We start from the raw sequence: 141137 nt of genomic DNA on the forward strand, positions 1-141137 counted from the left end.
ATCCAGTGCAGGGCAGGCAGGTGTGAGGTCTCCCCAGTCTGCACTGGCTTGTGACAGCGTCCAAGCTGGCTCTTTCTTTCGTGCCCTTGGCCGACATGAACAACATTGGCCAGGTGTCCCGTGAGAAGTGAAAGCAGTCCTCTAATCCGGGCTTCCGTGGGTTTTTTTCCTTCTGACTGGATCCGGTCACAGCTTCGGGAAAGACGGCCAAGTCTCCCGGGCACTCATACGTGACCCTTCTGCCCATTTTCCGCGTGTGAGGGTCGCTGCCCTTGTTCTGCAGAGGGCGCCCCCCACAACCCGCAGCCCCGGGCAGCATCCTCAGGACAAGCACCAACGGATCATGAGAGATTTTTCTGTCGGGCGGAGCAGTTGCTCTCTTTCCTTGCTCATTCAGTCCACCATAGAGGATGCACATTTACACCTCAAGTACAAGCCAGTTCTGCATTATTTACGCGGCCCTCGCATTGTTCCAGTTTGGACCTTTGTGGGTTCCTCGCCACTGCCACCTGCATCCCTCAGGGCCAGGTGCGCAGGCGCAGTGGGCGATGTCGCGGACTATGCAGCCGCACGTGGGAGGTGGGTGGTGGGCGGTGCGGGCGCAGGCACGCTGGGAGGCAGGCGGTGACATCGCAGGCAGGCGGGAGCACGTACGCAGCGGGCTCAAGGCTACGGTGGGCGGGGGGGGTCGATGAACGAGCACGCAGGCGCAGTTGGCGGTGGGTACACGTGACCTGCTGGCGTGCAGGCGCAAGGGGCGGCTGGCGTACGTGCGTAGCAGGCACGCAGGCGCAGGGTGCACGTGGCACGTGGGGCCTCGGTAGCTGCCGACGCCATGCGGCCGTTTCGCTGGCAGGTGGCTGTGGTGGCGGCTGCTGGCCTCGCGCTGGCCTTGGAGACGCTGCCCGCCATGTTGCGCTGGCTGTGGGTCAGGCGGCGGCGACCGCGGCGCGAGGTGCTGTTTTTCCCATCGCAAGTGACCTGCACAGAAGCCTTGCTGCGGTCCCCGGGTGCCGCACCCTCGGGCTGCCCGTGTAGCCTGCCCCACGGCGAGAGCTCACTGAGCCGGCTGCTGAGCGCCCTGCTGGCCGCCCGCGCCACTCTGGAGCTCTGCCTGTTCGCCTTCTCCAGCCCGCAGCTGGGCCGCGCCGTGCAGCTGCTGCACCAGCGCGGGGTGCGTGTCCGCGTGATCACAGACTGCGACTACATGGCTCTCAACGGCTCGCAGATTGGCCTGCTCCGCAAGGCAGGTAGGCCGGGCGCTGGGCCGCGGGAGGTGGAGGCGGGAAGGCAGGGCGCGTGGGGCAGCGTCAGAGGACTGGGGAGACACTCGCGTCCCTTGGCAGCCGTGCAGGGTCTGGGGAACGTCCGGGGTGTCCAGAGGAGCTTCTGTGCAGAGTGTTAGCCCGAAACCTGGGCATGAACCCCAGAGGGGCCGAGGCTGGAAGCAGGTCGGCAAGGAAAGCCTGTCAGGGACCCAGAAGTCTGTTCGGGGCATAGGTGTCCAGAGATGCAGTGTCGGCTTAAGGACCAAACAGAGGAGAAAGTGTTTTCTCTTAAATTCACTAGTGAGTCCTTTTGGGGCATCTAAAATGAATACTTAAAATAAGGTAAGACGTGGAGCTGAAATGGTTAGTTAGTGAGCAGGTAATTTGTTTCTTCAGCTGCCAAACGGCAGGGAAGTCAGGTCTCTGGCGGACCTGCCCCTCACTGGAGTGGTAACGGTGAACCCTGGAGTGTGAGTAATTGTGAAGATGTTCTAAGTTCACACCTGCCTTACTTGGAAACTCCTCTGCCTGCCCCGGTGTGACGCTGTGTCCTGCGCAAGCGATTCGGAGTCTGAACCTCTTGCCCTTCCCTGGGTCACTGAGGCCCCTGCAAAATCATTCTTGCATTAGCAACCATTTGAGCTCCCCGTTCTGGTGGCCACTGTGACAGGCGCGTGGGGCCCTTGAAAACTGTCCTGGCTGCTCTCAGGTCACCTGGGATGGGAACACAGGTGCATCCTACCCTGGTCTTCGCATCTGTGAGGGGCGGGATGCAGACTTGGTTTCAGTGTTGAGGACATTGACTTCCGCTTTTCCTGGCAGCCTTGCGATCCTATGTTGGTTCTGTTGTCGGGGAAACTTGGCTATTTCAGCACAGCCGTTTTCTTGTAGAGAAGCGCAGGACCTCAGATTTGGCAAGAACCTTGAAGGGGGCCCACGACTAGATTCCAGTTAAACCTTGACTCTCTTCTGAGGGCGTCCCTGTGGCGGTTCTCTCACCGCTCAGCCGTCTCCTTGTGTTTGACCGGACAGGTTCCAGGCTCCGGGTCCATAAGTGCAGAACAGGACAGTAGGGCAGGGAGGTCTGGTGGAGCAGGAGCCCTGGAGGTGCCTGGGAGGGTCATGGGTGGGGGCGCAGACAGCTGCTCTGAGGAGTCACCTGCGTGAGGGCCTGTTTTGTGGTGCGAGGAGCGATAGGCAGCCCTGTGGCTGAGGTGCGCACATTGAGGTGGGCACATGAGGGGCCCTGAGCCTCAGCAGGAGGGGAGGCCGTGTCAGCTGGGTGGTCACGGGGCCACAGCTGAGGCTTCAGGTCTGGGGCCTGGTGTCTTCTGCGTGGGCCCCCTCGGGCTGGTCCCCCAACTTCACAAGGTCCTGATTACAGGAGGGATCTGATTCTGGGCCCAAGTGAGACCTTAGGGGCATATGAACCTGAGATCAAATGGGTTTTGCTTCAATCGCCGTTGGCTCGTCTTGAAACCAGCAACTGGAGGGTGATGTGTGTCATATACACTGGAGGGGGTGGGGAGCCTCCCCCAGTCAGGGCTGGAGGTGTTTCCAGAGGAACTAACTCTCCTGTCCCTGCTGCCGGCCAGCCCTCCGCCTGGCTCAGCCGCTGTCACCCCCCAGACCTGACGGTGCCCACCACACTGGACAAAAGCAGCAGTCAGTCCTGTGAACACAGCCACGCTGGAGAAGGAGCCAGAACTCAAGCGATGGACAGCGAGAGGAGGGGCTGGGGAAGGAGTGAGGGGCTCCAGTGTGGGGGCGACCGGAGCCCCTGCCTGGCCAGCAGCTGTCAGTGGCCGGGCAGCAGTGACGTCTCACTCTTTGCAGGGATCCAGGTCCGGCACGACCAAGACCTGGGCTACATGCACCACAAGTTCGCCATCGTGGACAGGAAGGTGCTGATCACTGGCTCCCTCAACTGGACCACGCAGGCCATTCAGAACAACAGAGAGAACGTGCTCATCGTGGAGGACGAGGAGTACGTGCGGCTCTTCCTGGAGGAGTTCGAGCGCATCTGGGACGAGTTCAACCCCACCCGGTTCACCTTCTTCCCTCACAAGGAGAGGGCTCGCTGAGGCAGGCTCCAGGCCAGCGGCCCCCAGGCTGGAGTCCTGCCGAGCTCCATGCGAGGAAGGGTGGTTCTCTTGCATTAAGTAGTGACGTTCCTTAGAGAGAGCGTGGGCTTAGCAAGGACAGAGACTGTCCTGCAGTGGAAGGGAGGTGCTTCGGACTGGGTGCCTCCATCAGGATTGGAGAGGCTGCAGATCCGAGTCCCTTTCCTGATTCTGAGGCCTCCAGGGTCCTCCAACACGCCCTTGCCCTCCTCCCCACGCTCCCTTGCCCTCCCCTGCATCCAGCCTTCAGAACCTGGATGGCTAGTGTCCAGAAGCTGCTCCTATTTGCACATGTTAGGATTGTAATTTTTGATGTTCTTACATTCCGGGGAATTTGGTTGTCTGTGTAGACTTGACCTTCACCATGACACCCGAGGCCGTGCTCTGTATCCCTGAGGCACGGTGGGTCCTGGGGGTGGCCTCACTGGGCTGTCCTGATTTCTGGCGTGGATGTGACATCTTTGAAGCGTCGTTCCCCCCACCCCCCGCCAACGTAGTGTGTTTCTCTCGATTTAAAGTTACCTTTGACTTAGGATGTTGGACAGGCAAACCCAGACAGAACTCAGCTGAAGTTGTAAAGTGTGGTTCTTGGGTTGGAAGTCATGTGGCTTCACAGTGACAGTGCTCCTCCCGTGAGCTGGGTCCCCCTGAATAAACTTGCTCCTGTTCCTGTCCAGTTGCGTGTGTGTCTGCCTTTTCATGCAAATAGTGGCTTTGTGGGGTGGGGACAGCATCCAGCTATTTAGAAACCATTGGCCACGATAGGAGTCTCCCAGAGAGGAGTGAAGACCTGGGGTGTTCTTGGAGGACCCCACTGTCTCCCAGAGAGGAGTGAAGACTCGGGGGACCCTGGTGTCTTCTAAGCAGCTGAGCTGACTCCCAGCCATGCTTGTCAGTGCCTGTGTGGCCTGTGGGGCTCAGCGTCCCCCGCCCCCTGTCCGCAGGGCTTGCTTCCAGAAGCGCCAGCCACCCAAGACCAGCCCCACCTTCAAGGCTGCTGTTGAGAAAGTTGTGAAATGGTTTCATCCCATGTAATGTTTTATTTCATTTGATTTATATTGTTTTCATTATAGTTATCTTTGTGGTGGGAGTTTGAACCTAATGTAACTTTCAGGTAACAGGCGTTCTGTTCTGAGGGCCTGAGGAGGTGAGCACCGACATCAGCCTGCAGAGTGGAGGCTGGCTGACCCCGCTGAGGGTGGGCAACTGCCCGAGGTGACCAGAGCCCCGCTCTGACGGGAGAGGCGTGAGGAGGGGCAGCTGGGTCGCAGCAGGGCTTGGGCCGAGCCCAGCGTGTCCAGTCCTCCCAATAAGCTGGTGGGGATCGCTGCTGAGGCCGCGGGAGGTCCCAGGCTCCCAGCTGGTGAGGGTGGGTGAGCTGAGCGGTGGGTGTGCTCTTGGTGAAGAAGGCAGTTCAGGCCGAGTCTGGGGCTTTGTACTGGGTGGCAGCTGTCCGGGCGCGTCCAGAACTGCGCAGGTGTACTAAGGAGACCCTGGAAGTGTAGCTGACGTGCCTCAGGGCAGTAACTGGAGGGCAAGAGGCTGGGAGGGGACTTGTGTAGTGTGTGTCCAAAGCTACGTGCTTTGTCCGCCAGATTCTGGCATGAACAGGACCTTTACAGGAAGTGGTCAACCCCAGGAGGCTTGGCAGTTACTTCCTAAGAGGACTAGAGGCGGCCTCTCTTACTGACCTGACCCCCACCCCTGCCCCACAGCCTCTCGTTCAGCCTGTGGTTTGGGTTCAAGCTTGTCATTTTAACCATGGGACAGGGATGCAGCCTAACAGCATAGGTGGAATGTTGGCACCGTACATGAGATATTTTAAACTCTTGAGAAACTTGTGATAAAGAAATCGTCCTGGTAGGAACAGCATGGCTGTCAGTCCCCCTGTACCCGTCAAATTCAGGAGAACATTGGGATGAAACCACACAGCTCCATTGCTTGTGCTGAACTGCTTTTTTAAAATAGATTTTTTAATGCATTTTTGGCTGTGGTAGGACTTCATTGCTGCGAGGGCTTCTCTGAATTGTGTGGAGCCGGGGTTCCCCTTCTCATTGCGGAGCACGAGCTCTGGGTGTGCGGGCTTCAGTAGTTTGGGGGCACAGGTTTAGTTGCCCCTCTTTACCACTGGGCCACCAGGGAAGCCCCTGAATTGGTTTTTAAAGCAACTGACTACTTTAAAAATAACACTTCATTGAGATTCACACACCATAAAATTCACTGTTTTAAAAGTGTGCAGCTGAGTGTATTGATAGTATATTAACAGATTATTAGTTGTCAGTATGTTAACAGAGTTATTTGGTGGTTATTTACTATAATAACAGGGTTGTGCAGCCATCAGTACCATCAATTTTCAGAGCATTTTCTTCACTCCAGAAAGAAACCCTGTTTTTGTGGGTTTATGTGCTGTGGGTGTTTTGTATAATGGAATCCCACAACACACGGTCTCATTGTGATCTCAGGGTGTCCCTCCTTTGCCTAAGTGTAGTGTTTTTGAGGGCCATCCATGTTGTAGCGGGTGTCAGTATTTTTTTACTTCTTCTTATAGCTGAATAACAAGTCACTGTATGGACAGATCACATTGTGTTTACCTGTTTATCAGTTGATGGACATTGGGGTTGTCTCTACCTTTTGCCTGTTGTAAATATAATGCTATAAACATGCACATACAAGTGTTTGTAAATGTGGTGCTGTAAACGCTCACATACAAATGTCTGTGTGGACATGTTCTTGAGACTCTTGAGTATATATCTAGGAGTGGAGTTGTTGGGTCATAAAACTCTATTTAACCATTTTATAAACTGCCAGATGGTTTTCCAAAGCAATTGAACCATTTTATATTCCCACCAGCAGGTATAAGGATTCCTTTTTCTCTACATCATCACCAGCAAAAAGCTATTATTTGACTTTTTTTAAAGTTAGTTTTTAAAATGGAGGTTGAGGTACAATATTATGTAAGTTTTAGGCATACAACAGTGATTCATAATATTTGAAGGTTATAGTCCATTTAGAGTTGTTATAAAATACTGACTATATGTTGTATTAAATATGCTTGTAACTTATTTTGTATATTGAAGTTTGTACCTCTTAATTCACTATTCTTACCTCACCCCTCCCCCTCCCATCTCCCCGCTGATAACCCCTAGTTTGTTCTCTATATCTGAGTCTCTTCCTTTTTTTTTTGTTTATTTTTTCTCTTCCTTTTTTGTTGTTTACTAGTCTCTCTTATTTTTTAGATTCCACATGTGATACCATACAGTATTTGTCTTTCTCTGACTTCGCTTAGCATGATACCCTCCAAGTCCATGCATGTTCTTGCAAATGGCATTATTTCATTCTTTTTTTTTTCTTTTAAATAGTAGTAGTCATTTTTTTTTAATAGTAGTATTCCTTTGTAGGTACGTACCAGAACTTTATCTGTTCATCTATGATGGACACTTAGGTTGCTTCTAGTTTCTGGCTATTGTAAATAGTGCTGCTATGAACATCGGGGTGCATATATCTTTCCTAATCAGTGTTTTCATTTGCTTTGAATATATGCCCACAAGTAGAATCACTGGGTCATATGGTAATATTTGAGAAACCTCCATACAGTTTTCTGTAGTGGCTGCACCAGTTCACACTCCCACCAGTGGTGCAGGAGAGTTTTCTTTATCCCACATCCTCTCCAGCATGTTATTTGTAGTCTTTTTGGTGCTGGCCATTCTGACAGGTGTGAGGAGTGAAGAAAATGCTCTGAAAATTGATGGTACTGATGGCGGCACAACCCTGTTATTAAATAACCACCAAATAACTCTGTTAACATACTGACAACTAATAATCTGTTAATATACTATCAATACACTCAGCTGCACACTTTTAAAACAGTGAATTTTATGGTATGTGAATCTCAATGAAGTGTTATTTTTTAGTCAGTTGCTTTAAAAACCAATTCAGGGGCTTCCCTGGTGGGCCAGTGGTAAAATCTCATTGTGATTTTAATCTGCGTTTCCCCTGATGATTAACGATGTTGAGCATCTACTAATAGGCCAGTTGACCATCTGTATATTTCATTTATAAAGAATTTCTATTCAGGTCTTCTCCCCATTTTTAAATTGGGTGGTTTGTTTTTTTGATGTCAAGTTGTATGAACTGTTTATATATTTTGCATATTAACCCCTTATCAGTCATATCATTTGCAGATATTTTCTCCCATTCAGTAGCTTGTCTTTTTGTTGGTGGTTTCCTTTGCTTTGCAATTTTTAAATTTAGTTAGGTCTTATTTGTTTGTATTTGCTTTTATTTTCTTTGCTTTAGAGACATCAAAAAAAGATTGCTATAATTTAGGTTAAAGAATATTCCACGTATATTTTCTTTTAGTTTAATGGTTTCTGGTCTTACATTTAGGTCTTTAATCCATCATTTTATTTTATTTATTTGTTTTTTTAATCCATTATTTTAAAATGGAAGTATAGTTGATTTACAATGTTGTGTTAGTTTCAAGTGTACATCAAAGTGATTCAGTTGTGTGTCTATATATGTGTATATCCATATATATATGTTGCTGACCTTTTCAGATTCTTTTCCGTAAGAGGTTATTACAAGATACTGAATGTAGTTACCCGTATTATAAGTCACTTTTTAAAAATCTATTTTACATACAGTAGTGTTTGTTAATCCCAAATTCCTAATTTATACCCCCTTTGGTAACTAAGTTTGTTTTCTATGTCTCTGAGTCTGTTTTTGTTTTGTAAATGAGTTCATTTGTATTTTTTTTTAGAGTCTACATAGAAGTAATGTATTTGTCTGTCTCTGATTTATTTCACTTAGCATGATAATCTCTAGGTCCATCCATGTTGCTGCAAATGGCATTATTTCATTATTTTTTATGGCTGAGTAATATTCTATTGTTTATATGTACTGCCGCCTCTTTATCATCTGTTGATGGGCATTTATGTTGCTTCCATATCTTGGCTGTTTAAATAGTGCTGCTGTGAACACTGGGGTGTGTTATCTTTCTGAATTAAGAGTTTTTGTCTTTTCCAGACACACGCCCAGGAGTGTGACTGTAGGATTCTATGATATCTGTGTTTTTATCTTTTTGAGAAACCGTCACACTGTCCTCAGTAGCGGCTGCACCAGTTTACGTTCCCACCGACAATGTAGGAAGGTTCTCTTTTCTCCACACCATCTCTAATAGGCCCTTATTCCATTTTGAGTTGATTGTTGTGTATGGTGTGAGGAAATGTCCTGGTTTCTTTCTTTTGCATGAGGCTGCCATTTTTCCAGCAACTATCTGACTTCACCATCGCCAGCCTGTTGGGTGTGAGGTGCTGCCTTCTTGTGGTTTTACCTTGTATTTCCTGAAGGACTGGTAACGTTGAGTTCTGTTCATGTATTTTTTCACCTTTTATATAGTCTTTGGAGAAATGTCTATTCAAATCCTTTACCCATTAAAAAAAGGTTGTGTTGCCTGTTTATTGTTGGCATTGTGAGAGCCTTTGTATATTCTGTGTGTTGGTCCCTTATCAGAAGTGTGACTTACAGGTGTTCCCTCCCACCTGTGGGTAGTCTGCTTGCATTCTTGGTGGTATTGTTTGCAGTGCGTGTTATTTATTTTGGTATGGTTCAGTTTATCTATTTTTACTTTTCCTGTGTGCTTTGGTGTCTTAACTAAGAAATCACTGCCCAGCCAGGCATCACAAATGTTTGCTTTTTTCTCTGAAAGGCTTATATTCAGGTCTGTGAAGCATTGGGGTTAATTTTTGTATATGCTGGGATGTAGGGCAGTGGTCCCCAACCATTTTGGAACCAGGGACTGGTTTCGTGGAGGACAGTTTCTCCGTGGCAGGGTGAGGTGTGGTCCAGGGGGTGGTTGGAGCCACGGGGTGGTGGCAGTAGGTGGAGCTTCGCTTGCTCTCCTGCCGCTGACCTCCTGCTCTGCAGCCAGGGACTGGGGAACCCTGACTTAGGGGGTTTGACTTCATTCTTTCTCTGGTGGGTAGCTGCCATGTCCCAGCACTGTTTGCTGAAGAGGCTGTTTTCTCCCCACTGAATGGTCTTGACGTCTTTGTTGAAATCCATTGACTGTAAATGTAGGGGCTTATTTCTGGACCCTTGGTTCTGTCCAATTATCTGTATGTCAGTCCTCATGCCGGTACCACACCGGCTTGATTCTGGAAGCCTTGCAATCGTCCTGGGACCCAGTAGAAAGAGTCCTCTGCTTCATTCGTCTTCCTCAGCATTACTCTGGGCCGCTGTGCATTTCCACAGGAACCTTGGGCCAGCTGGTCAACTTGACGAAGGCAGCTGGGATTTGTAGGGGTTGCCTTGGATTGTAGATGAAACTGGAGAGTACTACTCTTCTAACAATATTGCATCTTCCAACTCATGAACAAGGGACACCTTTCCGTTTAAGTCTTTTAAAGTTTCTTTCAATAAGGTTTCATAGTTTTCAGTATACAAGTCTTACACTTTAGAAAAATGTATCCATTTCAGATTGTTAGTGGTGTAGAGTCAGTTGGCTTCTGTATATGAGCCTTGGACCCTGCACACTTGCTGAGCTCATTTTTAGCTTAATGATTTTTTGGTGGATTCCTTCGATTTCCTATACATGGGTCCTGCCATGTGCAGGTGGAGGTAGACTTCCTGTCCTTCCGCACGGCCGCCCCTCCTCCTCCTGAGCTCTGGGGGGTCTCCAGCGCAGTGGGCAGAGGGGCGAGAACACACATCCTTGTCTTGCTCCCGGGCACAGGCGCGCTTTCAGTCTTACGGTCGAGTGTGATGGCAACGGGGTTTTTCATAGCTGTCCTGAAATGTTGAAGGTGCGCTCTTCTGTGCCTCATTTGTCGAGTGTCTTTATCACTTTCCCAATTGCCAACTGATTTTTAAAATTGTACTTACATTGCTTTAAAATACAGCGTGTGTTAAAGCTGAACACCACAGTATCAGATCAGTGTCCCAAAGCCATATGTACATTTGTTTGACCAGAATAATTTTTTTTTTTTTCAGAATAATTTTTTAAATGGGTAAAAATACTACTGAAACACCTTGTCAACAGTTGGACCAGTACTGGAAAGTTTGCATCTCAAGTTTGCTTTCACTCCCTTTTACAGATACCACAGTTGATTTCTAATAGTCAGACTTTAGTTTGTGTTTAGCTGAAAGTTTGGATCCCCACATTTTCACACATTTTATTCCAACAGCGATAGTATTGCTGGCAGTGGGGGTGGGGGAGGCAGTTTCTTATTTTAAATTTATATAGCCAGAATTTTTAAAATGCAGTGGGATAGACTTCAAAGTATGTGCCAGAAAGGGCACATTCTTCTGTGCACTCATGGTTGTGGCTGGGTGTGCGCGCCTACTAGGTCATAATGTAGGATGCATGTTTTTTTTAAACAGAAAGTAAAAGCTGTTGCAAATAAATCTGCTAGTAAAGGGGCAGGTATGGGGCAGTTAGTTCCTTCTTCTGGTTGGTATTTCTTTCCATCCTTTCGGCCCCTTGAAAGTTTCCATAACTGAGCCAGTGTGTCTTAATTAGATTATGGATGTAAACTATGTGTGTGAACATGTGAAATCTCCTGATTTTAAAATGTTGACAACTCACCCAAAACTTAAAAAATGGGTTTTGTAAAAGTTAAACCAAAACTCCATTATAAACCTCTAGGTTCCTGATCCAGATTCTGACTTTTGACCTCAATGCTTGTTTTGCCTTGTGTCCTTTTGTTAAACAAAACCTCTGTTCACAGCATACAAAGGGTGATGCAAAAATAGTTTATTAGGACATTGTTTATGTAAAGGTAGGTAATATTTACAGTAGAAATGATCAGCTACATCTATGGGAATCTAGCATGTCACACAAAGGAATAAATATTTTGACAAAGTAACACTTCAGTTGTAGCGAACACTTGATCAGAAATTTTGTTTTTAAAAAAGAGCCTCTAACTAAACTAAGCGGTAAATACAGTTTTGAATTGTCAGCAGCAAGCTGACCAGGCTCTTCTCTTCTTGGGGCCCCTGCTGCCCGCATGAGGGTTGGGCTCCCAAGGGTGGGCTCTCAGGGTCTGAGGGCAGCCCAGTCTGGCGAGCACTGTCTTTTAGCATCAGCACAGAGCGATGCAGGCTTGTTCTCTGAGCACGTGCCCCCTGAATGAACAGCCGGTGGGGGTAGGCATGGTTGCCGCCAGGGACCACCCACAGACGTGTTGCAGCGGCGGCCGCTGTCTCCGTGTCCCCATTCTGTCTGGGGACTGCCTGGGCCCAGCAGTCAGGCACAGCATGTGTTGTCTCGAGTCTGGATTGAGACAGTCACCCTGATAGACGTGTGTCTGTGAGGAAAATCTCTGAGGATTCTAATTGTTAAGGAGCCACTTAGAACCTTACATTTTATAAATACTACTTAGGAAAACTCTTATCACTTAACTGGTTTTGAATCCTAACAGTCAGTAGATACGTTGCCATTTCTAAGGTTAAATCCTAACATCAATTGGCTGTGATACAAACATAACACAAGAATGAGTTTTGTGTTCTTTGTACTGTTCCCAGCTTCCTATGAAATAAGACGCAGATGTGTGTCCCAGCTAGCTGTGGAGAGGTGAGGGTGGATGGCAGGGACATCTGATGGACAGGCAGCATGGCAGGGGCTCAGCCTGCGGGTCCACGTGGTGGAGGGACGGCAGTGTGAAGCCGCCACACCAAGCCCAGAGCCCGTGGTCTCCACGTGGCCGCAGTGCCCTGACAGACCCTGATGCATCAGGCTGCCGGCACGGCCTGGGTTACCGTGCACGCGGCCTGGGCAAAGAGGAGCGCTCCTGCGTCATCCTCCTGGTTTTCCCTCAAGACTGAGTGACTTTCCCAAGAATGAGGAACAGGTATTACCAAGATCTTTCAGGAAGAAACAGAACCAACTATTAAATGACTCAGGCTTTATAAAAGATAGGTCAGTCATTAAAAATGTTTTCTCTCATGTTGGTTGGAACTGTGTCGTACCCAAGCTGTTTCTTCTTGTCTTAAAAAGCGGTGCTTATATAAGGAGAAAGAAAAACCCACCCACACAGACTTTGTCACAGAAATCCACTGCAGTGACTCTGAGCACCGTTGACACCGCTTGCTCTGCATGACGTCCCACTAGTTCTCCACACAGAGGAGCAGGGAGCCACCTGAGGGGCCGGCGCCTGTGTGTCGGGGCCGCCGTCTGCTCAGGGAAGGGGAGGCCTTCTCTTTACAGAGAAACCTGCTGTTCTCGAGAGACTGACAGAGTTCACACCCCTCCTGGGTTTCCGTCCCGTCTTCTATCAGAGTACCAAAACATGTGGTTTCAGAGACCTCCCTTCAGGCTGTGGAGGGTAGAGCCTGGCAACAGTGTGTACGTGTGAAGACAGAAGGGCAACCCCGTGCCCCGAGAGGATGGCAGGCCCGCTGCAGCGGGAGTGTCCCAGGCGCCCTGCGCTCGGGGCCACTGGGCGGGCGCAGCGAGAAGGTGGCGGTCCCTTTGCAAGACAGTGGCCCTGGGGATGTTGGCCTTGGCTTGCTCAGGCAGACCCTGAGAGTCACAAGTGCGCTTTTGTACAAACTGCCGCTCCCGCTCTTCGTAGGTCTGGATGCTGCGAGTGACAGGCTCCAGGGCTGCGGCCCGGGGCTGGGCCTTCCCGAGTTCTTTTCCTCCCACCTGCTGAGCCCCTGCTCGGTCTCGCAGCATGGCCATCGCTCCCCCCAACAAAGCCACACTGGTTCTGACGCCCAATGGCACAAGCCCTAGTGTCACACTGCATCCAGCAGAGTCACCCAGACGCTGGCTTTCAGCCCTGCCCGGGGCTGGCGGAACGCGCGCTGAGGGGGCACGAGCCTGGCACGAGTGCTGAAGGTGCGCAGGCGCACAGCACGGTCACGTGACGCCACACCGTCCAGCTGTCCCCTTGGCGGGGGGTGTGGCTCAGATGCAGGTGCCTGCAGGCCCCCAGGGAAGGAGTGAACGTCTATAGAAAGAGTCGGCACAGTGGTCTCCTCCCATCCTTGGGGACATGGGGACGCTTTCCCCGTGGGGTGGGGGCCGGAGCTCCCTGGGCTTGGGGTCACCCGTGCCTCCCTGTCCACAGCACCCCAGGGTGCCCTTTCTCTGCCAGCACAGAAACCACCTCCAAGGCTGCCTCTGCACTTGTGCTCTTTCCTCCTCTGCAGTCGTGGCGCACCCCTGTCTAGGAGCTGGAGTGACTGCTGACCCCCGTCGAGGAGCTGGGGTGCCTGTAGGGAGTGCGCCAAGGACACTGCAGAGCAGGGACCCCTGTGTCCAGCCTGCTCCCTCCAGCCACACACAGCCCTCACCTCCATGGCCAACACTGCCCGGGGCAGAGGGTGCGAGTTTGGGGAGACCCAGAGAGGCGAGTCCTGCCGCCTGTGGGTGCGGGGGCGGCAATGACGGGGTCCCTGTGCAGTGCTAGGTCAGACCCCAGGGTCACTGATGGAGACACAGAGGGAGAAGCTCGTTTGCCGTGATGAGAGGCAGTGTGCAGCCCACAGGCAGATGGAGCAGCTCCGTGCGGACCCTGCACCCTGAAGGAGGCAGCGGTGGCACAGTCTTAGCGCCCAGAGAGCACCCCCTCCGCCATCGTCAGACCCTCGGAGCCCCCATCACCCACACAGGCGGCTCTGAGACACGCTGGTGTAGGGGGTGTCTGATGAGCAGGGTTAAGGAGCTTTTGCAAACATGGACCAACAGCAGCAATGCAGTGGCCAGCATAGGGTCGGGAACAGGGAAGGCCCTGCAGCCGGGTGCTCTGAGCTGTCCCAGCGAGAAGATGGGCAGGGCCACATGCTTTGCACCCCCGGGCCTCTGCCCTGCCTCCAGGGACACCCCACGTGGCCTCATGTGTTCATTTCATCTACAGACTGCACAACAAATGTGTATGTTTTCACCCTGAAAGTACCTGCGTACCCCAAGGCTGTGGCCCTCACCAGAGCGCTGACCAGATGCCGCACGGGCTCCCCCTGGGGCCATGTCCCTGCTCCCATCCTCACAGGATTAGTTTTTACAGAGTGCTGGAGGGTGCCTGGTGGTGGTCAGAAACGTGTTACTCAGGCCACCGAGAACACAGAGGCACGGGTGCAGGCCCCGTGTGGACGCCCCAGTGCCCTGGGCTCGGCTCAGGTGAACCGAGCACAAGTGAACACACGTCACAATGGCCGGTTTCCATCTAGCTCCAACATCCTCTCTGCCTTCTTGACATAACAGGGTCTCCAATCAACCTTCCCAAAGCAAGTGGGGGCTTCTTTCTAGAAAGGTTAGGGGTGAGTAAGCATTCTCCTCCAGTGACTCTGAGGAAACGTGCTGTCACTGTGATCCCAGTCTGGAACCCAGGCTGCAGGGCAGCATCCGCCTCGTGTGAAAAGAGTGGGGTTCCTGGTGACCAAGAAAGAATAAGCATAGGAAGGAATGAGAGGGGCCGGATTTTGTGCAAGATTTAATAAAAAACAGACAAAAATAGGAGTGGCTGCTTTCAGCATTTCCCAGGCTGTGAAGGGTTTACCACGACGGTGTGGGGTGCGGCTCTAAGCGCTGTCAGTGGATGTGTAAGAGCTGCTGCCCTCGCCCCAAGCCCACGGGGCAGGTGCAGGCTCAGCCCCACCCTGGGCTTCCAGGTCCTCCCTGGGCTGCGAGCTGTCAGCATGGGACCCACAGCACAGCTTCGTGGCCCCTCCTGCCCCGCCTGCGCGCGGGGTGAGACAGAGCTAGCTTATCCCAGGCTGCTGGGCCGTAATACTGACAGGGAGCCGGGGCAAGGCGGGGCAGGCTGCAGTAACCAGGGAAAGCTTGGATGAAGACCCCAGGGAGTGGAGCGAGCCACCCACAGGCCAGTCTCTCATGCATCCGACCACAGTCAATGCAGACAACACCACCAAGAACGAGGACGACAATAAAAAATGAAGGGATGGACAGGAGTGGCACGGGGGCTGTGGCCGGGAGGTGTGTCCAAGCTGCACGGGAGCAACTAGTCGCGCTCCAGGTCCCGGGACTCAAAGAGCTTCAGGCGATCTTGCACCGTCAGGCCTTCCTTCAGACTCTGGTGGAGAAACAGACAGGCTGTTGGCCTCGGCCCTGCAAGGTGCGGGCGGCCAGTGGTGAGGCACGGCGCGGGGCCCCGGAGGGTTAGTGGGTGTGCGAGGAGGGCCACGGCCCCTGAGGAAGTGGTGTTACTGGACAAGAAAGAAAAAGTCAGAAACAAGACCGATGCTGAGCTTAGGGCTCTGTCAACAGGCAAGGATGAGACCAATGGCGCTGGAGAGAAGACCCTGCGGAGAACAAGGAAGCATCTGCTGTGCCCATGTGTGGCCCCAGGAGGCCCCGAGCACGCTCCAGGGCGGACAGCCTCCCTGCTCCCGGGCCTCATGGGCCCCACTGGTCTCTCTTGGGGCTTGGGGACATGGAGGCCGTTCCTGAGCCTTTCAGGACGGAAGCCTGCCCATGTGCGTGTGGACCTCGGTAAAGGTGAAGAACATCCAGACCCTGGTGGCACATGGAGGCTTCCCTGAGGATGAGGGCAGGTCTGGGCCCGCTTTCCCTGGGGCCCCGGCTTCACCCAGGACAGTGCTGCTTGCCTGTTTTAACTCTGACGCCACCAAGTGCTCAGAGGAAGGGGATAAGCCCACGTCCCACTGTGACTCCCCGTAACGTGCACAAGGGCCTCACGTGTTCTCAGGACTCTGCTCCCAAGCATGCCTGCTTCAGGTCAGTGCCGCTGTCTACACAGCAGTGTCTCACCCAGGGCTGGCCCTGGCACCTGCCACCCATGCTGTTCTGGCTGGGAACTTCCTTCCCTAAGGGGCAGCAGACTGCTAACTCCTGAGACCCGAGGACACAGGCTTCCAAGCCCTGTCACAGGCTGGGAGCGGTCAGTTGCTGCCCACCCAGCACCTCTGTGACTCCGTGCGCAGCTGCCCAGAGAGGCCCCCCGTGAGGACCCTTGACACATCCCGTCTGCTCTCAGTCCCAGAGAAGCCCAGCTGCTCTTAAGACGAGGAGCTGCTGACCCAGTGAGGCCAAGCCCTCCTGTCCCTGAGGGAGGCAGGTACAGAGACCACCTACAGGAAAGGCAAACACCCACAGAGCAGACCTTGGTTCAGAAAGCCCTGGGGACACAATTAGTTTCTGGGTGACTTCACTCCTATCTACAAACACATCAGGACAGAGGGCCACACGGGACCCGTGTGGCTGGCTGTTGACAGCACGTCATAGGCTCAGTGGTGTCCCTGAGGAAGACAGCAAGGGGCCCAGCTTCTCCCTGGGCCAGCAAGAATGCTGTTCTTATGTTGAAAACTTGCCAAGCCAAACTGACTCACCGTGACTCTAGGGAACCCTGTCCCTGAGCTCCCCCCAACTCACTTGGTCCAGCCTCGCCAAGACCCCCGGACAGACAGACCCTCGCTTCCTGCCCCCGCTTTCACCAGCGTGCAAGGCCTTCTCAGCACACCTCTGCAGAGGCCTTGTGAACAGAGACCTGGCCCTTTGTCCAGAGCCCAAGCTCCTTGCTGTACTGCTTTCAGGATCTTAGTTCCCAACCAGGGACTGAACCTGAGTCCTGGCACTGAAAGTGCCAAGTCCTAACCACTGGATTGCCAGGCAAGTCCTGCAGAGTACTTTATTTCCCCTGACACGTGGTCAGCCTGAGGAGGCGGGCTCGCTGGAGCAAGGCTTCCCTGAGAGTCCTGTCATTTACAGGCACAGGCAGAAGGCCCACAGCACTCACGGTGAACCTGTAGCAATGGCAGGCCAGCCTCAGGCAAGGAAGTAAGACTAGTCAATAAGAAAACCAGAAACCAAAGAATAAGTCTGGGTTTGCTGAACAGAATTGCTTCCACGTTTAAAGAAAAAAGCCCCAAAGTTTTTAACCAGTCTGAACCATATCTGGTGGTAAGTGACTCAGGTCTGTAGGAACCTAAGTGTAACTGAGCTGAGGACAAACTGCTCAGGTTTTCTTCAGCTCCTCCTGACGCAGACCCTGCTCACCCTGCCGGCGAGTTGGGGGCACCTGCTGGCCAGCCCTGAGGCTCCATCAGCATCCCCTCTGCCCAGCCCTTCCTGCTGCCCTCAGCTTCCTTACCAGGGAGTCAACAAGATCAGGTCAGTCGAGCTGGTGAGCCCACTCAGGAGGGAGTGACCCTGGGCCCTGGATGCCTGGCCCTGTGTGAGCCAGGAGTGTCCAGGCGCAGTGTTGGAGTCAGGCAGCCAGTGTTCAGCCCATGCCTCCCGTCTCTGAGGTGCCTGGGTCCTTGGGGCTGGGAAACGCTCAGCCCCTAGTGCCTGTGGGCCCCTTGCTCTGCTGAGCATCTGCCAAGCTACAGGCATGAGGCATCAGCCCCCTTGGACTGTCGATCCTGGGGGTGGGGAGTGGGAACTACTTCAGTGATGGGAGGCTCTGGTCAAGCTCGCCTCCTGACAGAGGGCAGAAGTGTCCCAAGAGAACGTGAGCGCACACCATTCGACACACACAGGATGAAGGGCTGACAGCACCTGTGCCCCCCAGGATGAGGCTCTGGGCAGCCCGCCAGGCTGGGGGAACACCCCTCTGTAAGAGGTTACAGTACAGTTAACTCCCCAGAAGAGGTAAGAAACTTCACATGGATCCTGTCTGTGCTGCTGAGCAGGAGGAACGAGAGTGACGGGAAAACGAGCTCCCGTGGAGGAGTGAGCAGGGCATGCAGGCAGCGCCCTCGCGGGCGGCAGGCGAGTGGCGTGAGAGGAGGTTTACCTACACGACAGGGGGCCGGGAAGCGGGTCGTTTCAGTTATCCCATGAGACCTGCTCAATTACGGACTGTCAGGGGAAGAGCAGAAACAAGACACACACACAGTAAATCCTAAGTGCAACAAGCTGGGCACCCCACCCTCCGCCCCACCTTCCCGCGGAGGGGTGCACGGGGGCAGGGGCCCAAGTGGAGGAAAGTGTTCGGATGGTGTTAGCGTGAACTGTAGACGTGCGAGGGGAAGTCCAGATGACAGGACGGCCCCCAGGAGCCCCGCCGTCACTGAGGAGACAGTCCTGCTGCTGTGCAAGAGGCACTCAGCCTGAAGCCCCGGCACTGACCCAGTGGGATGTGCATGACTTGAGGCACCCTGGGGACCCTCTGTGCAGCCCCTGGTGGGCTCTGCACACCCAGGGCGGGCCCCCAGACTCACCTTGGACCTGAGGCCTCTGAGCTGCCGGCCGACACAGGACCTGTCTGTCTTCAGGAAATCGGGATTGCTCTTGGACTTCATGATATCTGAGAAGATGAAGAGGGCACGGCGCTAGTTTTGTAAACCCCCCAGAACACACAAGTCTGAGAGCTTCCCAGCTTAGCATCATCACTCACGTGACATCTCCGTCAACAAACCAGGGGAACGCCAAGCCTATAACCATGTCACAAGATCCTCAGAACAAGGCACGGGGAGACCTGGAAGATGACTACGGCCCCAGGCTGGCCGCGGCCCCCACTGCTGCTGGGCAGCCCTGCTGCCTACTCTCCTGAGACCCCGGGATTTAGCTTCCTATACTTAAGGCTCGCTCTCCCTCTCTTGTGAAGAGCTGCATGGTGACTAGCGGGCCAGCCCCTGAATGGAAGCTGAGCCAGCTCTGTGCTCCTGTGTGAAGTGCCAGGTCACAGGATGCATGCGCTTCTGACTAACCCAAAGTCCTCTGGCCCCCAGACTCCTTGGAAGCAGTCAGTGTTACATCTGAGCTGAACTTTGCTGCCTGTGGCCTGCCTGCCTTTAGGAGAACTCCTAACGCCTGGCCAGCAGCGATGCAGACCGCCGAGCAGGGGTCCTCACTAGCTGAGGGGGAGGTTCCAGGATCAGTGAGTTTGGACATGGCCTCAGTCCTCGCCCTGCGGCCTTTTATAGGTTTTTTGGTGAAACCCCAGGATCACAAACCAGAGAGAGCCACTTCCAGAACCAGGGAGTCCATCAGGAAAATGAGAAACATGGCCTGCTGTCGTGAACATGCGTGCCAAAGAGTGACTGCCCCTCGTGAGCTGGTGCCCGCCACGCCCTGACCATTCAGCCAGGGAGAGTGTCTGACACAGAAAAGCGTCCTCTGCTGGATCAAGGGCCAGCAACCCCACCACCTAATTTCCAGAGAATCCAGAGCCACAGGACTTACCGTATCCGGACACAGGCGGGTTCTCTGGGGACTTCTCACCCAGCGCTTCTGTGGCGGCTTTCAGCTGCTCCTTCAACCTGCTGACGTCACAGTCGGCCTTTGCCCTCACAATGCTGAGTTCTGTGTAGATATCTTTGTACTTGTCACTGGCGTACTTCTTGTCCTTGGAGACAAAAGGATAGCAGAGAGTAGTTACAGATAGGCTGGACTAGGGATGCCTCCAGAAGCGGAGGAAGCAGGTGGAGCCCATCTTGCGGAGGCAGAAACCAGACACAAAGTACAAGGGGCGTGGCAGGGCCCCCGCTCCGTGCGGGCTGGTGCTGCCTTGACCCTGAGGACACCTCTGTGCTTCAGGCTGGAAAACCCTGTCCTGGCTACCCCAAGTGAGTCCGCCTCCAGGAGCAGCTGCAGGAAACAACCATGCACTGGGGCCTTGGGCCCCACCAGGCGGGTGACAGGACTGGCCCTCCCTCGTGTCCACTGCCCCTGCCCGAGAACAGGGTGAACGTACTCGAGCCTCTGCGTGTGATCTGGACACGCGTGGCCCCACCCTCCAGGCCCTCGTGGGACATGCATTACCCGCAACGCCGTCTGTAACTCGTCCTTGAGGGAGCTGATCTCCTGTTTCAGGTACTGAATTTCTGATTCCTTGACCCTCAACAAGACCTAGAGAAAGAGAAATGAGGGAGCTGCAGTGTTACGCAGTTGTTCAGTGTTTCGTTTTGGAGATCAGCACTTGTGATGTGGTGAAAACCAGGGAGGGGGGCAGGTGAGTGAGGATGGGTTAAATGTAAAGGTCCCTGGGGCCTCGAGAGGTCCCCTGCTGCCTGATGGCTTACTGTTCTTTGTGTGCTGGCATGACTTGGGTTTTCCCATAAGCTGGGGCCACCCCTGGTCCCACGTGCAACTCATGCGCTGCAAGCTGGTGAAGGGACCTGGCTCTGAGCCGTACCTCTAACTCGTAGGCGTCCTTGCCCTGTGTGAGGGGCGAACCAGCGGCCTCGCCACCGGCGTCCCCAGTCAGCAGTGTCCGTAGCCGTGAGATTTCTGCAGCCAGGCGGTTGTTCAGCTCCTGGAGACAGCGACACAACCACAAGGTGCTCTCAGAGCTGCCTGGGGCTGTGACCAGGGTGCAGTGGGCGTCTGAGTCAGCACGTGAGCTGTGACACCTGTGCAGAAGCCGTGTTCATGGGCCGGAGGTGTCCATGGAACTGCCCCGGCAGGAGCCGTGCTCCCAGTCCGTCACCACAGCCGGTGCTGAGCAGTTCCAGTTGTTCCCCAGTTTCTGCAGGGTTGGGGCCTTTTGCTGCCCTCAGCTTCTTTCCAGCTGACAGGTGGTTGCCTTTGGCCACTGCAGTGACCAGGCAGGCAGCTGTGGGCCCCCAGGGTCTCGAGCTGGGGCCAGGCTGACAGGCCTGTCTGCTCAGTGCCTTGGGAGGATGAGTGGTCCAGTGCACACAGAGGGGCTCTCTTCAGATTAGACCTACCTTGAGCTGTTCCATCAGCCAGTATTTTAAGTGTGCCCCAGTTTTCTAAGCGGCAGGCACATTTTAAGAAAATAACCTGACAAAATCCCATGTGAGCATTGTATGGTCTTGACCGGGAGGTGTTTAAACACGGTCCCAGCCTTGGGGATGGAACCCTGGACCCAAACCACACAGTGACAAGAGAAACAGAGCCCGAGGCTAGGAGTGGAGGTGCCTTCTGCCCACACCCTGGTGAAGCTGTTCATCGGGTGGGGCCTGCAGAGCAGGGCCCCTGTGAGGCTCACCTGGTTGTGGGCATTGAGCTCCTGGTTCTCACGCTGGCATTGCCGCAGGGCCTGCCGCTCAGCCTCCAGAGCCTGGGCCAGGTGGGCGTTCTCCAGGCACTTCTGCGAGTACTGCTCCGAGAGGACCTCCAGTTCACGTTGTACAGACTGCAGCTCCTCCCTGGGGAGCGGGCACCACTCACTCCTCTAGCCACGCCCTGGGCCCAGCGTCCCCTTCACGAACCCAAGGGACAGCGGGCCACCACCAGGCGGGGCAGCCACGCGCACCCCGTGCCCTGTTACAGCTGCAGGTCTGCAGCCCGACCTAGGGGCTCTGTCCATCCCCCGGGAGTCTGAACTCCTCTCCTGGGGTTCGGGATCGGGAGAGCCTCACCCTTGCACCCAAAACGTGCTGTTTCAGATGGAGGCCAGAACTGGGCCATTTCCAGCGCTGGCTGACAGCCTACACCAGGTCTACCCGGATTTGGAAAACCAAGGCCAAGGGGCTACAGGCTGCCTCCAGCTGAGGTGAGCTGCTGCTGCCGCCCACCCACCTCTACCGTGAATACGGCCCCCATGAAGGCGGCTCTGCATGGCCTTCGGTGGCCGAGGGGAAAGCTCCCAGGGGTGCTGGTTCCCCTAAGGGCAGAGCTCAAGAGTGGCTGTGGGGTGGACATGCCTCACCCTGCCGCCTTGGCAGAGAACAGTGGAGCGAGTGCTGCTTGAACATGTGGGGGTTGTGGCCACATCTGCATGCAAAGTTGGGGCATCCGCACTGCGCCACCGCCCCCCCCACCCCCCCCCAGCTTCTGAAGCAGGGGCAGCTGACGGAGAGAAGGGATCCAAGGGTCTCCCAGGTGGGTCCTGAATATCTGACACTGTTAAGACCTCCTCTGCCACATCTTACTCCTTAGGTTTTACTAATTGGCTTCTGTTCAGCTCAGTAATGGGACCACTTGGGCCGTGAGAGCAGTGCTAGACCAGAGTGGTGTGGGGCGCCTTGAACAGGAGGCTCTGAGTGGCCTTAGTGCCTTGGGCCTCCACCTGCACTCCCGGGACCCACATCTCAGAGGCTTGCACAAAGACAGGTGGAAGGCACTGTCTGCCCAGCTGGCCGGCCCAACTCACAGGTACTGTCGCCGCAGAGCCTCGACATCTGCGTTGACGCTGCTGATCTGGGACCGCTGGCTCTTCTCTAGCTCCCGCTCCATCTCCTCGCGGTGGGCGTTCTTCATGGCTTCAATGGCTGTGGACAGGATGTGGCCCTTAGTACCAAGAGGCTTGGGGCGAGACCAACAGGAAGGAGGCATCCTGCACCTTTGAGGCTTGGCCCATTGGCAGGTAGGCCAGGAGGATTCCCAGGAAAATCCCCGACAAAAGGGATCAGGTGTGGTTTGGTTTTAATATTAAAAAAAAAAAAAAAACTGATTCCATAAACATCCAATATAATACAGAACAAGCAGGCTTTCGGGTTGGCCTGTCTTCTCTCTCAGTGCTAAGACCCAAAGCTGCTGTGGAACACAAAAGGTGGGAATGCCAGCTGAGGCCCAGTGCTCAGTGCTGCCGCTCCAGGCTCTGACGGACCAAGGCCCTGCAGAAATGTCCGCTATCAGAGAAGCACCAGCAAAGAGGCTGACAAGATGAGGACAACCCCTCCAATGCACAGGTGTGACTGGCTCGGGGCTGATGAGCTCCCAAAGTGCTCCTTAAGCCAGCTGTCCCCCTGGAGAAGTGCTAGAGCTTGTGCCCAGCTCAGTGAGAGCCCATCACCCATCCCGGGGTGAGCGACTCCCACCTGAGATGGTGGCTGCTGTCTCCTCAGCCAGGAGGCGGTCCTTCTCCTCCCGCAGTTTCTCCAGCTCCCGCTGGTGCTGCCTCTGCAGGTCCTCAATCTTCTTCTGATGTGTCTCTTCCATGGCTGCAAACCCCCGCTCGCACGTGGCCTGGAAGGTGCACAAGGGGCTTTACCCACTTCCCTTCGGCTCCCTGAGCAAACCGTGACTGAGCAGACCACAGTCCCACCCCGCCTGGCCCGCAGGGCAGGGAGCTGCTCTCTGGGGCTGAGCCCGGCACCAGCTCACACCCAGAACAGTTAGAAAAGGGTGTTCAACCCGGTGAGTCCTGCCTGATTTCTGCGGTTGTTTTGAGTTCCATTTCTCTGCAAAGAGCTGGTACTGTGGGTAGGAGGAGGCTGCCGTGGAATTGAAAACAGCCCATCCTGGCCCTTTATGGAATGACTGCCAGGTACGACTGACAGGAGGACGACAGAGAGCATGGGCAGAGGCTGGCATGTCTGGTCTTGAGTTAACCCCTGATGTGCTCAGCACCGCCATACCCCAGGTGCTGGGCACAGTTGTGAACAGAGATGTCTTGGTCAGCTGCCAGGAGCTGAGAGACCCTGTGAATGACAGTGACCCAGGACATGGAGCCAGGGGCCCAGCCCTGCCACTGCCCAGCTGGCCACTCTGAGATGGTCACTGAACTTCTCAGGCACGTGCTGAAAGAATCAGATTAGGGCGTGGGACACTTCCTTTACCTTGTGAAGGAGTACAAAGAGGGGTCCTAATTACCAGGTGCCTCTGCTCATTGCATCGAGGTCATGGCAGAACTGCTACCCGGCCTGGTCTGTGCCTTGCTCCAGCCTGGCTTGGTTTATGACCTGGATGTGGCCTTGGGGACCTAAGAAGTGGTCCCACTACCCCACACACCCACCCTGTATCCACCAGGCCTGGCGTATCAGGTTAGTCTTCTGCCCGGGGTGGGTGAGTGTGCCTGTGGCTCTCAGGGCTGGTCTATGCAGCTCTTTTGTGGATGGAGGCACACTGGGACCTCTCTAACAGAGAGGGCTTCGCTCAGTAAGGCACAGGAACCGCGTCTCTCAGTTCTCTTTCAGAGCTGCGAGAATGTGGCCACATCACCTCTGATGTAAGTCTGGGGGATCTTCTTGTGCCCGGATCCAGGAAGGATACCAGGAACCCAGTCTGTGTCTGGGAACCTCCGTCTGACTCCCACAGGAGCAGACAGACCTTTCTAGACTCCCCAGTCAGCATTTTCACACTCAGGGTCTGCACTTCCCTGGGATAGACCTGCTGTCCACCACTCACTGGGCATTCCTCCTCACAGTGCCTTCCAGATGGAGCCCGTCTCCTCTTTGCAGCTCACACACCCCTGGACACCTGGAGAGTCCCAGAGCTGCCCTCCCACATGCTTTGGTTCAGCATGGCCTCTCAGTCAACACACGGGCAGGGGAGGGTCTAAGTCATAGTTTGATGGGAATGTTTTAGAGTATTTCAAGGTAAGGATCAGAACTCTTACAGAAACACTCAGGTAGTTCCTTGGATAGCATATGTTAATCTGTAAATACAATTCTAACTTTTAAGACAGTAAACCCTGGGGTCAATCGGTTCCTCGATGACTACTGTGCAGAGTTGCCAGAAAAGGCACCAGCTTGCAGCTATCAGGAGAGGAACCAAGACCCCAGTCTCCCTCAAGTGACTGCCATCAGCCCGGCACCCAGGAGAGCAGTTTGGTTGTAATTCCTGTGTCTCACAGGACCCAACGAGAACAGACTCAGGACAGAGAATGCTACCCAAGTCCCCAGCCTGGCCTACATCCCTTCAGGGGCCCAGCACAGGGGTTTCTTCCCTCCTGACTTCAGGCCAACTGTGCAAGAGGCCGGTCCGCACCTCGTCTAAGTTGCCTCCCGTGCAGACCCTGAGTGTCAGGGGAAGCAGCTGGGACGTTACTTTCAAACGCCTTGCTGGTGTGCCCTGACCGCATGGGACCGTGCAGCACTTTCCATCAGCCCTTGAAGCTTCCTCAGGATTCAGAATGGCTTTCAAAAGGTTTGGACTGATTTGGGAAAAGGCAATAGAAACAGCCTGGCAGGTGCCAAAGTGCCTGCTAATGCCCAAATGCTTATCACAGCAGCACAGCCACCTCAGCACTGGATGTGGTGCCGGCCAGAGGAAGGGGGACATGTGAGGAGCCTGGCATTTACTGCATTCGTGTGGCGAGAAGCCCAAGAGCAGGCGGCCCAAAGCCCAGGCAGTGCCACATAGCTGAATGCTCCGGGGCCGGGAACGTCACCTGGACAGGCCAGGGCCATGGCGTCCTGCCCACCAAGTGGGGTGTGAAACAGGATGGATGTGTTGGGAGAAGGTCACTTCTCCAAACCGTGGAGAAAGGAAGGCTGAATCTCCTTGAGAAAACAACCATTCCTGCACAAGGTTCCCCACTGGACACGGCCCCTGGGGGGGGAGGTGGGAAGTGTGGCAAACACCCCTGTCCTTCGAGAAGTCCGACTTTACACTCCCAGGACAGTTAGGAGAGGAACCTCACCAAGTCCAGGCCTGCACAGCCTGGAGGTGAGGGTGGGGCCCCCCATCGGGCTCTGCTGAGATCCCCTGAAGCCCACAGGCAGTCAAGGGGTAACAGCACATTTGGAGCTAAGAACCCTGTCCCAGCTCCATCCCGACCGCTCTGCTTTGAGACCTTGAGGCTCTCCAAGTCCCTCTGGCACTCCTCCTGCAGCGAGGCCACGCCGCCCGACGGGTCCTTGTGCTCCAGCTCCTCCCGCAGGATGTCCACTTGTGCCTCTAGCTCCTGGACGCGCTCCCTCAGCCCCGCCATGGACTCAGCCTCGCCCTCAGCTGGTGAGCCGGAGAGGGGCTGGCCCTGGTAGTGGCCCAGAGTTTCCTGCAGGCACCGCAGGGTCTGTGAGTAGTGCTCCTGCAGGGCCCGCAGCTCCTCCTCATGGATGGTCTGGAGCTCTCTCACCTTGAGCTGGAACCTGGCCTCCAGGGCCTGCACCTGCTCCACAGGCCGCCCCCCCAGATCCTGCTCGGCCCTGGCCCCGGCGTCAGGCTGGCCCCGGGCCCTGCCACATGCAGCCTGCAGCATGCCCTCCACGTGGACCTCCTCCTTGAACTGCTCTGGTGGGGCAGCCAGGCGCTCGCCGTGCGCCAACTCCAGACGCCTCTGCTGCTGGTCCAGCTGGGCGACCTTGGTCTGGAGCTCCACGTTCTCCCTTTGGGCGAAGGCAAGCACGTCCAAGTACTCGCCTTTCTGCTTGTGGAGAAGCTCCTCGGACTCCCCCTGCAGGGCCCCCAAGGCCTGCTCATGCCCCTGGTAGGGGGCCTCCTGGCCCAGCCAGGACTCCTTGTAGCCCCGGAGCTCATTCTCATACTCGAGCCGGATCCTGCAGGCTGCATAACACACCTGAGCCTGAAGAATCGCATCCTGAACTAATAAAGAAGAATACTGGCCGAGGCCTCCCAGACAAGCACGGCGCGAGAGATGCTGGGACGCCTGGAGAAGCTTCCGACAGTCCCCGAGTGCCTCCACAGAGGGAAGCGAGGTTAGGGAGGCAGAAATCTCCCCCAGGAGACTGGCCTTATCTTTAAGCTGCAGGGCGAGCTCCTCCTGAATAGCAGCTAAGACCCCAGAACTCTGGCTGGACAAGGGACAAGCCAGGGAGCCAGCTCGGTCCTGATGACTTGGTGCTTCTACCGGCAGGCGCCCGGCCCAGGATACCTGGTCACCGTCTCTGGTGCCCAGCGGAAGCTGCAGGGCTTCCGAGACCTGCTGCATCACCCTCTCAAAGGCAGGGGTCCGATAGGCCCCCAGGACCTCCTGCAGCATGCACTTATGCTGCTGCAAGGCCGCCTGTGTCCCCTGGAGGGTCTCCTGAGTGCTCCGGAGCCTGCGGTGGAGGGACTCCCTCATCGAGCATGCGGCGAGACTGAGCTCGGCCCTGACCCACGTGGCGTTCGCCAGGGCAGGGGCCGGGGCCGGCCGGGCACACGACTGCCTGCCTCCTGAGGCGCTGGCTGCCTCTCCGCCCAGCATCTCCAGGTGCCGGCTCAGGGACTCGACCTGGCTCCAGAACTCTCCATCCACCAGCACCTTCTTGGCCCAGGCATCTGCTGGGGCCTCTGGACAGACCACAGCACTTTCAGACTCCAGCGGCCACCGTCCTGATTGAGCGATCTCCAGGAAGACCTGCGACATGTCCAACGTCGTGTTCCGTAGTGAGTCTGCGATCTGGTCTATGAGGGCGGCTTCCAGAGCGATCTGCTCAGAGAGGAGCTGCAGCTGCTCCTGCTCACTCAGCGTCAGCATGTGTGGCAGCTGCTGGGATGGCGCCTTCTCCTCCTCCGAGAAGCCTGCTTCCCCCGTGGAAGATGGCTGGGGACGCAGGGCCTGGACAGCACCCAAGAGCAGGCTCTCCAGACCAGCCAAGGGCCCTGCTCCTGCGTCCCCTGGCAGGGACCGCAGCTGTTCTCGACAGCTCTCCAGGCAAGCCAGAGCCTGGCTGTTTTTCACCTGGAAGTCGTTGAGCTCCCCAACATGGCTCTCGACCGCCTCCGCCCTGGCCTGTCTCTCCTGCTCCAGCTGGGCGGCCAGCGCGGTGACCTGGAGCAGGCTGGCTCGGAGCTGCTCACAGAGCCGCGCCTCGGTGCCAGCCCACTGCTGGTGCAGCGCAAGCAGGGCCTCCTGGCTCTGGCCCTGCTGGCTCTCCAGCCTCGCCGTCACACCTTTGAGCTTCTCCTCAGTGACGTAGAGCTTGGTCTCCAGGGAGTGGATGATGGACAGGTAAGCGTCCGGGTCGCTGGGCATGGGAAGCGAGCTGGGGGTAGCCTCTGATGACATACTTTCCTCCGAGGGTGAGCGCTCCTGACTGGTGTCCGAGGACACGCTGCTGGCCCCGGTCTTCTCGCACCCGTCAGGGTGGGTATACTTCTGACACTGGATTGTGGAGAATCGGATTCTTTGCCTCTTAACGCCAGGTACTCCCTGGTCAGGTTTTGAGGACACTTCCGACCTCAGGAGCACCATGCTCTCTTCTCTGCTGGGGCTGCTGTCCCCCAGCTCCTCCCCTGGGGCCACATCCTCCAGCCCCGAGCAGGGCAGGCCTAGAGGCATGCCTGCAGTCTGGCACTGCAGGCCCACATGAGCAAGGCTGTCCTCAGCATCCTCCAGAGACTCTGTGGGCAGTCGCCGTTCGATCTCTCCCTCTGCCTGGAGCTTCCCGTCTGCCTCATCTAGGCTGCTCCCCAGTGCGGACGTCCCCAGCAGAGCCTGCTGCAGGCCCTGCCCCTCCCTCTCCAGCACCTTCTCGTGGGCGTCCTGTAGGCGCCGCAGCTCCTCCTCCTTTTCCTGGAGCCGCGTGTGTGCGCCCTGGAGCTGGCCGGCCACCCTCCTGAAGGAGTGCTCCAGGCTCTGGTAGTCAGCCTCCCTCCCCCTCAGCTTCTCCTGCAGTGCAGCCACATCCCCATCGGACAGTGTGACGCGGCCCAGCAGCTCTTGGAGGCGCTGCTGCGTCAGATCGCGCTCATCCCGCAGGCTCTGCACGTGCTCAGCCAGCTTCTGGATGCTAGCCTCCTTCATCTCCAGCTGCTGTTCCAGCCGCTGCACCGCCTCGCTGCCCTCAGACCTGGCGCTCAGCTTCTCTTCCTGCAGCGCCTCCACCCGGTGCTCGTGCTCCTGCAGCCGCCCCTCGAAGGCGCGGGCCCTGTCCTCTGCCTCCGCCAGGCTCCGCAGCAGCTCCTGCTTCTCCCGCTCGCAGCTCCCCAGTAGCAGCTCGTAGTTCCTCTGCAGTTTCTCCTCCATCAGCCTCTGGGCCCGCTCACTGGCGCCCAGCTGCTGGCTGAGGTCGGCGATGCGCTCCTGCAACTGCTGTACCTCCTTGTGCCGGTCCCGCTGCAGCGCCTGCTGCCGCTCCAGGTCCCGCAGCTCCTGCGTCCTGCCCAGCAGCAGGGCCTCTGCGCTCTGCAGCTTCCGCTCGCTGGCGCGCAGCTGGGCATTGAGCGCGGCCTCACTGTGCTGCCGCTCCTCCAGCTGCTCGCGCACCTTGTCCTTCTCCAGCCTCAGCTCGCCCTGGAGCTTGGCCAGCGCCTGCTCCTTGATGGCCAGCTCGGCGGCGGTGTTGCCCAGCCGCGCCTGGAGGCTCCGGATCTCGGCCTCGTGGTGCCGGATCGCATCCTTGGCCTCCCCGTAGCTGCGCTTCAGGGCCTGAATCTGCCGTGTGATGAGCTCCTGGCGCTGGCACTGGGCCTCCAGCTCGCCGTGCAGATCCTGGTTGACTCTGTGGAGCCTCTGCCAGGTGCCAGACGGGGAGGTAGCCACTTCGGTCTTAAAAAAACCGATGAAACACGAGTTAGTAACACTCGGCCTCCCAGTTCTGAGTGTCACACCTCTGGCCAGGGTCAACCACAGAAAGGCTCCTTTGTGGGTCTGTCTTTTATCCTTTGCACAATTTTTTCCCCCCATTTAAAAAAATAACAAATCATCTGTTTTTTTGGTAAGCAGCTGTTTCCAGATAAACAGAAAACATGAACAGTAACATCAAAACAGCTCTAACTGCACAGCTTCTAGGAGAAATAAACCAAACAAAACTGAATAATGGAGCACAGTGGTAAGCAAACGAAGACTGCGGGACGAGAGACTCTGGCAGGAGGCGCGGGTAGGAGCAGAGCAGAGCATCATTTGTTTTGCGAAACAAAAGGCACATGGCTCTAGACCACAAACCCCACAAGAGCGCAGCACCCGACACGCTGCCCCTTCCTTCTGGGACAGGAGAAGGAAGGGCGGCACCGCTGGTGGACGTCAGTGAGGTGACATCCGAGACGCTCCTGTGGGAGGTGGCGCCTGTCCTCCACAGTGACAGGAAGAACTAACCTCTACCTGCAAGAAGACAAAACGAGGGGGAACGGAAACCATGGAGTAAAACATGAGAGTTAACAAAACAAACCTTTGTGGAGTTCAAAATAACAAAGTGAAGCATGCAGAAAATAAAACAATTGAAACAAAACTCCTCAAACTGAAAGGCATGCAGAACAGACAGAACTAATTAACGGAGGAAAAAACAAGAACATGAAGGGAGTGAGAACAGCTCAGCCTCAGAACTGGCCTGCCCATGGCTCCCTTGAGGTATGCTGGCGGGGAAGCCACAGGTGTGACACTCAGTTACGTAAGTTAAGAGACACTCCACGGCCACACATGCCAGCTCCTCCTCCCGGCCGGCAGCACGGCGCCCACCCGCCACCATGACCCTCCTCACCCTTAACCCCAGAGGCCCTCCTCGCTCACCCAGACTTGAGATCATAAGCAGTGTGAAAGCAGAGGGAGGTTAAGAGTAACTGCCCTCTGACCTGGGAGGGAAGTATTAACATATCTGGCCTGGGGCCAGGCTCATGCAACCATCCAGGTCAGACACAGGTGGGTTCTAAGGTTAGCAATGTGCAAAATCTGCTGCCAGGATCTTCTCGGCCTGGCAGCCCAACCGCCGTTTAAAAAGGAGCTCCCCAAATCTGCAGGGTCTCTGCACAGATGTGCCAGGAAGTCCTGGAGTGACATGTGCAGGAAAGAGGGGTGTCCCCACACTAGGTCCCAGGGCCTCAGGGTCTGAACTGGGCATGGCAACAACTACGGCTGAAGGGCTGGGAGAAGGGTCCAGGGCACACGGGGTGCCTAGGGCTGAGGCCAAAGCTGGGGGAAAAGGAAAGCAGAAAAAACATCCACCAGAGGGTGTTGTGGAGAAGGGCAGGAGGACAGACTGTCCCGAAAGTCCACCGGACCAAGGAAACCAGTGTGCTGCGGTCTGCAGATGCAGAGATGTATCACAGCAACTCAGGGGCCTGGAGAGTCAGGGGTGCCCTCGGGACCGTGTCTTCGTCTACACAGACAAGGAACCTGGTGCTGGGGGAGGGGGTGCAGGACCCAGACTGGACTGTGGCGCCCTCAGCCTTGCATGACAAGACTTACGTTCTCAGCCCCACCATCCTGCTTTGCCCTTCCTGGAGCTCAAGCTCACCTATCTGTTACCTCTCCCCACCACACATCTGCTAAGGGGGCAGCGGAGTGCTGGACCCCAGAATGGAGCAGGGCCTGGAGCACTGCGGGACGCGCAGCTCATACCAGCCTGCCCTGCCCAGATGCCCTCCTGCCTGTGAGACACCCGCGGCTCCCTGAAACCACCTGGCGGCCGGCACTCTGGCACAGAGACCTCTGCGGGACACAATGGGTCTGGACTCTTGGCTCAGGAATGGGCAGCTGTGTTTCCCCCTCAAACCTCAGGCTCAGCAGAAAGTAAGATGTGGGGCTGCTAGGCAAGTGGACAGTCCCAGGCTGCCCCATGGGTGGGGCACAGACATGGCTGGGGGAGGGACCAGTCCTAGCTCTGCCACAGGCAGGTCCTAAGGAGGCACCTGGGAGGACCCTAAGGAGGCCTATTCCTCAGTGTCTTCTGTAAAATGAGACTAACGCTCTTCTTGTGAAGTTAGAAATGACTTGTGAACATGTGACATTGATTAATAAATATATGTTGGGCTCTTTGAAAGCTGAAGAGAAAGACAACCAGAATTATTTTATTAAAAAACAAAAGAGCCTTAGCTGTAGAGGGTTCATCAGACTCTCCCAATGTTGTATGAGCAGCAGCAGCACACTGTCCAGAGTGCCTGCTCCTGCAGCAGAGGGCCCTGGAGCCTGGCACTGGTTTTTGCACATTCCTAGCCTGCCTGGGTCCTGCACATGAAGCCCGTGGGTGCCCAGAGGGTGGCAGCCCCTCAGCCCTACCTGCAACACATAGCCCTCCCGGGCGCTCTGCTCCCGGCCCAGAGCCACCCTCAGCTGGTCCTGCAGCAGTCGGTTCTGTTCCAGAAGGTCTGAGGCCTCCTTCTGGCTCTGCTCCAACTGCGGGCAGAAAGACACACGTGTGAAGCAGGATGGCAGCAGTGGTCAGGGGCAGCGCAGCATGGCCCTCGTGGTGCTCCCGGTCCAGCGTGGTGGAGCTCGCCGGCAGGTGCACTTCTCCGGTCTACACTGCACCAACGGTTCAGCTCAGGCCGTGAGTCTGCATGGGCGCCACTAGCTTCCAGCTGCTGGGGGCTGCACCAGGCCAGGCCCTACAGGAACAAGGCCTCCATGCCTGTGTCTGAGGGAAGACCGCCCACTGGGTCCTTTGGGTGTCCTCAGCATGGCCAAACAGGCCTGTGCTGCTCCAGGCAGGCCTTGTGCCAGGCTCTACACCTCAGCTCCTACAGAACCCCCTTTGACCAGCTGGACACGATGGATTTTGTATAAAATCACGTTGGTGAAGATGTGGCTCCTAGCAGCTGTGAGTCCAGCTGTCGCCTGCTGCCCCCTTCTAGCTGCAGGGCCCTGGTCAGTGGGGAGCTGGGTGCACAGCAGGCTGTGCTGACTAGCATGGGGACCTTCGTATCAAATGCTGCTGTCTGAAACAGTCTCAGAGTCCAGTGTGTGTGGCCTGCTGACCTACAGTCCAGCTGTTTAGAGCAATCTCATTTTGGACTGTTAACTTACTCTGTTTTGCCTCTTTTATTGTATTAACAGGCATAGAAAAGTGTTGATGCTAGTGGTAAATATAAGCCTCATGAATCTAACAAGATGAGAGGTGAAGGCAGGCCAGGTGCCCAGCCTATGGTTTCATCAGCCTCCAAAGTAAAGAGCACATCTGAATCAGCAGGCAGGCCGGCCATGCACACCCCTCAGGGCTCACCCAGGGTGCCAGGCTGCTGTGCCCAGACAGGAGCCTACCAGTTCACTGTCCTCTCTGCCAGTGCACCCCAGAAACAGGGCAGGTAAAACAGACACCCCACCCCACCCCCACCTCTGGCCCCACTGGCTCTCAATGGCAGTACCCACCCCTCTGGTCTATGGAAAGGCCTGATGTGCACCTTCCCCGACCCAGCCCTCCCCCCAGTACTTATCTGGGACCTGTCTATGTGCCTGGTTTGCTGAGGGGCCTACAAGCCCTTGGGCCTAGGCCCACAGCTCCTATACTCTTGGGCCCAGAGGGGGCCAAGGAAAGAGGCTGCATGGAGTCAGCCAGCACGCCCACCCACCCTGGCTGCTACCTCCTTCTCCAGCAGCGAGGTCAGCTCGGGCGTGGAGAGTCGGTCGCTGCCATCCTCAGAGGACAGGTGCAGGGGGGCGATGGGCACCTGCTTCTCCTCCCGGAGAGGGGTGGTCTCCACCTGATGCCAGCGCTGCTCGATCTCCACATGCACATTCTGGGTCCTGAGCTCAGCAGCTGTGGGCGGCCCCAGGCCCCGGTCGACCTCCATGCGCAGGGCCGCATCCTCTGCACTGGGCCCCTCCACATCCGGTGTCCCAAAGCGCTTGCGCCGCTCCTCCCGCCGTCGCGCGCGCTCCCGCTCCAGCTCCCCGGGTTCTGCCTCGGCCCGAGAGCCACCAGCCCTCTCCTGGGCCAAGGCCTGCTGGATAGGGCGGAACTCGGCCCAGTCGAAGGTCTTGGAGCGGCCCTCGCGCCTGCGCTCACGCGCCCGGCTCCTCTTCTGCTCAGGGTCAGGCTCCCCAAGCTCCCCGTCCTGCTTCTCCAGCGGCCTTGCCTCCGAGGGGGAGCCGCTCCGGGCCTTCACCTGCGGCAGCGAGCTGCAGGGGCCAGAGACAGTGGTCAGGTGGGGCCCCCACCACCAGGCCGGGCCCCTGCTGTCATTATGTGCTTTTCCTGCTCAGCTGCGGTCCCTGGAGGGAACCCCAAGGGGCTCTGAGCCGTGCCAGCAGAGAAGGAGCCACACACGACAGCCCAGAGGTTTCCTGCTGGATGATGCTAGGGTCTGAGAGCCCTGTCAGATTTGCTGGGCACAGCCACCATCCAAACGAGGCCATATGGGAGGGAAGCGTGTGCTGGGCTGACGGTGACAGAGTGAACGGGAGCAGCTACTTTCCTCAAGGCTTGTGGGTTTTCAATAAGCAGGTAAGGAACACAGTCAGTGTGACAACCCTGGGACCACCTGTGGGCCAGTGAGCTGGCCGGCCCAGGTGGTTCCCATGAACCAGCACCACACAGGGGCTCACTGGTCAGGACTTGAGAAGACTGGGTGGCCCACCTGGGCCGGACGCTGGAGGACACCCCTGCCGGCACGGCAGCCGGGTGCAACCCCTCCCCCACAACCCTAAGATGTGGCTGTCTGAAGATAAGACCCCGAGACCCCCCCACCCTGAGCAGAGTGGCCTCTGGTCCCACCTAAGCCCGCAGCACAGGGTGGGAAGCCCCTGAGTGGCAAGAGCTAGGGCTGGGGGGCTCCAGGGAACACAGACAAGGAACCTCCAGAAGAAGCACCCTCTGTCCTGGGGGCTTCCAGGTCAGGACCACATGCCTGGACACATTTCTCCAGGATGGACCTTTCAACAACACCCAACTGCAAGCTGGCCCACAGCCCCAACCGTGTGATGGTCAAGATGACATAGCACCTCTCTGCCACTCTCTCTGGAGATGAAGCCCCTGCGACCCCACCAGATCGGGGCTGCAGCACTTGGATTGAGCTACAACTTCTGGCATCTACACCTTCCTGGGACATGGCCTAGCTGCACTAGCTGCACTTTCCTCAAAGTGTAAAAGCCCCCACACAGAGCACACAGTGAGGCAAGCACCTTGGCTCAGACCACTGACACTGGAGTCTCTTCCTGTCAGGAGAATGCTGTGGCCCTGACGTGGAGGGGAGGAGCTGTCCTGAGCCACGTGGGCCTGAGCACGTCCTCCACACTGCTTCTGAGGCCAAAGCCCCACACCTGCTCTGTGACACCCGAGGCTGACATCCCCCAACCTGGAGCTGGACCGGCCGCGCGGGGTCCTTCAAAGAGCCCAGAGAGGGCCTTGGCCTCTGCTCCTGGTCCTACAGACTCAGGAACAACCAAATACTCTGTTCATCTAAAGAAAAAAGGAACAGAGTCAGCACAGGACAGAAGTAGAAAGGAGAGTCCCTTTAGGATCCCTTCCTGACTGTTCAAAAATGTAGGTGACCAGGTGGGAAGCAGGACTTGGCAAAGGTGTGAAGCCACCCCCAGGAAGAGATGTGAGTGCTCTGTGGGCATGAGGGCCACCCTCCAGGCATGGCCTCCAACCCAAGAGGCACTTGAGAAGCACTGGGACTACAGGAGGGAAAAGTGTAAGGGAGAAACTCTCAGGACCAGTGAAGGCTCTGAGGCCAGGAAGTGAGGGCAGCAAGAGTTCTGGCTGTCACAGAACCAGCCGCATGCAGAGATCCTGTCCTGTCTGCTTTTTGTGAAATGAAAACAGCAGGTTTCTAACCATCAGGGCAGGAGGAAAGTTTGGGGCAAATGATGACCTTCCCAGAGCATGGCTATCAACACGGGAATATCCCCAGCTTCGGCCCCCGCACCAAGAGCTCCAAAGGGACATTTGTCCTGGTTGCACAGACATCCTGCAGATGCAGGAGTGAGGCAGAAAGACCAAAAAAAGGCAATGCTGAGGTGGCCTGTGGACACAGCATCTGGTGCTGCCTTTGACCAACCAGGGCTCAGCGGCCGCAGATGCCCTGCACCCAGGCCCCAGGGAGTTCATGCACTGGGCAGGGCTGGCAGGGGGTGGTGCAGTGCAAGTAACAGACAGAGGAACAGGGTGGCTGCACTGAGTCTCCTGGGCACCTGACTGGCTCACCTCGTCACGTCCGGGGCAGAGGTTGGGTGGACGTGCTTCATGATGGTCTGGATCCAGTTCCTCCGGATTCCGGACGTCATGGCAGAGAGGGTGAAGGCGCCCTCCTTCGTCTGCGTGGAAGATGAGGCGTTAGCCATGAGTGTCCCTCACTGACCCCAAAGGGCTTGCAGGAAGGACTCACCCCCAGGATGCCCCTCCCAGAGGAGCTGCTCTTGATGGGAGAGGCTGAGGGAGGGGGGTCTCAGCACGAGGCCCAGAGAGCGGGAACTTGGCACCACCGCCAGCATCGTCCGCAGAGGTGGCTAGGGGTCTGGCTCACTGAGCATGCCTCTCCCTCCTGCAGGACAGGGGCACAGGGAATCATCGGAGTCCCCAAGTCACAGCTGGAGTGCCCTGCCAGATGCCCTGGAGCCCAATGGACTGGGGAATGGATTTCTCCTTCTAACGAATTCACTGGCCTTCAAGTCTGAACTCGGTCTCCTCTGAGTTTGGTTAACCTTTGTCACTGCCATGTGCTGAATCTAAGCCCAAAGGTCAGGAGAGGAGTCCCAGCCCGGGAGCCCAGGGTGGCAGCTGGCAGGCTGCTGGGTGCCCGTTGCACACCTCAGGCTCTCAGGAGGGAAGAATTAGCTTTTCCCAAACCTCATGGTTTAGTCAGTAAAGACTCCGCCTGCAATTCAGGAAACCTAGTGACTAAACACAGCACAGTACAGAAAGACAGGTCTGGCCTTTGCCCTTCACCACTGTGGTGCAGAGTGGGGGCTAGCCAGGCCAGAAGGACCAGGCGTGTGGAAAGGAGATGCTCTGGCTGTGTAATGTCAGCGGGCCTCTGGGGGAAGGGCTGGAGCTTGCCTGACCACATGGATAATGATCCAGTTGATGGGTTATGAAGCTGCTATGAACACTCTGGACACACTTGGGCCTGGTGCCAGGCCTAAGCCCGAGCAAGCTCCCCAGGCTGGAAGCTCTGTGTGTTATCAAATGTCAGCGCCAATAGGGAGACTTTCCCCAAGGATGTGACAGCTTCCTGTTCAGTGCAGTTCTCCACGAGGTGCTTCCTCGGGCTGATCCCAGTCTGTACCCTTTGCTAGTGTGTGTCCGCAGTTTTAAGGAGAGTGTTCCCTGTGCTCTGAGTCCTCCCGGCTAGTTATCGGACATGTGGGGGTTCCGGGGCACCCTCAGACTTGCAGTGGGCATCAGCCAGCTGTCATAGCCAGGGGTCTGTGCCCTCACCTCATCTGGCTACCCCTGAATAGTCCTTGAACCACCATCTTTGATGAAGTGGCCAGTGAAAACTCTTCCATCTGCCTAGTCAAATAATTTTTTTGAGAATGGGACAGCATCTTGCACACTGAAGTCCTTCCCAAGATTGTGGGGCAGAAAGACTCCAGTGAGTGGCTACATCAATGAGCAAAGAGTAAGTGCATGAGAAGTTAGTGCCTTGAAAGCTGAAGAAGCAACACCTTCACTCTTACTCCCCATACCCCACCTCTTTCCAGCTGTCCCTGTTCTACTGAAAGAAAGACCCTATTACTACAAAGGCTCTGGACAGCCTCGAGGGGGAGATGCTGACGTCTGCTTTCTGCTGAGATCACAGAGTGGGGATGGGGTGAGGAGCTACAGGACAGAAAAAAGGAGAGGATGAGGTGCCCACCCATCAGGCCCACGGCCCTCCCCTCACACCCCGCCTGCTGCCCAGCCCCACCCTACTCACATGGATCTGGAAGCCATAGTTTCTCTGCACTGGGTACTCTGTGACATCACAGCACGTAGACAAGTCGATTTCCCCATCCAAGTCGGCTGCCTGCAGAGAAGGTGAGAGATTTAGAACGTAAAGGTCAGTGTCCCGTGAGCTTTTTGGCTACTGGACAGGTGTTCTCGCAGGTGCTACCGACCACACACCACCTAGAAGCATCCATGCCACCCCCACCCCCATCCTGCCAGGGACATCCAGGCCAGGGTTCTCAGACCTCCTTTACACTCTTAAAAACTGAGGGCCCCAAAGAGCTTTTGTTCATGGGTGTTTTATCTATTGATGTTTGACATATTAGAAACTGAAAAAAAAATGAAAAATAAAAATTTTTACTCATTTAAGAGCACAAACCCATTTCATAAATAAAAAATATTATTTTAAAAAACCAGCAGGACTTCCCTGGCAGTCCAGTGGTTAAAACTTTGCCTTCCAATGCAGGGGGTGTTTGTTCAATCCTTGGTTGCAGAGCTAAGATCCTACATGCCTTCTGGTCAAAACCAAAACATGAAACAGAAGTAACATTGTAACAAATCCAGTAAAGACTTTAAAAATGGTCCACATCAAAAACACTTTGGAAAAAACAGCATAAGATTTTTGCATCTGCCTTTAATGCCTAACTTCCGAGGATACCTGGATTCTCACATGGGTCTCTGAATTCAGTCTGCTGGTAGCTTTTGGCTGAAGTATATGAGGAGGGCCTGGCCTCACACACACTCAGGCTGAAAAAGCGAGGTGAATTTTAAGTCTTTTCAGACAGCTGTGGCTGTTCTTCTTTGACAAGTGGTAGTTTCTTAAAGGTGAACTGCATAGTGGAATCTTTCTGTCCTTGCTATTATGTTAAAACCCACGGTTCTGCCCTGCTCCGTGAATGGACCTCTGACCCACGCGTGACCTGGTGACACCATGTCCCGTCTCCTGGGAGAGTCCCTAGACACTGATGTTTCCTTGTTCCAGAGCAAACGCTGTGTGTGTTGTCATCACTACCTATTTCATCAGGAAAGTCTAGGCTCAGGGATGCTGTCAGGTGAGCGATGATGAATACAAGTTTCTCAAAGTTCCAGTTTTTCTTAAAAGTTCAAATTGAATCATTGATAACAGTTCTGTCAGTTGTTTTCCTTGAAGGAAGAGACTCGGTTCATTTAATCGAGTGAGCATCTGTGTGTTGGTGTTTAAGCAGAGATGATGGGCTGTGAGGAGGGGGGATGGCAGAGGGCAGTGTGGTCGCAGCGGGTGCTCCCCATGAGGTGGCGTCACGCCTGGACAACCAGCACAAGAGACTTTGCCAGCTTCCAGCGGGTGTTGAAGGCTGAGACTAATAAATCAGCACCTCTCCTGTCCTGTCAAGGCCCTTTCTGTAAGGCTGTAAACGTGTGGCAGTGAAGGACACACTGGCTATCTGCTCCTGCAGCCTGGTTGGCTAAGGCATAAGGTCAGCACACGGGACGAGGTCAATGGCACTGTAGTCTTACAGCACTATTTTTGTTATAAAACCCTGGACGGGTCTCCAGGGGTCCATAAAGTACACTGTGAGAACAACCCAGCACTTGCGTGTGCTCCTGTGACCCCGGCACCCATGCTACTCCCCATCTGCCTGCCCACCAGCCTCTGTTGCCTGTGCTTACAGAGGCACAAGAACCACTAACATCATTCATATTCCTCCAGAGGAGAATCCTGGAGTGGGAAGCAAGGGAAAAGGTGCAGGAACAGAATGCCAAACTCAGAAGAGGAGGTTTTTTTGTAGGTGAAGAAAAAGCCCTTCTGTTTGGTGTTCAACCATGGAACCAGGGCTCACAACCAGGCTGCCAAGTTCACCTGCCACATCCATCTTTGTCCAGAAAACAAGGGATAAGATATATTAGTTTGGTTCTTTGCAAGACAGTTTACCACAATATTTCTGTGTTCAGTTCAGTCGCTCAGTCGTGTTTCTTTGCAACCCGATGAACCGCAGCACGCCAGGCCTCCCTGTCCATCACCAACTCTCAGAGTCCACCCAAACCAACGTCCATCAAGTCGGTGATGCCATCCAACCATCTCATCCTCTGTTGTCCCCTCTTCCTCTTGCCCTCAATCTTCCCCAGCATCAGGGTCTTTTCAGATGAGTCAGCTCTTTGCATCAGGTGGCCAAAGTATTGGACCTTCAGCTTCAACACCAGTCCTTCCAATCAACACCCAGGACTGATCTCCTTTAGGATGGACTGGTTGGATCTCCTTGCAGTCCAAGGGATTCTCAAGAGTCTTCTCCAACACCACAGTTCAAAAGCATCAATTCTTTTGTGCTCAGCTTTCTTTATAGTCCAACTCTCACATCCATGCATGACCACTGGAAAAACCAAAGCCTTGACTAGACGGATCTTTGTTGACAAAGTATGGTCTCTGCTTTTTTATATGCTGTCTAGGTTGGTCATAACTTTCCTTCCAAGGAGTAAGCGTCTTTTAATTTCATGGCTGCAGTCACCATCTGCAGTGATTTTGGAGCCCAGAAAAATAAAGTCAGCCACTGTTTCTCCATCTATTTGCCATGAAGTGATGGGACCGGATGCCATGATCTTAGTTTTCTGAATGTTGAGCTTTAAGCCAACTTTTTCACTCTCCTTTTTCACTTTCATCATAGAAAGAACAAAACTGTTCGTCCTGAGTTTTAAAATGAGACATCTCTTAGTGTTTTTCAAAGAACACAGACAAGAAAAGCTGCCGAAGCCTCCCCATCCCAGGTGCTGAAGCAGGGCCTGGAGAGCCTACTTCCAGCAGAAGCCAGTCCCGGAACATCAGACTCTGGCCCAGGGCTGGACTGGGCCGCCCATCAGCACACAGCGTGGACCCGAGACACTCACCTCCTCAGCCACAGAGTCCCTGTAGAACCTCAGGCTTTGATCAGCAAGGACAAACCAGTGCTTCTTCCACTAAAAAAGAAGGGGTAAAGTCAAGACTGAACTCCACACTCCTGCTCCGAGGTGCTCCACAGCCAGGGTCCTGGGGGAACAGAGACAGTGGGCGGCCCCTCTGGCTGGGACACACATACAGGACTCTGCTCAGGCCACAGGCAGCCACATGCACATGCCTTCTCCCCGGTGACAAGGTGGTGTGGGCACTCCACCCGCAGGGGTGCCAGGCAGAGGGAAGCCAGGCCCCCCAAGCTCAAGGAGGCAGCCTGTGAGTTGTGGCCACCTGCTGTCTAGCCAGAGGGGCGCCCACCTGCTGCCAGCAGGGGTGACCCAATCACAACCAGCCAGACTTCCCAGTCTTCACTGTGAGGAATGACAGGGGCGCTGAGTCTGCAGGCAGAGCCAAGGGGGTGGATACAGAGGGGAGAGAGAGAGAGGAGGAGGACAGGGGGGCGGTCCGGGGGTCTCGCAGAGGGACCCAAGGCTACTCCTGCCTGCCGGGAGGCCTGGTCTCCACCCCAGCAGCCACTAGTGGCTCACTCTTTCTGCTCAAGCCTGCCAGCTCCTCCCAGGCCTGTGGCTGCATCTCGGCTGCTGCCCACCACCTCACAATCAGGGAGCCTGTTCTTGGGGAACCTGGGCTCTCAGGAAACCTCTGGAGAATGTGGCCAGGCGGGAAGCTCATGTTGAAGGGCATCCCCAGGCCTGAGGCTGATGCTCACCAGGAGCGGGAGAGCAGTCCACATGCTGGCAGCAGGCAGGCTGTCCACCACACCCCCATTTCTGAGGAGACGGGGTCGTGGTCACAGTCCTGGAGGTGGTGGACAAGGGCCAGTGCTCACACACCCACGGGGACAAGGCCAGCTGGACCTTGCACCTGCTCCCTGGCGCCTGGGGCCACGGCAGTTCCAGCCACTCACCTGGCCATCCTCATACTGCTTGGTCAGCCAGCCTTTTTTGAAATTCAGCAGGTCGGGCTAAGAAAGAGGAATAAAGAACAGCTCAGAGAAAAGCAGCCTGGTGTCTGGTTCTGTGCAGAGCAGACTGACGAGGCAGGCATTTCTCTCCCCATGAGGGGCCCCAGAAAAGGGGCTTTTCCACGTGCCGGATGAGCACATGTGGCTCCTTGCCCTGGCAGGGGCTGCCCAAGCCACTCTCGGGGTGTGCATCTCCAAGGAGGGCAAGGTTGCGCACAGGGCGCAGGTGCGGCCCCCTCGGCCCGTGAGCAGCACAGCAGGGCCTCCAGGAAGCAGAGAACAGTCCAGACAGAGCCACCCGGCATCTCGCGTGGAGGGAAGATGAGCAGTGATGGCTGAGACTGAGAGTCTCATAAAAGCCACGGGAAGACTGATGGCACCTGGTGTGAGCACGACGCAGCAGTGAGCTGCCAGGACCCTCCAGCCACTGGCCTGCCAGGATGACCCTGAGCCCCCGCTTCCCTACAAGCAGCAGAGCCAGGACAGCAGGTGCTGACAGCACCTGAGAGCACCCGGAGGGCCCTCGCAGCCCTGGGCCTGGCTGGTGTCTCATGTGTGGGCATGGGCAAGGCCAGGTGAACAGAGATGCAGCACTGTAATGTCCAAGGACCCAAGGAGAGTTAAGAGAACATGTGCCCCAGGGTGGGACACCCATCAGCCATGGGTGCCCTGGAGCCTCTGCTGCAAAGTCTAGACTCCAGGTGAGAGAGCGTGTGCTCTGGCCCAGCTCGGGAGCCGCTGGGGGCCCCACGCCTGGAGGGGTGGGACCAGCCCTGGTTCCTCAGGAGGCCAAAGACAAAGGCAAAAGGAACCCATGTGAGCTGCTGTCTTCACTCCTGGGGCTCTGACTTGCCTTTCAGGGCTCCCAAGGGGGTGGTGGTCCTATTAGACCTGCCTGACCACTCCCTACCTCCACCCAATGGCCACAGCTCCCATGCCCTGGAGCGAAGGCCAGGCTCCCTCCATGGTGACCCCATGAACAAGAGACATGCCCAGCGGGAAGGGGGCTCCTGCCTCCAAGACGTCACAGAGACAAACACTCAAAACGAGAAGAACAGAGATTCGTGCTGTGGCCCCAACCCCCAGAACCAAAATTCTGCGGTCCTGGCGGCCTCCTCAGTCGGAGATCTCAGAGCTCAGGATGCCCACATAGCCCAGAGAAGGGGCAGAAACACAGCATCTGCTTCTCACACAGACACGATGGCCCGTGCACAGCGGGCAGCCAGCACGGACACCAGCAGACAGAGCCCTGTGACAAGCAGCAGGGGCGACGTCTCCAGGCCTCAGAGCACAGGCGCCCGGGCTCACCGTCAGGGAGGACTCCGTGGACCTCCTGTCCAGTGACTTGGCTCTTCGGTGTGGAGACAGGGGGGAGGCCGAGGCGTCTGGGAGAGGAGCTTCGCTGGGGAGGTCCTGTGGCAGAGAGCAGTCCCGTCAGCACCAGCCAGTCCCTCGTCCGCTAGAGCCGCAGGAGGGCGGGCTTCAGGGACGTGTTACGGGCAAGGAGCAGGGCTCTGCTGTCTGGTGCCTTGGCACCTCTGCCCCCGCGGACAGGACCTACGTGGAGATAGGACCCACGCCCAGACTCCTGGTCCTGAGCCTCCCACTCACTGCCTGCTGGGGCTTGAGCCGCTCTGGTGGACAGGGCAGCCTTTTCTTGCAGATGTACCAGCCACTCAGCTCTCCTGGTCCCCACTCTCCCTGGGCCTCAGAGGTTCACAGAAGGAAGAAGCTGGGCTCTGTGCAACAAGTAGGAGAGCCCAGAGAGAACGGGAGGAAGACAAGAGGGTGGACTTAGCGGGACCCCAAGAAGTAGGGGCTCTGGAGAGGAGTTTCAGAAGCGGAATCCACCTTGGAGATTCAGCAGAGAGAAACGAGGGCTGTGGCCATGGCCAGAAAAGACAAGAAGGAAGGAGACCAGACGGCCTCAGAGAGGAAGAGAGTGGCTCTAGTTAGGACCTGGGACCCAAGGCGCATGAGAGCAGCTCTGAGCAGAGATGGATGGAATTCTGAGAGGAAAATGCAGAAGACGGGCCTCACCCTCAAGAAGTTCACTCAGGGAAGAAGGTGAGAGACGCAAGAAACGACCAGGAAACGAGCAGGAAGCTGGGCAGAAGTGCACCCACATGTGAGTGGGCTGTATGGGGGGCTATATGCTGCGGTCCCCATCGTCTGCTCTGCCCCATTATTGCCCAGAGCCTGGCCGCTCACCCGCTTCCTAGGAAACGCCCTCTTCTCGCTGCGGCCTTGTCGAGTGTCACTTGAGGCTGAGGGCCCGGTGGACAAGTTGGTCTCCATGTGCTCTGCCTTCTCTGTGTCCAGGGCCTCAAACTTCTCTATTACCTGGGACCTCCTGCAAGAGAGGGCACGAGGCCACTGAGGGGGGAGACAGGGTCCCCGGAGCCTGAGGGGACATGGTCCGGAGTCTGAGGGGCTCCTGCAGCCAGAACCCCACGCCGGCTCACCCCAGTTCCTGGGCCACCCTCGTGTGGGGTGCTGGCCACACACACCCCTCGTTCGGCCAGCTCACCTAATGCCCTCACTTCCTCTCCCACCTCCACACGGGGCAGCTCTTGGACACGGCCCTGCCCTCTGCCTCCCAGCCCCACACCGCAGACGCCGCACGGGCTGCCATACTGACACACTTGGCCCTCACACGCCAGCGCCCCCTCTGGAGCCACAGACTGGTGGAAGGCAGCCAGCACCTTGGGCGCCCTGGCCTCACCACGTGCCTCAGCAGATCGGATGCAGCCCCCACCCCAGGGCGTCCAAAATTTAGCAAGAAAAAGACCCACGAATTAACATTGTTTCTGCCAACAGTAAAAAGAATCAAAACCCAAATTAAAAACAAAGCAAGTTGATTTCGTGTGAAAGGGCGGGCGGCATCATCAGGCCATCTACGGCTGGAGACGGAGCTGAGATGGGAGCGAAGCAGGCGGAGGAGGGGCGAGTAACGTCACAGCGACACAGCAGGAGGAGTGGAGAGGGGCAAGACCTGGAAGAAAACAAGGCTGGAGAATGAATAAACAGAAAGAACTGCTGGTAAAAATCAAATATGGTAAATCAAAATCATCCCAAGAATTAAAGCAAAAACCCAAGGCGATCACTGAGGAGGGAGACTGTCCTGTCCCCACGTCATGAACATCCGCCTGGTGGATGCACCCTTGTGAGCTGCCCACATGTCCCCAGGCCAGAGGCCTGTTTCCCCTGAGACATCTCACAGGGAGGTGGCTGCCCTTGCATTGGACTAGCAGCAGAGTCGAGGGCAGCAAGTGACGGGCCGCTGGGCCCAGTAGCCTGAAGCCTAACTTCATGAGGAAGCGGAGGGGAACCCGGAGGCCAGCTTGTCCTTGGGAAGGGACCAGCAGAAGGGGCTCTCGGGGGTCCTTCCTCAGGAAGGCGGAACTCCCTGGGACCAGCTCCCTGTGGAGCCATCTCTGCTCCCGTGGAGTCTCCTGCAGGCCAGCAGCAGCTGCAGCGGGGGAGCGAGCGAGCGAGCGCAGGAAGCCAGGCGGCGTGGGAGCGCCTGGGAACCACGGGAACTCTCGCCAGTGCCTGGGCTGGCTGTGCACTGAGGTGCCTGTCCCATGTGTCCTGCTAGGTTTAGAGGACAGACTCGCTCACATGTAGAACGAGAGCTCTTTCAACCGACCTCAGGACCAGAAAGCCCCACGATGGCCTTGAGGTGCAGGGGCCAGTGAGTCAGGCCAGTTGCATGCTGCAGGCTGGGCCGGGCACGAGAGGTCAGAAGAGGGAAGAAGTGCCGCCTGCCAGGGGTCTGGGGGAGTCCGCCTCAGGTGACTGTAAAGTGGGGCCTTTTCAGCTCAGGTCCCTGTAGTCCTACAGCTGGGACAGCAAAGGCATCCCGGTGAGCCTGGTCCGGACTCCCAGCCAAGGGGCAGGCGGGACCTTGGCAGCTGGGCCTGGTGTCAGTCACTAGCGGTTCAACCAGCCATCCCTCCACACTTGCTTGACACAGCTCACCATTTGAGAAACACTGGGGAGGCTCTGGGGCCAGTCCAAAGACTACTTCAGGGCCAGGACTGGTCAGGACACCCACCCTGAGGCCTCTCAGTCAGGCTTCCGGCAGCCGCCCCCTGGGTATGGTGGCTGGTGTCCTGCCCATCTGGGGCTCTGTTCTGCACCACAATACAGGGATCCGGTCTAGCACCAGGAGCGGCTCAGGACCAGAGAGCAGGCCTCAGACAGGACAGCAGCCAGTCAGAGGACACGAGGGCAGTGAGAAGTGATGTGACAGTGTTAGGATGCAGAGGAGAGGGCCCCAGGGGAGCCGCACCAGGCAAAAGCCCCTCCCCATGGTGGCAGAGCAGGCGAAGCAAAGCCCCAGAGGTGCCATCTGTCCCGGCCATAGCCAGGAGGGAACTCCAAGCCAAGCAGGTGTGCTGAATGTTAATTCTTTGGTCCCTGCCAAACCAAGGTGTGGCTGCCTGCTTGGGGGCCTCCAGGACGCAGTGAGAAGCCCCCCTGCCCAGGCCACTGGCCGCCTACATCTAGCCAGTCCCGTCACTTACACTCAAGCGCACTAAGGACAGCCTCGGCCTGCCCCAGCTCTGCTGCCCCAGGCTGTTCCCATGAGGATGGGCCCTGCCCCTGCACCCCGTTTCTGCCCTGCGTATGGGGTGCTCACACACCTCAAGGGGTTCCTAGTAAGCTGGGCAGAGATGCTGTTTGGAGGGCGTGTCCCCCACCCCTCCAGGACTGAGGCACCTTGTTTGCGTCTCTCTTCAAGTGTATCTTCCTAGTGTTGGAGGGGATGCCTGGGAGGGCAGAGGGGTGAGAAGGAGCAGGGGAGCAAAGCAACCCGGGCTCTGCAAAGGGTCATCCAATGTCCCCACTCGCTCTAATTCTAAGCTGGGTGGGGCTGGAGGACACTACACTAACAGTGGGTCTGAATCTCCTCCTTAGAAAGCAGCTTCTTTGTAAATGAATGAAAACCTCAATTTTCTCTTCCCAGAGCATGTTACAGGCTCTGGAATCATTTTGGGAGGTCTGAAACCCTGCACGGCCCACTGCACGCCAGGGTGCAAGCCCTGCTGCTGGACAGAGGCTCTGTTTACACGCGGGGCTGGAAGCTTCTACTGGAAGGGGCACTGGGGCACTCTGGTCCAGACCTGGACCTGGGAGGCTTCAGAGACAGAACCACGCTCTTTCCTCGCTCTCCACAAGTGCAGGGCCCTCCCCACCTCATACCACAGCTCTACCTGGCCTTGGCCCATCTCCAAACCCATGACAGAATGTCACAAAATGTATGAGTGTGTGAGTGCACATGTGGGTACCTGTGTGAGAGAGCATGCTGAGTGTGCACAGTAGGGGCTGCAGGAGTGGGCAAAGTGTGTGCAAGCCCCTGGCCGTCCAGTCCCCCCGGCCCTTACCTCCGCTCGTTGCCAAACAGACGGGCCACCTCTTCCCTGCCAGGGCTCCGGGCCCGAGTCCTGCGCTCCAGCCGCCTTCTCTCCACCTGGAAGGCTTCTCGGTGGCTGATCCTGATGGCCTTAGGGACGTCGGCCAGGGTGGCATACTGCCTGCTGGCTTTAAAGGCATAGGCACGCCCCAGTCTCTCTGCTCCCCACCCCCCAGCACTGCCGGAGTCCACGTGGGCAGGGGGATGGCTGGCCACATCCAAGGAGTTGAAGGAGCTGCTGCAGACGGTTCGGGCAGGGGGTTGAGGACCTGGGGGAGGAAGGGGATGGCCAGGCTCGCAGGAGGGTGGGCTGGAGTCGCTGTACCTGTTGGTGGGGGCACCCGGGCTGGGCGGGGAGAGCGGTGGGGGCAGCTGCTGCTCCTCAGCCTTCACGTCCTGCTTGGTCTTCTCCAGGGAGAAGTAGCCGCTCTCCACCCGGACTTTGCGGCCACAGTCCACGCGGTCACCACTTGTGGTGCTCTCCTCTGGAAGATGAGGGACAAGAGAGATGCATGGCCTGCTGCCACCTCTGGTTCTATGACCTTTGGAGAAGGAGCGCAAGTCCAAGGCCACCCCAGGGCAGAACCCTTTCCCAGGAAAGGAATGGGGCATCCTTACCTGCCTCTCCCTAACGGGTACCTCTCTACCAGATGGCCAGGGGTCCCTGAGCTCTAGTCTGGGGGCTCAGCTGGGACAGCAGGATCCCCAAGAAGGGACATCCCACCAACAACCACTTCCCACTGAACACCAGGGAGGACCCAGGGAATGTGGTTAACACTCCACACTGCACTGCAGGGGGCGTGGTTCAATTCCCTGGCTGGGGAACTGAGATCCCCGATACCACACAGTCAAGCTGGAAACCGAGTACATCATGACAGAGGAGTACATCATGAGAGGCCATGCAGCCTCTCAATGTGTCGTTAAGAAGCAGGGAGGCACACCTGGGGGGAGCAAGGAAGGGCAAGTCCTGGCTGTGGTGGGCACCCACAGCGGGGGAGTACTGAGCGGCCTTTTGCCCAGAGCCTGAACAAGGTGCATCTTGCCTGAGTGAGCATAGTCTCAGCTGCCCATGTGTCTTTAGTGGACAGATGGAAACGGGGAAGCCGGCCTGTCATGCAGAGCCCTCTAGGCCTGGACAACGGAGACCACGTGCTGCCCCGCTCTGCTCAGACAACTACAAGTCCTGGAAGGAGACGTGCGGTCGTTCCAGCTGTTCCCCTGCTTCAGCCAGCGCCTGGGCAGGGTGCAACAGTGGGAGAAGGACTGGACAGCCCTTGCTGCTGCTCGCAGGACACAGTGGGCTTCAGATAACCAGGCCTTGAACACAGAGCAGCCATGGGGAGCAGAGGCTCCTTTGGACACAGAGCTCGCAACAGAGCATCCCGATTCTCATGACACCAGGCTGGGGCTCAGGAGCCACTGAAGGCTGGAGGGCTGGCAGACACTCAAGGGCACCCAAGCCCCAGCACCAGCTCACCCTGTCGGGAGGCCCGACCTAGTGCTAGGAGGTGGGGCACCAAGACATGCAGGCACGGTGGCCACCCTGGCTACCACTTACCATCTCTGCCCTCAAGCCCTGGCTCCCTCAGGGTGCTTGCCGCAGGAGGCTGGCCCTGGCTGGGACTCTGAGCTGGACTCAGGCTGCTCCCATCTGGCTGGTCCTTGGCCCTCATTTCTTCCTGCCAGAGTGTGGACTTGGTGGTGGGGACTTTCTCAGCACTGGGGATGCTGCTGCTGCTGCTGGTGACAGCCATCTTGGCCGGCCCTGGCTCCTGCAGGGGAGAGTGGTGTCCATGCAAGCCTGGGAGCACCCTGCCCGAGCCAGCACACGGGTCTGGGCTGCCCGAGTACCTGGCTACCAAGGTTAGCTGCAGTGTCAGAGGCCCAGATGCCAGAAAGCAAAGTTCAGCACAGAGACGGCCCAGCTGGGCTGGAAGCCTTCCCTCTTCTGCAGCCCCAGCCAGCACCCAAAGCCTCTAGGCATGCAGAACGGGAGCCTGGAGCCCAGGTGGGATCCCAAGCTGGAGCTGGTGCTGCCCCAAGGGACAGCATTTGTGTACGAGGTACTTAGCCAGAGCATAGAGAGAACTGTAACTCCACACTGTAAGCCTGTGGCACCTGTTCATGTCCGAGGCCCAAGCCCCTGCCCACCCAGGCACTGGGATGCCTGCTCCTGACCCACTACCAGCAGGATGGCTCTGGGCACCCCCCAAAGTGAGGCACATCTTGGCGGTCCTTCCCAGAAATAGACTGCCCGCTGGGCTCTGACTAGCACCACACCTTTCCAGTCCTCACCAGCCACCCCAAAAGCTCCTACAAGGAGAGCTCACCTCAGCTGAGAGGAGGTGGCAACCCATGCTCACATGGCCAATAAGAGGCAGAGTGAGGCTCTGAGCATTTGGCACCCCCAGGGGCCCCTGGGAGAGGAGAAGGGCCCAGGACAGCGGCTGCCTGTTGGGTGGGCACCTGTGTCCACAGTGAGACAGCCAGCACTTTGCCTAGTTCAGAGATTTCTCAGTTCCACAAGGGTCTCAGGCCTCCTGGGACAGATGAAGCCGGGATGGCTCTCCTGCAGACCCGGGAACGCCCACCACCCCTTCTGTCACAGCCATCAGTAGCCCTGCCTCCCTGGCTGGAGACTCCTGAGCGCTCTGAGTCACCGTGGAAGAGGTAGAGTCCTGGAAGAACGCGGCTTCTGACAGTTCCCCAAGGCTCCAACAGAACCAACTCCAACGACCCCAGGACACCAGCCCTGCGGCCCCGAGCCTGTGGTCAGTGGCGCCCTGGCTCCACACCCAGCAGCCATGCTGCCCTGAGCAGAGGTCTCTCTGGGTGCCCTGCTGTGCCCCCACAATAACCTGGGGCCCACACTCTGAGGCCGGGCATAGCTCTGCGGGGCTCAGGGTGGAGCCGTGTGAGCGTTACCTGGAGACCGTGCTTGATGAGTCCGTCCCCTCCGTGGAGGGGGGCTGGACCAAGGGACACAGAGGCTGCCAACATGGGCTGTGAAGGAAGAGCAGCACTGTGCCCGTGAGAGTAGGGCCCTGACACATGCACGCATTCCTGATGCTGGGGTGAACCCAGCATTGGGCAGGGTGCTGGTGAGGATCTCCAAGAGGAAATTCCAGGCTTGAGATGTGAGGGTCAGTGACAGGGCTTCCTAGAACCAGGCGGTGCCAGGCCTGCCTCCTGGGCCCCTGACCTTCTTAGGACTCAGCCTAGAGGAAAAGGGCCCTGGAGGCGCTAAGGTCCATGGTGAGTCTACTGTGGTAGCTGTGCTGTCCCCTGCCCGTGTGCCCAGCCTCACCCAGTCAGCAGGGGCAGAGGAACAGGGCAGGGGCTGGTTTCTGGGTAGTCACTTCTCTCCTCCAGAGCACATGGGTGGAAAGGAGACATGGCAGGGGCGGGGCCAGGGCCACACGGCACCACGCCCATTCCCCACACTGTCACCACTGTGGTGGGGGATGCTGGCACTCACACCAACAGAGCCCTGGTGCCCGTGAGAAGCAGGGGAAAGGCCCAGGGCCCCAAGGTGTCCTCTCTGTGTGGCCAGGACCACTGCAGGCCCAGGGCTGTCAGTACAATAAAGAAGTTAGCTGAGAGGAAAGAGAAAATGGGGTAGGAAGGGATGCCCAGTCAAGGGGCTTCTGCAGCCTCCACATGCTAAGCAGGCCCCTCGTGAGCAGGTTTCCCACAGAAAGCCACCTTTTCTACCCCTGGGGCACAGGACCTAAGCAGAGGGCCAGTAAGGAAAGTTCTGACCCAGAGTGGGCATGGCAGCAGGTCCCAATGGGTAAAAAAGATGCCTAAGAGGTGGCAGCTCACAGCAAATGTGTGGGCCTGAGGTGGGTCGGACCAGAGCCTGACTGGAGCCTCAATCACGGTGAGAGGCCTGGTGTTTTACACATCCCTGAAAAAGACCGAGAAGCAGGGACCAAGAGCCCAAGCGAGTGAGCAGACGGAGGAGCCAGCCTCCCATAGCTCCGCCCAAGGATGTGTGCCCCTAGCCTACACACCGGGCTGGGTGAACACGCAGCCCCTGGCCTCACCCAAGTCCCAGCTCTGGGGTCTAGGGAGATGGAGAAGGGAACCCCTGGTCACACCCTGAGTGGATGACCACTCCTCTCTAGGCATCTGGGTACCAGGATGCCCTTCCTCAAATAGCCAGAACAGGAAGAGGCTCCTGGGAGCCCGTGCCTGTCAGGCTCCAGCTCTACAGGTCTGGGCCAGCCTGTCTCCCCACTGCCCTGGGCTCTGCTGCAACCCAGCCCCCAGCCAAGGGGGTGTCTGCTCTCCCCCACAGCCCCATTCTCGACATTCCTCTGGCCTGAGGAGTGCCTGCACACTCCATGGCCCCAACTCCCAGATACCTGAACGCTCTCCTTGAAGCAGGACCCTGGGCCCCCTGCCTGACTCAGTTCCTGGAGGGCAGGGTACAGCAAAAGGACCCCCCAGTCCCCTGTTAGTCCGACCCAAAACTCTGGGGCCATGAGAAAAAGGCTAGGTTTGGGGTCTTGGGTTCTTCTCTCTATAGGGGACCCTAAGGCAATCTCAGGTTGCTGAGGGGGCTGGCCCAGAGACCCCCAGCTCTCCTCTAGAAAGGCCACATCCCTCCTCAAGACTGACTCACGGGGACGGTCCCTGATGAAAACTCACGGATGCCAGAAACCCACAGCCTCCGGCACGATGCTCAGGGAGCCAGAGGCTGAGCAGAGGAGGCTGGGGTCCTCCATGCCCCAGGGGCCAAGATAACCTCTGGCAAGTGGGTGATGTCCCCACTCAGAGTATGAAGTAACACTGAGGGGAGAGGGTGTTCATGGGGCTAGGGACAGCGGAGAAGACCCCCTAGTCTGGCTGGAGTGTCTCCTGCTGTGCAGCTGCCCAATTAAGAGGCAGGAGCTCTGCCCAACACTGCTTCTGAGGAATCGCCGCGGAAACACATGCAACACTAAACACTGCGATCCCACCTGGGGTTCTCTCAAAGAAGTTTTGGGGGATTTCCTGTGTCTGCTGTTTCCCAGCAGGAAGCTCCACTTTGCGTTTCCGTGAATGACTGTGATTGCATTTTGCCCACTTCCTGCCAGGGACACTACCTTCCAAGAAGGTGTTAGCCTGGGGTCCCCTCAGGGCGGGTGGGCAGAGAGCAGACAAGGACCGTTGGCTGAGAGCAGGCCAGGGAAGACTGACGGGCATGCAGGGAGGGGCACCCTGGCCAGGCACACCACCCTGTCCTGCCCAGACTGCCCCTCAGGGAAGCCCATAGGAGCCGGCAGGGACTGCTGAGCCCAGGGGTTGCCAGGTTCTCCACGGGAGTGCTATCAGGCTCTCGGGCATTTGAGACGCCAACAGGCCCCGGGTCTGCATCCTATTCCCTCACAAGGGTGTGGAGGGGCTCAGGCAGGCAAGGCAAGTGCATTGAGTCACAGGGAAATGTGGGGCAGAGGGTGCACATTCACAGTCTAACGACCGTTTGAATGAGTGGGGTTGGGGCGCTGACCCTCCAAGCAGTCAGATATCCAGCACAACTTAGGTTGGCCCACTGTACCCACAGTTCCACATCCATGAATTCAACCAATTGAGGACCGTGCAGTCCTGCGGAATTTACTATTGAAAACAATCCACACAAAGGACTCCCAGAGTGCAAACTTGTGTAGCTCCAGGGTCACTGTACTGAGCACCCAGAAGGGGCCTGGCACTTTTGCCACTGCTCATAGTAATCTGAGAACTCGATTTCAACAGGCCCGTTTCATAAATCAGTCCACTGAGGCCCTGAGCCCTTCTGGTGCCCCGAGTCCCTGCAGACCAGCCAGGGAGGGAAGCCCTGGACCCGGGGGACTGCCCCAGCCACCTCCCACTCTGGCCTCATGGGAGCTGGTAGGAGCACAGAATCAAGGCTGTGCCAGTGCTTTCCATTTATGGGTCCCCTGAGAGCCCCTCACGGCCAGGCACTGCAGGACCACTCCTCCTGGCCCTCTGCCCAGCCTGCTGTCGCAGAATTGTCTGTGTGAAGGTGGAACTGAACTGAGCCTCTCCTCCCAGCATGCTCTTGGCTCCCAGCAATTGGCAGGATGCTCAGGGGAGGGATGGGCACTGTGCGGTGATGCCTCTGGGGGCAGCCCCACAGCAGGCCACCCTTTCCAAGTGGGGGTCCTGCCCTGAGGCTTGCAGAGGAGTGTGCAGAAGGCAGCCCACAGACTCGGAGAAGGAAGGCGAAGACCCCTGGGCTGAGGGCTGCCTCAGCTGCCTCAGCCCTGGCATCACCCCTTCCTTCCCTTGCCCCCAATTCTAGGCTGGGTCCTGAATCCCCCAATCTCCCAGGGTGCTTTTTCTTTGCCCCAGCTCCACCGAGGGGATGCCTCACCTGTGGTGTGGGGGGCTCCACCTTCCGCTTCTTCTTCTGGTTCTGCTTGTTGGTCCTGGGATAGACTGTGAGCATCTCCAGCCATCTGGGAGACAGGAGGGTATGGCACCAGTCAGACCAGGGCTGCCACTCCAGGGCAGGAAGTGCCAGCAGCACAGCTGGGACACGGACAGGCTGACCGCTGGTCTGGTGAAGATTTGGCAGTGCTTTTGTTACCAGCCTTCCTCTGGGGCTGAGACTCCACTCTAAAATCGCCCTCCTGGAGTGTGGCTGGCCAGCATAGACACGCTGCGACTGGGAAGCCCCGAGGACCACTGGGGCAAGAACCTAGGAGTCATTGCCAAACTTTCCCACAGTGGTCACTTCTGGGCACTGTGCAGCTGACCTCCCACACTCTGGAGGGCTCACCTCTGGGCCCCAGCTGCACAGTGAGGGTACCCTTGGGGGCACCTCGGGAGCACCTTTGGGGAAGGCCTAGCGGAACAGCCCAGGGACCAACACCAGGGCCCACACTGGAAGGTCTACTCTGGACCAGCAGCAGGGAAGGCAGGGAGGGGCATGGACTCAGACCTGGCTCTGCTCCCCTCAAACCAAGACCCAGGCGGCTCCTAGCCCTCAGGACTTTGGCCTCTCATCTCTGGAACCAGGGGGGCCCCTGCTTGCCTCTCTGGAGCTCTGTGGTAGCTGGGAAGGTCGGAGCAAGGGGAAGGAGAAGGTGTGGTGGGAGGAGGATGTGTGGCGCGGGGGAAGGGTAGCGCTCTCTCCACAGGGGACAGTACTGCAGGGGACGCTGGGCTAACTCTGTCCAGACACAAGGGTCTGTGTGGGCCTGTGGCCAGCCTGTGACAACAGCCTGGCGGCAACGGCTGAACTGCTGAGGGAGGCAGGGTCTACACTGCCAGCATACTGGCTGAGGCAGCAGTGAAGACCAGCACCCCAGGCGCAAGGCAGGCAGAAGGGCTTGTCTTTAGTTCTCAGAGGTGCTCCTTTAATGTGTTTGTGTGTGGGGTGCCGCTGGAGTGGCTGTGCTGCTGGCAGCTGGGAGAGGGGTTGCATGTGGAGTGCACCCTTCCAGCAGTGGAGCTGAGGCCCAGTCAGGTGAGAGCGGGGGTTCTCGGCCTTAGAGCGAGCAAGCGAGTGCCCTGCATGAGGAGATCTGAGCACAGGCTCTGCTCCCAGAGCCCCAAAGCCAGGAGGAGATGACGGCTCACTCTACACAGGAGCAGACGAGCAGACTCCAAGGGCTCACCCATGTACCCTTCGGAGTTTGAGTGCTTGTGGGTTAACAGACTTGCTTTCTAGCCTGCCAAAGGGAACAAATTTCCTTTGCAAAGTTCACAATAAGGACCCTGCCTGCAGAGGGCCCCTCTCCAGGCTCTACCTGGGAGGGGAAAAGAGACAGCTTGCGAAGTCACGTCATCCTCCAGGGCCTGGGAACAGCGCTGCGGCAGGCATGTGCAAAGCAGTCAGGGAGTCCTGAGCCCGTGAACACTGGTCCTGTCGCTCTTGACTAGTAACACTACCAAGCTGAGCAAACCTGTGCGCCTCACATGATAGGGCCTTGAGGGGAAAGGAGAGAAGACCTGCACCACCGCCACACAGCTGACTGGACAGAGCTCCTGAAGCCCCTGCCAAGTGCCAGATGGAGGTCCCATCAGAGGCCAGACCATGTGGTGCTGACCTGGGCCCCAGCTCCCATACTCCTAGTGCCCTGGGACCTCAGACACCCTTCCTTTCCTATGTCACCCAGGCCCCTCCCAACTCGGGGGTGTGTGTCTGTGTGTGTGATGCCTAGATGTCCTTGAGGAGTCTGGTTGGGCAGTGGAACCTCAGCCAAGAGTGTCTGCCAGACAGGCCATGGCAGCAGGTGTGAACCAGGACTCACGACTGGCTCTGCTGCCCCTTGTGCCTGGGGAGATCAGGTTCCCTTCACCTCTGGCCTTCCGTCTCCAGCTGCAGAACCACTGACACTGAGGGGGGAATGGCAAACCACGTCAGCATTCTTGCCGTGAGAACCGCATGAACAGTATGAAAAGGCAAAAAGATATGACAACGAAAGATGAATTCCCCAGGTCAGAAGCTGCCCAATATGCTACTGGAGGAGAGGAGAGAAATAGCTCCAGAAGGAATGAAGAGGCTACGCCAAAGCGGAAACAGCACCCAGTTGTGGATGTGTCTGGTGGTGAAAGTAAAGTCCGATGCTTAAAGAACAATACCTGGAATGTTAGGTCCATGAATCAAGGTAAATTGGAAGTGGTCAAACAGGAGATGGCAAGAGTGAACACTGACATCTTAGGAATCAGTGAACTAAAATGGACAGCAATGGGCAAATTTACTTCAGATGACCATTAATTATATCTATTACTGTAGGCAAGAATCCCTTAGAAGAAAAGGACTAGCCTTCAGAGTCAACAAGAGAGTCTGAAATGCAGTATGTTCGTGCAATCTCAAAAATGACAGAATGATCTCGATTCATTTCCAAGGCAAACCATTCAACATCTCATAGTAATCCAAGTATATGCCCCAACCAGTAATGCTGAAGAAGCTGATGTTGAACAGTTATATGAAGACCCAGAAGATCTTCTAGAACTAACACCAAAAAAAGATGTCCTTTTCATCATAGGGGACTGGAATGCAAAAGTATGAAATCAAGAGACACCTGGAGTAAAAGCCAAGTTTGACCTTGGAGTACAAAATGAAGCAGGGCAAAGACTAACAGAGTTTTGCCAAGAGAACGCACTGGTCATAGCAAACACCTTCTTCCAATAACACACAAGACAACTCTATGCATGGACATCATCAGATGGTCAACACCGAAATCAGACTGATTATATTCTTTGCAGACAAAGATGGAAAAGCTCTATACAGTCAGCAAAAACAAGACCAGGAGCTGACTGTGGCTCAGATCATGAACTCCCTATTGCAAAATTTAGACTTAAATTGAACAAAGTAGGGAAAACCTACAAAGTAGGAAAAACTACACCATATAGGTATGACCTAAATCAAATGCCTTATGATTATACAGTGTAAGTGACAAACAGATTCACAGGATTAGATCGGATAGACAGTGTGTCTGAAGAACTATGGACAGAGGTTCGTAACACTGTAGTGATCAAAACCATCTCAAAGAAAAAGAAATGCAAAAAGGGAAAATGGTTCTCTGAGGAGGGCTTAAAAATAGCCAAGAAAAGAAGAGAAGTGAAAGGCAAAGAAGAAAAGGAAAAATATACCCATCTGAATGCAGAGTTCCAAACAATAGCAAGGAGAGAGAAGAAAGCCTTCCTAAGTGAACAATGCAAAGAAAATAGAGAAAAACAACAGAATGGGAAAGACTAGAGACTTCTTCAAAAAAATCAGATACCAAGGGAACATTTCATGCAAAGATAAGCACAATAAACGACAAAAATGGAATGAATCTAACAGAAACAGAAGGTATTAAGAAAAGGTGGCAAGAATACACAGAAAAGTCAAAGTGTTAGTCGCTTGGTCATGTCCAACTCTTTCAGACTCCATGAATTGTAGCCCGCCAGGCTCCACTGTCCATGGACTTCTCCAGGCAAGAATACTGGAGTGGGTTGCTCCAGATCCTCCTCCAGGGGATCTTCCTGACCCAGGGATTGAACCCACATCTCTTATGTCTCCTGCATTGGCAAGCATGTTCTTTACCACGGGCACCACCTGGGAAGCCAAGAATACACAGAAGAACTATTACAAAAAAGATCTTAATGACCCAGATAACCACAGTGTGTGATCACTCACCTAGAGCCAGACATCCTGGAGTGTGAAGTCAAGTGGACCTTAGGAAGTATCACTATGAACAAAGCTAGTGGAGGTGATGGAATTCCAGCTGAACTATTTCAAATCCTAAACGATGATGCAGTGAAACTGCTGCACTCAATATGCCAACAAATTTGGAAAACTCAGCAGTGGCCACAGGACTGGGAAAGGTCAGTTTTCATCCCAATACCAAAGATAGGCAATACCAAAGAATGTTCAAACTACTGCACAGTTGCACTCATTTCACATGCTAGCAAGGTCATGCTCAAAATTCTTCAAGCTAGGCTTTAACAGTATGTGAACCAAAAAATTCCAGATGTACAAGGTGGATTTAGAAAAGGCAGAGGAACCAGAGATCAAATTACCAACATCCGTTGGATCACAAAAAAGGCAAGAGAGTTCCAGAAGAACATCTACTTCTGCTTTCCTGACTTCACTAAAGCCTTTGTCTGTGTGGATCACAACAAACTGTGGAATAGTCTTAATGAGATGAGAATCCCAGACCACATTACCTACCTCCTGAGAAACCTGTATGCAGGACAAGAAGCAACAGTTCGAACTGGACATGGTACAAGACTGGTTCCAAATTGGGAAAGGAGTGTGTCAAGGCTATATATTGTCACCCTGCTTATTTAACTTATATGCAGAGTACATCATGTGAAATGCCATACTGGATGAAGCATAAGCTGGAATTAAGATTGCCGGGAGAAATATCAACAATCTCAGATATGCAGGTGACACCACCCTTATGGCAGAAAGCGAAGAGGAACTAAAGAGCCTCTGGAGGAAGGTGAAAGAGTGAAAAAGCTGGCTTAAAACAACATTCAAAACACTAAGATCAGGGCATCTGGTCCCATCACTTCATGGCAAATAGACAGGGGAACAATGGAAACAGTGACAGACTTTATTTTCTTTGGCTCCAAAATCCCTGAGGACAATGACTGCAGACCATGGGGTCTAAAGAGTCGGACATGACTGAGAGACTGAATAACAACGAAAATGCTTTACGCTCTTAAAATCCATAACATTCTAAGAGGAGGATTAAGGAGAGGCAGTGAAACTGGTCCTCCTGTCTGCCCCTGGTGTTAGAAACGAAATCCTGCCTTTCCCCATGGGAGGATGACTAGCAGGGAGCTAGCACCCCAGGAAGAAGCCACCCACCCCTCAGCAGCATGGGCCTGGCCCCCGCCCCACACCCACCTCAGTGAAAACAAGATCTCACTTCCTCCCACGGCCGCCTTGGCCAGCTGCAGCTGATAGGGCCCCAAAGCCCAGCCCATCACTCAGCCACCTCCGTTTCACGAACGCAAGGTGCCTGACGTCCTAATTCCTTCTCTTCCTTGTGCAGTAATCAGCCCGGCCCCTCAACCCCGAGAGTTCATTTTTTCCTGTGCACCTTAGAGAATGACAAGTTTCTCCATGACCCAGTGCCCGAGCTCCTGGCTGGGCCAGGGGCACCTGCTCGCCGTCACGCACCATGTCACTTACCTGCGCGGCTGCGTGCACGGAAGAGCAGGGCCCCCAGGATGCAGAGGTGACAGCTCAGAGCACGGAGCTCAGCCCCCTGCGCTGGCGGCTGCCTGGAAATCTGGGTCCCTCTACTTTCCAGGGCTTCTCCCAGCCTCCACCCAGGGCATGCTGGGCGTAGGGGGTGGAGTAGCCCAGAACTCTGTTCTGTCCATGCAGACAAGAAAAGCAGTGCGTGTGGTCACCCTGTGGTGACTCCTGAGTGCAGACACAGGGGTCATGAGGGAGATATGGCCTCTATTCCAGGGCTGACCGCTGGCTGAAGAGAACACATTTGGGCAAACCCCAGCCTTCATAAGTGCCAGCTGACACAGCCACACGCCTCACTGGGGAAGGCTTCCTGGGGGCTTCACAGCCTGGAGGATGGAAGGGAGGGCAGGGGAGAGGCAGCAGGAGACGTGCGTGACAAACAGCTCAGCACTGCAGTGCATGGGGCTGTGGGTAGGGGGCTGGGAAGGGCCCCAGGGCCTTTCAGGCAGGAGGGGGTGAGGCTGGATGAGCTCTAGAGACCGAGCCCCTCGTGGCTGAGTGAGAGGAGGCCAGAGTGAAGTGAGGATGGAACAGAAGACCAGAGAGAGGCCTGGAAGATGCGCTGACACCAGGAGAGGGAGGCGGCAGGGGCAGCTGGGCAACTGTGGGCGGGGATGAAGCAAAGGTGGGTGGAGAGAGGGACTCAGTAGACAGAAGGTGCAGACAGTTCGAGGATCCCTGGCAGGTGGGGCACGTCATCTCAACACACATGTAGCAAACTCACCCACTGATGATCTCCTTGGTCTCAGCCCGGATGAAGTGCTCCTTCTCAGGGGTCAGAATGCACAGGGAGAACTTCTGGCCTGTCCGGCCCTCCCCATCCACCACGTCCGTGCACTGGTTCATGTTGATGGTGCCCTGTGGGAGGGTTGTGGGCTGCAAGAGGAAGACATGGCAGGAGTCACCCTGGGGGCAGAGCGAACGTCCCTGTCTCCCCAGGTCCTTCTGGACCCTCCTGGCTTCTCCACCATCACTGGGGCCTCACAGCTGTGCAGAGCCCCCTGCCACGCAGAGCAGGAGGGTGGGCTGCCTCAGTCTGGCCCTCACAGCCCCACACCCCCCTGACCCACCCTGGAGGGGAGCGGTGACAGGTCTGCTCTTCTCAGAGGACAACCAGCTGCATGTTCCTTCCCACTACAGAAGAACAGCCCACGAGTGCTGGGGGCGGGCGGGGGCTGTGTGTTGGGGGAACAGGCAGCAGATGCCTCTTGAGGACAGCTGGGGTGACGGAGGCAGCCAGGAGCCTGGTCACAGAGGGTGACTGATCCAGAAAGCAGTGAGAAAAGCTACAGGAGGTAGTTTTGAAATTGCAAGGCTATTTTTAAAGGCTAGGAGGGGCCAGAGAGAAGCACACCTTGAAGACAGACGTGGGGCAGGCAGACCAGAGCCTCGCACCTGGGGTTGTCAGAGGCGGGCCTCCTTCAGGGCTGCCCGGGCAGGGCTGGGACAAATTATAGCACTTCCCCCCTTTTCTCAGTCAAAGCTTCGAGACACTGACATTAGGGAGAGAAATCCAAAAACAAGATACTGAGTGGATGAGTGAGGACCCTCCTGGAACGCAAGGAGGCTTTGGGGAAGGAGGCAGGGGGCTTTGGTGGCCACCACACCAGGCGCGAAGACTCCATGAAGGGAGGGGAGACCAAGCTCCAACTCCCACCCCACCTCCACAAGGAGCCTGTCCCAAGGGCCCAGCACTTCCAGGCTGATCCTGGAGAAGCAGCAGGGGTAGAAAAGGCCCACAGTGGTGGCTGGGCTCCCTTCCTCCCACCAGCCAGTCCCCTGCTGCAACACAGAGGAAGGGGACCTGGTCTGAAGATGAGACGCCGAGCTCTGCTGACCCACTGCCAGCCAACTCCCTTTTTGTCCCCTGAGGCCCCACCCAGGAGCCAGACCCCAGAGGTGGTGGCTTTCCAGAGTCCTCGCCCTGACACAGTCGCCAGCTCGCTGGGTCACTGTAGGGCAGGGAGTAAGTTCCCCACTCCAAGAAGCCTTTCCGTGGGGGCCTCTGGGACCCGCCCATCCTCCTGGGGCCCAGCTCAAGATGGAGGCGGCAGGGCAGGAGGGCAGCCGTGCCCCCACAGAAGAGCATACACCCTCACTGCGTCTTCAGTGCGTCCTATCTGAGAAGTGCCCCCAGGTGGGCATGAGAGAGGGGGCCACACCCACGCCAAGCTGAGAGCTTCCCGACTGAAGTAAAACCTTGTAGTACCTCTCCTGGAGGCTTCCAGCCTGCCCTTAAGCTGGAGAAGGGAGCCTGGTGGGTGGTCCTCAACCAAGTAGCTGATGAGGGAGGTGGCCCAGGTTCCCCACCTGCCTCGGGATAAGCGCTGTCTTCCCACCTTCCTGCCTCAGCTCCAGGCCCTGCTTCCTTCCCCCACATCATGCCAGTGCCCAGCAGAACCTTCCCTGGGTGGTGGCCTCTGCCCTCTCCAAAGGCAGACCCCCTCAGGCAGGACACTTGATCCCCACTGGCCCCGACAAAACACACGGCCTCTCTGAGGCGGGGCCGCAGGAAGGACCAGGGCGCCGGGTGGAGCGTGGCACCAGCACTAGAGCAGGCAGGCCCGGTGCTCTGCTCTGCTGTCCTCCCTTGTCCCTCATGCTGCTGGGGCAGGTGCCCGGCCCTGCTGAGTCACCCTGCGTCACACACACAACACACACAGGTAAGTTCTGCGGGGGCCATAAAGTACGTCATCACAAGTTCTAGCATTTTCTCCTCACTGGACCACCCAGAGGGCCCCGGGCTACACGTGCTCCTCTTCAGAGGCCACTGCTCCAGGGCTCGGGGCTGGAGCTGCACCCTGGTGCCTCTGCACAGCGAGTGTTCACCTGGTGAGGCTCCCTGCCACCCCACAGCTCCATGTGGTCACGGGACTCAGGCACCAACTGTACCCTGAGGCTTTCCGCAACCTCTCCATGATAAGAAGGTGGTACCTCCTCCAGAAAGTTTGCAGAAGGGCCATGAAAGGCAGAGACATGACAGGTGAGGGCTGAAGGGCACAAGCATCTCTCTACCACCTCTAAGCCAGGATCACCCAGTTATAGTCTCTCTCATCCTTCCTTAAATATGACCTCCCATGAGGCAGGCGTGACCTCATCCTGTCACACACAAGAGACAGGAAACCTGGGAAACCTGTCCAGGTTCACAGGGGCCAGCCCTTTTGGTCTCAACAGCGTCCCCCCCAACCCCTGCCCGGGAAGAAGCAGCCCAGGAGCACCCACGTGGGCCCTTCCCTGCTGAACTTCAACGTGCCTCCCATACAGTATAGACTGTAACCCACTACAACACTGTGGGTCAGTGGCTCAAGCTGTCCTGGCCCTGACCACGTGGCCTACCAGCATGCACACGTCCCACCATTTGCAGGGCAAGGTGCCCCAGGCTCAGCTTGTATGTACCTACCCTGATCCTAGAATGGGCCATTTCTCCAAGGATCCCTGGTTCCTTTCACTGGAGAACAGAATTAGAAATCAATACTGAGGAACTAGGTATGCTCATTGCTTTTGGGGTGTTGCTGCCTCCAGGCCTTCTCAGATGACGGACGAGGAAACACAGGTGCGTATAACCTGTGCAGTCACGTCTGCATTCACCTTCCCCTCCCCGCCCCGCCCCCCCACCTATTACTATCTATCAATTGCGGGATCTGTCTCTCCTGTGAGTCTCTGAAGCTAAACACACTGGTGTCCTCCACTTGAATCCAGGGCCATGTGCATCATTCCAGCCTCTCCCTCTGCTTGCCTGGGACCTAACACACCCAAGTGGCCCAGACTGTGAACCAGTACTCCACGGGCAACTTTACCACCGCGCACAAGGCACCCAGCATGATCCCTTCTCCTTCAGTTGTACAGACTCCACTCACGTCCAAGGGCACATACCACCTTACACACTCCCACCTGGACTCTGCACGGAAGTCCTGGAGAAGAACGCATCACAGTTCCTTGTATATCTGAGAGCCCTCTGGCTCTCAGATACTAGTTCTACACTTCCTGCCTCCAGCACGAGTTTCGGAGCCCTCTCTTCCAGGGCATGCTGGCTAAAGAGGGAGGGAGGAAGGACACAGAGGGGAAAGGCCAGGGGCTCAAGGCACCTCCTAGCAGAAGCCATTCTTCCAGCCGAGACGGAGAACGGGGCTGCTCACAGGGGGCGGGGGCGGGGGGCACCGGCACACAGGCAGCAGGGCCTGCTGTGGAGATGCACACCCCAGCTCTGGTCTGCAGGGTGCCATGCCCGGAAGGAAGGCAGTGCTCGTCTCCTGCCCAGCGGCTCCAGGCAGACTGGGAGAGAACACACTGTCGTCTGCTATGGGTGGGCTGGAAGCCATGCAGCTTCTGGGGCCATGGCACTCAGCAAGCCCTCCTGCAGGGCCCCCTGCTCACCCTGGTGCTGAAAGACCCCAATGCTGAGGTCTGAAGCAGCCAGAAGAGACTCTTGGGGACCAGGAACAACCAGAGAGGCTGGAGAGAAGGCGAGAGGTCCTAAACTGTAAGGTCTGAGTGCTTAACGCAATGGTTTTCAACTTTTGCTGAATAATGGAATGACCTGGAAAGATAACTAAATGCAGGTTCCATGCCCAGATTTAAACTGTCTGGGAGTGGGGCTTGGGCATCAGAATTACCAAAAAGCCCCTTCATGCTTCTAACACTGAGGCTGGGAACAACTGCCTGGAGGGGAGATGGGTCTGCTCACTGCCACAGCAGGCCCAGCACCGCGGGCTGGCTGGCCCAGGCCCTGGCCAGCTGCACTAGGTCACTAGGCAGCTTGTGGCTGGGCCAAAGAGGACCTGATGAAAGCGTAACAGAGGGGAGAGGAGAGACAAAACACAGCTGTTGCGGGCCCGCTGAGGGTGAGGGCCAGTGGGGTTCACAAGAGAGGGTGCACTACTGGAGAAGTGGTATCATCAGGCCCCAGCACCCCAGGCTCGGGTTAGCACCCCCAAGGCCCTGCCAGCCACAGTGAGAAAGAAAACAAAACCTCAGGCAGCCTGAGGGGAGGAGGAGGGACACGGGTCTTCTCCTCGGGTGACTCTGTGAGGCCCTCGACCAACTGGGAAGGTGAAGACCACGCCAGGAAACCCTATCACCCACGGGAAGGTGAGGGCCATGGTGGGGCTGCCACACTTCCTGTGATGAGAGGACAGTCCCTGCCCCCAGTGGGGCCCAGGTGACCGCACACAGGCACAGGCTGCCGCCTCCACCACCCTGGCCCTGAGCACCGGGTCTAGCTCCTCCAGCTCCTACCCAGCATGAGCGTCCGGCTGGAACACAGAATGGGGGGAGCTTGTTGCCACACAGAGCATGCAGGCAGGTCACATGAGCACACACACAACCCCCCTCCTGTCAACCATGCCGTTAAGCCTTGAAACCAAGTGGGGCTGGTGCTACTACTGAATATGGCTAGGCAGGACCCACACAAGGTGGGTGCCCAAAAGACTTCAAATAGCCTTTTTATGGAGAAATTCTCTGATTTATTCCAAGAATCCACATAATTGAGAAACTCTGCTCTGATCTCACACCGATTCAGAAGTCACTGGGCCTCCCCTGCTGTCCAAGTTTTAGAACACAGGGGAGCAGAGCAGTAACAAAAGTGTCTGGCAGGGGACTCCCAGCCTGGACACAGGCCAGGCACGGCCATGGCCCCCCAGACCTCCCCATGCCCCTCAGGGACCCCAGGCTCCAGGGACACTCAGGTGCCCATAGGCATCCACCTGCAGCAAGAGTGCGGGTCCAGGGCACACATGCTGTGAGCCCAGGGCTGACATCCCCAACCTGTCTCAGGACAGGCCTGTGCCCAAATGCCATGGTGCTGAGCAAAGCATCCCGCCCTCCCGTCTCTGACCCACAAAACCAGGCTGCAGGGCTGAAGCCCCGTCCCGTGCAGGCTCCTAGGCTCCTTCCCAGGGATCTGTGGGGCTCATCAGCAGGAGGGGTTGGAGCCTCCTGGAGTGAGTCCAGGGCCCTGGAACAAGCACCCTGTTCTTCCCAGACTCAAATGCTTCTCCACAGTCCACAAGAGAACCCACAGGCACCGACCCTCTCCCTCTCAGGATAGGAAGCCTGGAGCACATCAATGCCGATGCCCTCCTGCTTAAACTTCCCAACAGTGGGAGAAGGAGGAAAACCTCCAGAGAGAAGGGGCTTGACAGCAAGGTTCTCTGCCTCATTCTCTGCTTGCAAAGACTTCCCTGCCCAACAAGGCCTGTGAGAAGCTGAGGCCTAGCGGGCTGATGGGGCCTCGTCTAAGGACAGACGCACTCACTTATTGCTCTCCTCCTGGAAACTCTCAACCAAGGGCTTGGAGGTGTGCACTTCCCGGGCCCTGCGCTGACCCGGTGACATTTTAAGGCCCACCTTTACGATCTGTCCCCGCCTCACCTCCTCTAGGTCCAGTTCTCCTGCCCCACCCCCACCCCTGGAGCCCCGCCACCACCGCTGGCTCTCCTGGCATCTACACGTGGTTCCTGACAGCAGGTGTCTGCCCCCAGCAAGACCTCAGAGAAGCCTCTCATGGAGGCCTGGGAACACCCGAGTTCTCCAGATCCATTAGCTGCCTGAGGACGCAGAGGACGGGGAGGGAGAGGTGCTACCAGCAGACGCCACCCAGCCACAAAGGCGTGTACCCTGGAGACGTGTGTTCTGCACTGCCCCCACCCTCCCGGGTCTCCTGGACCCATCAGGACCCTGCAGTGGGGACTGTCACCACTGCAGAAAATAATTTCAAAAACAAGGAAACATACACAACTGGAGTCCCTGCTGTTGTCCATACTACTGTCAAAATGGTTCTAAAATTTGTTTCTTTTAAAAAACACAGAAAATACACACTTTTAAAAATCTGGATGTACTATTTCAAAACGTTCATCTCTTAATTAGATGACACATGTCCCTAAACCTGAGAGGAAGGGGCTCCTTTGGGGAAGCGGGCCTTTGTTTGACAGCAGAGCCAGACCCTCCCCCACCTCACCCCTGCAGCGAGACAGGAGGGCTGCGGGAAGACAGACCATGAAGCTGCAGTCCCGTCCAGGGCATCCAGTATTCATGCTCATCCTGAAAAGCACTGCTCCTTTCCCCACACCACTGAGAACGTGGAGATGTAGTGAGGCTACAGAAGTGACCACAGTCAGCTAGCAGGCGGAGCTGGAAGTCAACCCACACACAACCACCCAGGTGTTTTCTGACAAACTGCTTGAGGACCGGCCAATTCAGTTTCATTTCATTCTGACGGGTTCCAAGAGGAGAAAGCGCAGCCTAAAACAAGCCGTGAGCCTGGGCAGCCTGTGCTGGTGCTGTGCTCTTCCTGGCCAGACTGATGGCGCTTCGGACAGCTTGGACCTTGAGGCAGAGTCCCTCCAGGAAGCAGGGACACAGGTCTCCAGGCTAACTGGCCATCACCCTACATCCAGGACACTGCAGGGCAGTGGCAGAGCCTGGCCAGCATCACTGGAGGGCCTCTTTAGGAACTGAACGTTAGGGTCCCTTCAAAACTCCTTCGCTAAAGCCCTACCCCTCAATGAGATGGTGCCGGGAGGCGGTGCCTCTGCGAGGTCCTCTCTGCTCTCTGCCATGTGAGGACACAGGGGCAGTCTGGGACCTGGAAGACAGCTCTCACCAGAACCCGACCATGCTGCACGCAGATTTTGGACTTGAGAAATAAACCATGTTGTTTGTTAAGCCACAGCAGCCCAGATGGAGCAGGTCAGCCCCTACTGCAGCACCCCTGAGGACAGGTGCCCCTGCAGAAGGACATCCACTCTGCCCTCTACTGAGGGCTGTGCAACAGGCTGGCAGCAGGGACGTGATGCCCAGCGGGAGTAACTCTGAGCAAGGAAACCAGAAAGGGCATCTCACCATTTAAACCCCAGAGGTTCACATCAGAGAATTTTTTGAATTGTTGGATTATCACCTCATCTTTGGGCTGTCCTGTTCTCGCAAAATCTGTACAATGAGTATGTTACTTTTATGATTGGGAAAAACAGTTGTAACAGCAAACAGCTTTTGTGGCATTTGCTCTCCTGCATATGACCACTCCCCTTGGTTTCAAGATCCAATCCAGTCTTTACATATTTTTAATTGTCTATATTTTAGCCACAGATTTGCTTCATTTTAAGAAATCTTAATCAGCAAATTCAAAGTTACAAGAAAAGCAAATGCAGGAGCAACTTTTTACACTAGGGTACAGGGCAGTGGGTTTAGGCTTCCCTGTGGGAACCAGTGAAGGCGCAGTCTGGGATAGCAAGGGAAGAGAGGACGTCCATTCTTCCTGTGGCTGGTGGTGGGCGGGCGGCGGTGGTGGTGTCCTGTCCTCCCACGACTGGGCAGGAGCTTGGAAAGAAAGGGCCTGTGAGGAAGAGGATGGAAGACAGGGAGGGCTGAGAAGCAAATGGCTTTCAGCTGGCCCCAAGCTTGCAAGGCTTGTGCCTTTGACATGGCTATTTTTGGGTTTCTGAGTGGGGAGAAAAAAAGAAATTCTTCCCATCACTGCCGAACTTGGCAGCCCCTTTGCCCTGGCTCCCCTCCCTACCCCTCCCCCCTACACAGCCCCTCTGGGATGGAGGAGGCCCACCCTGGAGTACTTCTCTCCCCCAGCCACCCCTTACTACCCCCATGCTCTGAGGAGGATCGGGAGGCCTCACCCACTTGCCTGTCTCTTTCTATGGCGCTGGGAAAATGGGGGAATAAATGAAGCCTCAATTAGGCACGCATCCAGGGTTTGGGGGTGGGGGGAGGGGCCAAGGCTCCAGCCCAATCCAGGAATGCCTGAGAAAGCTGCAGGAGCCTCCGCAGCCTCCCAGGGTGGAGGCTTCCCACAGACTCCTTTTTGGTCCACACTGACCAGGCGGGCAGGGGCCTGGGAGCCCGGCCTCACTCCCACAGCAACTCACTGCAGGAGGCCCGCCGGCTGCAGAAGGCTGGCTCCTGTCCCCCCCTTTCTTCCTCTCTGGTGTCCTTCCCAGAGCAGGAGGCAGGACCCTCAGAGTGTGGACCCAAACCCAGGCGGGTGGCAGCCCTCCAGGCCGAACAAAGGCAGTTTTCCCCTTTTAACTGTGGAAACCCGGCATTTCTTACTTATTCCACTCTGAGCCTGGAAAGAGCAATGAAACGGAGATCTTATTTCTTCCCCGGGGGAGCAGTGGGGGGAGTGAGGCAGATTCTGGAGGGAGGAGACTGGAGACTGGGCAGGAAGAAACGCTGTACCTTCCCCGGGGGGAGCGGTGGGGGAGTGAGGCAGATTCTGGAGGGAGGAGACTGGAGACTGGGCAGGAAGACGCTCTGCACGGATATTTTTAGAGCATGGGAATTAAGCAAGCAGGGCCACTGTGGGGCCGGAAGCCTTTGTCTCCATCCAACTCTGAAAGGCCAGTGGGCGACAGAGAGAAGGGCCTGGGGTGACGCGCGGCAGGGAGGGTGCAGCGGACTCCAGGGAAAAGGAAGCCAGCAGGAGCAGAGGGCTCTGCGGCCCCCTCCCACCCCACCCCACCCCTTCAGGCTGCTGCCACGCTTTATAAGCCAAAGCCGGGCAGACGTCATGGCCACACAGCAGCTTTGTGGCACGGAACAGTGGTGCCCAGCTCCCGGCAGGGCCACCGCCTGCTCCAGTCCCCTAGCTCTCAGAAGCATGGGGAGGTGCAAGAGGCTGAGGTGTGATGCCAACCACTCCAACCTCCTTTGCTGCTGGTTCCGGTCTGACTGTAGAGGAATGAAATGGAAACTAAAATAAGGCTTTCCAGTTACCATCGAGGTTCCAATGCATCAGGCTGTCTCAGTTCTTCAAGACTACAAATATGGTCTAACCGTCTGTGAGGTGCCTCACTCAGAAAGCACCCCTCTACAACCTCCAGGACAACCACACAAATCTGGGGGATCCAGGCATGGAGGGAGGAAAATAGAGAGGACACCCTCCTCCCAGCTGAGGAGCACAGAGTTTCCAGAGCACAATCGGGCAGTAACTATCAACTGCCTCAAGACAGTTCACAGCCTGGACCCAGCAACTCTGCTTCTGGGAATGTCGGCTGAACCATTATACTGAGAGAGAAGGAAAGGAATAGAGTAGGGAAGAAAGAAAGAAAGAAAAAAAAGAAAACACTCAAAGCGACTTGAACGTCTGCAGTAATGGAACAGAGTAAACACAGCTACCTGGTGACCTAACAGGTAGCTGTTCAAGACTGTGCTTCAAAGGGTGACATAGGGAACCATTAGAATAGCTTCATTAAATACAACAATGTTACTTTTGGGCCTCACTTAAGTATACAACTACACATCCTAGGAGGACACACAAACCATGACATCTGCACATTTTTACCTAGGGTCATAGGGCAACATTGTTTTCTACATGCTTTTTACTGTTTCCCAAATTTTTCACCATGAAATATTTATTTCTGGCTTTGGGGGTCAGAAACCCCTCTTTCTTTAGTCTCATCTTCTACCACCATCCGTGTGCTTTGACCAATCCTGAACACCCACCTCCGGAGTGCTCTGAGTCTGTCCCTCCCCAGGGCGATCCAGAGCTTGCGGGGAGCACTTCTGGGGCCAAGCAGGGCATGTCTGTCTCAGCGCTGTGCCCCCGTGCCGGCTAACCCTCCTGCCTGATGATATAGGCTATGAGGTCCTGGAGGGCAGGACTCTTCCCCATCTTCATTTTTCCAACTCCCAGTCTGCCCACGGCACACAGCAAGTGAATGAATGAATCAACCTCTCCTGGCTCCCTCAGGCTGCAGGGAGCATCGTGAGGAAAACACAGGGTATGGAAGAAGGAAACAACCGTGTGCGCAGCCCCGGAGCAAGGACAGGCCAGCACCGCACATCCCCACGGTCCTTCTCAAGGCAGCCGGAGTATCGGTTACAGAACCTGCCCAGCCCTGACAACAAGGGTCTTATTGTTGGTGCAAGTAGGTGCCTCGGCCCAGTCAGTCAAGGGCCTTATTCACCAAAGGGAGATTAGACGGACTGTCTCCCTCTTACTTTCCTGGAACAGCGGTCATCGTTAACCCTTTGGTTTCTAACCAGAGAATCAAAAATTTCATCTTGATCCAAAAACTCCTGAGCCAGAAGAACTGTTTCTAACAGATGAAAAGTATCTCTTCCTCATAAAAGGCACTGCAGCCTTAATTCAGGAGATGAACACACACACCTGCAGCAGGCACACTTACGCTCACTCTCAAAGACATCACACCAGGCACACAAGCTGTGCAGACCCAGGGCAACAACCTGCCCCACAGACAATCTAGGAGAGGACAGAGGAGCGGGGCTCACAAGGGGGATGCCCAGGGTGGACACTGACTCCTGAAATCCGTGAGGGGCCTCCAGTCAAACACAGCCAAAATCTCACAGCTACGCACTCAAGTTGCTGATAAAACTCTAATAAAAATGACCACAGATTTTTAAAAGGTATAACTCTCAAACACAAAAAACAGGAGAGAGCAACAGATGTGGGATAGTAAATAAATTGTGCACACCTGGAGAGGGACCCGGGGGAGCAGACTCACGCAGTCCCAGAGTTCCTCACGCTTAGGGCTGGTCCAGCACCTCCGCTGACCTCAGAGGCGAGACGAGCAGGAGGGCTGGGCAGCCCCCGTTCAAGGAGCACCAGCCCACAGGGTGGGGCCCCATGGGCAGCATCCACAAGGTGCTCTCTGAAGAGGTTATGGACTCGGAGCAGGAAGCACCATGGCGGGGTGTGGGGGGTGTGTGTGGGGGGGGGGGTGCATGGCGGGGGGGGGGGGGCGGCGGCAGAGGCGGGTGGAGGGCAGGAGGTGGAAGATTGCATGAAAGTCATCATCCTGAAAGCTGAGGCTGCCCCAGACAGGAGAGGGGGGAGGACCTGGATCTGGGGGCTCTCCAGTTTGCAGCCTGACTGTCCTAAGACAAGGCCAGCCAATCACCACATAAGCCCTGCACACACATAACCTCGTTCTTCAATACAAATGTACAGCTAAAGGTCACACTCATTTGAGAAAGCCCAAGACCAAAACAGGCAGGGAGGGAACTAAGAAGAAAGCAAGTCAGACCAAAGACAGAACAGAATTTCAAAATAACTGGAATTATAAGAGACAGTACTGAGTCCATGAAACTGGAATAAGATGCTATAAAAAGGGATACACAGAGAACAAGAAATGAGCCCCAAGAAACTTAAGCATCACAGCTGACATAAGAACCAGAATAGAACAAAACAGGATCACTGGGATCAGAAATAGAAGGGTTTACAGCAAGGTTAATGAGATCTCAGGAACAACAAAGCCATGCAAAAAAAAAAAATAATAATAAAATTAGAGACTGTCCAAAGGAACCAACAGCCAAATAACAGGAGCTCTGAGAATAAAGACCAGGGAAGATGAAATAAAAGAAATTACCAGAGGAAAAAAAAAAATACAAGAAAACTCCTGGACCAGAAGAACTGAACTTTCCTCATTGAAAGGCACACAGGCTTCTGGCTCAATGAGAGAAAACAGGCCCACAACAAAGCACAGCCCATGAAATTCTGGAGCCCAGGGGCTCATGAGCAGCCCCTCAGAGTTTCCAGAGAGAAAATGCCCTTCGTTCACCACGGGCTCAGGAACCATACGTGAACCTGACAATGGTGCCTTCACAACTCCAAGGGAAAAATGTTTCCAGCCTGACATTCTATAACCAGTCCAGCTGCCAATCGAGAGTATAGGCAAGAAAGGCATTTTTAGACATGCAAGGTCTCAAAACTCTTTCCCTTGTGCCATTCTCAAGAGGCTTTACCAAGTAGAGAAGCAAACCAAAAAGAGATCAACCTAAAACACTCAGAGAAGCCTGAAGGGAACCCCAGGTCAAGAGCTGAGCAGCAGGCCTGGAGAAGAGCCAGGCCAAATGGGACAAGCAGAGAGCAGTCTCCATGAGGGATGTGACCATGAAAAAAAGAAGACTCTGACCGAAGGACTTGCCCACACTAAGGAGAACTTTGTAGTTCTGTCAGGAAGTGTAAAGTTCAATTAAGGTTAGTTAAATATAAATCAAAATGAATGGGGGAGGGCAACCATAAACTTCAAGAGAAACCAAGTGTGGAAGGAAACACAGCCATGGTCATTACATGGCTTGAGTGGCAGTTTTCACAGGGTCAGAATAACATAAACATTACTGATCTAGCCCTCCATTTAATACCTTACATGGGCTGGCTTATCAGACTGTTTGTATTGCCTGTTTCCCAGGAAAGTAAAAAAAAAAAAAAAAAAAACCGTCAGGCAGGGAGGGCTGGGCCCATGATGGGGTCCCAAGAAGTCAGGGAGCAGGGCTGAGCCCTGGAGGACTCTGCAGCCTGGCCTCGAGCCACCTGGCCCTGCATAGGCATGTGAGGGGGCACCATGGGTGCACACACGCACACACTGATACCAGTCACTTGGCTTTGTTTCTTGGACCCCAAATGTTTCCTGTTGCTGACTCTCATAAAATGACTCTTTTTTGACAGTTCTCTCCCTACTGCTACTTAATTTGCTCCCTAACCAATTATTCCAAGCTGATCCCTTTCCTAAAACCCAAAGTCACTCCTGTCCCTGCAGGAGGGCCAGACCCCCCCAGCCCATTAACGCAGACACTCACCCTCCAGACCAGAGTCGCAGCGCCACAGAAGTCCACCCACAGCTCTAAGGACCTCCACCAAGGATGCCCACCACAGCCCAGTCTCAGCTGCTACCCCTGCACAGAGTGAGGTCCCCAGAAATCCCTCCACCATCTCACAGAACTGCTGCTCCAACCATCCCATGACCCCCTCCATCACTGTAAGAGCCGTGCACATGCAGAGGGCTGGCAGGGGCCCCAAGTGGACAGGAGGACGTAAAATCACCTGCAGCCCCTCTGCTCACAAGCCATGGGTGTCCCCTTAACAGATGTGGGCACACCGGGGGAGTCGGAAAGAGGACCGTGCTTCTCATTAGGCTTGAGGGCACCAGACACCGTCGGGAGCTCATCTCTACCCTGCTGCCCATGACTGAGCACGTGGGTAACTGGGAAGGGATGAAGGCACACAGGATGGTCCCAGTGACACGGAAAGGCACTCGCTGGGCCACCAGTCCCCAGGTCCTCTCAGTAGAGTCTGAAAGTCAAAAGAGGGAGGATTCCGGGGCAGGGAGGGCAGGGAGAGGCTTCTTAAATGCTTACGACAGACATGCCAGAGTCAAAGGGGGTGGCAGACTGATCTCCACCCCTGGGTCAGCTGACAGGTGCCGGGCTTCTCCTACACCTACATGCATAGTTTAAGGTTCTGTCTATGCAGGCAAATAGCAGGCTCTCCCTTGAAGCACTCACTGCCTTGTGCAGGAAGACTCACATGGAAATCTGCATCCTAGGGACCAGGAACAGAGGAAGGAGACCCCCCATGGGAGTGGTGCCTATGTCCTCTCTTGGTTCTTTGAATGATTCAAGGTTACCTGCAGAGCATTCCCACCCCACCTGGCAGGGATGCATGTGCTCCTTTCTATCTGAGCCTCTGCACCCACTCATTCCTGCATGTTCTCCTCTAACTTCTTTGCTCTATGAGGCACTGGCAGCACAGAGCATCCATCCCGCCCCAGATTCAGGCCCCGTGGAAGCAGCAAGCCCTTCCCTTCAGGACCAGGTGACCCCATACCTACTGGTGGATTTCCCCAGCCATAAACGGACTTCTAGACCCGGTCATTCTTGAAACTCCTCTGCTGTAACTCCCAGGAGTCTGCTCTGTTCTTCATTCCAAACAGCCCCATAAGTAACCACTGGTGGCCTCCACCTCCCAGCTGTTCCACACTGAGAAATGCCACAAAGGCCAGCAGGTAGAGTGGTAAATGACAACAAAAAGCCACCAGAAGCAGAACGTTATACTTTCCATTAGACACGAGGCTCATACATCTTAACAAGCCTGTGTCCCAGGCTTCTTCCTCCACTCAGTGAGAAGGGCCTACAGTCTGGCCACCAGTCTCCAGGGCACACCTGTACCAAAGGATGCTTCACTCTAATGGGTGCAGCCTTCTGTGTCCCAGGGAGTCATACTTGAGGAAGGAAGGTGTGTGACACTTCTGAGTGCCACTGCTGACCCCTGATCTTTGGACAACAGGGCTTGGTTGGGAGGAGTTCCCAGTCCCAGCTGGGTTCATCATGCCCTTTCCTGTCACCCACTGTAACATTTCCAAGTAACCTGAAGCTGACCCAAGGATAGTCCAAGGCAAGGCAGCCTGCAGAAAGCCCAGAGGCAGAGCCCTTTACAGACTATATTTCATCCCCAATGCACTTATACTTAAGAGTCATTAAGGAATTAACTGTGACAACATCCCTCCCAGAGAGGTGGAAATGATGTGTAGCTGTCACGATTAAGTAAAGACAGGACAAGGATATCAGCTGCAGCCCTCAAGTCTAAAAATGAAAGCAGGCAGGGATGCAACGCCTCAACCCTGGAGTCACCTTCTTGACATCTGGCTGGGGCCTGGCTCCTGAGCGTTCCTGCTGAGCTGTCCTGCAGCAGCCCCTCCCCGCCCCCCAGCTGCTCTCCCCTTCACCCAGCCCCTGCAGAGGCCTCGGAGCTCACAGAATTGGGGGGGGGGGGGGGGGGCGGAAAGGGGGAGGGAGGGTGGCTGTTCACACTGGTAAAGCACTCAGACTTTGGCAAATGTTTTTTAAGTTCATTATTTTGGAAAAATAATTAACTGGCGGACACGGAAGAGGTGGTGCAGGCTTGCTCATGCAGGCTGCAGGCTGGGCCTTGAGGCACCAGGGTGATTCTGTCTGGGGAGGTCTGTCCAGTCCAGCCAGGGCTGCTGGGGGAGTGGGGGTGGTGAAGGAAGGGTGGGATCATGCACAGCTTCAACTGAAGTAGCACCAGACTGTGTCAGTTTAAAGCTCCCATTACGTTTCTGTGCAGAATTCCATGGGGAAGACAGAGGTCACCAGCCTGCCTGTGACAGCACCGGGAGAGCCCTGTGGGACGTGGAGCACCCACAGGGCTGGGGCGGCCCCCGCTCCTTCACAGCCCCCATCCTGCTCACAGGCTGACATAGGGATGAAAATACTTCCAAGTTTAAAGTTATTTTTTAAAACTGCCATTTTTACCACAGCAACCACAGGACTGAGGAGGGACAGCTGAGCAGAGGAGGGAAGGAAAGCAGTCCGAGGTCACTGTGGGTCCAACAGCCTCTGAGGTCATGTGGAGGGCAAACCGGCCACTTCCTCAGAGAGGGGGCACTGGAGGAAACCCTCCAGGTACAGACTCCACACCAATGCCCTCTCCCTGCCCGCCTCGGGCCCCCCGACACAGCAGGTCTGCCTCCGTGCCCTGGAAGCTGAACCCAGGTGGAAAAGTACGAAGGTCAAAGCCAGGTCAAACGCTTGGAAGGTTTACAAATAAATCTAAAGACATGAGACTGATTCATAAAGCATCAGACGGGGGTCACAGGAAGCTTCTCTGCCTCTTGGAGGCACAGGGTGAACTCTTCACTGCAATTTCCACACAACTCTGAATGTACATTCACACACCCAACTGCAAGCCTGAAGAGAGCCTAGTTGAAGGAGCTGGAAGGCACACGGAAAACCACCAGAGCTCCCATCTGTGGCCACAGACAAACCCGAGGGTGGGCTGGAGGCCAAGAGCCCAGCCCGCCTGCTCGCAGGGGCCAGGTGCGGCCGAGCCGCCCACCACTAGACGCAGCAGCAGCAGTGGCGGGGCCACCGGGCAAAGGACACGCCCTTCTCCCAGAAGGCATCTCACCAGCTCACAAACTCCCTGTTCTGACTCTCGCAAGTTTAGTGATGCCACCATCTCTTGGGGCCTCAGTTTCTTCTGTGAAATGGAAGGGCAGTACCTGTCAAGCAGGAACTGGAGCGAACATCACGTTAGAGGAGGTGCCTGAAGATCAGCCATAGAGCACCAGACTGAGCACATGGCACCCCTGCAACCCCTACGACCAGCAGGGTGGTGGCCAAGGCCCCCACTCCTTCCAGAAAGCTTCTCTGACTCCACAATGCACCCACTGCCCTGAAGAAGGTGTGCGCTGGGGTTCAGCTTTGTATTTAATATTCACATGGGTCCCAACGAGTTGTGTGCTTCACCATGAAAGGGACCCTCTTACGGCCACATGTCCTCCCGCCACAGCTCTTTACTGTGGACGTGACGGCCACCGTGGTTACCAGTGAATCAGAATAGTCAGTCTGCCTGGGAAAGCTCCAGGCGGGGGGTCAGGGGGCGGGGGGAGGGCCAGCACTTAGAGCAGGGATGCTCTGTTGCCTATACCTCTTCACATCACAGGGCTGGCTACTGAAACTGTGGGCCCTGGGCCCTGCAATCTGCAGGCCCTGATGCAGGGGTATGATGGAGACTGGGCTGCAGAGGAGCGTCTCCACGGGCAGCAGGCCAAGCTGAGTCCCTCCCCATTCTCCCCTGGGGCCCAAGCTCATGGAAAACCAAGTAGGCAAAGGTCCTGGGATCAAGCATCCTCTAGGACTGTCCTAAGGAAGAAAACTGTAAAGGAGGCAGACCCACAACCCAGCATTTCTCAGTTCCTCTGAGGAGTGCTCAGACCAAGCCCACCGCCTCGCCTGTGAGCACAGAGCCCGAGGTGACTCCTCTGGCTGGAGTGCCTTGCCCAGGGGACTGATGAGCCCACAGGTGCCCTCCAACAAGGGACGTGAGGGCTACCAGAGCTCTCCCCACTACATGACTGGGGTGTGACACGCACTGAAGAGCCAGCAGCACGGCCCCCGTGAAGGAGGCTCGGCATAGCTCTGGTCTGGGCTGCCTTTCCAGGAATCTTAGGGCACATGGTGGGAGGGCTCCACACACCTGCCATGGAAGCATGGGCACAGCCTCTCCACAGGTTTCACAGAGGAGAGATCCATGGTCAGTTCACTTCAGAGCAGAGTTAACTGCATCAGACCTTCCACGATAAGATTCTATCATATGCTCCGACATGAATGAACCTTGAGGACATATGCTAAGTGAAATAAGCCAGACACACAAGGACAAGTACCATGACCCCACTTACAGGAGGTCCCTGGAGTCCTCAAATCCAGAGGCACAGGAAGTAGAAGGGTGTGTGGGGCGGGTTTGATGGGGTCAGAGCTTTGGCCCAGGAAGATGGAAAGAGCTCCAGAGAGGGGTGGAGGGATGGTGGTGGTGGGCACACACCAGTGTCAGTGTGCTGAATGCCGCTGAGCTGTAGTTGTTAAAGTGGTACATTTTGTTGCATATATTTTACCATAGTTTAAAAGCAAACAACAACAACAAGTATTTTTGCCTGGCTTCCAGGAGGAAAAGGAAGGGAAAATGAAATCAAGAGACAGGCTGCCAGAGCTCGTTGGTCACAGGTTCCCCCCGCCCCAAGTCTCCCTGCCCAGTGACTTCACCTGAGACTGGGGGCTGCTTCCCCTCTGGATGGGGAGCTCCCCCAGGAAAGCCTTCTAGTGACCCCAGCACCACAGCTCAAGGGCAGAGACGCAGGAACAGCAGAGCACAGGGTTTGCAGAAACAAAGGCAGAGGAGAGGGGGAGCCGTCTGGGCTTCCAGACTCTTCACTCTGTCCTCTCCACAAGAACCAGAGGCCCAGCCCAACTGCTCAGGCTCCCACTTGTCTGTGAGGCTGCCCTGAGCCCACCTCACCTCTGCTTGCGTTTGGAAAATTTTTTTTCCTTTTTTGGGCAATTTGCCTCTCCTCCACACCCACCAGTTACAGGGTATGTGGGTGTATCGAGAAAGAAATTTCCCAAAAAAGGAAAAGTGATCCCGAAGGTTAGTCCCATCTCAGAGCTGCCTGGAAGAGAAAGGCAACAGTCACCTCTGGAGTCAAACTAGCCTGAGGCCCCAGACCCAGCAGGAGACCCCACACAGAAAGGTGTCTCCAAGCAGCCCTCCATGGACCAAAGCCCCCTCCCACTCGGAGTCCCCACCTGTGCTCTGAGCCCTCTGGAGTGTGTTCTCTCTCTGCTGAGGAACTACTAAGAGCTTCAAGGCAGAACACACCTAATCCTTCCCCCAGGAGTACCCAGGTCCCACCCTCCTCCCCATGCTTAACAAAAGTCCTGCAGCAATGCAATTACAAAATTGATGATTTCAACTCAACAATTTTGACAGGACCTGTGCTCCCCAGACCCCAGGTGAGACAGTACAGAGAGGGGGACCAAGAACTATCGGGGGCCTAGGGACGCAGGACAAAAGGCCAGTTGGTTAGACCACATTTAGGCAAATGAAAACAAATAGTAATATTATAAATGTAAAAGCCCAAGTAACAATTTGAAACAAACTGCGACTAAGTGTTAAGGGTCTAGCCATAAAACACTGTAATTTATTACATGCAATAGATTAGCAGGGGAGGGATGGGGCAAAACTAAACTTGGCAAGGGTGGCAGATTAGCAGTTCGTCTGATCTCGGAGGCCTGGCTAGTGCTCGGACGTGGAGCTGCTGCTCTCGGAGACCAATACCCAGATGACCGTTACACAGGCCGGGGTGGGGATGGGGTCTGACTGCCCTGAGCAGCCGCGAGAAGTGGTGCCCGTCTGCTCCCTGGCTGTGAGCCTCACGGGCAGCTCTGCCGGCCCTGCAGCTAGCTGCCTGATGTACAGGACCCCCACAGCAGGGACAAGCCCAGGACCACTCCACTGGCACAGATCGTCCCAGCCGGCAGGCTACCCCGCCCCGTCACCTCCCCCATTCCCAGGAAATCTCATGGGGAAGTCCTTCCGAACCTTGTAGAAACAGAGATGATAGCAAGTCAAACATGCCTAAATCTCTTTAAAAAAACTTAAGTAAGCCACTGACCAGGTCACACAGGGTCTCTGGGCCGGCACTGGCTGTGGGGCCGTCCTGGGCCCTGCACTCTGTCTGGCGGCACGTGGCCTCCATGAGGTCCAGCAGCACCCAGGCACCGCTGAGACTCAGGACGGCAGCTCTGACGTGCAGCCCCAGAGGCCTTGCACGGCAACTTCGGCACAATGGTCACCCGCTCCAGGTGGAGGCGGGAGTCAGCTGTGAAGAACAGGGCCTGACACAGACCACAGGGTGGCAGAGACTGCTCCAGCCCTGCAAGCCCCACAGTGCCAGCCTCCAGAGGCTTTCTCAGAACACCCACCATGGGGGCTTTCCTAAGGCAACAGGGAAACATGCCACTTTACAGGTGTTTCAACACAACGGCTACCGCTCCCTGACACAGAAACGAAGCTCCTTTACCCCTGGAGGGGCCGTGCGCCTGCACCAAGAGCAGCGCCGGTCAACCTCTTCGCCCACGAGCAGGGCCAACTCCTCCACTCGGCACCCACCGCCCTCCCCACAGCCCTGCTTTTCCAGGGTTTCCTTCTTCTTGAGTGCAGGACACCCCACCTCTGCCCAAGCATCGCAGGACAGGCAGGCGCGGGGAGAGAGGAGGGCGCAGGGGGCCATGCAGGACCAGCTCTCAGACCAGTGTGCGCTGTGTGTCTACCCAGCAGCCGCCCTCAGGCTGCGCAGCTGAGCTCAAGAGACTGCGGCCTGTACCAAACCCCAGCTGGACCTAAAGAAAGATTTCCTGATCAAGATCATCAGTTTCCAGACTGAGTCCAGAACTGTTTTTCAGGATGGTTCATGGCGCAGTCCTGCCCAGATGTCATCCAGTGAACTCCGAGGCCCCTTCCCCACCCTCAGTCTTTGCAGGACTTCAGAGCAGTTAGCCAGGAACAAGGAGGACAAAGGAACCCCCATGCATCGAGCCCAGCTCCCACCTCAGGGCGCCTGCCGGGGTGATGGCCAGATCGGGAGAACACACAGGGCAGTGCAGTCACCAAACGACATGTGTCCAGATGAATCCACTCGCTTGCTGCTGCCTCCAGCAAATTCTACCCTACCCCAACCCTCACAGTGCCACCAACCCAGTACCTTCTGCTGCTCTGGACACAGATGTGCCCACAGCAAAGCCCCTGCAGCCCATCCTTGTTGACAAATCCTCATCAGAAAGAAAGAAGAAGAAAATTCTTTTTTAGAAGGACACAAGGCACTAGTCAACACAGAACAAAGTATCATACCTATCAATTGCATCCTTAGATATCAGACCCATTAACATGTCCCGTAAACAAAATGGTGACCACACGGCATCACAATGATGAGGACCCCCCACGTGGAAACAGCACTGATGACCTGGTCATGTACTCGCTGTGACAACCACCAAAAATTCACCAGACTGCAGCGTCCTCTGCTCACACTCCTGTAGTAAGCAGATGCACTCTGAAAGGGTGGAGTCCACCATGCTACACGTGTGAATGGATATTCCCAAACCATCCCAATTAAAAACGCTGTACACACACACTCACACATTCCAAAGGAACAGGAAAAGGTACTCAATTTTGGAATTCATACTTCAGATTAGTTAGGAGAGACCGTCTCCTTTAGAGAAAAGGACAGGAGACAAAATGAGTGGAAAAGAAAAGTCAGAATATTCCACCAGGTTGGTAAATATCCCTCCAGCTCAGGAAGCGGGAAGCAAACCAGGCAGGTGGCAGGACAGGACGGGGCCTGTACACCCCAACTTAGTGACGGGAACACCAACCCCGTGGCCAGGAGGCCTCTGAACAATAAATGGGATGAGCGACACCAATCACAGTCACAGATCTGAGAGGAACCCTGGGCCAGGGCAGGGGGGCCTGCAGAGCCCAGCGGGCACAGGCCCGCCCAGGGCCACCCCACCTGCCCTGCAGCCCCTCCACTTCTAACTGAGGGGCTCCTTCTCCCTGAACAGAAAGGACCTCCTCCCTCACTACTGACTCTCACCCGTGGCCACAGAAGGTGCCTCAAAGCAAAGGTCAGGGCTGTTAAATGCCGCTGCAGCTAGCTTCCACAGTGCTTCAAAACTCCAGGCTTCGGCGCAGAAGCCGCGGTGAGAGCACACAGCGAAGAGGCCTGGGGGGCTGGGGCGGGGCGGGGGGACACTCACCATCTCGTCCAGGGCGTAGCGCAAGAGGCCGTGCTCGTAGAGGATGAAGAACCGGCGCTGCCATTTCTGCAACGCAACACACAGGGGTTGGGAGGGTTCTGGCCTGCCTCCTCATGCGGGGTCCCTGCACCTGACAGGCCTGCCGCTAAGGTCCAATGCTGGGGCCGCGGGGGTGGAAGAGCAGGGCCTCGTCAGCCAGGACTGGGCCAGCGAGAGGCCCCAACCACCCAGCAAGTCTCCAGTTACTGAGGCTGAAAAAGCCGCCTGGTCTGTTTCAATTTGCGAGCTCCTCCTGAGCAGGAGTCATGCCCGGATCAACTTTCTCTATTCCTCATGTACCCAGCACAGAGCTTATTACACAATACGTGTGAATTCATAATTTGTTGAACTACCTGACCTGATTATGGGATAATCTGAGAATTGCTAGGCACTGATTCCCCACTTCTGAAAAATCTGGAAAAGTGATATAAAAGGGTTGTTCCAGTGAGCCACAGGGAGTGTAAGGAAGGGGAAAGTGAGCCAGGCTCCAAGATTCACTGAGCAAGAGAGAAGTAACAAAAATCAAAACTGAGGAGGGGCAACCAGTGGGAACAGTTCTGATATCTAGGAAGGGACTGACCAGAAAAAGGGGCCCCTCTCTGCCCTCTACCCAAAGGCCAGGCCACCGGGGCTGAGGGAGGTCCAATAGCACTGACGTGGGGAATAGAGAGGCCCTTCATTTGAATGTGTGGCGGCAGGGGGCATGTCTAGAACGTGAGACTGTTGGTCCCCAAATCTCAGAGCTCGTCATGAAGACCCATGATCTATCTTCAACATTTTCACAAGTCCAACAAAATTCATACTTCTGCTGGCAATAAGGCCACAAGAATGAACTAAAAAAAAAAGAATGAACTAAAATATCATGGCTCTTTGCTTTGGACCAGAATTATATCATTTATAATAATGATTTTCCCATCAGAAGCTGGAAATGGCAATTCTATGTGACCTAAATACAAAACAGGAGAAACGGCTGCCCCCCAGTTACTGTAGCCACTGAACACAGTAGCCCCCGTGGTCTTCACAGGGCACTCACATGGCCTTGCAAGAGGGCCTGCACCCTTCCCGAGAAATATTCCCAAGGCTTCTGATGGTTGTTTTTAAAATGAAAACCCATTCCAGAGGAAGCTTGAAGACCCCAGATACAAGGCATGTTCTACGGGTACCACAGCCCCATCCCAGAGACACTCAGGATGGGGCAGCAGAGACCCAGAGGCAAGGAAGAGGCCCTCCGCGATCAGGGGCTGGCAGGGGTGGGTGGCAGTCCCCGGAGGAGCATGCATGGAAGAGGAAAGCGAGCTTTAACTGGAGCCAAATCCAAGGGGATCCCCGACAAAGGAATAAGCACTGACTGGGGTGCTGCTGGTCTGACATCTCCCTGCTCCTCTCAGACCTGCTTGAGCAGCAGCCTGTGTTCCGCAGGACCCGCCCCCAGGGGCTGGGTGCCCAGCAGAGATGGGACAGAAGCCAAGTGGGCCCTGGAGGCCGCCTCCCTTCACTCGTGCTCATCTGCTGAGCCCCCAGCTGGGGAGGAAAGGAGGGGAAGATGGGGCTGCAGGAGCAGGACGCCAGCACTGAAGGAACTGGGAGCCTAAAGAGCAGAATGCAAACATGTGCTGAAATGCCCTCTAACCTTTTCCATGTAACTGTTTCTAGAGCTGACCCACAGAACAGGTAGCGTTCTGAATGAAGGGCAAGGTGCAACTATGTGTAATCAGGCTGTTCCTGTGGGCTCTGCAAGCTCACTGAGTAAGGGTTTCCTGTGGCTCCTACCATCCTAGGACCCACAGCTCACCTCCCTCCTCCCATGGTCCATCTGCCTCAGAGGGCCCTCTCTGGTGAGTCCTCCCCCAAGAATTCACTCTGAAGTCCTTACCCGAGACCGGTGCACTGGGTTGTCGAAGTCCGTCCCATCTGGAGCCAGGAGCAGCCAGCCGCCGTAAATGGGCTTTGCCTAGAGGAGAGAAGGAGGGCCGGTCATCAGTGACCTTGGACAGGTTCAACGGGCAAGCTAATGCCAAGCTGACAAGTGCCCGCTGGAAGAGAATCCACCTCCGCTCCACACCCTCCATGCATGCGCCCACTCCCAGCAGGAGACACACTGGGGAGCAAGAGGCTCCAGCAGGCCTGGAGCACCTGGTATGGAGACAGGAAAACGAAACCTAGCGGGAGTCTGGACAAATGGAGAATAGAAGACTCCTAAGAGCAGACACCACCCTGCAAGTTCCTGATCAACCCACCAGGGTCACTTTCTTCATCACCACGTGAGTACCAGGCACCAGGGATAGCCTGTGATCAGCATGGCCAAAGGCCCTCATCCTGAGGGTACAAAGCCTGGGAGCAGAGACACTGCTTCAGCCATCACCACAAGCACTGGCCAGAGAATCATCAACTCACCGGTTGCATGACCTTGGGCTGAAAACCTTCCCAGTTTCTATCTTCATATGCAAAAGGTGTGTGTAACAATAATTGTATCTGCACCTCACAAATCTTATGTGAGGACTGATGAAACACAGCTCAGCACAGGAAAGAAAATGGCAAGAAAAAAAAAAAAAGAAAATGGCAAGACTGCTGGGAAAACAGTCTGGCCGTTCCTCAAAAGGTTACACTTAGAATCCCTATGGCTCAGAATTCCACTCCTAGGTGTACACATACCGAAGAAAACTGAAAGCAAGTGCTCAAGTAAAAACCTGCATGTGAATGTTCACAGCAGGACTATTCACAATTGCCAAAAGGTAGGGACAACCCCAGTGTCCATCAGCAGATGGATGGAAAATTTGGCCCATGCATTCAACGAAACGGCATTCAGTGATAAAAAAGGCATGAAGTGCTGACACGTTCGTTGCAACATGGCTGAACCTTAAAGACCTTATGCTAAGTGAAGAAGAGACACAAATGACCGCAAGTTACATGATTCCACCTGTATGAAAGGTCCAGAATAAGGAAATCCTCCACAGAAAGAGGAGGCAGATGAGTGGCTGCCAGGATGTCGAGGGAGCAGGAAATGGGGAGTGGATGATAACAGGTGTGGGATTTCTTTGGGGGTGATGAAAATGCTCTGGAATTAGATAGTGGGGTTATTTGCATGAACTTGTGAGTATGGTAAAAATTACTAAATTGTATGCTTTAAAAGGGCTTCCCTGATGGCTCTGTCAATGAAATAACAGAGAATTCTTCTGTCAAGAGAATTCTTGACAAGAATTCTGTCAATGCAGGAGACCAGTTCAATCCCTGGTCCGGGAAGATCCCTTAGAGAAGGAAATGGCAGCCCACTCCATATTCTTGCCTGGAGAACCCTATGGACAGAGGAGCCTGGCAGGCTACAGTCCGTGGGGTCACAAAAGAGTTGGACACAACTTAGCAACTGAACAACAAATGCTTTTAAAAACTGAATTTTATGATATGTCAATTATCTCAAAAATTGTATAAGAGGGGTTAAAAAAAAAAAACCGAGTACAGTGTCTGGCCTAAAAAGCCTTAATAAATGATGGCTAGTTTTGTATTTCTTACATCCAAAGAGTGCCCCCTCCCCCGAAACCCTGGCAGTAGGAGTTCAACAGGAGTTAAAGGATGAAGACAGACACTCAGACTCCACCTCCCTTTTTGGCCACACCAGACCTGAAAAAGGGCGGCTGAGGCACAATCAGCAAAACAAATCAAAACCCAAACCCTCTGCCTGCTGTTTACACACAGACTATCCCTGAGAGAGCCTTAGGGTCCTCTTAGCATGCGCTTTACTCAACATTTCCAAACTGGAAGGCCCTGTCACATCACCTCATTTTGAAAAGCTGTAGAATCTGTGACTCGCAGAGGGCAGAACACTTGCCCGAGGTCACAGAGCATGTGGGGTGAGCATGTCTAGGCTCCCACAGGGCCTTGAGACCCAGGGAAAGCACTGGCTTCTCCCCGTGAACAGAAAGAGGGGTTTCGGGCATGGGGTATGGAGTAGGCTGAAGGAAGGAAGCAAGACTGACTTTGATGAAACATGAGTAGGTGCTGGCAGGGAACCAGGAGTTAGAGGGACATGGCCCAGAAGGACCATGGAGTATGTGGGATGACATACTGCCTGGGAAAGCAGAAGCAAAGAGAACAGAGGTCTGTTTTCTCAGCAAGAACCAGAGGCACCCAGCCATCCCCCAGGCAGACAAGCACACTGGGTCTCTCTCTGCCCCACTTGGAGATGCACACACAGGACAGAGGGGTTGGCACTGGAGAATGACCCCTTGTACCCCAGCCAGGTGACTCCCCACCATGGCCACGGGGCCTGCAGGTCTCTGACCTGTGACATCAGGAGGTTAGAGCCCAAGGCCTTGTCTCCTCAGTTTCTGTCTGGCTTCGATCACATACCACCCTCCTCTTTTCTGGCTCCAGGGCTTTGGGGTGACCACATTGTCAGCTACACCTACCTGTCCTCTCCTCAAAAGGGCAGTGAGAGACATGGGCTTGGCCAGGTCCCTCAGAATTTGGCCTGAAAGCAGCATCATTATTCACTCAACAAACACCTCCTCGGCGAGCCTACCAGCACCCACCTCATCTCGTGTGACTTCCTTATACGAATCACCCCAAAGCAGACCCCACCCAGGTGAGTAGGTCGTCCTGAAAGGTGTGAAGGCTGGGCCAGTGGAGGGCATGGGGCAAGAGACAAGGCCTCCAGCAGCCCGGGAAGTGGGCAGTGTTCTGCAGGAGCGTTTATCAAGGCAAACCCTACTGACAAAGGGCAGAGGGGGTTGCCCAAGACAGAGGGGGCGGACGGGCTGCGGGGGGTGATGGCTACAGCGTATAGGGTTCCTTTTGGGGAGGATGAAAGCATTCTAAAACTGACTGTGATAATAGTTGCACATCTCTGGGAATACATTAAATCACTGAACTGCACAGTTTAAATAAGTCAACTATATATGGTAGGTGAGTTTCATCTCAATATTAAGTTATTAAAAAAAAAAATCATTTACCAAGGCCTATGTCAGGCAGTGGGAAAACAGAGATAAATAAGAAACTGCTCTCCCTCCATGGGTTCACAGTCCAGAGCAAGCAAACAGGGAACAAATGACTTGTGAGGAGGCAGTGGTCAGGGAGGGGAGCACTGATGATCATCGGCACCGCTGAAGCAAGGACAGAGGCAGGAGCCTATTCACCAATGGGGTTGGTTTGGCTGCCACCCTCCCTCAACTCGTCAGCGCTTCTCACTGAGGGCTCCAGATCAGGAACCCCTTCCACAAGCCTGGAAAGCCGCACCCAGGGACACACGCTCTGAGCCTCCTGCTCCTCAGGGAACCTCAAGCTAGACATGTCCACCTGTCTTCAGTCCACAAGAAGGGTGCCCCAGACATGCAGCTGCTGCCCCCACTATTTCTCAAAGGGTCTAAAGATGGCAACAGCCAACCCGGCCATGCCAGGGAGTCCAGAAGCGCCCCACACAGCCTCTGTCCCCACAGAGGAGGTTTACAAGCCACAAGCCAGAGATTTGTAGGGCAGCATCCCTCCCGTTCTCGCCTCACCTCCCCTGGGAGCCCCCAATGACCTGACATACAGACTCTGGTGACCCCAAAGGCAGCTGGCACAGGAAGTGGGCTCTAGAAACTCCTAGTGGCCCGTAGTTTTGTTGCTATTTTCTGCCTGGGTGACTGGGGTTTACTTTAAGGGGCAGGGGGACAGGAGAAGCAGGTAACTCTTCTTGATACTGAGGGCCCAAAGGATGGGACTTTGGAGTTCTGCTTCAAGCAGGCCACTGGGAAGAAGCCCACTGGTCCAGTGCCTATGCAAAAGTCACCATCTGGGACCACCTGTTGGGCCTCTCTCCCTTCCATTAAACTCAGCCCTGCCTCACACACCAATAAACCAGAGGCTGCACTTCCGCTGACCTCTGCAAAGAGGCTGCTTGCTGGTGGCTGGGGCATCCTCCTCAGCCCAAAGCCCTTTCGAAAATGCTCACTTGACATTTCTGCTTCAAGATGGGGTGGATGTAACGTCCCTATGCTTCCCACTAAGCACAACTAAAAGCCTGGACACTGCATGTTAGACAAACCTAAGGAGACTTGAAAAGCGGGAGAGAAGACTGCAGAGGGGCTGGGTACTCAGGAGTCGAGGTACCACCGGGAGCTGTGCAGCCTGGGTTTCTTTTGGCCTCACTGTCCCAGATTGGGGTCTGGAGGAGAGGCCATACGGAAGCGCCAAGAGGCACAGGCAGAAAAAGCCCCAGAAAAGGCTCTCCCTAGTCAAAGAACCAGGGAAGGGACGACTTGGCAAAACAGAGAACTCTTACAGAGTAACCAGCCTACCCCAGCCGGACAGAAAAGACACCGCCACACTCCCACCCTCCCCCAGCAGAGGCCAGACTTCCAGAGACTTCCTACTCAGTAGGGCGAGGTGTTGGGACAGCAGGCAGGGGCCTGGGACTGCCCTGCCCACCCAGCAGTAAAGGTCCCCTCCCCCTCCCTGATATCCGAGGAGGACACTTAAGGGGCTGCACCCCGCCCCCTATGGCAGCAACCACGCACCTCCTGCCTCAAGTGTCCACGGAGCCCAGTGAGGAGCCAGACTCCTACCTCCACCGAGAGGCAGGAGGCAGCAGTGCTAGAAAAACTGCCCCTGCTGGGCAGTGCTAGAAAAACCCGACTGAAAGAGAAAGGTCAAACACAGCCCAAAGTCACTGAGCATGACACAAAACTGTCCAGGGTGAAAAATCACCATGATACCAAGAACCAGGAAGGTCGATGCCAACACCAGGTGTCAGGCATGTCGGAATTATCTGATGGAGGTTTAAAGCTGCCATGCTACATGGTTCAACAAAAAATTATGAACATGCTTGGAATACATGAAAACACGAGAGCCTGAGCAAAGAAACAGAAGCTGTAAAAGCCAGGTGAAAATTCTGAAACTGAAAAATATAATAACTAAATCAAAAGCTCAATGGATGGGCTCAAAAAGCAGAAAGATGGGAACAATGGAATGAATCAGTGAGCTGGAAAACAAAAGAACAGAATTGCAGAGAAAACACAGAGAAGGCAGACTGAAGAATGAGAGAACAGAGTCTTTAGGGAACCTGCGGGGCTGCAACAAGAGATTCAACTGTGTCATCAGCATCCCAGAAGGAGAGAACGATTAAAATACTAGGACTTCCCTGGTGGTCCAGCAGCTAAGATTCTGAGCTCCCAATGCAGGGGGCCCAGGTTCGATACCTGGTCAGGGAACTAGATCCCACATGCCACACCAACAAAGATCGAAGATCCCACGTGCTGCAACTAAGACTCGGCACAGCAAAACAAATATTTTCTAAAAGTACTACTTACAATCATTGAAAGAAAAAAAAAATGAAATACTAGACTTCCCTGCTGGTTCAGTAGATAAGAACCCACCTGCCAATGCAGGAAACATGGGTTTGATACCTGGTCTGGGAAGATTCCACATGCCACAGGGCAACTAAGACCACACTCCACAACTACTGAGTCCACATGCTGCAACTGCACACCCAGAGCCGGTGCTCTGCAACAAGAGAAGCCACAGTAATGAGAAGCCCAAGCACTGCAAGGAACAGTAGCCCCTGCTCGCCGCAACTGGAGAAAGCCAGGGCACAGCACTGAAGACCCAGTGCAGCCATAAATAAGTAAACAAACATCCAACTACAACATAACCTAGGAATCGCATTCCTGGGCATTTATTCCAGAGAAATAAAAGCTTACACTTCACAAAAACTGTACATGAGTGGTTACTGTCTCTTTATTTATAAAGGCCAAGAAAAACCTGGAAGCAATGCAGATGTCCTTCAGCGAATGAGTGGTTAATCCGTGCACACCATGGAATACTAATGAGCAATTAAAAGGAAGCAACTGGTGACATACGCAACTTGGATGAGTCTCCAGAGAATTAGGGTGAGTGGAAAAGTCAACCCTTAGGTTACGTGATGTACAATTCCACTGACAAAACATGGCTGAAATGTGGACTTTCTAGACATGGAGACAGACTTGCAGCTGCCAGGAGTTAAGGAGGCAGCAGAGGTAAGAGGACAGGAGGACTGTGACAATGTCCTGTAATGTTATTAATATAAGATGCAGCCACTGGGGGAAACTGGGTAAAGAATACACAGGATCTCTCTGGATTGTATCTTACAACTGCATGCAAAACTATAATGATCTCAAAATAAAAATTTTAATTAAAAAATAATAAAAAACCAAAAACCTATTACTTTAGGATACTTGTTCCACACACACAGGCATATGCCTTCCGGACGAGGACCCACTGCAACCCAAGAGCAAAGAGGCTTAGCCGTGAAGGCTTCTGCAGTCCACAGGGGCCAGCCCCAGGCCAAGCAGCCTGCCATAGCCTCAGCTGCACTGCGTGAGCTCACTGGCCTGGCCACCAGCTTCTCCTGAAGCCACAGGCACACGCAGTTTCTGAAGGCTGCAGACTGGACCACGAGAGCTTCTTCATCCCCTCCTCCCACACCACCCTCGGGGCAGGTCTGGGTTACATCAAGCCAAGTGGGCGGGGTGGGCTACAGGCAGGGAAGGAGCAGGCACCCAGCCTGCCTTACAGAGCATCACCCAGCTGCTACCCTGATGCTGCCCAGACACATCCAGGCCTCTGGACACAGCTGCGTAATCACAACCAGCCCCACGGTGCCAGGCATTACATGCTGGGCTCTCAGCTCTACGGGGCCCATCTGAGGCTCAAAGAAAGGAGGCATATATGACAGACTGCTGACAGGCTGTGAAGCTCACTCTTCTGTCCCCTCAGATTCACCTGCCCCAGAGTGCGAGGGGCCCTGAGAAAAGCAGACACATCACACAGTATGGTACCCACAGAAACGTGGGTACCCACCCCTGTCATCCTAAAAGCCCTACACACAAGCACCTCTCCTCCATGGACAGGAGTAACCCCTTGTCTCTACTCAGGTCCCTTCAAGTAGAGTAACCAACCCAGAGCCAGCTGCTTACTGAGAACTTACTAGGGCTCCCCTCCTCCAAGCTGTGCCCATACTCACACCTCCCGTGAACAGAAAACTGTCTTCTGGCCTCGGGGCTCTGCACACACAGGCCTCTGCAGAGAGAAAACCCCACCCTGCAGCCACGCCCTGCTTACCCCCAGGCCGTTCTCCAAGCTCCGCCCACCCACCCCCCATCTCCAGCCCTCCTGCTTTCACATCCTGCCTTTGTCCAGCAAGGTGCCCAGTGCAAAGTAGGGCTGCCTGACACGTGAGTCAGTGGACACACTGAGGCAGCACTCAGCTGCTCCACGCTTGTCCTCCAGGTGCTACTGCAAGGCCTCTGAGTCAGGACAGGGTGAGCCCAGGCCACACCTCTACCTTCCACACACAGAGCCCGGTCACCAGGAAGAACCTGTCCATCCCCAACACCGAGGGACAAGCTGAGCGCTGAGCAGCACGTGGACAGGCTGGCCTCCAACTGTCCTCCCTTTCCTGAATCCAATCCCCACCAACACAGCATGCGCCATGGTGGCCCCGATAGAAAGCACGGACGACGCAGGAAAGCCGGCACTCTCAGAGCAGCCAGGTGGCCACACGTGGAGAGAACCCGTCTCGCTGCTCCTCCCTGGTAATACCACAGCCAGACATGGAGCCTAAAGAGACGACAGAGAGCAGCAAACTGGTGTGGGTTTGGAGCTCAAGCCAAAGGGGGCAGAGCTTAGGGACCAGCAGTGTTCAGGGGAACGAACCCCAGAGTGGACCTGGTACGTGAGATGGTCCCAGAACAGCATGGAAGGAGGGACTATAGAGCATTCAAGGCCAGCCCAGAGGGGACCCCAGGATGCCTGACTCTGAGGTGGGGCAAAGCATGCAAACCCCACAAAGTCACCCTCACACAAGGCTGGACATGTCAACTCCAAGCACAGTGACCAGCCTCATGAAAGTTCTTCAAGGAGAGCAGTCCCACACAGCCTTGAGGAAAGACCCACACTGTGGGGGCCAGCGTTCCAGCTCGGGGACACTCCTGGGCCAAGCTGGAGGATGAGGAGCTGCACAGAGGCCGGAGGTGAGGATCTAGTGAATGCTCCGAGGATGGGGTGTCAGTAGACTGAAGCTAAGGAGTTCTAAGGTTGGCTCCCTGCTCTTCTTTTCCCCCAAAGTTTTTGTGGAAACGCTTCCATGTGCTCATAGCAAACAGGCTTTTCAATATTTTCTGCATTTCTATTCCAAAAGGAGAAATGATGCCTGGGTAGCAGCCATCTGGCTATCTTTATGAACATGTAAATCACAGGGGATTTCAAGGTCACCTGTCTTTTCGGGGACATGTGGAGGTAAGTCAGTAACACGAAATGTGGGCACACGTCCAGGTCAGTCTGAAGCCTCACCCTCGCCTTGAACCGGCCACCCGAGAAAGAACACTCCATCTAGGCAGACCGCAGAGGGAGGCCTGTCCCACCTGCCTGACCCACACCTGGGTCAGCACACGCCTCCACAAGCCAGTAGGGCAAGACCCCAGGAGCATGGGCTTCTCACTTAGAACAAACCTGCTGGTGCAACCAGGTCAGCCATCCCTGCAGATCCCACCTCAGGCTTCTCCTCCCAACACCACGTGGGCCACTGTGCTGGGACTCATCTAAGGGTCTCGAGCCCTCAGCAGAGAACACTGTCCTGCTGCTTTACAGCCATTCAGTTCTAGACCCAAACTACACTCCTCCACATGGGCACACCTGCCGGCATGAGCTTCCAGGGCACGTCATCTGCCCCTGAAAGCCAGCAGAGTCATCGGCCACTGCCAAAACAAGCACAATCATGGGGAAGCCCCTGCACCCGATTCAACACCATCAGGACCCAGGGTGAAAGAAAGTGTGGCTTCTGAGTGAGAAAGGGGAGCCACCAGGTGAGTGGCCCTGAGGATGCACGCTGCAATCGAGTGGGCGCGTGGGAAGGCTTTCTGAAATGCCCTTCAGTCTGCTCTGCCACCCAGCCGTCCTACTCCCCAGTGCCAACAGAGTCAACACCCACAGCTTACGAGGCAGGTCACTGCTCCAGGCACTTCACTCACGCGCTCTGCCACTCTTCCTCATCTCACATACAAGGAAACCACAGTGTCTCAGCAAGTGTGAGTCAAGGCCACCTAGCCCCGTATCATGCCTCCGACCTCTGGACGCTGGCCACATCAGTGAGCCACTCCCAGGAGTAAAAGCTGGCACCACTGCAGCAGGATGCACAACCCTAGTGGGTATTCTAGTCCTGACCTCGTCACTCAGGGCCTCCCCAGACATCCCTCCACCTGAGGCCTGGGACCTGCGTGGAGCCCTGATTCATGGTCCCTGTAAGGAGCTCACCACAGAATGGACCACCACGAGCCACCGTCCCTGGAGCTGTCCACCCAGCGCGGCCAGGCACCAAGGGCTGTGAAGGGGCTTAGGGAGCGGACAGAGGCCATGGGGCTCTTCCTCGGAAGGGGGAGTCTTCCCTATCTGTGCACACAAAGACAGAAGTGCGAGCACAGGCTCCCACCTTCGCCCAGAAAAAGCAGAGCCTCATAAGTAGAGCGACTCTATTTAGCATCCAAATTGGGACACTGGGAAATGAGCAGGGAGCCTACTAATTACACCAGGACACGTGGCCCTAAAGAAAGAAACTTACAAGAAACGCAGTTTACACATCTCTGCTGCCAAAGGTCAGGTTGCAAAGACAACAGAGGCACTGAGAATACCTACAATGAGACAAAGACACAAAACGTGGAGCTAAGGGTAAGGACCTCAGCAGCAGGGAGCAGAGAGGAAGGATGTGGAAGAGACCTCCATAAGGAGCAAGCACAGGCCAACGGCAGAGATGGAGGTCAGGGAGGCCAGCTGGCATGTGAGGAGCCCCACGCTCCCCCCAGAAGCAGCAGAGCCTCACACATAGTGCCACCCCCTCCCTGGGAGCATGTTACAGAGCGGGGCTCCCAGAGGGGAGGGCACATCCCAATCGGCCATGCGGCTGGAGCCTTTGGGGCCCTCCTCCAGAGCTCTAAGCCCAAGAACCCTCTGACAGTCCCACCCTTCAGCCAAATCAGAAGCAGCACTGGACGGAGCCAAAGACAATCAATACTTGATGAAATAATCACCCGAACACCAACTGCTCTCAGCACAGAACACATCCACACTGCTGCCACACACCTGACCACGGCTGAGCCCCAAGCTGTGTGTGCAGACGTGCACACGTGAGTGCGACAGGGCGAGGTCAATGCCACGGCAGTCCAGCACGCTCCTGGGGACCTGGGGTAACTAGGATGGAGCAGAGGACGGAGGTGGAATCTGCAGTGTTAGCTACACACGGGCAGCAAATGCCAAGCCAAAACCAACAGAAATACAGGAAACAAAGATGTCAAATAATGGTTTGGGTTGGGCTTCCCTGGTGGCTCTTCCCTAGTAAAAACCACGCCTGCCAAGCAGGAGATGTGGGTTTGATCCCTGGGTTGGGAAGATTCCCTGGAGAAGGGAATGGCTTCCCACTCCAGTCTTCTTGCCTGGAAAAATCCCATGGGCAAAGGAGCCTGGCAGGCTATAGTCCATGGGGTCGCAAAAGAGTCGGACACGACTTATCAACCAAACAACAAGCAGAAACCAAAACTGAGATGGGGTAATAATGGCTTTGGGTTATTTTTGTAACAACTTACTTTTTTGAGGCATAATTCACATACCATACAACTCCTCTGTTGTACAACAGGCAAAATTCAATACAAATTCAGGTTTGTATTGCATCCATCACCACCATCAAGTCTAAAACAGCTTCGTCACCCCAGAAAAGAAGCCCTGTGCACTTTAGCTGTCATTCCCGCACACTCTCCCCCAGGGTCCCCAGCAGCCACTAACCTGCTTTATGTCTTTACAAAGTTGCCCAATAGGGACTTTTCACACGATTGGAATCAGTAACACATGGTCTTTTGTGCCTGACTTCTCTCACGGAGAGTACGCTTTCTAAGCTCAGCTGTGCTGTAGTGGGTGCTTGTCTCACTCCTTTTCATGGCCAAGTAATATTCCGCTGTGTGGACGGACCACATTTGTTTACTGCTGACACTGGAGTTGTTTCCCCTTTTGGTGACCGTTGTTAAAAATCCTTTAGGAGAGATCAAAGAAGAAACAACAGCTGTCTAACTGACCCCAAGCCCCTTGGCTATTGGCTCCCAGCAGCTTCCCCACACCTCACCATTCAAGGGTGCACCAGTGTCTCCCTGCATCGCCTGGCCTTCAGCTCCCACGGCCCCCTACCCCAGGACACTGAAGCCCCAGCTTAGCTCCTGCTCAACAGGATCTTCAGGAGGGAATGGAGGTTGGGGCAGGGGAATGGCCTTGGCTGCTCCTATACACAGGCACAGCCCCTCCAGGTCCTCATCCTGGACTCCTCCACCTGCCCATGCCATCTCTGCCCCTGCAGCCCACTGTCCACAGTGCTGAGGTCTGGCCTGACTAGGTGCTTCCCAGCGCAGTTCACAGCAGATCTCCATGGGACCCAGGAATACCCCCACAAGCCAATCTCCACCCTGAAGACCTGAGGAGTCAGATAGATATGTGTTGACAGCAGCACGATTCACAAAAGCCAGAGGCAGAACAGCCCACGTGTCCCTCTACAGACAGACATAAACAAAATGTTCTATGCCATAGAATGCAATATTCATCCAGAAACAAGCAGTGCACACTGATTTCGTGTTACCACGTGAACTCTGAAAACACGCTCGGTGCAAAAAGCCCGACAAAAGGTCACAATTTCTACAATTCCATTTTGATGAAATATCCAGAATAGGTAAATCTGTAGGGACAGAAAGCAGACTGGTGGCTGTTGAGGAGGGGGGTTGGAAGTGGGATAAAGCTGCTCAGTAGTAATGGATGTTCTTTTGGTGTGATGAGATGTTTACATTACAGAGTGCTGGTGACTTCAGCATATCGTGATGAGATGTTTTACATTACAGAGTGCTGGTGAATTTAGCATATTGTGAATGTGCTAAATGCAAGTGAACTGTACCCTTTAAAATTATTAATTTTAGATTTCATGAATTTTACCACAAAAAAAAAAACCCACATACAGAGCTCACTGGATCCCAGGCCCCGAGATGGGAAGGCATGCAGCCGCCAGCCTGCTGGCCACCACCCCTCATTCCCCAGCTCAGCTGCCTGCTCACCCCTCTGCCCACACACATGCCCTGCAAGTCCAGTCCATGCCCAGGCCTCCTCCCTGGACTGCAGCAGTTGGAGCAAGAGGGGAAAGGAACACTTTAAAAAAAAACCCTTCTCTGTTTGGGCTTGACTAGGAGCCCGTGGCCACGGGATTTTTGGAACATGACGCCATTTGTGGCAAAGGGAGGAATGCTAGAGAATGCGTGGGACAAATTTCGGAGCCAATGGTTTTGCAGGAAAAAGTCACACCCTGTCCCTCAAAAAGCAGTGCTTCCTATAAAGTGACAGGTAGGACAGGAGAGTCTGATGAAAGGAAGTAAGAGAGAGACAGGAAATGTAACACGTTCAGCCCAAGCCTCGCCTCCACCCCACCCTTCCCAGCACACACACTCTGGCAGGGCAGCTCCCAGACATGAGGGGCCAGAGATCTAAGGTCCAGAAGGCTGGCCTGAGCCCACCCAGGTTCATTTGGGAACCCTGGGAGGAAGGTCCAGGTCAGACTGTCTGCCCAAGTTCCAGGACCTCTTTCCATCTCAGTTTTCTTATCTCTCTAATTCATAAGGCTGCTGTGAATGTAAATGAGTTAGCAGTGGCTGGGCACACAGCAATTACTGTCAGCTCTGAATCCCACCACTGCCACAGAAAATAATCCCAGCACACATCCAACTAAGCACATCCATCCCAACGCACTCCTCCAACTAAGTATAAAAAACCACACCAGAAAAAAAAAAAAAAACCACACCAGAGACAGCTATGTGGCCGGTACGCTGGCCCCATTCCCAGGAAGAAACCCTAAGCTCACAGGTTTCCAGGAGGCAAGGGAGACGTGGGGATGAGAGGCAACAGGCTGTCTGCCGAGATGGCACCTGCCTGTTGACAAGCTAGGTTGCAAACTCTCACAAGGAGCCACGCCTGCTCATTTATACCCCACAGAAGGGTGCCCTTGGCAAAAGGCTCCACCCCCTGAAGGAGTGTGTGATCCCTAAAGGATGTGGGGCAGTGGGGGAGGAAGCCAGAGGACCCACTTGCCAGCAAGTTATCGAAGCTGGTGACCCAAGAGCCTGGCCCAATCTCCTGCTCACTGCCCAACTCAGTACTAGGCCCAGGCTGCTCTCTACGCTCCTCCGGCCCTTTCACCCAGGCCCAGTGCACAAGAACTTGGACTCCTAGACAACTGCTCCCAGGGGCACCTGCAGGATAAGCAGCTTCTCTTAACCCTCTGCCACCTTGCTGATGGCAACAGAGACACTTCCACGCAAAGTGACTTCTGAAATTGGGGCCTGCCACTGTCATCCGACTACACAACTGCCCTCCCTGGGACGGGCGCCGTGCGTTTCTCTGGGCTCAGCAGGTGCTCAGGGGTGGCTGCTGCCCCAGCTGCTGGCCTCCGGAGCAGCCCACACCCTCCAGTGGTAGGTCTTAGCCCAACGTACCTGGCCTCTCCAGTTTTTTTGTTGTTGTTGTTTTTGCCACACGGTGCAGCATGTGGGATCTTAGGTCCTTGATTAAAGGGATGGAACCTGTGCCTCATGCAATGGAAGCACAGAGTCTTAGCCACTGACCACCAGGGTAGCCCTGCCTCTTCGCTTCTTATACTCTAAAAATTCTTAAAATTGGCTCACTCTTCATACTTAAACACATTCTGAAAATCAAACCCACACAAGCAAACGGACTGTGGTCCTTCCAATCCCTGGGGGCTGATGTGGGGGAGCTGCTAAGTGGTGCCAAGCAGCTCACAAGAGAGGGGCAGCCTGGGCTTCTGTGGTGTGGGCACCGGGTAGACAGAAAGAGTTTGAGGATAGCCATGCTGCAGAATCTCATCACAGAGGCAAGTCCCCTCTCTGGGTCACCACGTGCCCACCACACACTGAGGCATTTACAGAGCTGGGGCTTGCTCTTTCCTGCAACCCCCATCCTCACAGGTACACAGACGTGGGTCTTGTTGCAGCCCCCATTTTCAGAGAAGGGATGCAGACACTTAAGACTCTGAGTAAGTTGCTTAAGCAGCATAAGACCCAAATCTGAGCTGAAAGCCCCCGTCCTCAACCCTCCCATTCCCTTACCCGAGCACGTGTGAACTAAAAGCGGGACTGTGTCAGATTTGTAGGTCAGAGCGGTCCCCAAGCGGAAGACCCAACAGCTCAGGTAGAGAGGCTCTCAGAGTGGCACCCGGGGGACCTGGACTCTTTCTCTGGTTCACCTGGGACTCCCAGCAGCTGCTACCCTGCCCGGCCCCTTGAGCTGTGCACCAGGACACTGGGAGGGGAGAGAACATGAAGTCTCCCGGTTCCAATCAGAGCTTTAGGATCTGAAGATCAAGGACACAACTATTTCCTGATTCAGAATCCCTCAGGGGAAAACAGTGCTTCCCGTTCAAGGCTCACCAAAGGTGTGGTCACTGCAACAGGCCAGCAGCCTGTCCAGGAGACGTGCAATACCCCAAAGCTGAGACGTTAGAACCTGCGAAATGCTCTGCCCTTCCCATGCCCCCCACCAACTAAGGAATCCAAGTCAGGGCAAGGCCCTGTCTCTGACAGCAAAGGTTAACATTTGCTTTCAGACACAGAGTAGACAAACAGAACTCTGAAAACTTCACACTGGCCTTCCTGTGACCTAGACTGAAACTTTCTGGGTCTCAGTGGCTCCATCTGCTAATGGGGACAATCCTTCACCTGCTTAAGGGTGGGAGGATCACCCAGCCCCTCAGGCCCCTTCTCCTTGGGGTAGGAATTAGAAGTCTGTCAAACAGCTTCAACTTAGTTCACAGACCTCGGCCTCCTATTGAAACCGTAACAGGTTAACAAGTCACAGTGGCCTTCCCAGGAGGAGGGAGGCCAGGCTTCTGGACGTACATAGGCTGGCAAGGGAACCAGGTGGAACATAGCCCATCCCTAGGCAGCTCAATGACCTCAGGCTGATCTAACCAACCCTGACCGGTTCTCCACATCCCTACTCCACAGGTAGCCACGCTGTCCCCAGCCCTGCTCGCCTCCTCAGACACTCCTGCAGACAGTGGAAGGAGGTCACAGAACACACAACCCCTGGATCCAGGGCGACTCAGGCTCAGGAGGACTCCACAGGCCTGTCCACTCACCCTCACTACGAGCTGCCCCCAAGTCCAGGGGCAGGACACCACTCAGCATAGCACACACACCAAGCTGAGTGAGGGGAGGAAGGAGCCAGAAGGGTTACAGGCTCCAGGCAAGAATCAGGCTATGGTTTCATGTGAACTAGGATGACCCTGAGGAAACCAGCAAGTGGTTTGGAAGAGTCTAGTCCAGTCTCCAGAGACAAAATGCCAAGCCCCTGGCTCTCTTGCCCCCAAAGGAAGTAAGAGCATAATAATAGTGGAGCTGGTATTTGGGGGTCCAGCCCAGGGCAGCTGTGAAAGAGCCCAGACCATTTCACAGAGCCCTCACTGCTAAAATCAAAGGGACCACAAAATCTCAGGCAGAGTCTTCAAACCTGCCCCCTCATATCTCAGAAACAACTGGAGGGCCCATGCGTGGGAAACAGAAACAAACGGCTGAGCAGCCAAGCACCAACTGCATGTCACCCAGAACCGTGTCACTTTTTCTGTTTCATACACATTTCTGTATGAGACTCCTTTGAGTAAAAGGCTCTGCAATTTAAAGTTTGAAAACCAGTAACCTGGTTCAACCATGTCGTCTCAGATGGGAAAGTGATGCTCAGAGAGTAAGTTTTCAAGGATAAAGGAAGCCTGTTTTCTCAGATTAACTGCTTCGAAACCAGTCCCCAGTGCTCCCCACTCCTCCCTGCGTCCCACCTGCCGCCCACAGCAGAGGGATGGAGGCAACAGAAGTGCAATATCCTCTAGCCTTTCCTCCCTGGCTCAATGCTCTCTCTTCTTTCAAGTCTAGATGGCAACTTGGTAACAACTTAAAGATGGGTATTCCAAGTCAAATTCATTTCAGCTAAATAGCATCAGGGTGCCAATGATCTGAAGAGAGCCCAAACAAAGGCCGTTCCCCACAGCAGAGGCCCTTGACATCCTTTCCTGAATATTAATTACCACAAAGGGATTCGGTAGCCTCCACAGGCCTGGTCAGTACTCTCCATCCATTCCGTTAGTGAACTAGACCGCTCCTGAGAACAAAATGTGGGCAATGGCTTTAGAGGTGGGAAACCGAGGCCAGAAAAACATAGGTGACCTTTCTGGGTCACTCTGCAACGTCTGTGCCAAGAACAGAACACAGGTCTTCCATTGTAGCCCTTCTGCATGGCAAGGGAACAAGAACTCGGAAAGAAAGGTCAAGTAGCAGGCCAGAACACTGGGAAAAGCAACTAGGATGCAGCTGCAGAGCACTGGATGAGCAAACACAAAGGGTGGTGCGGGATGCAGGCAGCACACCTCCATGTGCCCCCATCAACCCACCCTCGGCTCTCACTCGCTCCCCAGAGGATGTGTCTGCTAAGCCCTGACCAGCCAGCACCCTGCTCTCCTCCTGGCCTGGCCAGAGCTCTCAAATATAGTAAAAGGAGTCACCAAAAAAGAGGTGACTTTCAAAGAAAGAACCCCCTGAAGCTGGCAAAAACACACCATAAAGGGATGCAGATAAGAGTATCAGTACCCAGCTGATACTCTTTTTGTAGCTCCAGGACTCCGAATGCGAGCTGAGGAGAAAAAATCCACAGGCACAGCCTTCCTACCCTGGAGTTCCCCGGAGGGTCTCAAGAACCCAGCTGTGGGCCAGGCCACTGCAGCCAGAGCCGCCCCATTCATCACTGTAGACAACAGCCACACGTGGCCACTGAGCACTTGGAATGAGGCTAGTCTGGACCAAAGGTGCTGTAAAGGTAAAAGAGCATATAACAGCATCTTTACATGTTGAAACGGTAATTAATGTTTTAGATACATTAGGTTAAATATAATTAAAATTAATCTCACCTATTTCTTTTTACTTTGTAGCAACCAAAAAATTTTAAATTACGTATCTGGCTTGCATTACGGTTCTACTGAACAGGACTGGTCTAACCAGGCAGGGGCAGGGGGCACAGGGTGGCAGTGGGTTGGGGGTTGGAAAGCTACATATGCTCACTCCAGAGGCCAAATCTAGCCCACCGGCTACTTTCTCTTAAGGTCCCAAGACCAAGAATAGCTTTTACATTTTCAAATGGTTATATAAGTACCTACCTAAGTGCCTCAATTTTGCCTGTGGGCCTACAAAGCTGAAAATATTTTCTGGCCCTTTAAGAAAGTATTTGCCAATCCCCAGACTCTAGAAACAAAACAATCAGATACTCACTCCAGAGACACTAGAAGCAGAGGGCAGGTTTAGGATTTGTGTGTGTGTGTGATTCTTGATTTTTATCGAGACAAAATTCACATCACATAAAATTAACCACTTTCAACAGAACAGTTCAGTGGCATTTAGTACATTCATAGTGTTAGGCAAACAGCATCTCTAAGACATTTCATCACTCCAAAACAGAACCTTGATCCCATCAGCAGGTACGCTCTGTTCCCCTCTAACCAGAACCCTTGCAACCACTAATCTGCTTTGTGTTTCTACAGATTTACCTGTTCTGGACATTTCATATAAATGGATTCATACAGTATATGACCTTTTGTGTCTGACTCGTTCACTTAATATCAGTTTTTGAGGGTCAATCATGTTGTAGCATGTCTCATTACTTCATTCCTTTTTATAACTGAATGATATTGTATTGTATGGACAGACAATAATTTCTCTGTTCATCCACTGATGAATATTTGGGTTGGTGCTACTTTCAGCCATCGTAAATAGTGCTGTTAGAAACACAGACATAAACTATTTGTTTGAATACCTGCTTCCAATTCTCTCGGATATATGCTAGGAATGGAATCACTGAGTCACGTGCTGATTCTTTTGAGGAACTGTCAAGCTGATTTCCACAGCAACTGTACCATTTTACACTCCCAGAACAATGCACAAGGGCTCCAACTTCGCCACATCTTCACCACACTTAACACTTGCCGGTTTTCTTCTACAGCCATCCTGGTGGGTATGAAGTGGTACTTCACTGTGCTTTCAATTTGCACTTCCCTAATGACTAACGATATTAACCATTTTTCATGTGCTTGTTTGGTCATTTGTAAGGTCTGGGACTTCTGGCACACCCTTTACCAAACTATCTACCAATCTGAATAATCACAAATCTTCTAAAATGGGTGGGCATGAAATCTTTCCGTTGTTTCTGATAAGTGTTAAGTCAAATAAAGAAGTTCCATACTCTGGAACATCTAAGAAAGTCACAGAATAAAGAGAAATGATGAAATGACTGATGAAATGATTCACAAGGAGAGCAAGGCCTGGTCTATCCACCTCTATGTCCTGGATTCCTAGCCCAATGTCCCAGAAGCCCCAGCATCAGAGTATGAGCACAGCAAGTGGCAGAATTAGACTGGGGGCTGGGGGGAGACACAGGAGGACTGAAGAGCTGGGAAAGATCAAGACTAACCTCCTTTTTCTCCTGGAGAGAGACAACCCAGCCAAGGTCCCACCAACAAAACAGTGCTAGACCAGGGTCTAGAACTGAAGTTTGGCGATTTCTTTCACAAAAAGCCATGTTTAATGGGTGCACAAGTCAGTTGGAGAGGCAGACATCCAGCCAATACCCACTAGGAACCCAGGCTGGGATGAGGACCTGGAAGCCAAGACCCCTCAGTTCCAGATCTGCTGCTCCCACTGACCAACAAGCCCTCCCCCTCTCGTTTCACTCTACACAGCCTAGTGAGTAACTCCATTCACTCCTATGACATCAGAATTCCCACTGAGCCCCAACCCCTCCTCCACCTCTAACCAACTACCTGAGTAGGTGATTCCACCTAAGGATCAAATTGGACCTCCACCTCCTTGAAGTCAAATTTACCGCTTCTTTTACTCAGGAATTCCCTACTCCCCCAAATCTACTCCAAATCTGCTATTCTCAACTGCTGTTAAAGGTACTTTTACCCAATCAGGTTTCCTCAATTCCCACCTCTGATCGACTGCCAATGTCTTGTTCCCAGTGTCAGCACTGACCTGGAGAAGACCTTTACAGACATTTACCTGGACTTCTTCAAGAGCATCTATTAGAGCTTCTGCCTTTAGCCAGAATTATTATCTTCCTACAACACAAACCCAATGGGTTAAAAAGCTAAGCATAGGTAATTCTCTGGAGGTCCAGTGGTTAGGACACTATGCTCCTTTCACTGCCAAGGGCCCAGGTTCATTCGATCCCCTGTTAGAGAACTAAGATCCCACAAGCCACACAGTGTGGCCAAAAAGAAAACCAGAAACAAAGTTAAGCATAAAAATAATATTTTCTTACTTATAATAAAGAAAATATTAGAGGCTATTTTATATTGGAAATAAAACTTTTATAAGCATGAGATTAAAACTATAAACAAAAAACATGGAAACTTAACTGCATTCATATTTAAAACTACCATATAAAGGCTTCCCAGGCAGCTCAGAAGGTAAAAAATCTGCCCGCAGTGTGGGAGACCCCGGTTCAATCCCTGTTCGGGAAGATCCCCTGGAGAAAGATACGGCAACCCATTCCAGTATTCCGGCCTGGAGAGTTCCATGGACAGAGGAGCCTGGCAGGCTACATACAGTCCACGGAGTCACAGAGTCGGACACGACTGAGCGACTAACACACATGTGTAAGGAGAGAAAAAAACCACACATTCACTTAAACACAGTATATAACAGGTGCTGAGCCTGCGTGCTGTAGAAGCCCGTACGCCACAGGACGACCCAGGGTACCAAATTAATATCTAGAGTGGGAGTCAGCAAACCATGGCTCCAGGCCAATCCTCTCAACTGCCTGTTTTTGTAAATAAAGTTTTACTGGAAACAGCCATACCCCATAGTTTACATCTTGTCTACAGCAGCTTCACACAGTGGCTTTTGTGGTACAGCGGCAAAGCTCCATAGTAGCCACAAAGGTCTATGGCCCACAAGGCTGAAACATTTACTATCTGACCTTTTACAGAAAGTTTGTGGACTCCTGACCTAGAATATATACAGAAAACTCCTACAACTCAATGGGATGAGGGGTTGGGGGGACTAACCTGATAAAAATATGGGGAAATAATATGAAAATCCACAAAAGAAACAAAATATATCCAACAATTATTATTAAAAGAGGCTTAACCTCACTTGTAACTTGGGAAATTACTATAGAACTAAACCATTTGAAAATACCCAGTCGTGGCAATGATAAGATATAGTCTTTTCCAGAAGACAATTTGATGATTATCTGTAAAAAAAAATATATATATATATCTAATGCACTTTATATCAATTCAGTCATTCTATTTTTACAGATCTGCCCCCAGAGAAATACTTGCACTTGTGCGTGTGCAAATGCGCACACACATACCCAAAAGCAATTAGAAAGCTGTTCATTGAAGCATTCACTATCTATAACAAAACCAGTAAAGAACCTCGCTTCCCAGCAATAAGGTAATGGTTAAACTATGGTACATCCCTGATGATACAAAATGCGAAACAAGTTTGGTATACTGATATGTATGACCATGAAAATGGCTACAAGACATCACGGCAAGGGAAAAAAAAAATTAGGTGGCAGAGCAAAAATGCACACAGTTTAGGTTAAAAAAGGTTTTTTTCACTGTACTTGAGTCCATATGTATGCAGAGAAATGCACAGGAGAACAACTAAAGTATAAACGCCTGAAAGAGGAGGTAGCCTCGATGATCCCTGATCTATCTTCCAGCCTTGACGGTCTAAAATAAGCTCGGGCCGGAGGGGCACAGGAAGCAAGGACTTGGGGAAGACTGATGCGAACCGATTGGCTGAGGTTTCCTAATGGAGCCATGAGGATGGGGGCGGGGGGAGGAGGGGGTGGAGGGCCGGATGCAGGGAGCAGCAGCTAAGGCTGCTGGTAACAGCCCTGAGTCTCCCTCCTCTTTTCAAGAGCAGTTTCTTCCTGAAAGATCCCAGGAGGTAGAAGCCTGGTGTAATCCCTCCAGGCACAAATAACCCAATCATTTCAGAAACTACCATTCCACTTGTGCCGGGGAGGGCCCAGGCCTATTTCAAAACCTACAGTTCAACTGTGAACACACTGCAAGAATAAGATACTTTTAAATTTGCAACATCCACCCAAGAATCCAATTAATAATCAGCATTTTTTAAACAGATACATTTCAAACATGCAGATTTCATTCCAGTTCAACTATGCTTAAGAATCAGAAATCAAGCCCTTTGAGGTGTAAACACCCAATTTAAGCAGCTGCCTGGAATAACTAGAAAACTCTCAGAATAACCCTTGCCAAGACCAGAAACTTTCTAAATTCAAGTTTACTATTCTGCAGGTGATTCTTTTTTTTTTTTTTTTCCCCTGCAGGTGATTCTTGTTTGTTTTTTTTTTTTTTTTAACTGTAAAAGGAAAAAGTTTACTAAGATATCACGCCTCGCTTTTCATAACAGCCTAGTGAGGGAAGAGAGCCAGGGATTGCTACTCCCAATTTATGGAGAAGGAAATGAAACTATACCGAGCAAACAGATTTGTTCAAGGTCACACAGTTGCCAGTGACAGCAAGCCTACAAGCTCGGTCTCCTGAGTCCTGGTCCAGGACCCTCATCGCCACAGTAACTGCTTCCCCGGGCGAGGAGTCCGGTGGAGAGGAGGGCATGTCCCTTAGAAGCCCACCCACCACCGAGACCACCGGGAAACGGGCCCTGAGGTCCTGACGCTCTGACTCCGAGGCCCCGGGTGTGGGGTGTCGGTACCGGGAGTCTTTTCCTGGCCGCTGAGGACGGCGGCGGGTCCCGTGCCGTCATCCCTGCCAGGCCACCCACTCCGCAGCGAGAGAAACGGCCCGCCCCGGCCACTCGAAAGCGGCGAGCCGGTGGAAGAAGCGGCCGCGACGAGGTCAGCTCCCAGCCCCGCGCAGGGGGACCAGGGAGACCTCGAGGAGACGGGGGCCGGGGAGAGGCCGCGTGGGGGCAGGACGGCCTGGGAAGCGGGAGTGCTCGCGCCGGGCCGCAGAGCCCAGCTCCGGAGGGGCCGGCCGCCCCAGCAACCCCGCCCGGGCACGCGGGACGGCCCGGCGCCGCGCTGTGGGCGGGTTTCCGCCGCCGAAGCCTGCGAAGCCCCCCGGGGACGAGAGACGCGGCCGGGAGCGACGACTCTGGGGGCGGGGAGGCCGCGAGCCCCTCCTGCCGGCGGCCCGGGGTCGCGCCCGGAGCGAGACCCGGACCCAGGCCGCCCCCGCCCGGAGCCACCGGCGAGAGATGGGGGGGCGCAGAGCCGGACGGCCGCAAGCGGCCCCGCGCTTTGTTCCCGCGCTCGGCCGGGCTCCCCGAGCCGCCGAAACGCATGAGTCACCCGGCGGCGAGCGGAGGGCGCCGCTCGTCCCGCGGGCGCCGCTTTGTCCGCCCCTCCCGCGCCTCCCGCTCACCTGCGTCAGGTCCTCGTCGTTGAGCAGATGCGACTCGCGGGGCTTGAAGCAGTTCTGACACTTGCTCTTGTTGAAGATGTTGGCCTGGAATTTCCTGCACGGGTTCTCCTTGGCCGCCGACATGGCCGGGCGCGGGCTCAGGCCGGGCGCCGCCGCATCCCCGGCCGCCGCCTCCAGCCGCGCACGCAGGCCAGAGCCTCAGAGAGCGCGCGGCCCTCGTCGCCCGCCCGCGCCGCTGCCGCCGCCGCCTGCCGACCCCGGGCCCATGGACGCGGCCTCGCGCGCCCGCTCCCGCTCCCACCGCCCCGCCGGTCCCCGCGCTCGGTGCCCGCGCAGCCCTAGGCGCCCGCGGCCGTAGCGAAGGGAAGCGGAGCGCCGGGCGCACTCCGGGGCGGCGGGCGCGCGCGAGGAGGCGACGGGCCAGCGCGCGGGGCGGGGCAGCGCGCGGGGCGGGGCAGCGCGCGGGGCGGGCCCGCGTCCCGGCGCGATCGGCGCCTCGTTGGACCAATGGCAGCTCCACCTCCCGGCTAACAAAGAAACCCTCTAGCCAATGGGAGTCGGGGGAGGGACAGAAGGCGGCCTGGCGCAAGGTAACTTGTGTAGGCGGAGGAAGGTGGGGAGTGGTGGGGCGTTCAGGCTTGGTGGACGGGCGCGCGGCCGCCGGGCCTGACAGCTGCGGGGGCGGGGCCTGCCGGCGGGGCGGGGTCTGTGGGAGGGGCGAAGAGGAGCGGGGCCTACGGGCCGGCTCCGCAAACAGCTCTTGCAACCTCGCGGTCGCGCGCCCACGCGGAGAGGATTAGTTTGACACCCACTGGGCGCGGGTCCCGCGTGGCGGTCAGTAAGGATCCCTACAGTTCCAAGTACTTGATATGCGCGAGACTCACAGCCTCCCCACCCACATTTTACGTGGGCGGACACTAAGGAGCGGAGAAGTTAAGGAGAGGGAGGTAGGGTTTCGAGGGGTGACTAAGAGGCGTCAGCCTGGAAGAGCTGTCAGTTCTATTGCGGGAGATTAGTGAGAGCTGACGCGATGCCAGCTACTGAGCCAGGCATTCCTGCCCCCATGACGTGCTGGAGGAAATTAAGGCTCCGACGCCCGAAGTCACTGGAGGAGGGAGGGGTCGCTGTGCTAGGCGGGCCAACTCTCACTCCAGTCGTCCACTCTCCTGCCTCCTAACCAAAAGACCACTTGGCGAAGACTGTAAAGGGGGCGCAGGCAGAAGGCTCAGCAGCCCAGAGAGGGGGCTCCTCGGGGAGATCAGGGGTGGCTTCAGGGAAGAGGGGAAATCCAAGCAGAAGGTGAGAGGTTGGGAGGGGCTGGGGTAAGGGAGGAAGGAGCCTGACGGGATGGGGCTGGCAGCCGGGACCTCGGGTTTCAAGCTCCGACCGGTAAAGGTCATCCTGCTGGCAGTCAGGAGTTCATCATCGGAGTTTTCGAACAGGGGGGTGAGCCAACTCGCCTCACAGAGGAGGTGACACCGAAGCATGTGTTAGTGGTGGGGACAGCAGCTGTTGCTTAGGGAATGGAAGGTTTTAGAAGCAGCAGATGCTTCCAGGGCTGTGTACTTTTCCACTGAGCATCCGGTGAACATCGCAGGGAGGTGGATTTCAAGTCAGTGTAAGACAATACTTCCCTCCAAAGGGAGCTGAAGAAAGGTGGATCCACGTCCTGTGGCCACCTGAGGGGAAAGGCCAGCTCTTGACCTTGGGCAAGTGCCTTCACCTGCTGGCTGCCTCAGTTATCTCATCTACAAAACTGGCATGATTGTGTGCTTGTTGTGAGCATTACATGACACAATCCTTATAAAATATTTAGCATAATGTGTCAAAATGTTAATTGGTGAATCGAGGCAAAGGGTGTTTATTGTCCTATCCTTGTAATGTTTCTGTTGGTTTACATTTTTGCAAAATAAAAAAATGTGTGTGTGGCAGGGGACAGAGAGAATTGCACAGAATCCTCAGAAACTGACACCGATGGTGGCCTCTGGGGAGAGAGCTGGGTGGTGAGAGGTGACCTACTTTTAATTTTCACTGTGAGCCCTTTTGTTTCTGTGGATTTGGTATTGTGTGGTATCCCTGGGTTGGGAAGATCCCCCAAAGAAGGGAATGGCTACCCACCCCAATATTCTTGCCTGGAGAATTCCATGGACAGAGGAGCCTGGCGGGCTACAGTCCATGGGGTCACAGAGTTGAACAGGACTGAGCGACTAACTTTCACTTCACAACTTGTCTTAAAATAATTTTTAAAGTCTCACCCATGCCTGAAGGCTGACTCAAAGGCTCCTGCCCTTAAGAAAATGCTTGGGGGACTTCGCTGATGGTCCAGGGGTTAAGACTCCACACTTCCACTTCAGGAGGCACAGGTTCAATTGCTGGACTGGGAACTAAGATCCTGCATGCTGCGTGGAGTGACCAAAAAATAAAGAAAAGTGAAATAGAAAATGCCTGGCAAGTTCAGCTCTAGTTGGCACATACATATGGCACCTGCCTTGAATGGAAAGGGTCTGCAGCTGGGCAGGAGATGACGTGTGATTCAAGTCGCCTGGGAGGAGCTCACACTGAGCAAGCAGAGACAGATAAGAGCAGAGGGCAGAGAGACAGTCAACCCGAGCTGTTGTGAGGGTCCAGACAAGGGGACCGAGCTGTGTGTGTGCAGCTTCTGGGAGGGCTGCTTGGAGGAGGCAGTGCTAGGGCTGAGACATGAACTGAGTAAGAACCAGCCAGGATGAGGCGGAGGGCGAGCATTCCAGACAAGTAGGGCAGACTCAAGAGTGATCCAGAAAGAGCGAGCAGACCATGCTCACAGAGCTTCAGCCCTCGCAGAACAGACACCTGTTACCACAGGTTACAGCCCGGCCTCTTCAGGGAGATGGGTTGTTGGTGTTTATTATCATCATTTTATCTCCATTTTACAGAAAACACACATGAGACTCGGGGCATTTAAAGAACTTGCCTGCGGTCACAACACACACCCTCTAAGAGAGGATTCAAACGCACACAGGCTTCAAACGACCCCAGAGCTTCCTGGGCAGCTGGGAACCAGTAAGTGATGTTGTTAGACTGAACACTTAAGAAGGGCTGCTGGCCTGAGAATGAAGCAGAGGAAGAGACTGGAAGCACAACTGATTGGAAACTACTGCCACAGCCCAGGTCACGGCCTGAACTAGGACAGAGTCAGGGGTAGACGATCAGAATGAATTCGGGAATATTCAAGAGGGAATCAGGTAGACTTAACCTTCTAAGTGCTGTCCTCCAGACAGGACCAGACCATGGCACCATGCAAGCAGGGCTGGGTCAGGAGTCCTGCTCCATTTCCCCGGAGCTTCCCTGCCTGGCACAGAGTAGGCACTTACGAAGTGAACGGATGAAAACTGACTGTCCCATCTCACTGTTGTGTCTCCCACACCAGAGTATAATACCCATGCACACAGGGCATCTTATCACCTTGGCTTGTTTCTGGGATCCTAGAACAGCACCTGGGACCACATCAAATACTGCACGTGAATGCTCATTGGGCTGTCCACTCAGAATCTGTCCACTGCAGACATCTCTATGGATGATGTAAAGCTCAAGCGGGCAATGACGAGGCAAGCAGTGCTCTTCACGTGGGCTCCACATGCAGACAGGGGCATCTCCCTGCTCTGCGCCCCGACACCATCCTATAAGGGAGCAGGACTCATGGACATGCACACACACACGTACATACATACACATACATACGCATTACACACACATGCGTATACATGTAGACACATATACACACAAACACGTATATGCACACATACATACACAAGCACTACATATACACACATACACAAGCACATACACATGCACACACACGAATATATATACACATACACATGTGCACACATACACACGTGCACATATATACACATACACACGTGCATACATGCAGATGCACACATACACATATATATCCCGCAAATGCTCTCGGTCTGGTTCATGATGAGTAACTCTCATAGGAACATCCTTGGCCTGACTCTGGCTGAGGAAAGCACTTGCTTTGTAGGGTCCACCCAAGAAGGGTTAGCTGGGTGTTTGGTGAGTGTGTCTCATGTAACAGGAAACTGCCAAACAGTCCTCCAACCTGGGAGCTGGCTGTCCTCTCCCCTTTGCTTTAAACTTGGTAATGAGATTCACCAGGGGCCATGCTGCCCCTCCAGCTCATAGACCCCCCCAGAGATTCTGGACCTGGGCCCAGAGGAACTCAGGAAGCTAAGCTATAGATGCTGTGCCAGGCCTGCCTGATATTTGGGCAAGTTTTGGAAACAATGGTGGAGCTGGGGTTCTTCAATCTTAAGGGATTTAAAAAACAGCTACTCTGGGCCCCTATACCCACATATTCTGATTTAGTCGGCCTCTGGAAAAACTCCTTAAGGGGTTGCTGTCAGGGCAGGGGGGTGTAGCCCAATGGTTCAGGCAGAGTAGGAGTAACAAGCCGAGAGGTCGCCGGCCTGGGAGGGCCCAGGAGGTCTTGTGGCTGTATGAAAACACCCACCCAACCCAGCTCATGACTGACTCTGCTTTACTGCCTCTTGTGGTTCTGTGGGCTGACTAGGCCCAACGAGTGGCTCTGCTAGGTCTCACAAGAGCGCAGTGAGAAGGTGTCCAGACTGAGGCCTTCCCTGTCCTCCTCTGTCCTGTGGCCTCTCCCCACAGCTCAGGGATCCCCAGAGTCTGGGAGGGAGGAGGCAGAACCAGCAGGCATCTCCCAGCCTGGCACCAGCTCCACCATCCCTCGTCAGTGCCACTGCCCAGCCCCAGCACTGCCCCAGGGCCTGCATCCCCGGGAGTGCTTCCCTGGGCCCCTGAGACTGGCTGCCACAAACAGTATCTGCTTCATAGGTTACTGTGACGATAAAATATATTAATACACAGGATGTGCCTAGTTTGATACTTGTGACAGTAGTTTCTCAGAAGCTTTCTGCTTTTACTGTTGGGCCTAGAACCCCTGTACTGGGGTTGGCAAGCTTTTTCTGTAGAGAGCCAGCTAGTAAATGTTTTAGGCTTTGCAGACCACGTGGTCTCTGACACAAGCACCCACTCAGCTGTTGTTCCGGGGAGGCTTCATAAGCAATACATAAGTGCATGAGTGAGGTGGGGTTCGAATAAAACTTTATTTACACTAACACGTAGAGGGCCACGTTGGCCCTCTCCCTTGAGTCCCTTCTTTTCCTGTCAGTCGGGCCTCCCTGTCCTGGCCAGTCTCTCAGGAAGGTGGGTCTCCCTGGTCCTGGTCTAGCCCCTGTCAGCCATCACGTCGAATCATGTGGCTCTGTGGCCATGGAGTGCTGTCAGTGTGCTCCATGCTGGGTTCTGTGTTCCCTCACATATAATCTCACTAAATGCAAATCAGTTCCCGCAGCGCCAAGTGGTGCCTGGTGGGGCTTCTTGGTACCCCCCCACCTTCCAGTAGTCCCCCTCAAAGCCACCCCAAACGACCTATACTTCAAATGTTGCAAACACAGCTTGCCGGCCCCTCCCTGCCTGCCGCTTGGGGTTAGTATTACTCCCAGTTTACAGATGAGGAAACTGAGGCACAGGGAGGTCAAGGACCTCATTCAAGGTGGTAGAACCAGTAAATAGTGAGGCTGAACTCAGATGTGTGCAGTACATTTATAACCAGTGTTCTACACTACCCAGCCAAGGGTGCCGTGGGCAGGTGGGCCCTGACCTTCCCTGGGGCTCAGGTGCCCTGCCCTCGGAGGACATCAGAGGAGCGTGTAGGCTCCTTCCAGCCTGATTCCCACAGGCACCAAATGAGCACAGTCCTCAGATACTGGCCCTGGGCAGATAAAGTCCAGCAGGAGGGAAATTTAGCTGTCCTGTTAAAATTTTCAGCATGCACACCCTCTGACCTAGTGAGTCCTCTGGGAAGACAGGTGTGGAACTGCTCACGCAGGTGCACAAAGGTATGTCACGGACAAGGATGCGCAAGGCATCATTGTTCTCGAGAACAGAAACATGGAGACGCGCCAGCTGGCCACCTCTGGGAGATCTGATAAATAAATGATAGTTCTTTGATACAGGGGAGTGCCATGAAGCCAGTAAGGAATGAGAGGGTCAAAGTGGTCGGCCTTCTGCCATGTAAGGTGAAGTTTAAAAGCTGGTTGGGGGGTGAGGAAGGCTCAGGAGGGAGAGGATATATATAGTAACGACTGATTCCCATTGTTGTACAGCAGAAACCAACATAGCATTGTAAAGCAATTATCCTCCAATTAAAAAAAAAAAAGTAAATGTAGGAAGAAAGTGTAGAAGTATGTCATGCAGTCAATTATTTAAAAATATTATGTTTTTACTTGAAAACAAAAGAGCTGATGGGAGGGACTTCCCTGGTGGTCCAGACGCCCCATTCCCAATGCAGGGGACGCAGGTTCCAGCCTTGGTTTGGGAAGATCCCATGTTCCGTGGAGTAACTAAGCACGTGAGCCACAACTGCTGAGCCCAAACTCTATAGAGCTCCTACTGCACAACAAGAGAAGCCACCGCTATGGGAAACCCACGCATCACAGCTAGAGAAAGCCCTCGTATAGCAACGAAGACCCAATGCGGCCAAAAATAAAATGCATTAATTATTTATTTAAAAAGAAAAGAAAAATTTAATAAAGGAGTCAATGTCATCTCAAATAAACCTTTGTAAAAAAAAAAGCTGGTGGGAAAATGGTGTGTGTGGTGCTGATTCCTGCCTTAAGTGTAGATAGATAGATATAGATATAATATAGATAGATACTATATCCACACACAGCATTTGCACAGGGAAAGTCTAAAGGCACAGACACCAAACTGTTGAAATTAACCCTGGGAGGTACAAGAATGGGAATTCTCAGATAAGCTACAGATTTATAGTGTACAAACATTTGGTTTTTATTAATATAGAGAATCCTGTGATGAAGGTTGGTATTCCCACTCCCAGCTCCACAGTCACCAGCTCAGGATGAGTCTCCTTTTAGGCACCCTTCTCCCCTCCCATATTATATTAGAGCAGACCCCCAACTCATACCATTTCTTCCATAAACACTTTACTGTGTGCGAAGATCACACACAGGCACACCTTGGAGGCATTGTGGGTTTGGTTCCAGACCATTACAATAAAATGAATATTACAATAAAGCAAGGTGCACACACACACACAAATTTCAACATGTGTCTCTAAAAGATAAGGACTATTTTTTTTTAAAGCAGCCACAACACCATGATCGCACCTAAAAACATAATAATTCCTTAACATCATCTAATGTCCAGTAAGTCATTTCTAGTTATCTCATAGAAACATGAATTCTTTTCATAACAATAATAATAAAGGTTGAAAAAAAAATAAAAATAATAAAGGTTGAAACAGAAAAGAAAGCCAGTCCAGAGGGCAGGCTGGTACAATCCTCCTGGAGGTTTGTTTAATGACACTTATCAAAGCCTTAAAAATGTGCTTATCTTTGACGCAGCAATCCTGACCCACGAATTTATTCCAGGAAAACAAGTTGAAAGAGGGAGGCAGACGCCGTTTGCCGGGTGTGCCGCGCCTGTCACAGAGAGGCTGCTTGGAAAATATTTGTTGAATGTGAGGTTGAGCTTCAGTGTCGTTCCCTGCTGCTTTGTTTGTAAAAGGAAAAACCGAAAGCAGCAGAACTGAAAGACGCTAGGGTCCCAGCTCAATAAACAAGGGCAGATCTGTAATGGAATGTGGCCCTGTCATTGACCTGGTTGTGATAATACTCGGAGATGCTCCCATTCCCTCGAGTGTGGCCCAACATCCCGGCGGGCATCCAAGGCTCCGGTTAGGGAAGGGGGACCATTGTATGTCACGGTGAAGAAGCCCAGCAGACACGCCCCCTGAACATCAGCCGTGATGAATCACACAGACCTCAGGTGCCCAGATGCGATGCAGTGGGATGGATCTCCCCTCAAAACCGCCATCCTAGTCATATCACAAGAAAAACATCAGACAAACCCAAATGAACCTGCATTCTACGATGCCTGAGCACGCCCTTCAAAATTGTCAAGGTAGCGGATCAGGAGAAGAGGAAGCAGCTTGGCCTGAACCCCAAGTGGGATCCTGGATGGGGTCTGGGAATAGGAAAAGATCAGCTGCTGAAGAACCGACAAAATCCTATTGAAGCTCCTGGTTTAGTGAATGATAATATACTAATGTTAATGTTTTAGTTTTGGCAAACTTGCCATGGTTCAGTAGGTGAGGTTCGCATTCGAGGAGGCTGGGTAAAGCATAGATAGGAGCCAAGTGTGCTCTCCTGGCTACAAAGCTAAGTCATTCCAAAAAGTAAGAGTATTTTAAGGAAGGTAGGTATTTCTTAGCATAGGGATGGGTACATGATACATTAAAGGGGGAATCTGTGTCTAGGCTCATATAGTTTTCACTGAATGACCCCAGTTTTGTAATAAGTCACCGACCAAGTGTATGTATATACATGAATGGAGGTATATGCAAAATACACGCACAAACATGCAGGAAGACAATGTCTAGGCTCACAGACTCCCATGGCTGCAGGCCCGGGGCTGGGGAAAGGTGCCACCGTCCTTCTGAAATGGGCAGCAGCCTTTTGGTTCCAGCCAGTCGTCCTGCAGGATGTGGAACCAGTCCTGACGGATCTTCTCATTTTTCAGAAGAAATCAAAATCCAGGCTGTTACCAAAGTCTCTAAGCCCCACTCAGCTGTGGGGAGAGGGCCTCCAGGGTCACATGGCTAAGGAGAAGAGGGCTGGGGTGTCAAGAGGCTTGCAAGGTGGGCGCCGGCAGCACCATCCCGCCTCGCCCCCCTCTGCACCTGGGCCTGAAGGACAGCCAGCCGCCAAGAGGGGTTATGGGTGGGGGCATGCCATTCTCCCAGCCTCGGCCATGTATACAGCCAAGCTGGGGCAGAGGTTTACTCAGGGCCCACATGCCCCGGTTCTGACCCTCTGGTTGGGCAGGTCACTCTATGTGTGTGCGTGTGCGTGTTAGTGATGGATCCAGCATCCCCTCGGGCATCCATGTCTGTGTGTATCTGAGGGGTCTGGGCCTCTTTGAGGGTGTACATAGGCATGGCCATGTTATGTATTGGTGTGTTACCACGAGTGTACACTATTCGTGTATGCTACACGAGTATTGGCGTGTCACCCACAGGTCCACAACTGTGTGTGTGTGTTGTACAGATGCACACATCTGTGTCTCTGTTGTACACATGTGAGACAAGGCTCTATGTTTGTGTGAGTCTGTGGGCAGCTGCCCTGTCTGGCTGGCCCTGATGCCTACATATCTGTGCTTCTGGGGGACTGCCTGTGTGTCTGCACTGTGTATGCATACATGTGTGCATGTGTGTGTTTGTGTCTATGTGTCTGCTCTGTTTGGTTGAGTTGTGTTTGCTTGTATGTCTGTTGTATATATGAGCATCTCAGGCATGTCCATGCCTCTGTGTGTGTTACTGTATGTAGCTGTGTGTTGTGTCCACTGAGTGTATGTATGTGTGCATATATGTGGAAGTATTGGGATCAAGGCTCAGAGTTTGGGTCATTCAGTCAGCACCAGCGTCCAAGCAGCCCCACGAGCACCCAAGTCCCAGCCAGAGGGTGAGAAGGTCAAGGGCAGGCCAGCTGCAGAGTCCAGGCTCAGAGCTTCAGGAGTCCACTCCTTTGTGTACACACAATGCAGCCACCAGCCTGGCTCAGCGTGGCTCCTGGGGGCCCCTTGACTTTGCCCTTCAGAGAGTATTTTACCTAAGACACATCCCCCACAGCTTCATCACCCCTAAAAGTACTGCCTGAAGGTAATTTGTTTACCGGTGAGCAGGGGTGTGGGTTGGGGGAGGGGTGGGAAATTGAGGCTATGGGTGAACGGGAGCAGCTGGACTGAGTAACAGGTGCAGGAATCCTCAGAGCCTTAGGCCAGAGGGACCCTTGGAGACCTTCTGGTCCAGTCCCCCTGTTTTACAGATGAGGACACTGAGCCCAGAGAGGGCAAGATCTTGACCTGAGGACACACAGCAAGTCCCCAGCAGAACTAGCATTCCCTTCATAGAGCCCGGCATCCCAGGGTTCATAGCCCATAGGAGTGATTCATTCATTCAGCAAACATGTATTGATGGAGACTTTCCTGATGGTTCAGTGGCTAAGACACTGTGCTCCCAATTCAGGGGGCCCAGGTTCAATTCCTGTTCAGGGAACTAGATCTCACATGCTACAACTAAGAGTTCACTAAGACCCAGCATAGCCAAATAAATATAAATATATTAAAAACACGTATTGAGGGATTCCCCTGGTGGTCCAGTGGTTAACACTGTATTTCTAATACAGGGGGTGGCGTGGGTTCAAACCCTGGCCAGGGGACTAAGATCCCATAAGCTGTGTGGTGCAGCCAAAAAATAAATAAAAATAAAAACACGTATTGAGCACCTACTGAAGCCGGGCTCAGTTCTGAGCCCTGGGGATATAGGCATGGACAAGACAGACACAACACTTACCCTCATGGAGCCTACCCTCTGGTCAGAAAGACAGACAAGAAACACAGAAATAAGACCACGATGACTGATGCCAAGCGCACCCCATGTGACACCAGGCGGCTCCAACCAGGGCACCCACCAGCCACAACTCCCCTCAGTAAAATGAAAGGTGCCTTGGCTGCAGCAGCCACATCTCAGCTGAGCCTTAGCCACATGTGGCTGGTGGACGTCAAGCTGGGTGGCATAGAGAAAGGACTTTTCCATCAACCCAGAAGTTCCTGCTGGATGGCACAGTCTGGACAGTGAATAGAGGAGCCGCAGTGTTGGTGGCCCAGGATTGGGGACACCTGAGCTGCACCTAAGAGAAGGAGCTGCCACATGTCATGTGCCAGCAAGATGCAGCAGGGACAAAGTCTGTGAGGAAGGAAGGAGCGTGGTGGGGACAGAGGGGACACCGAGATGGTGCTGGGGAGGTCGCTGGGGGCCACTGGCCTTGACCAGGAGTTTCTGCTTTATTTTAAGGGCATCAGGAAGCCACAGGCTGTGATTTAAAGCAGGGGAGTGGTATGGTTTTTAAAATACGTGGAGAATGGATACATGGTTGGGGGTGGGGGGAAGAATGGAAGGAGGGAGACCTAGTAAGAACACCATTGTGTCCCAGGGAGGAAGGTAACTATGCTTCAGGGGACAAGGGGGAGGGGAGCCACTAGTCACACCCTGAACCTCATGGTCCTGGAGCAAACCGTACCTGAAGCTAAGCTTCACTTGATCCTCAGGCTCCTTTCTCTCCTCTTGGTTACTGGGCACTGACTTGAACACCCTCACTAGTACCATCCACCTGGCTCCCCCTCCCCCACAGGCTGCCTGAAAGTCCTCCAGTCCCTACTATATGGAAGTGCTCAAACCAGTTTCCCAGCCTCCCTCAGTGCCCGGGGTCCAGCTGCTTTTCCAGGGTCTGGCTCCTCTCCCTGTATCCCCGAGCTGATAAAACAGGCCCATCTGGTTGCCCTGGGTGCACAGGAAGATGCTTTAGGTCACCTGGCATTTCATTAACTTCCCCACCACGATGGCAATCTTGGAGCTGGTGCAGAGGCGGCCAGAGGAGCCAGCTTGCTTTGGGGCCAGGGGGCCTAGAGAAGAATCTGGGGCTTCATGTCGAGAGAAGGAGTTTCTGGTGCCACTGTAGAAAGAACTCTTTAAACACAGCAATGGCATAGCCACGCTTCACTAGCAGAGGAGCCCCCAAGGCGCTAAGAATGGGACAGGAACCGCCCTCCTGAGCAGTGGGCAGAGCTGGGATTGTGCTCCCTTGTGGGTCACCCTGACTCTGAAATCCCACATCTCCTGCACTGGACGCCAGTGCTGAGAACAGAGCTGTGTGTCTTGTCTCCTTCTGCACATATCCCGCCCCCACCCCCGAGTTTCCTTCTGAAACTGCCTGGCCTGTGGGAGGCTTCAGAGGCTCCTGGAATGAACAGACAGCTCAGGAGAGCAGAGCCCACCACCACCAGCCACCCCACTGTGGTCCTGGACCCGATGGAGGAGAGGGGTGTTCGGTCTGGCCCAAACTGGAGAGGCCTGGTGGGTCACAGGCCAGTGGCTGGTAGGGCTGCAGGCACACTTCCCAGGTGACAGCTCAGCTTCAGGCATCCACTCTTGCCCTGCCCAACAATGGGTCAGACTCAGGTATGACCTCTCCAGGCCTCTGGCCTGTGGTTCAGCGTGGGAACGCTGCAGCTTATGAAGGAGGTGCAACTGGAAGTCCTACCTGTGGTGACTGTCGCTGGGCTGCCTGGCAGCCTGAGGCCTGGGTGCACGTGCGGATCCCTGGGTCATGGGCAGGGCACCGGGCTGCAGACTTGCCTCTGGGTGCGCTTGGCCACGCCCTGGGCTTACGTCAGTCAGTGGCGTGGACTGTGAACTGGGCAGCCTCTCGGAAGAATGCAGCTCATTGTCAGCGATCAGCCAGGATTCCTTCCCGGCCCCACCCGGAGGTGGAGGCTGCCCATCTGTCCAGGGGCCCGGGAGGCGCTGGCGGAGGGCTTCCCCACCCCCACCCACGAAAGCCCGAGCAGCTCCAGGAATGAGGACCGGTACTATCTGACCTTTCGACCACACGCGGAGACTTTATAATAGGAGAAAAACACAGTATGTGTTATATCCTGGCGCAGGCCTGTGTTACATCCGCCCTGACTTGTCTAACCCTCCCGACCCCATCACGCCCATTCTGCAGATGGTGAAGCAGAGGCTGGGAGCACTCACCTCGCTTGCAGAGCTAGCGGGCAGGGAGCCAGGACTCGGCCTACACAGCCCCCACCAGACATCTCTCAGCATTACAGGGTCTCCAGATCCTGCCTGGAGCACACGGGTGGGGCGTGGTGGTGGTGTGTGGTCCCAGCTCTCTCCAACTATGGCTGTGACCTCACCCTCTCTCCCCCAGAGGTCTCATCTCCTCCCCTGCAAAGAGAGGGGTCATGATAAAAACCTGAGGAATGAACAGCAAGGAAGGACCTCAGAGACGAAGCTGGGTCCCCATCCGGCTCCACACGTGTGTGCCCACATGCTCACTGAACTACACGCCAGATCTACACAATTTTTTAAAATGGGTAACCCTGAAAAAAGAAACACAAGCTCTGCAGCCTGGTGTAAATCCTGCTGCTCCTTCGAGTGGGTGGCCTCGGGGACACATTGTCCCTGCCCAGCTGGGCCACCACCTCTGGGGGGCAGGATCCTCTCCTGGGGTCTCTCAGGGCAGCTGCTGCTGTTTGCTGTTTAGCATTCAGTCATGTCCGGCTCTTTGCGACCCCATGGATTGTAGCCCACCAGGCTCCTCTGTTCATGGAATTTCCCAGGCAAGAATACTGGAGTGGGTTGCCATGCCCTCTTCCAGGGGATCTTCCCCACCCTTGGCAGGCATTCTTTTACCACCTGGCAAGCCTCCTGCAGGGTGGGCCAGGCATAAAGCTTGAACAGGGAGGCCTGGCCTGGAGGAAGGTCCAGTGGCTGGTTGTCATCAGCGAGGGAAGAATGACACCAGGAGCCGTGAGACATTTATTTCACACGAGCTCCCTCAGCGCTCTGCATGCGGACATGGGGCTGGGCTGGGCTGGGCCAGGCAGGCGGAGCGGACGTGCTGGGGCCGACTCGGCCTCTCCCTGGGGGCTGACAGGCCGGCTCCTTCCTCCACCAGGACGTGACTTCCCGAAGTTGCACAGCTCATGACAGCCTCGGCCGGACCCTGGGCCGGCTCCTCTGGCTATCCCAGCTGATGTCCTTCCATGCATGAGAGGAGCAGACAGAAGGGCTGGCAGTTGGTGCCACTGAGGGCGTGAGTCCATGGGCGGATCTCCAGCATCCCCGTTCCAATCTCATCTCCAGATGCTCTTCTCAGAGTCTGCTTGTAACTCACTGAAGAGAGCCACCACTAGCCGGGGGGTGACCAGAGGGGCGAGGATGGCACTGGCCTCCAGCACAGCTGGAGGGCTTTCAGGAAGGTCCTGCAGGGCACAGGGAGCCTCGCTGTGGCCTCAGCCAGGACCCGGCTGCCCTCCTGGTCCCAAGTTCACTGGTGGCCACGGTGGCTAGCTCTCAGCAGGATGAGTGGTTGCTCCTGGCCTCGGGGAGATGGAATGCACCCACCCAGGGGACGGAGTTGGGTATCTCCCAGGGCTTCGCAGGTGGCTCAGTGATAAAGAATCCACCTGCCCAAGCAAGAGACGCAGGAGACAGGGATTTGACCCCTGGCTTGGGAAGATCCCCTGGAAAAGAGAATGGCAACCTGCTCTAGTAGTCTTGCCTGGAAAATTTCACGGACAGAGGTGCCTGGCGGGCAATGGTCCATGGGGGTCACAAAGAGTCAGATAAAACTGAGCACCGCCACTAGGGCAGGGCGCTTCTAGAACACCCTTGGAGAAGAGAAGCCCAGGCAGGCACTGCTGCTGACCCCGCCTGCCCTGGACACCCCCAACACCCAGCTCTGGTCCCACAGGGCTCGGGACCTCACTCCCCACCAGCGAATAAGGCTGAGGCCGAGTGGCCTTCCCTGATGGTCTCTGAGGCTGGGTTTTGGTTTTCCTTCTGTCCCCACACTTTTTTTTTTTTTTAACGCTTCACGAATTTGCGTGTCATCCTTGCGCAGGGGCCATGCTAATCTTCTTTGTATCGTTCCAATTTTAGTATATGTGCTGCCGAAGCGAGCACTGTCCCCACACTTCTGGCCTGTGCTCTGCTTCTATGTCTGAGGCTTTGCGACCGTCGAGGGTCCTCGGGCTCTTCTAGAGCTTAGTGCTGGGAACACAGGACTCAAGGCAGAGCCCCTGAGGGTGGGGGTAGGGGGCAGGGAGACACTGCAGCCCTGGACTCCAGTGACCATGAATGTGTCAAGTGCGTCCTTCTGGCTGGAACCCTCAGGGTCTCTGCATCAATGACCACATGCCTGAAAGAATGATACTGTCACCTTCCCTGGAGATGGGGTCTTCACAGGGGCTCGGGGTTACAATGAGGTCATGAGGGCGGGGCCCTGACCCAACATTACAGGTCTCCTTAAAAGGAGGATATTTGGATACAGAGACAGATAGGCATCAAGGGAAGAAGACAACCTTCCGCAGCACAGGGCGGCTCCTCCCATCGCAGCTGCAGCAGGACCAGCCCTGCGTGGGCTCCGGGAGGCAGGAGGTCCCAGTGTTGAAGCCACCCAGCCTGTGGGGCTTTGTCCAGAGCCCTGGCAAACTAACGCATGTCTTTACTGAGGTATAAATCACACATCACAGAATTCACTCATTTAAAACATACTTATAAAATAAAATAAAACATACTTTAGGGACTTCCCTGGTGGTCCAGTGGCTAAGACTGCACTCCCAGTGCAGGGGGCCTGGGTTCCATTCCTGATCAGGAAACTAGATACCACGTGTTCCAACTAAGATCCAGTTAAATAAATAAACGAAGAATTTTTTTTTAATGTACAATTCAGGCTTCCCTCATGGCTCAGTGGTAAAGAATCCGCCTGCCAATGCAGGAGACACAGGTTCAATCCTTGATCCAGGAAGATTCCACTTGCCTCGGGGGCAACTAAGCCTGTGTGTCACAACTACGGAGCCTGTGCTCTAGAGTCCACGAACCATAACTACTGAAGCTGTGCACCCATGCTCCACAACAAGAGAAGCCACCCCAATGGTAAGCCTGAGCACTGCAGTGAAGAGTAGCCCCCTAGCTCACTACAACTAGAGACAGCTAGAGCAGTAACGAAAACCCAGTGCAGCCAAAACTAAATAAGTAAATAGAATTATTTTTTTTAAATGTGCAATTTGGGGCTCTTCATTCTATTCATGGACTTGTGCACCTCTCACTCTGATAGAAATTTACAGCATTTTTCTTCACTCCAAACGGAAACCCCGGACCCTCCTTCTCTCCACTTCTCATCCCTGGAAACTACTGCTCTGCTTTCTGTCTCTACGGATTTGCCTGTTCTGGATACTTCATGTATGTGGAAGCATGTACTGTGTGACCTTCTGTGACCAGCTTCTCTCATTTCGTATGAGATCAGTGTTCATCCATGTTGTAGTGTGTGTCAGTGCTTCTTTTCAAGGCTGAACGATTTTCCCTTATATAGATGGACCATGTTTTATTTATCTACACATCCCTGATGTGTAGTCCAATTTTATTTTGAAAGAAGACCTGAAACACGGGAAAATGCTCACATTTGTTAAGTTCAAGAGGTGAAAACGTGGATATTTGTTATGTTCTTTACATTTTTCTGGATGTCTGAAAGATCTCATAATTTTTTAGTGTTAACCAGTATACAGATAAAAAGAGCCAACTCATTGGAAAAGACCCTGATTCTGGGAAAGAGATTGAGGGCAGGAGGTGAAGGGGGCAACAGAAGATGAGATGGTTGGATGGCATCACTGACTCAATGGACATGAGTTTGAGCAAGCTCCGGGAGATGGTGATGGACAGAGAAGACTGGCATGCTGTAGTCTATGGGGTCACAGAGAGACACGACATAACGACTAAACAACAACAACCGATATACTTGAATATAGACGTCAGCCTCAGGGATGCTACTTAACAGCCCTGCCGGGAGACCCACCGGCCACGTCCTCAACAGCCTTCCCAGCGGGCCAGCCTGGGGCCATGCTCACAGGAAGTGTGGATGTTTCCTGAGCCTGACCCTGTGGGAGGGGGCCCGCCAGGCTCCCAGGGTCCTCTGCCTAGGTCCCCGGCTGTTGCAGCCTCCCCCTCCTCCACTGAAGGCCCATTCCTGCCAGACCCTGGTGACCTGCCTCAGGCACCAACAGGGAGCTCACCTCTCCCAAGGGAGTCTTCCCACTGCCAGGCACCATTGGGCACGCCCCGCGGAAAAAGGCTTGGAGGTCAAACGTGTTTGGGCACCATGTGCAATCTGTCAGGTCACCAGTGTTTACTGAGCACCCAGTGTATGCCTGGCCCTGGCTCCGCCTTCACACCCCTCCTCTCAGCAGCTCTGAGAACAGGGCCACAGGACCCCACCCCTTTGAAAGACAGTGCTCAGTGGGGTAAAGACAGCACAGGTCCCATGGCAAGCAAGGGCACTCAGGGCTCCCGTTCCCCCCACACCCACATCTCAAGGCACCAATACAGGTGCCTTGGGACCCCTCTTAACTGATCTGGGGTCCCCACTCCCCTAACCCATGGGAAAGGCCTTCAAGATTCCCCTTGGGCAAGGCAGCCTTGGGCCTGGACCAGCTCCATCTGTTGGGCCTGCTTGTTTGCAGCAGCTTTCTCTGGGTGTTGGCAGAGTAGCTGGTTTCCTCGAAACTGTTTGGATTCCATCTTGGTGGTGCTAGTGGTAAAGAACCCGCATGCCCATACAGAAGTCACAAGAGATGCAGGTTTGATCCCTGGGTTGAGAGGATCCCCTGGAGGAGGAAATGGCAACCCACTCCACTATTCTTGTGGGGAGAATCCCATGGATAGAGGAGCCTGGTGGGCTACAGTCCACGGGGTTGCAAACAGTAGGACATGACTGAAGTGACTTAGCACGCACACATGTAGCATGTAGCCAGTTTCCTCAAAACCATTTGGATCCATCCTGCTCACATTTCACAGCCAGGAAATCTACATTTTTCACCCAAGGTGATGCCTCACCTGGCAAGAACTGTGCCTTGAGGGTGGAATTTCAGGCATGGGCTGAAATGCTGCCGGAGGCCTAGGGGTGAGGCTGGGCTGAAGGTGGTGGGGAGGGGGGCAGTGCTATGCTGCACCCCACCCCAGACAGGCTGAGCGGTCCCCGCTCCAGGAAGAAGGTACAGTAGTGCTTCTCCAGAGAGTCTGGGGGAGCCCTGCCTCCCTCCTACATAAGGGCATTCTGCCCTCAAACCCTCAGCCTTCCTAAGACTGAGGCTGCCCGCTGTGGCCAGCGCCTCCGCATCGCTGAAATGCCAGGAAGGCGGCACCCTGGCCGGCGGGGGCCCAGGCTGCTGCCCCCTGGGCCCCTCCCACCTCATTGGAGTCCCAAGAATGTTGTCATCTGGCCACCCACAGCCTTATCAGCCTGGCCTTTCTTTCTCAGGATCCCGGGACAAAGGGCGTGGGCGGTCCCGGGACTCTGTTCCCTCCTCTCCAGATACCTCCCACCCTTCACTGCAGGGGAAACTGAGGCTGGAGAGGACAGAACTTCCTTACTGAGAGAGGCCTTGAGCTCGCGTGCCAGCCCCAGGGGTCATAACAGAAGCCCGGAAGAAGCCCAGTTGCCTGGCAGAAGCCTCAGTGGGAGGTACCCCGTGGAGCTGATGAGTGGAGGGCCAGCAGCCACTGGCCAGCCTTCAGGCCCTGCTTGCCCAGAGCTGCTGGAAGGATCTCTAAGTATCCTCTGGTTCCAGTTGGGAGCCTAGAGACTGGAGGGGTCAGGCAGCCCCACAGGAGACGGCAGCAGGAGGTGAGTTCAGACCCAAGGTCATGTGGGCTGGCCTCCGTGGGTAGGGGTAGGCCTTGATGAACAGAGGAGGGTGCCTCTGAGTCCACTCCTTCACCTCTGCCCCTTAGCCCCGTGACCCGCTCAGCCCCCTTTCCTTGCGTGTTATTGCCTCCTGGCCAGTGAGGGCAGCACATGGAGCAAACCGAGCTCTGAGAACACGGAAGAGGTGGGGCAGGGCTGAAGGCCGGAGCTCATGCGGGAAACCCCTCCCTCCTTGGTCCCCTCCCTATTAGGGGACAGACACAGGGGCCACAGAGGACGGACGTCAGGGCATGGGGGGAGAACAGCCTGGCGTCAGGGGCTCCACAGGGTGCCGCTGGGGAGCCTGGGAAATTCCCTCCCATCTCTGAGCCTCAGTTACCGGGAGTGTAAAGTGGGCAGAGGTCCCACACCCATCCCAGGGCCTGTGTCTTGAGGTCGGTCACAGTCTGGCTCCCCGTGCACCTTCCGGTGGAGTCCTGACTGAACAGGAGTTGAATAGAAACACAGATTCAGTTCTGGCTGTCTTCTTGTCACCGCCCGCCCCCCACCCCCACCCCCCAGGGGTCCTCTCAGCCTACCCAGAATCTCTCCTGATCAGGAACTGTGATCCCAGCCTCGCCCACCCTGCTGCCCCTCTGGCTTCCCTCTGGGGTCTCCAGCCTCAGGGCCTTTGCACTTGCGGTTACCCTGCTTGAACTCATATTTGCAAGCCAAGCCACCCTCCATCTGTCCCCACATCTGCCCCGCTGTCCTCAGCCCTCAGAGCCGCCCAGTCATTTCCTGCCCAGCACTGGAATTTTGCGAGCAGAACACTCGCTCAGGCCCAGTTCCCCTAGGAGGCTGAAGTCCCATGAGATCCCACTGCCCAGCCTGGTGTCCAGCACACTGGATGTGTTCAGTGATGCCCAGCAAGTTCTGGAGTCCGTCTGGGTTTATATATAAAAGAGCTGGACCGTCTCAGGGTGTGGCCCCAGGCAGGTCTGGAGTGGGCTCTGTCCAGGGAGGGGCCCAGCACTAGGAATGCCTCTGGGGGCCTGTCTGACGCCACCTGCCCCCGAATAGGGAGACTCAAGTCTCAGGGGCCCTGCATGCAGCCAGACAGGTTCCAGCCAGTTTGGCAGGATTGCTGTGGATGGCACTCAGCCCTTCCAAACTGTGGCCAGGTCACTTGGGGAAAGGTGCTTCATCCCTCAGGCCCCCCTCCTCCTGCCTTCTGTTTAGGAACCACACCCCAACAGCACCCATCAGGTGCCTCCCACAGACCAGAAATGAGCACAAAGGGCAGGTTGGGGCTGTGTGGAATTTACAGGTCGAGAATGTCCAGTTATACCTCATGGCCGGCCACGGGGGGTGGGGGAGCATCAGGGCTCTTGCATGAGCTCCATTGGCTGGGGGTACCCTAGCCTGAGATGGGTTCTGAGGGCAGGCGGGTTGCATGGAGGGGATCAGAATAGATGAGTGGGAAAACGAGGCAGGGAAGGGGAGGGAAGGAGCACAGGTGGGTTGCACTGGTGGGCAGGCCCCCGCTGAGGGCACCTGGGCTTCCCCACCTGCCAGACCCCCAGAGACACTCATGCAAGGGTTTCTCCTGCAGGCAAGGACACCCAGCCTCTAGCTCAGGCTCGGTCCCATGAAGGGGTCTCTGCCATCATATTCCCAAAGCGCTCGCGTGAATCTAATCACCAGACAACACCTGACAGACCCAAAGTGACGGACGTTGTATAAAGCAACTCTGTACAGTCGTGGAAAATGAAGGAAGGCAGAGAGCCGTTTTCAGCATTAAAGGAAGTGAGATAGATGTGGCCCTGGTCTGTGGGGGTAGGGTGGGGGAAAGGGTTATAAAGACTGTTACTGGGCTGGTGACAAAGTTTGAAGTGGACCATATACCAGGTCTATTTTGCGTTAACTTTGTGAATTCTATCACTGCCCTTGAGAAGAGAACGCCCTTGATCTCAGGACCCCAAGGGATCACCTGGAAGTCTTCATAGTGAAGGGCCTGAGGTGTGCAGTTGACCGTTGAGTGAACACCTCAGAAAGAACACCAAAGAACACCTCAGTAAACATGCATACGTGATACGCCACCCCGCGTAACTCTCACGTATGACACTTACAGCGTAGCGTCACATTACTCCCCATGTCATCACAAAGCATGATGAGAGAACAAACCTGATGAGACGCTGACCATAGTGATGCTAGGTGAAGGGTATCCTGGAAGTTCTTTCTTTACTCTCATAAATTTTCTGTAGGTTTAGAATTATTCCCGAACAGAAATTTTAAAGGCCCTGGACCGGGTCCCTCAGTCCTTGGGGAGGACTCACAGCCCAGCTGGCAAGCCATCACCTGGCCTCCTTCCCTGAAGAGGCACAACTGGGTACCCTGGCCTCTTCGTGTAACATTGTATCATGAGCATTCTCCTGCGTAAGAAAAACTCCTTCCAAAACACCACTCTGAGTAGCTCCCAGTAGCGGCCTCAGCTCTTTCCTTTTGACACCTCTCTAAACAACACTTTGTCTGTTCACCTTTGCCACGCCTCTGCTCAGCCTCTTTGGGGAGAGTCTAAGGTGGGAGGCTGGGGTGGGGAGGGGGACACTCCTGGCTTTTAAAGGCACTTGGCAGGTCCCACCTGGTGGCATCCCAGCATTCCAGAAAGGGTGAACCATCACCACGCCGGCCACTCTGGGCACCTGTCCTCCCCACTTCCTGACTGAGGGTTTGTGGTAAACTATTAAGACCTGAGCCAGTCCAGCACGCCCCAGGTGGGCCTCACTGTTTCCCTCAAGTGAAGCGCACCCATTTTTGGTCTTTTCCTTCTCTACATTGTCTGAATCCTTGGCCTGCTTTCCTCCGTCTGTCACAGTTTCTTCTCATCACCATGTGATGGTCGTGAGGATGCAGGTGAGGGCAGGTCCGGGAAAAGCAGGAACAACACAGGGAGGACAGGGTGCCATGCCCCCGGGGTCCACCCTGGCTCTGCCAGCCTGAGGCCCCTCCTCTGCCAGCACTGAGGGAGCCACCAAGAAGAGGGCTTGGGACCAGAACCCCTGCCAAGAGCCCTGCGATGTGACATCACCCGTACCAGAGAGGCTGATCCTCTTGCTGGTGGTTCCTCCCCTTTTCGGGGAAGCAGAGCAAGCAGTCCCCCGGGAAGGGCAACAGGCCAGGAGTCTAGTGTTCATGAAGCCACGTCACAGGAGGAATGTCTACTGCCGGAACATTCCCAGAGTCATAAAGAGAGGCCTGCTTGGCCCCAAACCAAAACCCAAATTAGTCCTGAGGGAGATTTCGCAACTTCCTCTGGGAGCAACCTCCCAGCCGGCGGTCAGGGATCCTGCCTGAGGACGACCCCAGCCCCTTTCTGCCTGCCTGTGTCTCTCCCCATCCTGGGCGGGGAGGCAGCAGGGGCTTCACCCCCAGAGAGAGCCCCCCACAGGATCTGGTGGGCAGGGTGCACTGGGAGCCAGGCGAGGCCCTGGAGGGAGACAGGCCCTCTGGGCTCAGCCTGCGCCTTCCCTGTGACTCGGGAGGGGAGGCCTGGTACCTGGCACCCTGTCTTCCCAGCCTGCCCCTCATTCCCGAGGAGCCCCCATCCACCTGGAGGAGCCCAGGGTGGGGTGGTTTGTGGCAGCCTCTGGAGAGCTGTAACTGGACTTCCTGGGGTACATACATGTTGGCACCTGCAGCATCACAGGAGAAGTGTTTGTAAGGGGGCCCCTCACCAACACCCCCAGCCCTGGAGACAGGGCCAAGGGGATGCCATCAGCCTTGGTCCCAAGCCACATGCCTCAGGCCTCCCGGGCCATGGAGCCCAGAGCTCTGGAGGACCAGACTAACCACCTCCCCGTTGGATTGGGAGGGACTAGCCCTGTTAGGACTCATGCTCCAAATAAGTTGAAAACAAGTTATAACTTCATATGCAGAATTAACCTATTAGATAGTAATTCCACTTACAAGTATAAATATACCCAAATGAACTGAACACAGGGACTCAAAGATATACTTGTACACCCATGTTCACAGCAGCATCATTCAGCCAAAGACAAACCACCCAAGTGTTGGGACTTCCCTGGTGGTCCAGTGGTTAAGGCTCCAGCTTCCACTCCAGAGGGTATGGCTTCAATCCCTGGTAGGGGAACTAAGATCCCACATGTAGCAGCCAAAAAATTAAATAAGTGAAGTAAGAAACTACTCACGTGCCATCAACATATGAATAGACGACATAGTATGGTCCATCCACACAATGGAATATTACTCAGCCTTAAAAAGGAAAGAAACTCTGACACCTGCAAGGACATGCATGAACTTTGAGGACATTAGTGAAATAAGCCAGACAAACAAGGACAAACACAGCATGATTCCATTCATAGGTGGTCCCTACAGTTTCCAGTCCATGGAGACAGGAAGTGGAAGGTGGGGCCCACGGGCTGGGGGAGGGGTAGGGAGTGAGGGTTTCAGAGATTCAGTTTGGGAAGATGAACAAGTTCTGGAGATGATGGTGGTAATGGTTGGACAATGTGAATGGAGGTAAAGCCACTGAACTAAACAGTGAACTAAACTGAACAGTTAAAGTGGTACATTTGTTACATGTATTTTACACGTAGAAAAAGGCATCACGTGCCCCAGAAAAGTTCCTCCCTCGCTCTCCCTCTCCCAGCTAAGCTTCTGCGCTGAGGGCTGGGGCCTGTGCAGGTCTCCAGCCACTTTCTGCTGCACAGACTCCGGCTGTGGACGAGACTGGGACGCCTATGTTTAGGAACCAGGTTCAGCTACACCACACACTAGTGGCTTAAATAGACGGAGTCCATGGATCGGGGATGGCGTGAGGCTTGGCTCTGTAGAGCTGGGCCCCCGGCTCCTATCTGGCCACCGTGGGGCGTTTCTCTCGCCCACAAGACTAGAGATGGTTCACAGCTACCTCCCTGTCCTTACCACCAGGGAGGACAGGAGAAGGGGCGCTTCCTTCCTTGCTTGCAGACGCTGGCACTGGCTGCTCCCTGCACACTGGGAAGATGTCAGCTGCCTCCCATCTCCCTGTGGCAGCAGCCGTGGGGAAGCGCTACCCAACGACCCTTCCAGAGACTCACAAGATGTGCAGTCAGGTGACGGCCTACAGCTGCAGCGCCCAAGGACTCCTCTGTGGGCCAGAGCCTACCACTGCCGGCTCAAGCCCCGCCCTTGCCTGCTCAAGCCCCGCCCCATGCCTGCTTAGGCCCCTCCCCTGCCTGCTCAGACCCCGCCCCACTCACCACAGGAGGTCCCCCAACGATTCTTGTGAATCTAGTTTGTCTTGTTGTCCACTTCTGGGAGGGCCCAAAGTGCCATCTTTGCTCAAGGCTGCAGCCCCAGTCCAGACCACCTAAGTGAACCAAGAAAACACAGCGGGTGCTGCAGAAATTGCGCAGACCCCCGCAGACTGCCGAGCAATGGGAACAAGCCTCATGCTGGCACACCTGAGAGCGGCTCCCGGTAACAACGGCTGGGCCCTTTGCCAATGAAAACAGGAGGCGAAAGTGAGGACCAAGCTGTCTGCGGCGGGGACCCCCCTTCCTGCCACCTGCAGGGCGGGGTCTTCCAGAGCCCACAGAGGGCACGGAGGGAAAATAGCTGCTCTGGCCAAGGCAGCCCCGACCTGGGCATCTGGAGCCCAGGATGGGGTTTGTTGACAGCGACCTTTTCCCTACAGCTGCTCTGTCTGTGGAGATACTATTCAGGCTGTTCATGCCCCCATGCCCCTGCAACTGGCCAGCGGGGGAGGAGAGGACATGGAGCCTGCTGCAGGAGGGCTGGACACCTGTCTGCAAGGCTCCTGACAAGCCCGGTCTGCAGGTGAAGTGCCCCATCACGGCAGACACTATGCTGGGGGTGGGGTGGGGGAGGCCTGGGTTGGGCTGAGAAGGCAGAAGTAGGCACCAGCAGGGCCGACTTGGGGCAAAGCCACAGACAATGATTCTAGATCGTTCCAGATCCTCTGGATGACCGGCCAGTCGATTCCCTTCTGGAGAAAGACTGACCTTGTGTGCAGACCCTGGCCTGGGGTGGGCAGGGTGCCGACACACAGGTGTGTGGAGCACCGTGTCAGATCAGGGAGGAGTAAGCAGGCTGCACTCCGAGGCTCCAGAGAGATGAGAAGTTAGAGGGTGGGCCAGGATGGGTCAGAGAGGTGGACGGGAGGGCGGGTAGGATCCTGGGTGGGGTTGTGCCGGGAAGGGAGGAGGATGGTCCCCTGGCTTTCCATGAAGGACCAGAGACAAGACAGAGGGTGTGTCAGCCTAGGGAGTGGGCAGGTGGTCTGCAGAGGGAGGCTGAGAGTGGGGGATCCCTAGGACAGAAACCAGAAAGGACAGAGAGGAGGAATGACAAATATGATTACACAAGAGCAGGAGGAAATGCCTCCAAACGCCGAGCACAAGACAAAACAAACACGCAAACCCCCATCAGCAGGGCTGCAAGTGAGACAACCAGCTGAGGAAACATAACCCATCAACAGAACAGGTGGAGAGCTACCATCCACCATGTAAAAAGATCACACAAATCAGCAAGAAAAAGGCAAACAGATAGCAATCCGGAAAAGGACACCAAGAGGTGACATGCCCAGGTACCACAAGCGTCAGATGGGTGTCCCACATGTGACCCGGGGGGCAGAGAGGCAGAAAACAGGACAAGACGCCACAGACCCATCAGGTCGGCACAAACTTGCAGTGGATGAGGACATCACTGAGGACATGAGGAGAGAGCCCTGGGGCAAGAGCATTGCGGGAGCAAAGCTGCGCAGCAGGGGCTGGGGTGGGGTGGGGGGACACCCACCAGGTTAGGGAATCTGCACACATGCGCTCCTTCATCCAAGGCCCTGCCCCCGTGAGGAGCAGGCCAGGGGAGTATTTGCCCTAGTGTGTGCAAGTCCATGCACACGACCCCTGGTTACGTTGGTTACAATTCAGATTTCTATCAACGAAGGATCATTGAATGTTAGTATGTTCACAAGATGAGAAAGCCCACAGCAGCTATGAACTATACAGTGGATCTGTGTAGACTCCTCCCCTCCTCTCCCTCTCCCCTTCCCCTCTCCCTCCTCCTCTTCCTGGCTCACTTGTTAAGCCAGTTTGAGTTGATTTTCTTCACTTGCAACCAAAAGAACCCTGACTAACACTCTGATTGCAATGGTAACAACTAGCTTAGGGCATTATCTTGAAGAGACCTAACATGTGCATTGCAGCCAAGTGGGGTGTGGGGTGCTGGGTGTGGGGTTTCCTGCTTCTGCCCCAGGACCCAGAAGCAAGCTGGGCCTCTCAAGTGGGGGCTGAGAAGGGGCCCCAGTGCAGCTTGGGGGGGGGGTCAAGGTGGCTCCACCATCCTGCCCAGCACCCCAAATGCCACAGGGATGGTCACTCTTGAGTGAAGCCCTTTTCAAAGCTGACCCACCTGCAAGGGAACACCCAGCCCTTCGCATCAGAAGTTCCACAGAGTCGTGACACCACTTATGGAGACCTCACTACGTCCTAAGCCTGCTTTGTGCTACATCTGCCAAACCAGGTCACCACCCTCCTCTGGGCCCATCACTGCCAATTCTCCATAAATTCAACCCACACAGACACGTGCACAAATTGTTAAGTACACCAGCTCAACAAACCTTAAAAAGTGAACATGCCTGTGGGACCAAAGCCCAGATAAGAACCAGAACCTCATTGGCACCCAGAGTCTCCTTGCCCCACCTGCTGCCTTTCCCCAGGGTCACGGCCTTCCTGGTGTCCCACCAGCAGATAGCTTTTGCCTGGTTTTGAACTTCACACTCAGAACAAAATCATGCAGCTGAATCAACCATATCTGGCATCTCCTCTTGGATGTCACACCTGTGAGAGGCACGCGTCTCCCCCAGCAGCAGCAGGCATTCAATGGCATAGGACCCCCCAGCTGAAGACACACAATGTACCCATTTTACTGCTCGTGGACGTTCAGTTGTTTCCAGGGTTTTCCCTGTTTTAGGAACCATGCTGCTCTGGCACTTTGATTCTCTGTCATGGTCACTCATTGGATGGAGGGTCCACAGAGGGAGACTGGACCGTGTCTGCTTCCGGTTCCCCCTTTCCTGTGCAGAACCAGGAGCTGCCCTCCCCCTCCGGGGTGTTGCCTGTCTCCACTCTGGTCCTAGGCCAGCCAGAGGATGGAATTCTCCGATTGTCTTCAGCAGGCTGGGCCCCAGGACTGGCGTAGTTTTCTTGGTGATGTAAAGGGTCACCTGATCCTTGTCATCAAGCCTCTGTGAGCAGGACCAGGTGACCCTGTTGAAGGAAGGTTGGGAAGAGAGAATCCTGTTTCACTCTGGACCAAAACTGTAGACCTGTGGTAACATCTATACTAGTTAGGAACTGTATTTAACTATAAGTAGCAGAGACTTAGGAAATAGTGGCTTAGATAAAATAGAGGTCTATTCTCACAGGTCCAAGAAGTCAGGTATTCCCAGGACAGGTGTGATAATTCTAGAGCATCATCAGGAAGCCCCAATCCTTTCTGTTCTGCATATTTAGAGTTTGGCTCCATTCTCAAGGTCACAAAATGGCCTCTGGAGTGCCAGACATCATGTATATGTTCCAAGCAGGGAGAAAAGGGAAGAAAATAAGCGGTGCACGTGTGTGTGCATGCTAAGTTGCTTCAGTCATGTCCAACTCTGTGACCCTGTGGACTGTAGCCTGCAGGCTCTTCTGTCCATGGGATTTGCCAGGCAAGAATACTAGAGTGGCTTGCCATGTCCTCCTCCATGGGATCTTCCCCACACAGGGATTGAACCCGCATCTTGTCTCCTGCCTTGGCAGGTGGGTTCTTTACCGCTAGCGCCACCTGGGAAGCCCAAGAGGAGCATACACAGCTCTTTATTGGAAGTTCCACCCAATAGCTTCTGCTTGTGTCTCTGGCTATCCTGCTTGCTAGGGAGGTGGAAAGGCAGTCTTAGCTGCTCACCTGGTCATCTTGGAAGAAGGGGAGATGAGCCATTAGGCAGGTGACAAGCAGGCTGCTGCTCAACATCCAAGCCCTATTTCCTTCTGCCTTATTTGGGATATTGAGGGACAAGGGCTCTCCAGTGCTAGCCATTCCTAGAATCAAGTAAGTCTGATTCCTGAAGCGAAGTGTTCTGAATGGGCCTTGCCGACGTGGTTCATCCTCCTCCTTCATTGGAGGTACACAGAGCCCCTCGGGAATGCACGCAGTCTCGCCTCTCCTCAAGAACAGGGCTTATCATCCATAATCATGGGTGCTTTCCGAGATGAGGGATAAGAGCTGCTCTCTTACGAGGTCAGGTCAGGTGGGCCTGAGCTCTGTGGGGGTATTGATGCCAGAGTCTCTGGCTGGTTCTGGAAGCAGTCCCCCACACCAACAATTGTTGATATGAGTGGTTTGTTGGAGAGAAGCCCCACCCCAGCCAGATGCTGCAGGAGGCTCAGGGTGCAAATTCCATCTTGGGGAAGTAGGTGGGGTCCGGCCCTCATGGGTCACTAGCTGGGGCCCTTGGGATGGGCTGGGGGAGGGTCACCCACAGGCTCCACCTAGGGAGGCCAGGCCAGGGTGCAGGAGTGAGACCTGTGAGGCGGGGGCACACATGGGCAGTTCAGGGGGTGCACGGGTCTGATGAAAGGGACCCAATAGATGTAGGCAAGTGTCAACAGCATCCGCAGCACCCCTGAGAGGTCTGGGGGGGAAACAGAGGCCCAAGGAAGGGACAGGGCCTGTTCCGATGTCAGAGATGAGACGCTGTTCTGCCCTGAATGTCACCAAAGACCCAGGTTATGCCAGGAACATGCGTTCCTCCCTTGCTTAGGCCAGCTGTGTGCAAAAACCGAGCTAGCCCTCCAGATGGGGATGCCTGGCCCTCCAGACAGGGGTGGAGCACCTGGCCCAGATGTTCCTCCTAGGATGAGTCTCAGACTCACCTGGTCACTGGCCCCCATGTCGTCACCAGAAAGCGGTCAATCTAAGACGTGACCACAGCACCAGGGTGTGTAAACTTGGGGCCTCCTGAAGAATGGGCATGCAGAAAGGCAGGTGACCAGGCCTGCGGAGGGGCTCCAGGAAGAGACGGGCTAGTCTGCCGGCTGAACCCAGGGTTAACCAGCTTCTCTTTGGGAGGAAGGAGGTGACTCACCACTGACGCAGCCTGTGGTCAAGAAGGTGCCCCTGACAGCGGGCTCAGAGGGCTTGTGGGTCCCATTGCAGTGGAGGTAGGGGCTGTAGGTAGTTGATCTGTGCACAGGCACATAGAGTTGGAGCCCCCACAAATCCCAGCTTCACTAGATTTTACCACTGATTGGCTGTGTGACCTTAGGCAAGTTAATAAACCTCTCTGGGCCTCCACTGCCTTAGAATGGAGGGTTTGGGAGGATTCGATAAGTTACTTTGATACTTGGCCCACAGCAGACTCCCACAGGGATGATGACGGTGGTGGTGATGGTTCAATGAGGAGCATCTGCAATTTCCTTCTTGGCCGTGGGAAAGGCTCACTGTTGCCTCCGTGGCAACTTCCTCCACCTGGGTCCCCTCCTGCCTCCCAGAGGAGCTGGACCCAGACAGCTGGGCTCCTAACACAGACCTCCTGCCTGGAGGACATGCCATGAATAGCCCTCCATGCAGGCCCACGCCCAGGAGCTAGTGCTGCTGTCTGCTCTGCTGTCTGCATGAAGCTCCTCCTGGACGCTGCCCACTGAGACTGTGTAGTCCAGGCAGCCTGGCGAACACTGTTCCTCAGGAGCATCAGCACTCCTGGGCCACCCAGGTTCTCCAAGAACTCCTCCCCCGACACACACCTGCTTGTTATGGTATCCCTCACCAGTGGTCTTTTAACTCGCATATTCCAGGGACAGGGGCTCATGACCTCTTAAGGTCACTCCTCTAATCATTGGAAAGCTTGTCCGTGTCCTGAGCCAACACCCACCTCTCCACTGGTCTGGCTTTGCTTCCAGGGGGCAGTGAAAATCCTGCTGGTCTGTGAGAGCAGAAGCCCAGACAGTGTGACCACTCAGCAGTTACCACCTGTTCCCCAGCTGGTCTTGGACTGCTGGGCTGTGGACAGACCAGGCACAGCAATTCCTCCTCTCTTCTTCCTCCTCTTCTGCCCTTGAAGGCACCAGGCAGCTTCAAAACCTTTATGTGTCACGTGAACACAGTTACATAAATATTACGTGTGCATGATTTTAAGGATCATGAGTGATGAGATTTCAAGGTGACAAGATTCTTTGTCTTTATTTTGGAGAAGATATTTGAATGCAGTGCTTTTTTGGGAAGGAGAGTGGGAGGCAGAGGTGGTTCTGTTTCAGAAACTTGCCTCTCCCAGCTCCTGGGCCCAGCTGGACACCTGCAGGGTAGATCAGGCTCACATCTGGGCATGCACTCCTGGCTATGCCCAGATGTGGGTGTCATGTTGCAAACACAGGCCATTTCTGATGCCAGCGAGGGGGCTTGTTCTGCCATGGGGGGCACACACACTTATGGGGCGGTCCTTAAGAAACAGGCCCCGGGCGGGGGTGGGGGGTGGGGTACAGGCGCCTCCCACACATACTTGCGCACAAGTATTCAGAGCAGCACAATTCACAGTAACCAAGAGGTGGAAGCAGGCAAACGTCCATCCACAGACGAACCAAGTGTGGTCCATACCCGCGATGGAGCATTACTCAGCTTTAGAAAAAGAGGCGATGCCGACCCTGGTTCCAATGTGGATGAAGCTGAAGACATTATGGTGAGTGAAACACGCCAGACACAAAAGGACTAATATTGGGCTGCATGACCCACTTACATAAGACACCCAGAGCCCCAATCCATAGACACAGGAGGTGGTGCCCAGGGGCTGGGGAAGGGGTGGGGAGAGAGGGCTTAATGGGGACAGTTTCGCTTTGAGAAGATGAACAATTTCTGGAGGTGGAGGGTGGTGACGGTTGCACAACAACGTGAACACAACGCCACCCAGCTGCATACTTTAAAATGATTAAAATGGTAAATGCTACTGTTAAGAGTACTTAACGATAACAAAAATACTAACACAACAACCCGCCCCCGCCCCCCGACATAAACACACGATCACCCGGGGAGGCGCCTCTGCTGGGTGACTGGTCTGTGGGCGGAGTGCGTCTCCGCGTGTTTGCACGCCTCGGTGCACGGCAAGTGCGCAACGCGGGCGTTTCGGAGGGAAACTGAGTCTGGGGGTGGGGGGTTGCGGCTGGGCCTGTCTCGGCCCGAATCCAGATTCCGCGCTCCTTTCCGAGCCCCAGTCCTTCGGGGGCCGGCCCCGAGGGAGGAGGACGGGGGGGCTGCTTAGGCCCCCGGAGCAGACCGCCCCCTCGCAGGCGGATCAGATAGGAGGCTTGGCTCGAGCCTCAACATCAGGGAGGCCTAGCGGGGCAGGCACCGCACACGCCCTGCCCGCAAACGCTGCCCTCCCGCCACAGCTGCCCCTGAGGCCACGCCCGGCTGCGCGGCCGCCGAGAGGACGGGCGCCACCTGTCGGCGGGGAGGACGCTGCGCGGGCCGGGCGGGGCTTCCTCAGGCTGCCCGCGGGTCTCCGCGCCCTGGGATGACAGCGACCCTGCTTTATCTTCCAAGTCCGAGCCCAGAGCCCCCTCTGAAAGCCCGGCCGGGGTCGTTCCCAGCCCCCCAAACCCCGCTCGCGGGAGCGGCGGGCCTCTGGGCCCCATCTCTGCTCCGTCCTCCAGTACGGCCTCATCCTACCCCGATCACGTCTACCAAGACCCCATTTCCAGAAGAGGTCACATCACCGGCCTGGGGATGTGCATTTGAATGCACGCTAGTGAACTCAGTAGAGCCTCTGATGTTTCCTCCTCCCGGGAGCCTTCCCCGACCGCCGGGACCAGCCACTGTCCTCCGAGCCGGACACCTGCGGTGTAGGCGGGGGTCTGCACTGGACTTGCCTCACCGCGCCCAACTCTGGGAAGGGGAGTCACAGCCTCATCCTTTTTTTAAATTGACTTTGCCTCGTGGCTTGTGGGATCTTAGTTCCCCCAGCTGGAATAGAACACTGGGCCCTCTGGTACTGGAAGCAAAGAGTTCTAAGCGCTGGACTGCCAGGGAACTCCCCAGTCCTACACCATTCTTATGTGGCAGGAATGGGACCAGCCCCACGTGGGTATTCAAACTGCAACACGGTTTTTTTTCCCCTTTTGGACTATTTCAAATGGAATTCAGCATTCACAGGATGAACCCACAGAAAGAACTATCAGATATCGGTGGTGTGGCGTGTTTCATAAAGCAAATCTCAGCCTTTACCCACATAGCTTAGTGAATGGCTATAGTTCAAATGGTTGAAAGCAAAACAGAAGGAACACTGTGGTCCTGGATGTTTTTTTTTAATTCTTGATCCTGCCAGCCAGCAATGTCAAAAACCATGTTCGAGATGGCTTTGCCCTCAGTGCTTATGAAAGTTAGGGAGGCCTGGGGCAGGGGAACAGATTTCTGCCCAAGCACTTACTGTATATGACCAGCCAGCAAATGGGTGTGGACCACATAAGCAGCAAAATGGAAACATGCTCCTGAGATTAAAATGTTTTCAAAAGCGAATCAAATGCAGAAAGTGCTAAAAAGAAAGGTTACATCAGCGCATTGTGCCACATTTGGGAAATGGGCGGGGTGTGACCTATTGCTGAGCAACCGAACCTGGCCAGCAGGGAGGCCTTGGGCAAGCCCTCTGCTTCTTGTCATAAGAAGAAAAAAAAAAAAAAGCTTTTATTCAAAGTAGATGACAATTCTGGTTACACAGAACAACAACCATTAATATCACTCACCCGTGTCTGTCACTGGCCCTCTGTACTCATTAAAACCCCCATAAAGTGGCAGCAAAACCCTGGTTCCCTGGTGAACACGGCACCCTAAGACCTCCACTGCGGGTGTTCAGGAACTTTCCAACTTCAGGCTTTAAAAATGACACTCAAGGACCTCCCTGGTGGTTCAATGGTTAGGAATCCACTTGCCCATGCAGGGCACGTGGGTTTGATCCCTGGTCCAGGAAGATCCCACGTGCCTCAGGGCCACAACTAGTGAAGTCCATGCACTCTCTAGCCACAGCAAGAGAGGCCACCCAGTGAGAAGCCTGCGCACGGCAACTAGGGAAAGCACGTGTGCAGCAGTGAAGACCCAGCACACCCCCCAAAATTAATACTTTTAAAAAATGACACTCAAGTGTAGGTTTAAAACTTTGCCTGTATTTTGGATCACTTCTTCTGTGTGGGCCCTTGGAAGTGGAATTCCTAAGTCAAAAGGAAAAATAATTTTTAAGTTTTTTGATGAGAGATTTCAAACTGGTGGCTGCAGAGCCATTTTGTCTTCCAGCTGAGTCTGATTTGTTGCCGTTGTTTAGTTACTCAGTCGTTTCCGACTGTTTGCGACACCGTGGACTGTAGCACGCCAGGCTGCCCTGTCCTTTACCATCTCCCAGAGCTTGCTCAAACTCATGTCCATTGAGTCTGATTTGCCCCATGCAAATTTTTTTAATTCATGTCGTTTCAAAGAAAGAGGAAATAAGAATAAAACAAGAAAGATTTCCCATTGGAATTCAGATTTCCAGCTTGTCTTAGAAAATCAGAGCTACCCAATCAATCAATGTAATATATCACATTAATAGAACAAAGGGAAAAAGCCATATGGTGATTGAAGGAGTCTTTTGGGCCTAGAAAAGAGAACAACAGCCTCAAAGGCCCCTTGCTGAATCAGCTAACTTCGGAGAAAACAAAGCATAACTTTAGTTCCACCCTGATGCTCCAGGTTGGTTATATCTCTCTGGGGCTTATCACCTCCTGTCTGGAAATCTACCAACCCCTACACCCGCCCAGAAGACTTATCACCCCCTGCCCAACTACAAGTGTCATCTCAAGAAAAGAATACTCAAAATATCCCGCCTGATTGACGTTTCCCTTATCGCTTCCACAAACCTCCCTATAAATACGAAGCCTCCCTGATCCCTTTCGGCCTCAGCCTGGTCGTTAGGCTGACTGTCGCCCTTTCTTGCCTGAATAAAGGTAACCTACTTCTGTTGAGGTCGTCTTTCCTTTTCTGCCTCGCCGGAACTGTACCTTACAGTGATCTCAACTGATACAGAAAACACATTTCACAAAAGCCAGCGCCCCTTAGGATAAGACACTCACCAAACTGGGAAGAGAGGAAACATCCTCAGTGTGATAAAGGACATCATACTCAGCGGAAAAGACTGAATGCTTCCCCCTAAGACAGGAGCAAGATTAGAATGCCGGCCCTTACTACAGCTGTTCAGCGTAGTGGTGGAATACTTGCCAGAGCAATTAGACCAAAGAAAGAAAGAAAGAAACAAAAATCATCCAAACTGGAAAGGAAGAAGTAAAGTATCTCTGTTCCCAGATGACATGACCTTTGTTGTTGCTATTGTCTAATCGCTCAGTCATGTTCCACTCTATGGACTGTATCCCACCAGTCCATGGGATTTCCCAGGCAAGAATACTGGAGTGAGTTGCCATTTCCTCCTCCAGGGGATCTTCCCAACCTAGGGGTTGAACCCAGGTCTCCGGCATTCACAGGCAGGTTCTTTACCAGTAAGGTACTAGGGAAGCCCCTGATGTGACCTTACATACAGAGAATTCAAAGAATCCACTGAGTAACTATTAGTGCTAGTCAATGAATTTAGCAAAGTTGCCAGGTACAGGATCAACACACAAAAATCAGCTGTATTTCTATGCACTAGCAACGAGCAATCCAAGAAGGAAATAATTCTACTCACAATGGCATTCAAAAGAATAATACTTTGAAATAAATTTAACCAAGGAGGTGAAAGGCTTGTACACTGAAAACTACAAAATATTGCTGAAAGAAATGAAAGAAGACATAAATACATGGAAAGACATCTTGTGTTTACAGATTGGAAGACTTCATATTGTTAAGATGCAATACTACCCAAAGCAAATAAATAGATTCAAATCCCAATTTTTTTTTTTTTTTTTTTTTTTAAGAAATAGAAAAGCTGATCCTAAAATGTATATGGAATTGCAAGGGACCCTGAACAGCCAAAACAATCCAGAGTAGAAAAAGATATCTGCAAAAGTCTCATGTGCATGCTCAGTCGTGTCCGATTCTTTGTGACTCTGTGGACTGTAGCCCACCAGTCTCCTCTGTCCACAGAATTCTCCAAGCAAGAATACTGGAGCAGGTTACTATTTCCTTCTCCAGGGGATCTTCCCAACCCAGGGATCAAACCCAGGTCTTCTGAGTCTCCTGCATTGCAGGCAGATTCTTTTACCACTGAGCTATCAGGGAAGTCTCAGATCAGAATACAAAAAGAACTCCTACAAGTCAATAACAAAAAGGCAAATAATCCAATTTTTAAAATGGGTATAGGACCTGACTGGAGATTTCCCCCAGAATATATAAATGGCCAACAAGCACATGAACATATGAAAGTGTATGTAATGTCATTAAGGAGTCAACTTGAAACCACAATGAAATATACCCACTAGGATAGTTATAGTTTGCTTTTGAAGGGAAAATAGTAAGTAAGTGTTGGCAACAATGTGGAAAAATGAGAACTCTTCATTGCTGATAGGAATGTAAAATGGTACAGCCACTGTGGAAATAGTTTGACAGTTTTCCAAAAAGTGAAACAGAATTACCACATGACCCCACATTTCCACTCCTAGGTATACGCCCAAAAGGACTGAAAGCAAATACTCATAGGAAGTGTTCACAGCAGCATTATCCAGAGCGGCCTAAAGGTGGAAACCCCTACATGCCAGTCAACTGATGAATGGGTAAACAAATGTGGTCAGTCCATACACTGGAATATTATTCAATCATAAAAAGGAATGAAGAACTGATTCTTCCTACAATATGACAATATGAATAAACCTTAAAACTTCATCCTAAGGAGACAAGCTAGACTTGACAATCATGTATTGCATGGCTCTGTTTATATGAAAAGGTAACAGAGACAGAAAGCAGACTTGTGGTTGCTGGGAGCTAGGGGGAGTGGGAGGGGTGCACAGGTGGTGACAGGGTCTCCTCCCGAGGTGACAGAACATTCTGGAACTAGATTCAGGGGATAGGAGCACCGCAGGTGAGTGTGCTGAACGCCACAGATATGCACACTTGAAAATGGCTAAAATGTGGAGAAGGAAATGGCAACCCACTCCAGTATTCTTGCCGGGAAAAGTCCATGGACAGAGGAGCCTGGCAGGCTGCAGTCCATGGGGTTACATGACTGAGCATATGTGCACGAGGGTGGAGGGAGACAGGTTGGTAGCAATAAACTGGTAGAACTAAAAAAAAAAAAAGAAAATGGCTAAAATGGTAGATTGTACCTCAATCAAAAGTTTAAAAGCCAGATGGCCTGGCTCCGGGCCCCAGCCATTGGAGACCAGATCACCTTCTTCCACCCGAGGATGGAAGAGAGACATTCTCAGACAACTGGGCAGTCCCAACCCTTTGGTGGGGGCAGAGGGGAGTCAAGAATGTGAGAAGAACTGGGGGCAGACTCAGGCAGCCCCGAGCACCATCCGTCCACAGGGACTTGTGTGGTCAGAGATGGATTGTCTATCAGTCTGAGTATAGCCACCGGCCACTTGGTGTCCAGCACATCAGGAAACTGAGATGCTGAATTTTTCACTTTACTTAATCGGAATGGAAGTGTAAATCCCACAGGACTTCAGGGGCTGTGCTGACGCCGGTTGCCTTCATGTGCTGCCCCACCTGGTGGCTCCCCTCCGTGGCCCCGCCCAGCAGCAGGGCCTGAGATCCTCTGGGTCGGCTCATCACCCTGCCCCAGCAGGCAGGTCTTCCCAGCCCACTGACATCATCACTCTGCTTGCCCACACGCCCCACTCTCTGTGGCCCCTGAGGTGTCTGGTCTCCCCATAGCTGCTCCTCTCGTGGCAGGACCACGGGGGCCTGGCTAGGAGGAAACCCACAGCCCTGCAGGTACTC

General features: G+C 54.5%; 2 protein-coding genes, 1 long non-coding RNA gene and 1 other non-coding gene across 6 annotated transcripts in view; 2 read left to right on the plus strand and 2 right to left on the minus strand.

Moving 5' to 3' along the window:
- Positions 1-835: 835 nt before the first annotated feature.
- On the plus strand, positions 836-3352 carry PLD6 (phospholipase D family member 6). The gene is made up of 2 exons (XM_061141100.1): positions 836-1250; positions 3105-3352. The coding sequence occupies exons 1-2, from the start codon at positions 836-838 to the stop codon at positions 3350-3352; spliced, it is 663 nt and encodes a 220-aa protein (XP_060997083.1).
- Positions 3353-14813: 11461 nt separating this feature from the next.
- On the minus strand, positions 14814-105033 carry MPRIP (myosin phosphatase Rho interacting protein). Of its 3 annotated transcripts, none has more exons than XM_061143680.1 (24): positions 104827-105033; positions 82201-82278; positions 80289-80354; positions 59152-59303; positions 53094-53178; positions 48291-48504; positions 46704-47217; positions 43522-43663; positions 42619-42723; positions 41254-41310; positions 40283-40351; positions 37413-37502; positions 35699-35808; positions 33132-33669; positions 31831-31947; positions 25747-29388; positions 23048-23195; positions 22381-22498; positions 21274-21433; positions 20455-20574; positions 20082-20168; positions 19503-19665; positions 18539-18624; positions 14814-15426 (listed from the first exon to the last, which is right to left on the minus strand). In XM_061143680.1, exons 1-24 carry the CDS (start codon positions 104947-104949, stop codon positions 15355-15357), a joined length of 7056 nt encoding a protein of 2351 aa, XP_060999663.1. In that variant the 5' UTR covers positions 104950-105033; the 3' UTR covers positions 14814-15354. The 3 variants fall into 3 exon arrangements, with proteins under 3 accessions (XP_060999663.1, XP_060999662.1, XP_060999661.1); XM_061143679.1 differs by lacking the exon at positions 25747-29388 and adding an exon at positions 18116-18176 and having other exon boundaries at positions 47058-47217; positions 104827-105015; XM_061143678.1 differs by lacking the exon at positions 25747-29388 and having other exon boundaries at positions 47058-47217; positions 104827-105015.
- Positions 105034-119366: 14333 nt separating this feature from the next.
- Positions 119367-119473, minus strand: LOC133058074 (U6 spliceosomal RNA). The gene has a single exon (XR_009693198.1). It is a non-coding gene; the product is annotated as a U6 spliceosomal RNA (small nuclear RNA).
- A 15314-nt stretch (positions 119474-134787) lies between these two features.
- LOC133056016 (uncharacterized) overlaps positions 134788-141137 on the plus strand; it is an 11904-nt gene continuing 5554 nt past the window's right edge. Inside the window, exon 1 of the long non-coding RNA XR_009692724.1 lies at positions 134788-134925. This is a non-coding gene — a long non-coding RNA (uncharacterized LOC133056016). The remainder of the gene's footprint in view (positions 134926-141137) is intronic.

Source organism: Dama dama, chromosome 5, assembly GCF_033118175.1.
Source record: "Dama dama isolate Ldn47 chromosome 5, ASM3311817v1, whole genome shotgun sequence".
In the NCBI taxonomy this organism is placed as follows: Eukaryota; Metazoa; Chordata; class Mammalia; order Artiodactyla; family Cervidae; genus Dama; species Dama dama.

Bases quoted from the DNA above. Each gene is read 5' to 3' on its own strand.
- MPRIP (XM_061143680.1), bottom strand. From the start codon at position 104,949: ATGTCGGCGGCCAAGGAGAACCCGTGCAGGAAATTCCAGGCCAACATC. The intron at 22,499-23,047 runs GTGGGAGTCGCT...TCCTGTCCACAG, and splicing joins GACAGCAGCCACCATCTCAG to CCATTGAAGCCATGAAGAAC. The intron at 20,575-21,273 runs GTGAGCCTCACA...CGCTGTCTCCAG, and splicing joins AGCTCAATGCCCACAACCAG to GAGCTGAACAACCGCCTGGC.
- PLD6 (XM_061141100.1), top strand. From the start codon at position 836: ATGCGGCCGTTTCGCTGGCAGGTGGCTGTGGTGGCGGCTGCTGGCCTC. The intron at 1,251-3,104 runs GTAGGCCGGGCG...CACTCTTTGCAG, and splicing joins TGGCCTGCTCCGCAAGGCAG to GGATCCAGGTCCGGCACGAC.